The sequence below is a fragment of the Dicentrarchus labrax genome, unplaced genomic scaffold, assembly GCF_905237075.1.
Source record: "Dicentrarchus labrax unplaced genomic scaffold, dlabrax2021, whole genome shotgun sequence".
Classification (NCBI taxonomy): Eukaryota; Metazoa; Chordata; class Actinopteri; family Moronidae; genus Dicentrarchus; species Dicentrarchus labrax.
Genome location: NW_026136712.1, coordinates 4404989 through 4549167, shown reverse-complemented (window position 1 = coordinate 4549167; position 144179 = coordinate 4404989). Strand labels below are relative to the sequence as shown.

General features: G+C 37.9%; 6 protein-coding genes across 10 annotated transcripts; 2 read left to right on the top strand and 4 right to left on the bottom strand.

Moving 5' to 3' along the window:
* The first annotated feature begins 36531 nt into the window (after nt 1-36531).
* On the top strand, nt 36532-50375 carry LOC127372794 (glucagon-like peptide 2 receptor). The gene is made up of 13 exons (XM_051416601.1): nt 36532-37123; nt 40535-40625; nt 40709-40813; nt 42313-42434; nt 42678-42784; nt 44631-44787; nt 44921-45080; nt 46115-46175; nt 46269-46335; nt 46694-46782; nt 47152-47290; nt 47383-47424; nt 48224-50375. Exons 1-13 carry the CDS (start codon nt 37028-37030, stop codon nt 48590-48592), a joined length of 1605 nt encoding a protein of 534 aa, XP_051272561.1. The 5' UTR covers nt 36532-37027; the 3' UTR covers nt 48593-50375.
* A 4512-nt stretch (nt 50376-54887) lies between these two features.
* On the top strand, nt 54888-61509 carry pts (6-pyruvoyltetrahydropterin synthase). The gene is made up of 6 exons (XM_051416614.1): nt 54888-55234; nt 56623-56702; nt 57320-57342; nt 58213-58269; nt 60453-60523; nt 60611-61509. Exons 1-6 carry the CDS (start codon nt 55143-55145, stop codon nt 60732-60734), a joined length of 447 nt encoding a protein of 148 aa, XP_051272574.1. The 5' UTR covers nt 54888-55142; the 3' UTR covers nt 60735-61509.
* A 438-nt stretch (nt 61510-61947) lies between these two features.
* Nucleotides 61948-89648, bottom strand: LOC127372798 (polymeric immunoglobulin receptor-like). 3 transcript variants are annotated; one of them, XM_051416611.1, is made up of 8 exons: nt 89525-89648; nt 69350-69670; nt 66986-67285; nt 66724-66826; nt 66387-66466; nt 66219-66253; nt 63421-63477; nt 61948-63169 (listed from the first exon to the last, which is right to left on the bottom strand). In XM_051416611.1, the coding sequence occupies exons 1-8, from the start codon at nt 89568-89570 to the stop codon at nt 63119-63121; spliced, it is 993 nt and encodes a 330-aa protein (XP_051272571.1). In that variant the 5' UTR covers nt 89571-89648; the 3' UTR covers nt 61948-63118. The 3 variants fall into 3 exon arrangements, with proteins under 3 accessions (XP_051272571.1, XP_051272570.1, XP_051272569.1); XM_051416610.1 differs by lacking the exon at nt 89525-89648 and adding an exon at nt 74984-75059; XM_051416609.1 differs by lacking the exon at nt 89525-89648 and adding an exon at nt 69835-69939.
* LOC127372799 (polymeric immunoglobulin receptor-like) lies at nt 71234-97312 on the bottom strand. The gene is made up of 6 exons (XM_051416612.1): nt 97189-97312; nt 93277-93603; nt 73492-73791; nt 73230-73299; nt 72889-72986; nt 71234-71734 (listed from the first exon to the last, which is right to left on the bottom strand). The coding sequence occupies exons 1-6, from the start codon at nt 97301-97303 to the stop codon at nt 71721-71723; spliced, it is 924 nt and encodes a 307-aa protein (XP_051272572.1). The 5' UTR covers nt 97304-97312; the 3' UTR covers nt 71234-71720.
* On the bottom strand, nt 80349-121247 carry LOC127372797 (polymeric immunoglobulin receptor-like). Of its 3 annotated transcripts, none has more exons than XM_051416608.1 (8): nt 121142-121247; nt 120657-120977; nt 86315-86614; nt 86053-86155; nt 85698-85795; nt 85530-85564; nt 81059-81115; nt 80349-80802 (listed from the first exon to the last, which is right to left on the bottom strand). In XM_051416608.1, the coding sequence occupies exons 1-8, from the start codon at nt 121185-121187 to the stop codon at nt 80752-80754; spliced, it is 1011 nt and encodes a 336-aa protein (XP_051272568.1). In that variant the 5' UTR covers nt 121188-121247; the 3' UTR covers nt 80349-80751. The 3 variants fall into 3 exon arrangements, with proteins under 3 accessions (XP_051272568.1, XP_051272567.1, XP_051272566.1); XM_051416607.1 differs by lacking the exon at nt 120657-120977 and adding an exon at nt 89040-89360 and having other exon boundaries at nt 121142-121246; XM_051416606.1 differs by lacking the exons at nt 86315-86614; nt 120657-120977; nt 121142-121247 and adding exons at nt 92306-92605; nt 107479-107799; nt 107964-108080.
* On the bottom strand, nt 97844-142290 carry LOC127372796 (polymeric immunoglobulin receptor-like). Its single transcript, XM_051416605.1, has 8 exons — nt 142212-142290; nt 141723-142049; nt 119670-119969; nt 106511-106580; nt 106174-106253; nt 106006-106040; nt 98554-98610; nt 97844-98297 (listed from the first exon to the last, which is right to left on the bottom strand). The coding sequence occupies exons 1-8, from the start codon at nt 142255-142257 to the stop codon at nt 98247-98249; spliced, it is 966 nt and encodes a 321-aa protein (XP_051272565.1). The 5' UTR covers nt 142258-142290; the 3' UTR covers nt 97844-98246.
* Between the last annotated feature and the right edge of the window lie 1889 nt (nt 142291-144179).

Here is a 144179-nt window from a genome sequence, read left to right as displayed (position 1 = left end):
GCCATAAAACAATCAATCATGACTGCACAAACTGATTCCCTCTAAGAACACAGGAGCTTTACAGAAAGTCTGAGCAGCAAATCCTTAACTTGTCTGAATTCAGAAAGGTTGTCAATGACATGCTCAGGTATCATGTCTTTCTATCCAGTTCCTGGTTCAAGTTCCCCCCTTGTCTTTGAAGAGATGTTAACCAGGGCATCAGCTCCATCTTCAGCATCTACTTCATCCAAGTACCTGTAGTAGAAAAATGGGATTGGTGTTTTCAGCCTTTATTTATTCCAAGAAATTCAGCTGAGCTTGCTTGCTACTCGTTTTCAGAAATGAATTATTAACCACAACAAGATATAGCAGGACAAGTTCAGGAAGAACTAGTTGTGGAAAATACTCCTATAGTTGAAAGTAGCAGCTGTTTTAAAGGTCCAGTGTGTTACATTTAGAAGGATCTATTGTCATAAATGGAATATATTATTCATAGGTATGTTTTCTTTAGTGTATTATCACCTGATCATAACAATTGTTGTGTTTTTGTTACCTTAGAATAAGCTGTTGTTATCTACAGAGGGAGCGGGTCCTCTTCTACGGAGGCTGCCATGTTGAACCGCCATGTTTCTACAGTAGCCCAGAGCGGTCAAACCAAACACTGGCACTGGTTTTCCGTGGACACCTTAGTTTCCCCTACAGACTTCACAACCAGTTGTAATTTCCAGGTCATCAAATACACACTGTAAAAATTTTACATTTTTTTAAAATAGATTTTATGGTGAAACCATGACAGTAAACTCTAAATAGGTTAAATGCAGTTTCTGTAACAATAAAACGCTGTCATATCTCATGGCAAAACCTTTATTCCTACAGCATTTGAAGGAATTATACAGAATAAAGTAGTTTATTTTATATTACCAACTGTAAATTGCACAGAAAACCACCGTCATATCTAATGGGCAAAACTGCTTCTGTTGATGGTAAAAACATGTTTCTTATACTGTAAAATATAGAATAAAACTCAAATTTAAAATCAACAGTACTAATGTGCTTTTACTGTAATTGTACCGTATTTATTACAGTAAGGTTCTGGCAACTGCAGCTGCCAGTTTGTTTTTTTTACAGTGAGATGCCAGCAGTGTTCAGCTAGTTGCAATCTGCAACTTTACCACTAGATGCCACTAAAGCCTACACTCTGTGGTTATTTTCACCTACTGTTTGATCTTAGTTGAAGTGACTTTAAAGTAGTCTAGATACAATGCAATTCCTCCTGACGTTTACTTCTGATTCTCATATATACTGATTTAAAGGAAAAACCAACACAAACTTTCCCAGTCTCTGAAACCCTCTCCATTCTCCCATAGGTGTTCCATTCATTCACATCATTTTCATTCTTATCAAACCATTCAACGACCCCTCGTGTCTTGTCTGAAAGCATCTGCATTTGTCATTTTTCTCCACTCATTCATTCAACCCCTTTCTTTAATTTTCCGCCCCTCTGTAGCTGTAGTCACACAAAGCATGCTGATGTACTGAATTTCTTGTTACATCAAATACATTCAATTAGAGCTGTAACCAATCATTATTTTCAACAATTAGTCTATTCATTATTTATTCCATTAGTGTCTAAAAGGATTAATTAGTTGTAAAACATCATAGAATTGTGAATAATGCTTATCACAAGTTATTTCCAAAGTCCAAGGTCACATCTTCATCTGGGTTGTGACTAACAATTCAGTCATTATCGATTACTGTGCTGACTGTTTTGTCCAATAATCTGTTTATCATTTTGTCTACAACATGTTGGAAAAAACTTCTTAAAAAATGCTAATTTCCAGAACCCAGTCTGACTGATACTAATCGCTTCTTTTATCCAAACAACAACCCAAAGATATTCATTTTACTGTTGACAAAGAAAAGTATCAAATCCTCACACATGAGAATGTATAATCAGAGGAGGTTTGGCATCTTTGCTTAAAAGCTGCTGATTTATTTTCTATAGCTCTGATCAAATATTCAACAGGATTTGGTCCACTAGACAAATCTTAATGCCTCCCACTCTTAAAAGAACATTTAGCTTAAATCACATTTAGTTATGTGGAGTTTACCTCCTCAATGTGCAATTATCCACAGTAGGCATGTGCGTCATACTATGATTCCTAACCCACCGTTTGCTTTCAGTTGCTGTCATGCTGTACAACTTGATGTTAGGAACAGAAGTGTGGTATGGTATGTGTGTTCGTTTATTTGCTCCCTCAGCTTAACAGATGAGTGACTTCTCCTTTCTCGTAGGGAGTACAAAGTAATTTTCATTCTCATGTAGTGGGCTGGAGATTTCTTTGATGGAGGAGCTCCAGTTTGGAGACTCCAGTGTGGATGAGCCTCTCCTCTGAAGTAGACATCTGTGGGCAGCTGCTGGGCTCTCTTCCTTTTCCTGTGGTGGGCCTGACAGGGGGAGCCAACTGTGGCCCTGTGAAAGAGCCTGGTTGGGGGTCCTCATCAGCTGCTGCTGCTGCTGCTGCTGAGGGATGTGGCAGGCTGGCTCAATGGTACATTTGGCCTGGTTTTGGAAGATGTTACTCTGCACTTTGTATGGTAAAAGCTGTGAGACAGCCAGTGACAGCCCTACTGGCACTACTGAAGCCTTTTTATGTTCTTCCATCTATTTTGCTTCCACTGTTCAAAGTAAACACCGCTGTCTAGGATATAGCATTATGTTTTAATTAATCAAGCAGTTACACTCTACACTGTAAGAAATGATTCTGTGGTCATGTAGATTTGAATTAATGTATTAGGTAAAATATATTCATTGATTGTGTTTTTGATTTTGAGGCAAATATTTAATTAAATTTCAAATAAAAATGTTTGGAATAAAATCCACCCATTGTAGTTAAATAAAACATAAGCATTATATTTATCTAATCCCAAATAGAGAGAATATTGAGTGAATTCAAATTAATGTAATCAGGCAAATTTTAATTGAAAAGCACTTCCTGTCAAAGTGCGCCTTTTTTAAAATGCAGCAGGCTATCATCTAGCCACAGGACATTGGAAGAGAGTACAGACAGTGAATGTTCGTCTTCTTCCACATTGCTCATCTTGCAAATTTAACTGGTTGACTAAGGTAAGAAAACTTCTTTTGTTATCACTGGGCTATTAAGAAGAACGCATGTAGTGGTGTATTACAATATAAAATGAGCTATCACAGAAAAAGAGACTCAGCAGCAACACAAAGTTGGCTTCTGTTGGCAAGGCTATATATTAATGTAGTAGTGTGATTTTGTTGCGCTATAATATGAAAACAGCATTATACATTTTGGAAGAATTCATATGTATCGAAGTCAAAATTTTATTTTGAAGGATGCAGGTTAGCATTTCCGCTATCATGATTCGTATGTCCTTTGTGTGTTGATATATCCTCAGTATGTTTTTATGAAATTGCGTAAATAAGTACATTGGGTTTAATGTTAAGGTTAGACACGTTTCCATAAAGAGAAATATTGGGGGTTATCACTGGAAGAGCATCTTGTATTTCGGACGGCACTGGCCGCACTTTCGTTGGCTTTACTTCCTGTGTGTGGAGCTCGTCTTCCCGGGCAGGTAACGTAACTTCTCTCTGTTGTTTCACTGTTTTGTTGCATGCAAATGTGAAGGTAACTTACCTAAACACACTTGAAGTCAGTCTATTAACAGTGTTACGTTTTAGAGCTGCAATTTTATTTCTTTTCATACATAAATCTGTTCATTTTAGTGTGGTAATGTCCGTCCACAGCGGTTAGCACTTAACGTAACGTTAGAAGGAGGGGAGGAAGCTTAACATGGCACAAACTTTCTCATTTTACAGCTAAACCGTACACTAAAAGTTTCTGAAGACATTTTAGTAACAGAATACTGTTTCATATCTGATTAGCGGTGTTAAGTTTGATAGTTGGAGTTTTAACATAAAGATGACTGGTGATGAATGGCTTGTTAACTATTCATTTAAGTTACATTTTACCGAAATAAGTCCACATTTACCCACAAAAAGTTGCCGAATCAAACAGTGGCCTCCACCGTTACTTTATTCTTTAAAATATCATCATGTTGCTCGTCCTGAAGGCTTATTTCAATTTGTGTATTTTTATTGGGGAGTTTTGTGTGACTTTAGGCTTAGTGGCTGTACTTCTGTGCTTTCGGCTCCTTCAGTGTACATGATATGGTTTTTCGACAAAATAAGTTAAATTATATCATTAATATCCTTGAAATGACATCAACTCCTTTTCCCTCATTAAAAAATCCAGGATCTATAAATATGTAAATATTTTGCATGAATTTCATTTTTTCACAAGGGGATGATTTTCATCTGTAGAAATGTGAAACTGAAAGGCACTTCTCATATCTAAAACTTTGTGTTCCAATGTGCCGCCAAATGAGATGGCAGTGTAAAGTCTGTGGATTCAGAGCGACAACAAGGGGTGATCTTCTGCAGCATTACAGACTACAGCACAGGACGTTTGAGATTGGAAATTCGGTACCTTGTCTCGATTATGATTGTCCATGCCCCTTTAAAACATTAAGGGCCCCTCGCACACATTTGTCACTGAGAACTTGGAGGAACAGCTCATAATGGCCATTACTGTGACCCCAAAGCCTGGAGCTTCTACAAGCAACAGCCCAAAGAACATTGGAATCGTCATAGAGGGCGTGGAAGTCATCACAGGACTTGGAGATATTGCAAGGGCTTGCTCTGTCCTCCTTGGCTTGACCTACGCGCTGAATCTCGATTATCCCAGACAGCTGAAGTACACCTTTTGAGGTATTCCAAAAACTTTTCTTGGAACTGGATGATTCAAAGCTGTCAAACAAAGTCCGGTCCCTCAAGAGCAAACTTCTGGCTTGAAATGAGACTGTAGTTGCAGTGCAAACTTTTGTGCTACACAATGTCCAGCTTCTACAGAGCTTGAGAATTGCACATTTGAAAGTGCTATGTTTGTAAGTTAGCACTGATTTGTCACACGAATGTCAGTGACATTTCAATTGTGGTTAGTTCAAAGTATGAAATGTTTTTTACTGCGTACAAATTAAACTTTTCTGCTTTTGTTTTGGTACATGCACTTCTGGAGGATTTTTCTTTAAGATCATTATTGATCCAATTTAGTGGCTAAGTGAGGTGAGAAAGCATGGAAATACATGTTTATGGACACATCACCATTCTGTAATATGGCATTTATTTTTGTTTTTACAAAATAGTTTGAAGTCAACATTCTGTCCTTTTCAAATGTGGTGGTTTGAAATGCAAGAGCAAACTTCTGGCTTGAAATGAGACTGTGGTTGCAGTGTACACTGATGTGCTACAATGTGTAGAAAGCACAAAAGTGAATTGTTAATAAAATTCTTATTGGAGTATTTGTTAAGTTCTGTACTTTCTGGGCCATAGACTAGTTATTCATAAGAAAGAAGAATATTTAGATTTAATTCATTGCATTGACTAAATTCAAATCAATGTGCAGATTAATGTACATGATTATTACTCAATTATATATCATTGATATGTAGAATTAAATTAATTTTTATTAGTACTATTTACACATTAGGGAGTTTATCTTTTTCAAATCAACTCAATATTTTTGTTTAGGTTATAATTAATTCTGTACTGTTTTCTATTCAAATCTACTCATATTAAATGGATAACTATTAAGGGTCTCATTTAATTAATATTTACTCAATACCAAACATTGTGAAATTTAATTAATAATATTGCTTGTAATCTGTTGCCTCATTTTTATTGAGTAGATATGGTGTATCTTTTCTTACAGTGTATGAGGAAGGTATCCATGACTTTGAAGGACGCAATAATTGCCTACTCTATTGTGCTTGCCTGATGATTGCCCACATCAAAATGTCAAAATCTGACACAGGATACTTAAGAGTACCTTAGTTTTCTTAGACAAACACAATATTTTTCTTAATCTATGACACATACTGTATGTTTTACACAGGATGGAGGAAAGTAGAAGGAGATAGAAGCATTTGCTGGTTTAATTTCTTACAGAAACAATAAATAAATAAAAACAAGACAGCTCACACAGCCAAATATCAAGCAAGCACAACAATCCAAGACATAGCAAGGAGCTAATATTGCTTTCTGCTCAGTCACTATCTCTTTGACTTGACTACTTAGCGTCCTCTTCGGCCTCTTCCCCTCTGCCATGTTGTGCATCTGCTGACCCTTACATTGACTGCTCACACAGCCCGGGTTCTCGTGCCCTATCTAGCGTCGCCACCCTCTGCATTCCCCTGCCCAGTCCAGAAAACCTCCTATACTCCTCCTCCTATGCTCAAGGTGTGAATACAAACACTCCCCCGGTGCTCTGAGCACCCAGTTCCAGTCGTCCAGGGTAGCAGCTACATTTGGCAGCAGATACTTTACTGTCCATCAGGAAACTCTGTAAATTACAGAGAGTTGAAGTGGAGCAGCCAGAGGACATCAGAGGAAAAACCAGAAAAGATTTTCTCCATAAAATATGATCTAGTTTCACCAAAATCAGTCACATAGTTGGTGGTGCGTGAATATTGCCATAAAGCATTCCGAAATTCTGCCAACTGCGCCCCCACCAAAGGTACATAGTGCAAGAACAGGCGTACAGGGAACAGGATGGGAATGAGAGCGGCACCATTCACCCTATTACAACTCAGTGGAGCATGAAAATGATAGCAAAGCTGTTATTTTAAGGTAGAAAAGTTACATAATGTTGCTTTAAAGTAGTTTTTTCCCCATTATAGTACAGTATACTGTGGAGTATAGTAACGTAGTTCTAGTTTAATGTGACTTTCTCTGCATTAAGCTGTCTACATTTTTCGAGTGAAAACGATCCACGTCCACTTTAGATTTCCGGATCATTCTTGTAGTGACATGAACAATGTGAAAATGGCACGATCTTTTCTTCTTTGCATTCTTTTCAGCTGACAAACAACAGAAGTGTTTTACCACATCTGTCAATACGTGAGACAGACAGTCTGGGTGAAAAACATTGATAAATAAGCGGTAAAAAGTATGACAGCAAAGTTTACAATCTGGTAGTGCTATATACTAAATGATCGTGCCACAAGATTTCATGAACAGTAAAAAATGATGTGTCAAAATACATCAAAAACAACTACCTTTCTAGGTATGTTTAGGGCATTTCTTATAAAACACCCAAGTAAGTAATGTCCTAATAACCTTTTTTATTCATGTAACTGAGAAATAATATCTAAAAATCCAACAAGTATATAAAACCCAGACAAATGCAGTTACAGTATTAATACAGCCAAATTCATGATAGACTTGTTTTCATTTACATATTTTTCAGTTTCTGTTGTCAGACAATGGAGAAAATATGAAGTAGTTATTGGACAAAGCCAACATAAACCCAGATCAATGACAACTGCTCTGCTGACAGCTAAAATGAACCATGACAGAGAAAGTTAGAGGCGACTGAAGGTTCTCTCTTTAACATTACTGGCACACAGCCCCTTACCCTCACTGGGCAGCTTATGTCATTGTTTTGAAGGAGCGTTTTAAAATGTACACTGGAGGCCATTTTGGAAAAGCATGGTTTTGTGGGGAGAAAAATAGAAAGAGAAAGCTTTAATCAGAAAATATCGTGGCTTAGCTGACAATGGCGCTTTGGTCAGCTGTAAGAGGACCTCAAATGCAAAAAACTGAGTCAGCGACAATGATGTGTTGAAGTGGTTCAGCTGAAGTATATTCAGTTAATTCAATAAGTTCTGATTGTGACCTTTAACCCTAAAAGCTGCAAGAGCAACAAAAGCCAACATACCATAAAGACTGCATTCAGTGTGGCCATTCATCATTTCATACACTGGCAACACACACACACATATCCAGTTCTAACACAGACATATGCCTGCACTCACACAGCACAACATACTCAAACCTCCTGTAGGCTATGTTCCAGGCACTCTCAGCCACAGCTTTACACATGCACAAAGTAAGAACAAACAAAAAGCCAAAGAATGGGGGAAAAAATCTCATGCATAATCAAAGCATGCCAAACAAAAGACCCAAAGGGGCTAAACAAAGGGAAAGCTGTTCGCTAGCTTATCACAGTTCAGGGCTTGAGGTTATCAAAAAAGGGTGAAACAAGGGGAAACAAAGGGGGAAAAAAATTGTGGTTGTTGTTTGTAATTTCAAAGTGTCTGACCCAAGTTCTTGGGGCTTATTAGGCCTTATTTTGTTCTTAAGGCTTGTTCCACTCTGCCAAAAAAAAGATGAAAGAGAAGGCAAACAACATGGTCTCTATGGGAAAGAGTAAGTACCCTGTGGGGCAACACAGGTTCAAGACAATGATCACTCAGTTTTCCTCTGCAGTCCTCCCTCACCATCTCTCTCTAACCCACTCTCTGGTTGGATTTAATAAAGTCTGTGTGTGCACCACTGCTTCACTTTTTACATCAGCTGAGACGTTACGTTACGGTCAGGTCTTCTTGGACTTTTGGGATTTAATCAAAGCACCCAAAACATTAGATGCAACTTTATAATAATATAGGTTTATAAAAGTCAGATGTCACCAACAGCTTATTGTAGAAGCTACAGTGTGTCTGCTGCCCCCTTAGATGCTATAATGTGACACTTAAGAGACAAGCTACAGGTTCTAGGTACAAGCCTGCATACATTAAAACTAAGCCAGGGTGCATCTAATCACTGAGTTTAAAGCTGCAATATTAATTATTTTTATTTGGAAAAAAAATGGCTATGCATAATGTGAATGTTGTTAACTTGTAGTGAGAATTATCACCTAACTCTGCTCTACAGAGTGTTTTAGTGTCTTTCAGCTCATTGTTTTGGTTTTACGAGATGTAAATTAACTGTTTTTGTTTGCTCCACAGGAAGAACAGACATTGCAACTCTATCGTCAGAGAATATTATGATATTATTCTTATTCTATGTACGTAATCAGGTAGGGGATTAGAGAAACCATTTATTCAAAATGAAGTAATTTAAAGTCCAAATAAGACTGAAATTTAGACTAATAGTAACAGCCTCTATTGTTCAAAATAAATCCTCATCCTAAAATAAAAAAATATTTTTATGCAACACTAATTTTCACATTCCTACAGTCACACCTGGGAGCTGCCCTGTACAAACTGCTGATGTCCACTGAACAGCACCGCATTGTGCATTCAGCCTTCCTCACAGGCAACTCATCAGTGATACACTTTGGTCACCTGTATTTTAGCAGCCTGTCCAGCTGTTTTAACCAGCACCCCTCTTTTCATAACCTCAATTTTCTACCCTTCAGGTTTCTGCCACTTAACAAAATAAGATTTGCAGTTAGTGTCATTTCCCCCAGACACTGTTTATATGTTCCTAACCAACAGACATTTTCAGAATAGCAATATGCCCAGAGTGCTTTCAGGGGGAAATAGACAAAAATCCATTAATCTTCTTCTTGCCACAGGTATAAACAGAATACCGAGAATACTTTGTGTTGGCTGATGTTTGATTAAAGGCCTGCAACCACTCCTTAGGGAGTGCCAGGCGACATAAAAAATGTATCTGTATTTATCAAGGTCCACACGAGTAGTTGCTGTCAGAGCATGCTGGCGCTACAGTGACGTGGTGAGAATGCTTTCCAGCTTGCATGGTTTGTTTCGTGTCCTTGATGTGGGGGAATAATCACAAATCAATACTTAACTCATCTCATCTCGGCAGAAAATGGGTCTGGTCTGACTACATCCGTCAGAGAGCATAGCACAGCAGAGCAGAGATCTGTGTACCGCTGCTGGAGGGGAATAATGGAGGCGCTGGCTTGTAGATCATTACCTCTCATACAGCTACCATATGTTCAGGACATATTGGTGTAAGTATGATGTCATCAACGTAAAACCGGAGCACGTTGGACACCTCCTCTTACACCAAAGTCAATGTGCATCAAGAAATTTGTACTCGCCTGAATTCAAATTGCCCTATATTCTGAAAATAAAAGGCAGGCTTTATGCAATTCAAGCGTAAAATGTTGTGAGACAGCGTCTTTAAATTCACACCTTAAGATCAGAGAGATGCCCGTGGTATTCATTTCGACTACTACCAAAATAGCTGGCATATAATGAGGCAAATAAAATGCATATGGTGTGTGGGTTCACCGGAGCAATGAGGAGAAACAATTTTGGTACGCAACAACGAGGTTAAATAATTGTTGGCCTGCATTGTGTCTTCAATGTCTCCCTAGTGGCTTCTTAAAGCCTCCCTGTACCTCTGTGGTTTCAGCCGGTGAGTTTGATATGTAAATCACCTCCTCTAACACACCTTGACACTGTGTGGGTGTATGGCTGTCTCTCTGCCCCTGAAACACACTCCCATTTTTATGCTAATCCTTCGGCCAGACACTCACAAGATCCCCAGAGAGGATAACGCGTACCCAGAAACAATGCATGGGAGAACAGCATTACACACACAACAAGCACAACTTGTGCTGGCTGCTGTTGCTCATGTGACCGTCTCAGAAGAAATAATGGGATTGTTCAGAAAGATCTGAATGTAGAGTGAGCATTAATAAAGTGTCTGAGCTCTTGGATTTCTATCTTTAGTTAAAATCATATCATTAATTGAGATAATGAGTAGTTGATCTAAGAGTATTTAGTGAACTAGTGTTTTTCAAGGGGGGGTGCATGTACCTCTAGGGTTATGCTGGAGTACTGCAGGGGGTACGCAAGATTTTTTAATGTTAATTTAAAAAAAAAATAGTCATGCCTAATTCCTCAAATAATTTTACCATGATAGGAATGAGAATAAACAATATAAATGTTTTATATTCAGTATTCCTGTTTTCAATGCAATCGTTAACTGCCTGTCAACAAAAGAGTTTAATCACTGCCATCGAGAACAACAAAGATCCTCAGTGAAGCACAAGCCCAAGTCACTAAATTGCAGTGATGGGAGTAACGGCGTTATAAATAACGGCGTTACTTTTTTCAGTAACAAGTAATCTAATTGATTACTCTTCCCATCTAGCTATAATTGAAGCTGTTTTTTTCATCAGACCAACTAGATCTCTGAGCCGAGAGGCAAAGACTTTTTTTTACTGTTCTTCCTTGGTTAGTGGGCAGTGCACGAGACAAGCGCATAAATGCTGACGATTGGCTGAGGTTGAGTAAAATTTCATGGTAAGCCAATCAGAGGTAGAGTTGGGCGGGTGTCCGAAAGCACGCATAGTCCAACACACAACGAACAACACAAGCGAGTCAGTCAACCCGAGACAGGTATGGCGAGCTGTGTTGCATCTTATTACATTTGCACTAAAAAGAGTGTATATATTGATTGAATACATTTTTGGTACATTGCTTAAAGAGCATAATTTAATTTAGATTTATTTGTTGGCTGGTTGCAGCCTCTTGAAGTGAGATTGTCAATGGCCAGAGATTTATTTTTATGGAGATATATTATTTATTTCTTATGTATTACCTGTTTATATTTGGATTCCTTAGTTTTGCTATACATTGTACTTTTCAGTTAGATTGAAAGCGCCTCATATTGTTACACTGTTCTTCCAAAACATCTATTGTGTTATTTGTATCGATCCACTATATAAACATAATATCTACATACATGGCATTTGATTGGAGGCTAGTCTCACTTTGTCCCACAGCGCCATTAGTATAGTTTAGATTTGTGTACATTGTTTCTGTTAATAATGGATTGTATTAAGTGTCAATTTCATTATAATATTCAGATTTATCATAAATAATTGAACATGCACATGTATTTTAAGTTCCGTTAAAGAGGGGTGGAGGTGGGGTCACATTTGAGCATTTAAAAATGTACTTGAAAGTAACGCAATAGTTACTTTCTGAAGTAACTAGTTACTTTTATAATTTGTAACTGAGTAACTAATTCAGTTACTTTATGGAGAAGTAACTAGTAATTGTAACTAATTACTTTTTAAAAGTAACTTGCCCAACACTGCTAAATTGTAAGCAAAATTTATCAAAAAGGACTTAAATGCAACCTTAATCCCATAGTGTTACTGCATGACTAAAATTGGTTTGCCAGGAATTTAGTGATGGATTGTAAACATTTTGGAAAATGGGGATGGGAAAAGTTGCTAAGATATAACTCTAACTAGCACTTTGAAGAGAATGGAAGGTTAGAGTCCACAGTTATTCTGAGACCCTCGAAACAGTTTTAAAGCCAGTAGGGCTTTAGCCAAGTATCGAGATGAACCATCTCCAGATGGTCACATCAAAGTGTGCCCAACCACCTCCAACAGGGTTGAGGTGAGAAGAAGAAGCTTCTCTCCGCTGGAATGGGAGGGTGAAACGAGGGAGTTGCAATCTGCAACTATCGTATATGCCACTAAATCCTACACACTGGTCCTTCATAGAGGATCTTGATTGATAAAAATAATGCTTACAAATGCAAATGTGACGAAGGGGGTGGAAAATGACACGTGGTTGATATGTGTATGCCTGTGTCTGTGTTTTCTAGAGAAAAGAACTGAATACAGTTTGTATAGTAAACTTTTCACCTCAGTGCTCAGAGCCACAGCATGTTGAAGCATTTCCCACCTGTTTCCGGGGGGCTGTGCTGCTTATCTCTGCAGTTACTTTATCTCAAGCCTGAGAACACAGTCTAAAGCCTTGGATAGGAGCTCTTATACTGCAAGAGACTATCTGCTGAATGATAGATGAGGTTGATGATTGTATGTTGAGTTTTTCAGATGGTCCACACTAATGACTTACTGCTGTCAGTCCTCATTTTGTTTCTTTAGCCTACTTTTTCTCTTGTCATGTCCCTTCTCTCTTATTCTTTTTTCTCTTTTCCCTTTTCCCCATCTCTGGTCTACTCTCTGATATGAACTGTAGTCTATAATCACCAGAAATGAAGGATAAGACATACACTTGAAAATGGATATGCTGAAAGGTTTTGGAGGAAATGCTTATGTTTTTCTTGCACTTCCAACTTTGAGATTTTAGCCTAAAGGTCACAGCTGAAAGTGTATAGCACAGTAAAGTTTATAATAACTGAAATAAATGACGCAGTTTGGTGACATAGTAACTACTCCCAGGGCGGCTGGGTGAATTACTGTTGCTAGTTAACTCGCCAACACTAGTCAGTCACTGTAGTTGTACCATTGACTCCTGTCATATCTCTTTTGTGTTCAGTTTAGTTTATTGGGATTATTGTGCTGCATTATACTCCAGCAGTTGCGTATAGTGTATAAACTATAGGAGCTAGCTTCTGTTTCGGACTCTTTTTTTTTTTTTGCTAATTCACATGTTTAGAGTTCAACCAAGTTTAAGATTCCCATATATTTACAATGTTAATTTTGAGGTGAAATCTTAAATGCTGATTTGATCTAACCCTTCATTCTTGAACTTGTAAACAGCCATAGTAATCAAACCAGGAGGTGTATTCAAAGCTCTGAAAAAAGCTAACACATAGACCTTAAGTTCACAGTGAAACAGAAGTTGGAGCATTTTTAGCTAATGTTATTATAATGTGACATATTTTTTAATGAAACTAATCATGTTGGCTGAGTATAATTAAATGAGGGATTTAAATTAAATCCTTTAGATTTGATTGAATCACTCCAAAGTGGGCTTGGCTTTGTGAATACAGCTTGATGGAGTTTTCGTGAGATATGGAGCTGTAGAGGGCTGTTGGCCTCCCTCCATACCCTTCCTCACCCGCAGTGTTAGATCAGTTGGAGGAGGATGATGGGGAAATGAAACATTTGTCCTCCAAAACACTCTTTGGAAATGTTACCAAAGTTTTGAACTCCAGTGTGTAACATTTAGGAGGATCTATTGGTCGAAATGGAATTTAATTATTTTTTTATTATTATTAAAATCATGTTTCTACAGTAGCCCAGAAGGCACAAACCAAACACTGCCTTTAGGTAGGGCCTCATTTTTTTTGCATGTTTCACAGCTACCGTAGTTTTACCCTCATGCTTGGGAGGTTAGAGTAAAGCGGGTGAGTTGCAATCTGCAACTACACCACTAGATGCCACTAAATCCCACACAGTGAACCTTTAATACAGTACTGATCTGCTAGCTACTTCTACCCACTAATGCACAGATTTATATGAGGGGTTTCTTGCCCCAAGTCACACTTGATTGGACAAATATGCTCCATAAGTCATCAAAATATTGTATTTTATGTAAATATGTTTTGGAAGAGAGAAGAGAGGCATTTTGATACAAAATATTCAAAAAAGATGTCTTAATCTATTTGGCATATACAGGACTAGAATTTAAAAATGATTTCACTATGTCTCTGCGATTGTTTTGTAACACTGTTTGAGCACGCGTCCTGTTCAGATTGCAAGTTATGGCTTTAATTAAATTGCCTACCGTTTTTCAGCTGCCCATTTATTATTTGTAAATGATTGTATCTTGCAAATTAGAGACATTAACAGTGTAACACAATGAGGGAAAAAACCTGACAACATCTGGGGTGTACAGGCTAATTGGTCAAACTGGTGGCCTGGATCAATTGTAATTCAAACCACAGAGTCATGAACTTTTGCATTGTGATAATTAGTGTAAGTGTGGAAGACGCACATGACGACACTGTCTCCACATAGAGAAAATGAATATTTGATGAAGCAATAAAGAATTCTCTTCCTCGTTCTTCTATTATAGAAGTTGCCTCATTACCGGCATCACAGTGGTACGCCCACACCAAGCGCCACTGAGCCTTTAACACACACACACACACACACACACACACACACACAAGTAATGATATAAAATACAGAGGCAGGAATATAGAACTCATAAAAACAGATGACAAATGTTGTGGCAGAGCTCATGCTTTATAATTTAGATTGTCAGTGTTTTATGAAGCAAACACATCAGCGGATGATGCAATTCTAAGAGGGGTTTCAGAAGTAGTAATAGCTGGGGGATGCCATTCATCATTTACATAACATTTTAGAATCTTCCATTCAAAGACTACAGATGACATTAATAATTTACTCATGTCAAGTATCTCAAAACATGTCAAGATTTTTTGTGTTGAATGTCAAGTGCAAACAGACTCAAGTCAGTCTTATTCATAAAGCTTTTTGATATTAGTCAGCCAGTTGGGGAAATGAGGAATGATGGCAAAGATACATATGGTTTTGTAAACTGGGTGACAAATTAATGAATGACCCAATTTCTAGTCTACCCTCGGTGAGTCAGAGTTCCCTGATTGTCTGCACAATGTGGTCTGATTTCACCCCCCTGGCCTCCTCTAATGTGAATCAGGATTGAAAGGATGACGAGAAAGGAGACACCTGTAATCACAAATGATTTCAGGGACCGGAAATGAATTTGTGACAGGATTTATTCCTCTCATCTGTGTTTTGTATCACTGGAGAATCCAGGACTCTCACAACTACTGTTCTGGGCTGATATCAGACTGACTGCCAATGGCAATTAATTTGTGGTGTGTTATCCACAGGTAGACAAAAAACAAATCCATTGAAAATACTCCCAAAAGCTCTCTTAAAGCTAGTTTAGGTTAGGTTACCTTATGAGGACGTCTTTATGTGCAATATTGAACCCCAATGTTTCAACAGTAGCCCAGAATGGACAAACCAAACACTGGTTCTAGATTGGGCCTTTTTTTTCGCGTGTTTCATGCACACTGTAGTTTCTCCTTTGGTTGATTATAATGGTTTTTCATTTATCCATATTTATCCATTTAAGAGGGCGGGGTTGGGGCACTGTTCAGAACAATTTCCTTTTTTAGTCATTTGTTGCATCATGAGTCAGTATAAGTCAAAGGATATTTTGCATAGGTGTTAGAAACGGTGGAAGGGAAGGTTTTTTGTCAAAAATACACGATTATTCGATTACCTGACGCTTGGTACATATCCCAGTAATCGGTTTTCTTATTTTTGGTGTTTGCCAAATGGATATTTAGTAGCAGTCATCCAAGAGTACCTGAAGCAATATGGGTGATAGCATTTGTGGCAGTGATAGAGCTACAACTCCAGGCAGTATGAGTGCTATTATCAGCAGTACAAGTTATTAATAGCAGTAGCTGTATCACAGAGGTGATAGGCCACACACAAACCTGTTGCCATTTACCATGGTTCAGATTACATTTTGTAGTCATATGCTATGACTTTATATGTCCACCATACCTATTCATTTTTGGCTTAGAATAGACTTATTAAAATATTATAACTATTAGTGAGGTTCACATCTGCAGCCTACATATAGGCCTTAAAGTGAATTAAAGCTGCATGAATTAATTTATTTTATTCAATTTATTTATTTTTGGCCACTTGGAGACAGCAGAACAAGGTGAGCACACAACATAGTATTACCATATAAAGATGTTGATGAATACCTGACGCTGCACTTTGTTCACCAGCTAGTTGCTAATGTTAAAAAGCTCTGTGGACCTGAGGGCAACTGCAGGGTCAAGTGATAAACCTCTCTGGGTTCGTCACTACGAGCAACACCTTTTACAATACACACAACCGTTTGACCCATTGTTAATATAAAATATTTAGTAGTGCAGCTTTAACAACCTGTTAGCCTGGAGTGTCCACCTTATGACACTAAGGCTTAAGTACTGCATTCTTCACGTGTTTTCACAGTATCTTACAAACAGGGACATTTTCACATACCACACTGTATTAAAAAGAAACATGAATCATCATTTTAAGCTCTTTTGTAGCTGTGGTTCAGAAAACAATGGCACTGCTGTACTTACAGAGGCTCAACATGAGATGCAAGTGTATACACAGACAAAAAAATCCAGTGCACCACAGAGAGCAGTCAGGCCTACAAAACTGCGTCAAGGGCATACTCTTTGTTATCCTTATTTTTATGTAATCTTGCCTCAGTTTAAAATTGTTTCAGTTTTTCCGAACTCTGTTGGCTGCCTGTTGAATCGAAGCAGCTAAATGGAATTCAGCCATCATTTTGTTATTTATACCTGTGCTTTTCTTACAGTGTCGTGACATCTTTACAAATGATGTTTCGTTAAATTTCTGCAGTCCAAATGGATTAATAGTGATGAAGAGAGGGCCTTTGTTATTGCATATGTCCCAATTGTGCAAGCAGTGTAGCAAAACTGGACCCAAATGCAGATGCCAGAGGCAGAGCTTGAAGCAGTTCAATGATTTATTACAAAATCAAAAGGCTTACTGGATGGTGAGACAGGCAGAGGTCAAAACCAGAGAAGGCAAATCCAACAGGGAGCAGGCAAAATCCAAAAAACAGGCAAGGTCCAAGAACACAGAGAACCAAATGCTTGACACATAGGACAAAGACAAACTGGCACTGAGACAGGAACACTCAGAGGGAAGGATAATGAGCGACAGGGGAAACTAATCAGGGTGGGGCAGAAAATCAAAACTGGCGGGAAACACTCATGAGTGAAATTATGAGAGAAGATGTGAGTATTTCAAAATAAAACATTTTTTGGTTTTTTTTTTTACTATTGACCTAACCTGACTTTGATCTTCTCCCAACTCTTCCTCGGGTTAAAAGGTCTGTAGATCTTTTTCAATATTCTTGCATAACCTTAGCTTAGAAGGTCTTGCCGTGGTTGTGCAGGAATTTAATAATGTCTCAAAAACAAAAAACTAAACATTGATTTCTGTACATTGGCGGAGCACGCACCAGTATTTACATCACTGGCGATATGATACGAGGAGATATGAGTGGAACAATTAGCTCTGCGCTCTTTCTTGCAGTTAAACTGGAAGAACGCCTTTGTTGCACTTTTGTGGAGAAACCGCACCCACACACGTCTTCCCCACACATCACTTTGCTTTCGTTCATCCGTCATCCCTTCTTCTTTTATTATCCATGCAGCCACCTAGAGATCAAGTAATTACACCTCTGGAGCAGCATGTTAACACCCCCTCTCTCCGGCCCCCCTCCCCTACACACATCTTACCTCAACCCCAGTTTATTCATCAATTGTCAACCTCCAACCTTTCATTAGGTGCATGACTCTCTATCAAATCCAGTCTGCTCACACGTGAGGGATATTCAATTACTCTAGCCTGTTTCCTGTCTTTCACTCTGTTTACTTGGCTTTCTTGAATTTGCCTTTCACTTTACTACCTACTGCATGTATGTTTACTGAGTCTATTTTGAGGACTACTTAAGATGCTTTGCTGCTAATTGTAATGACTATAATTAGAGCGAGGGGGGAATGGCTTCACGCTGCAGCATCGGTAAACTCACAGTGTGCGTGTCACTGATGACATTGCCTTTGATAACTTTCTGAATCAATGTATAATTACTCATTAAGCCAGCTAATTTGGACATAATCAAGTGCTGGTAATTTAAATGTCAAACTGAAGGGCGGAGGAAGAAAAGATCATTTTATTTTAAGTTTTAAGTTTGGTGAAGTGACAGTTTGAGGCACTCCAAGCTGCATGTGATGACTCTTCAAACCAAACTGCATGTGTGTCACACTTCCGTCCTCTGTTCAGACTTAAGACAGCAGGTGCAACACTGCCCCCTTTAGATCAAATCTACTGTTGGTTGTCTGCAGGCAGAGGAACAGCTCACAAACACAAAAAGCTGATTCGGCTGGATCGCTTTGGTTGCATCAGTGTTTCGTTTTCTCCATTTTTGTCTCTTTGAGTTGTTTGTCTTGCATTTTAAATGGACAAAAAGAGGAGAGAGAAAACAGAGTTTTCCGTTGGACACACGCAAACGATTGCAGTATCCATCTGTCCATTTTCTGTACTTCCTTATTGGTAATGGGAGTGCTGGGGCCTTTGTACTGAAGGTAGATAGTGAGCACATTCAACTCCAGTTGTGTGCAGGACATACAGAGGAAGAAGGGAAGTGGTCTGCATGCTGAGTATTACAAATACAAAAGTATTTGAACGCTGTATGGTTGTTGAACATCTCGTTCTGAATCAATGGCCACTAATCTGCTGCTATGACAGCTCACAGTCTGGTGTTTGATGGGGTTGAGGTCAAGTTCTTCCACACCAAACTGACAAAGCAATTTTATGGAGCTGGCTTTGTGCAGACACAAACTAGGTTGGAAGCACATTATTGTCTAAAATATGACTGTAAGCATTTAAATGATGAATGAAGGCATCAGACTACTTACTACTACTGTAGTTTGTCAATTAGCTTCACTGCACTCTTTGTTATCCTTATTTTTGTATAATCTTGTCTCAGTTTGAAGTTTTTTTTTAACTCTGTTTGGCTGCCTGTTGAATCGAATCTGCTAAATGGAATTCAGCCATCATTCATTTTATCATTTATACCTGTGCTTCTCCTACCGTGACGTGACATGGTTACTGTAGTATCATCGGCTGAATGATGGTCTACTCTTTAAATGATAGTTCACAATGTATTTATTGATGAGCAAACATGACGACATGTAGCTTCATTAAACCTTGAATACATCTGGAACGCACCGTAAGAGCTACAGATAGAAACAAAAGTGAAATATGAATCTACTTTTATATTCTAAAGACAAACGTATTGTACTATAGCCTTACAATACTTAATTAACTAACTAATGAAAATCATGTCCGCTTCGTGATGCGGACACACTTGACTAAAATACACCTTTTTCACTTTTTTGGCAATACCCTTTAAAAATAAAGGCTTCGACCTTAATATCAAAATAATACGCCTGATGATAACTTAACTTAACAACAACTCTTAAAGGATTAATACAAATAGAAAATAAAAACTTCTTGAAATATGCTGGACCATATTAAAGGTCATTTACAGTTACAAATGACATTTCATTAAGTTTCTGTAGTGCAAATGGATTAATAGTGATGAAGAGAGGGTCTTTATTATTGCATATGTCCCAATTGTGCAAGCAGTGTAGCAAAATGACCAAAATATGACTGTAAGCATTTAAATGAAGTGGCGTAAAAATTACAATATTTGTCTCTAAATGATGGTGAACTCGACTTACAGTATCATGCAATACAAATACTCAAGTTTTAAATAAAAGCTTGTGTAAATGTGCTTAATGACTTTCCACTACTGTATACACAGAAGAGAACTGCTCTACAATCCAGAAGTATTTATAACATACACACCACACAGGGCATATCTTAAAATAGGCTGGAGCTTCTTCCACATGCACATAACACACATATATGAGAAAGATAAAAGTAGAGAAATAAAAATCCAATGATACAAACAAAGATTGTGATTAAGCCGAGCTCAACATGAAAGACTGTATCTGTAATGGAGCACCCACAGGAAGTGCACAGCCAGGGGAGAAGATGCAAACATAGATTTGCATTATTAGGCAATAAATCAGTCCAAAGAGACTCTTTAATCAGGCAAGAATAATCATACCCACCCACGGTTGGGTAGGTATTGGTCCGCTCACCCTCACATCTATATTTCATTTGACCGCTCCTCTCATTGAAGTTTACATTCAGCTAGTGAACAGAATTTGTTTCAGTTTATCACTTTTGACAGTCCATTATTTTCTGTGGAGTCTGCCATGTTAAACCATCATGTTTCTACAGTAGCCCAAAACGGACAAACCGAACACTGGCTGTAGATAGGACACACTTCACTGCCTGTTCTTATTCCCAGGTCATCAAATACAGACACAACTAAATACTACACACTGGTCCTTTAATTTTACATCTTTTTTTCTTGAACTAATACAATTTTCAATTCAGTGCTTTGAATTGCTTTTTACTGAATAATTAACACACACACACACACACACACACACACACACACACACACACACGTAATATATATATATATATATATATATAGATAATACTACCAATGAAGTCTTATACAACAGCCCTACAATAAAATATTTATACTGACAGGATTTTTTAAAATATAATTCACTTTTTATTGCTTTTCAAAATAACTACGTACAGAACAAAGACATCATCAACAGATAATACACAAATAATAACAACAAAACAAATAATACAGAAAAAAGAATACACTAATAAATACATGAATAAAAATGTATAATACACATTATACACATACACAGTTGTTATCACTCACATATCATTCCGGCAATAATGTGAATGGTAAATATAATTGTCACTGCTACAATAAAGTCATAGTGATAACCTGTGTTAACCGTCCAATATCGCAGGGGCCCCATATTTTCAAAAATACCTCCTGACAGGTCCTTCTATTATTTAGTGTACCACATTTACAGTTGTCACATAGAGTTGTTATTTCACTCAGTCGTTCAGTTCCCCTGCAGTTCACATTGCTGTGCATTTTGTTGACCTGTTTAAAGGCCAAAAAAGGAGTTTTCTCATTAAATAGACCAAGATGTATTTAGTCCCTAAATCTAACCAAACCTTAATCACAGGGGTGTAATATCAGAAAACAGTTGTTGAATCTCTACTAAGAAGCTGTTGAAATCGTTAGGCAGACTATCTAAATAAAGTGTTACCTAATATTTTTAATTGAGGACAGTGAGGATCATTTGCAGGGTCTCAAGACACTGACTCAAAAATCGTTTCTTTTGTATATGGGAAGCATCTGACAAATAAATATAATTGAATTAATTTTTCATATGCGTGTTATTAATGACACATTGTTGAGTGACAGTCAGGTTCTGACTTTACAGACTAGTGCACAGTACAGTAGGTGGCACTGCGGTCCTTGATATAATAAGACAGACGTCATCAGAGAGTTCAAGAGCTGCATTAAGTAAATAAGACGAGCCTGGCTGACCTTTCAGCCGATGCCATGGGAGAGTCCTCGTTCATGTGAAGTCTTCACAGCTCCCTGTAAAGGTTTTGTTTGAAATCAGTGATTTTCCACTTGAGCAACAACGTGTGAAAAACAAGACCGCAGGGGAACAAACAATAAGACCTACCGCACTGCTCTTAGCTAAATTGACATGGTGGTGATGCTGGCTGATGCAGTGCAGCACCAACTGTTTGGGAGGGTCGAAGGTTGACATTTGACACTGTTACAGGTCTGCACATCGTCTGTGTGAACATGTCTGTAGGCGTGGGATCTTATCTTCTTTAGGAAAAAAAGAAGAAGCCATTATGTAATGGGAAAGGGCCCTTCACTGGATCTTCAGTCTGTAATCCTTCTAGGAAAACGAATGTGGAGTCAGCTGGAGCTCAGCCCCACCTTCCAGTCTAAATGAAGGGATTCCTGCAAGTAGACACGTCCTTAGTCATGTCTGCAGTGGGGGTCATGTTCTGGGACTAACTGGGGTTAGGAAGAGGGATAGAGAGAGAGAGTCAGTCTTCCTGTTCGCAAATGGGAGACACTTGTGGCCAAATCTGGGCAGGATGGAAGAAACGATACAAACAGAGCTCGACCACAGGGTTTGGACGTGAGCCCGAAAACAGACACAAAATTGATAGTGTTTATGTTGGGGAAATCATTGCAGGGGAATTCTGAAGGGATGCAGGATGTGTGTTGATTTGTATCAACATTTTTCCTTAAGTATTTTTTTTTACTGGGTGTCGAATCCATCTCCAGTGACATTGCTGGAGAGCTAATCAAAGGAGAACATGTAACACTTACAAATATTCCGACACAGAGGCCAAATGTCTGTTGCGATCGTGGCATCTAAAATTAGAAGATGTGGTCTTTTAGGTCTGAATAGCATCCTGTTATTGAGACGTCAGATCACCCAAATTACAAACTACATGTTTTTTTTCTACCTTACCTGCAGTGGCAGGGTTTCCGGATGTGACATTTCACACCATTGAAAAATTATATTTCCAAAACTCAACATGGCTTTTCAGAAAAATGTCTTTTTGTTACTCTTGATAATCCACAGACCTCTCTGTAAAGCATGTTCATTGGAACAACATTCCACCAAAGTAACAGTCCCCATCAAAACTGTTGACAGCTAAATAACCAGGAGACTGCCTCTGGAAAGAAACACTGCTGTTGAGTTTAACTTTCAGCAGAACAAACAAAATTCCACTCACGTACATCATGTTGAGGTACTGGCAGGGTGTCATTGGTGGATTCAGGCTGTTTGAGGGGCAGCAGTGAAAACAATGAAATGGGGACCAGTGCGCAGAAAGTAGTGATGCATTTATGGTAAAACAGCTAAGTAAGGGATAGGATCACCACCATATACGGCACTTTAATATGTTTTTTTTTTTTCTTATCTACCATAGGGGCATATGGGAGTTAATATCAGTTGGGTCTCTCTGCATTTAGCCGACATGGCCCAGGATGACAGACAAAATCTCACTAAATTTAATAAAAGATTATCAGAAAGTAAAAAATAGAACTAAATACATTAAAGGGACATTGTGCTGGAATTTCTCCCATCTAGCGGTGAAACTGTATTTTGCATTCAAACGAATAGTGCCCTCTAGTGCCTCGCGTTTTCAAATGCGTATTGCAACTACGGTAGCCGTTATGTACCAAGAAGCCTACCTGTCGAGGAGAAAGCAGGCAACTTCAGCGTCCCTTTGAAAGTCTTTCTCCTTCATTAGCTCTTTCCACTGGGGAAAAGCTACCCCGATGTTTACCCTCGTTTTTTGAATTTGCCGGTCACGTTGCCTTTTTAATTCCCTTTTCCGCTTTTTTGGCGACAAGGATTCCTTCTCCTGTTGCTCGGCATAAGTATGATCCTCCATTATTAACTGAAGTGCAGTGCAGACTTTCAAATGTGCCGGGGCAGTGACAAGCGCCTCTCACTGATCTCCTTCTCCATTATAGCTGGTTTCAGTCACGTGACGCTGGCTCTGAACGAAAACGCGTTGTGGATTAGCTAGACAGGTAGGCTAGTGCTTTATGTCCCTCTCGGCGATTATAGTTTTTCAAAATGGCGGAACGACATGGAAGCCTCCATGGACTTGCCCGTCCAATGTGTATACAGATAAGAAATTCTTCGCTTAGGAGGATAAGTCAGATCATTGGCAGAGGTAATTTTACACCAATGAGGACACATTTATGAATGAAGACATTGATTTTAGCTAATAAAATACTTAAAACACTATACAGTGTCCCTTTAATAAATAATGCTTTTAAATATTTAAATTTAAAATGTAAAAGTTCTGGAGTGCATACAGTAAAGCTAAGTAAGATAATGTTTGGTGTGCAGTGAGTAAATATGAGCAATGCTGAACCAACTTTAAAACACTTACTTTTTTAAAACCAGTTGTGTTAATCTAAGTTTAACTTAATTAGTATGTTATTAAGCTAAAGTTATTTTGGTTGACAAATTCCTTTCTACGAGGCTGTAATGACAAGTGTTTTAGCATCTTACAGCTCATTGTTTTGGTTTTAAGACCCGCAAGTTGACTATTTTGGTTCACTCTCAAACACTGTCATCAACTTTGTTCTAAAGTGCTGGTAAAACACCAGTGACCTGTGAACTTACAGTGGTGGTAAAAGATATAGGAATTTCCCTCAGGAGCTGGTGGAGACCAAAGCAGACCTAAAAGGAGAGTCAGTATTAGACTTGCATTGTCAGCTGGCCATAAACACGACTCCAGATGAATGCTGCTCTGTGTCTGTAGCATGTGTAAATAGTTTTGCTAACACATTAGCCACAAAAACAAAAAAAGGTGTGAACAGTAGTAAATTTGCAACTTTTAAATAAGAATTTAAGAATGAAATACCAAACTTTGTGATGAATTACAATGAGCAAGCTCTCCATTCAGAAAAATTTTGATGTACAAACAGTGTCTGAGACTCTTCAGCACTTCCAAACTCACCAACCACTTGAGAAAAGACCATTAGTTCACTGGTATCCCATAAATTAATCCCTGGGCATTGTTAAAAAATACCAGAAGTTACGTTATACTGCCAATTTGGCGTCGTCAGTGTAAGACATTACCTTGTGCAGCTTTAATGTTGGGGTCTCTGTGAACTGCCAAGGTAATAAAATAAAGCCAAACTCAGTAAACTTGGCAAAGCAGAACACAGCCACCACCTTGTGCTTACAATAGCATCCAAACCTTGAATGCGTTACTCCTCTCTGTCCCCGTGTTTGACAGAGCTTCTGGTCTCTCTCATTTTAAAAGCTGCTCCAGGCTCCAGCATCGCCCCCTGTTCTGAACCCACCACGGTTGACACACTCACCAGTCTGTGGAGTTCACTGGCCGCGGAGATGGGGGAGCCTGGAATGGTTTTAATCATTAGCACTGAGGCAGCTGCTGGGGCCCTGTGTGCATGCCACTGTTGGACTACATGTGCAGGACAATAACACTAGAATGATTATTTATGTTAGCAGAACGCACCATCAACATTATCTTAAGCAGACCATAGCACCATGGCTTCCTCTATAGGCTGTGTACAGAATTTAAAGCAGGAGACATTTTTTTCTTGACTAACAGAAATATACTTTGTTTGCTTTGTGATACTGTGAGTTACAGTGTATTTATTGTTAATGTTGCACACAGAGCTTCATCTAGAGGATGTTAAATGCACTGGTTCTATTCCACACAGTCTGCATCCTCCAACAGGCCTCTATAGGTTTAACCTCTCATGCTAATGGATCTGAGGTTAGATTACAGGCAAAAGCAGGCGATTGTCCTGGGGCCCCACTGTTAAAGCAAACTGAAGTGATGAGGGATTTTGCCAACACCTGCATTATTAATAAATATCGAGGCCCCATCTGGTAAAGGTAACCTGACTGCCAGATCAGTTCAGTGCAATGGGACATTAGTCACGACTGTTCCAGTTTGTTCCAGTTGTTTGTTAAAAAGTACTCAAACAACTGGAATGGAAGCTGGTTTGTAACACAGAACCATATGGTAAACCATTGTTGGAAACAGTTTGGAAAAGGGAAGGCGCTTTCAAAAAAGTACTTGGCAGGTGATAGACAAACCATATAATGTGGTCAAACTCTTACTGAATCCAGTCGGGAGAAGAACAGAAACATCTCTTCCATCAAGAAAAGCCTTCAGTGTCGTTCTCTGCTCTTCTTTCACTGAAGAAATATTCTCCCGTTCTTATACAACATTCACTTCTCAACACATGTTGTCACACACACCTAGCATTACACCACGCCCGTAGCTTATGCTGTAGCTGCCAGTAGTTCCTCAAAGGACAATAATTGGTCTAAACCACTGCGATTAGATACAAATGCATAGCTTGAAGCCTGGCAAGATGGATAAAGTCCAACTGCTTAGCAAGGTTATTGTAGAGAAGAGATTTGGGGAAATAAAATTTTTAGTTAAGCTAAGCTAATCAGTTGCTGGCTGAAGCTTCATATTTAACTAGTTACTTACTAGTTAAATATGAAGCTTCAGTCAGCAACTGATTAGCTTAGCTTGGCATAAATACTACATAACCTCTACATTTTGTGCATTAACACACTGAATTTTGTTTAAAACATTAAAAAAAATGTTTTAAAAAGAAGGCACAATAAGTTCCTGAAAAAACAGTTACAGCACATAATTCTCCATCAAAACACAACTTGTTGTTTTTACACCTTGTTTTCTGTCTGTTTTCAATAGTTGGAATCCAGCCCAGAGCACATTAATACCTGCATTCATAGAACTTGAAATATAAGACATGATTATTGCAAGAGCTCACCGGCACAATCAATTATGACTTAATGTCCTGTTGTCTGTTTCCTTCTGCATCCTCATGCTCTGGCTGTTGTTATCGCTCGCTTAAAGAACAAACAAAACAGAGACTCTTTCTCTGATGACACAGCGGCAGAAAAATGTCCAGCCCTGTAGAGTGTGTGTATACAGAGCTGACATGAGGAGCCGATAAATGTTTGAAATATTAATTATTTGATCGTTATCTGCCAGCTTGAGCAAAACAATCTCAGGCCAAAAGCGTGAAAGCACGCAAACGGAGGGAGAACGGAACGTACTTAAAGGAAAGCTGGAAACGCACCAGGCAACAGAACGGAGAATAAATCACTAATGTGGTGGATATTCAGTATCAAAGTATGTTGAATATTTGAATGACCTCACAGGAACCTTTTCTCCTATCCAAACTAAACCTTTCACCTGCTTGAACATGTCCTAGTTATCTTTTGTCTACATAAACATGTCAGCAACTTTTCACAAGCGCTCTCATAAATATAAACAACCCCGATGAATAAACATGTTTGATTACAATCACTGCCAACGCTAATAAATTATCATTAATGGTGTTTAATCTAAGAGCGGCTTTTGTTTTTTACTTATTGCTCATAAAAAATAAGTCCCTACTTTATTCATAACTTCAGTCATTTGCTGACAATATGCTGATCAAAAGTTATAGTGGAAAAGTTCTATTGTTAATGTGACCATGTGAGGTTATTTAGGAGTCTTTGCACTGTGTTTAGACTGTGGTGCTAAGTGTGTGTTTGGGAGAATGTAAATGGATGATAAATCTTTGGCCCGCGGGGCTGACCCCTCCTTTCTGTTTTCCTATAACAGAGCTAATCTCCATCTCCATCTCCAACGGGCCCCCTCCGAAAACATGCACTTGTGTTATTAATATGAATCAATTACATGTAATGTTAGCATATTTAAAAGTCACACTATAAAAGAAGAAGAGAAAATCCACTTGCGGGATGTGCGGCAGGGAAGGAGAGAAGGGGAGGGGAAAGGTGGACGATGTGCTGGATTAGAAGCATCTCTCATTCTGCTTCATCCAACCCCGAGGACACATAGAGCTGTTGAAAGGGAATTAGAGGGTTGAGTCCTGTGTCACAGCCCAGTTAACCTCCTCAATGGCCATTGTTATGTCCCGCAGCAGGAGCCCAGCTACAATTCAAAAGCGCCTTCAGCTAGTTGGTTTAGGAAAAGCTCTCCGTAAGTTAGAAAGAAAACCAGAATTGATGAAAAATAAGCCATTATTGCAGCCTAACTACTGCTGTATGCTACTGAAATGTGACTGTAACATCCTACTGTAGGAAAAGTACCAACAGATCTATGATGTATATTTAGATCCTTCTCGTCCTTCCTACAGTATTCTCAGCATGCTTTTTTATTTACTTATCCTGTGTTGCTAATGAGTCAGACCAGGAAATGTGGTGTCATGACTACCCAAGTCAAGGATTTCTCTGTTTGCTTAGCCTTCCATCTCCATCAGCTCATTCCAATGAAACTCACAGGCTGTATCTGTACAGTGCAAGTTTCTATATAAAGCCCAGAATGTGAGCATGTGAAGGCAAATGACCAGGCAAGTGCATTCAGTCATCAATCATAGGCAGTGAATTCCCATGTTCCTGTGGCGTTCCTTTGTGTATAATCACCTGAATATAGGAATCGTGTTTTTGTTACCTTAGAATGAGAAGTTTTTATTTACAGATGCCACAGGTCACCTTTCATGGAGAATAACAGTAGCTCAGAAGGGACAAACCAAACACTGGCTCTAGATAGGGGAGTTCACGTTTTTCGTGCATTTTGTGTTGCAGTCTATAGCTACAGCACTAGATGACACTTAATCCTACACACCGGACCTTTAAGAGAGAATATTATATGTTAATAATGTTGCGATGTGAGTTAGTTTGACGAGTTTATTAAACTTCTTTTGTTATGCCACCGTAACACCAGATTTTAGCACTTAACATATGAACATTTCAATAAACACAGGGTGTATACTTCACTTACATAATGGGGACGAAAAAAATGGATGCTCCTGTTTGCTCCTCCTATTATGACAGATATGAACGAGAGAAAGTCCACATACGCATAGTCCCTCTTTTTTTCGAAGTATGTTAGGCAGCACGTTTCTACCTGCACACAGATGATTTACTTGTACAGTAGGAGTTGGAATTATACAACATTTCTAAAACCGTACTGTGTATGCTCTGCTTAAGGCTCTGGTCACACTAGAAAGTGCTACAGAAACATTTATTTGCAAGTTTGGTCAACAGTCTTAATTCATATGTAAAAGTTACCAACTTGGAACTTTGTGTTGACGACTGAATTTGGTACAATATTTCACTGAAATGTCACACTGGTACAGCAAAATTTGCACATCACAATGAATAAGCAAAATTCTAAACCCTATTTTAAGAAGAAGAAGAGTTAAAAGTTCCCTGTGGAGTTTTCCTGTAAACAAAAAAAAGTTTTGCACCCCATGTTTGCACCCAGTGCTACTCACTAGCGCTGTGCATGAGACAAACAAGGACCTGCATGTAAAAATAATAACTCAATGGCGCTACTGGAAGTCAGAAACTTTAAAGTTGAACTCCACCACATGCATTTCACTGATTCAGCATTTAGACATCAATTTATTTTGGCCCATTTTTCTTCTTTTAGTCATTTTTAACAGAAAACCTCCATTTTAAACTGTGAGCATGGAGAAGCAGCAGGGGGCTCTGTAGAAAAAACCCTGTGAGTTGCATTATGGGAAAGTAAGAGCGTTTTTGGAGCATGACCCATAGAGACTAAAAGTCAAGATATCTCAGCCTCTGACGTCTCTCACATATTCCCCAACAGTATTAAGTGCAATACTAAATCACTGGAGCACAAAATGGCTTGTGCAATTTCCAAACATTTATTAATAACATTCCACTTAACCTTTTAAACTTTCTTTTACCAGTTAAGTCAATTAAGAGTAAATATTTGTGTGTAAACTTGTATTTGGTTAGTGACAGAATTGTGTGAAAACTGGATTAAAAAGGAAACATGCATATGCAAAGCCATAGCTAACAGATCATGCCCCTGTGATGCCTTTCTCCTCTACATTGCCTTTTGCTTGGAATCAGAAAGAAAGCGATTTCCTTCTTGCACAACCTTGGCCCTTGGGCTCGCTCACCACCTTGACGTGGTTCTGATGCTGTTATTTGGCTACGGAGCGATGCGGTGCCTGGAGCTGACTCTGGTGTTGACCCAGGCAGACCGGTGGACAGGATGTTCCTGAGCGTCCCTGGGCTCCGGGCTCTCTCGCCGGCCCTCAGTCTGTTTGTTTTTCCGGATGAGGGCAGCGAATGGCAGCTCGCCCCCACCATCACTCTGCCTCGCCAAGAATGTAAACACATAGAGGATACATGCACATGTTCTGTATGTGCTGCATATGCATGTAGAGTTTGCACAACACATGAGAGCAGATGTCAGAAAAGGAAACAGTTATAAGATGATTGTGAATTTCTCAGTATCCTGATCCACCTGCATGAAGGTCTGATCCACTAATCCAACCGTAATTGTTATATTAGAAGCCATTACTTTACAGGTAATGACCCAACCCTAGTTTAACTGTCCTGTCTTCGCACATAATATCTTTAGCTAGCTAATGCCTTTACAGCATCTTCCCACAGGGTCGCCTCTTTACCAAGAAGTGTTTGTACTCTTCACCTGAAAAATGTACCAAAGCTCCGACTCCCAAACACAGCAGGGCAGACCTGCAGGCATCAGAGACCCAAACAGTTTACGCACCGGCAGCGCAACCTGTTTAACCTTCCACATAGCACGTGTCTTGTCCGCTAAACACTTTCTAACCCATTTGCAGGAGATCGTAAACATTTGCAGTGCTGTGTTTACCCAGTACGTGTAAGAACACCACCCCCTACGTTAGCTGAGGACGGACCTGCACCGAGGTGGGGTGCAGTGAGGAGATACACGCAGGCATGTTAATGTGGCTGACCTCTGTCTACTTCACAGAATTTATGGCTATTTGTGTGGGCTGGGGTGAAATTTATGTAACATATTCATAACAGAAGGTCAATTTGATTGGTGGGGCAACCGAAGACATTACATAATTGTATTCCAACTTTATGAACATTTTCACCTCTGCTGTTTAAAGGTCAGTATAACCTGACCTTTAAAGGTAAAACCCAAGGAAAAGTTCTGTACCACCATTAAAAACCTGAAATATAACTTTTTTATTGCACTGACAGGCACTGAGACCAACAGTAAACCCCAATAGACCAGAGTGCAATGCAGCCAGAAGATAAATGTTGAGAAAGTAGCTGGGTAACTAGCCTTATTTATGAGCCCACGTGTTCATCTATAATTGAAAACAACACATTTCTAACCGTCCTGTGGAAGTTGTCAAAACACTTTCTGGGAAAGAGTCGTTAATCAAGGTACATGTGGTAACCCTTCATCTGACCGTGACCCCTGGAATGCATTTAATATCACAAACCAATGATATATAACCAGGTGAAACTATCTCAGAGTGGAATTTTCAACATCTCTATCATTATCACTTCCACACATGCAGGCAGTACATTAAGTGTGGAGTCCATCATTCACCTGGCTTGTGAAAATGGAGTTAATGCTACTGCATGACTTTTAACAGTCTTCAACATGCATGGTTTCCAACAAGCAGAATGCCTTACAACAAAAAGAAATTAAAGCTGCTCAATATTTGTGATGTTAATGGGGTTGTTAGTAATGAAAAAGACATGTAGAACTATCACCCAATGATGCATTTCCCTTAGTGCCGTGTTTCTCAAACTGTTTACACCACATGTATATTTTCGGTTCTCCACCGTTATGACCAAAGTTAAAATAGTTGTAGCGTAGGTCGACCCCTACGACTCAAGAACCAGAGCTAATTTGGAGGGAAAGGCGTGTTCCTGGTCCACACCTCTCTTATCTCTCTAATAGTATAGTATATCTTCATTTGAAATTTTGTAGCATTTTAATAGTATTCTGAAGAATTTTCATCCCTCCACATACCACTAGAGGCAGCTCGCGTACCCCCAGTTGTACACGTACCATAGTCTGAGCACCAGAGTTTTAGTGTCTTTCAGTTCATTGTTTTGGTGTTACGGTCCGCAACTGTTGTGATTTGGTTCACTCTCACCGCTTAACCTCATTTCTAGCCTCACATACAGTGGCTGCTCACCACCTAACAGCAGGCGAACAATGTTAACTATAGTGCCTGAACCTAGTGGTGCATGTAGCCCTGTCTGCTGAATGTGTAAATAGTCAACTGTTTGCTAGCATGCGAGCCAAAACAACTTCATAGGGTGATAATGTGATGTTAGATGTGTTTTCTAGCTTGTTAAAAAAAAAGTCAATAAATGCATATATTAATCACTAATAAATTTAACAATCAACTGACAATGTTGTTATTACTTTATTTGTGGTCGCAACAAAACTCATCAAGTTCATCATCAAGAACCACACCAAGTACCTCCAGAGAACCTGGCCATCCAGTTCGAGACACGTGAGTGACCAAAACATCTATTGATGCAGCTTTAATATCTGGCAAAAGAATTAAACAAACAACTAATAATTTATTTTGTGGTCACAAAACAAACTCTATGTTCATTTATAATTGATTCATTCTATCATTCAATAGAACACCTTCCCACACTTCCATTCTTTGCTGTTAAAGTTAAAGAATTTTGTCTGAATTAAATGAGACGAGAACAGAATCTTTACACATTATGAGTCACCTCACTGCTTTACAGAAATCCAATACCCCCAACGCAAACATAAATCCTCGCACTTCGCACTATCGACAAAATATCACTTCTCCTACAGCCTGGAATGAAATAAGAGCCTGACAAAAGACGAGTCATATGGAAGAAATACTTACACAAAAATCACTGTCCTATGCTCCTCTCCCTACATGGAGGACATAAAAGGAAACTTGACTTTAGTCCCGAGCTTTCGTTGTGTTCGCTGTCTGGCCCATGTGTTTATCTCTTGTGACAATCGTATTTACATCTTAACCCAGATATCATGGCAAAACGCTTGAGAATTAACTACTGTTTAGTATGAAACAAATGAAGTGGGATTAGACTCCATGCTTGTGCCTCTCTAGTGGTTCAAAATCTTGATGTGATACAGGTCAAGTCTACAATTAATGTATGCACATTTATAATTTATAAGGTGAATCCAAGCTTTGCTATCTCTGTGGATTAGCAGAAATGAGACCACACAGTCTAAACTTCATGTAACTCATATTTCTGCTACTGTGAATTCTGACAGTGTGTTTTTGTTTTCGTATATTTTTAGGGTCTTTTGTTTCCTTTATTTGCCAGAGCAACTGATGGACAGGAAAGGGGGAGAGAAAGAGGGGATGACACGCAGCAAGGGGCCACAGGTGGGACTCAAGCCCATGGCCACTGCAGCAAGGACTCTGCCTTGTTGCATGGAGTGCCAGCTCTACCAGGTGAGCTACCAGGGAGCCCCGCCAGTATGTTTTTAATGTGACAAAAAGAAGATATTGCAGTCTTAAGGCACTAGAGGACATAGAGTGTCTATGCCAAGGCCAATAGTCTACTCTTCTATGATATGCAAATCTGCTCACCATTCATTTAAATATGATGGACAGCAAAATCCTGAATTTAGAATTAATCTGGATATCCTGATAGCTTATTTTTTGCACCTGCTGCATTGGTTTTCCAAAGTGCAGTGATGTTTGAGGTGGTTGTTATATTTGGTTTGGTTTCATCACACCATTTACATCAATGACAACAGGTTTCTGCATGTACTAAGAATTCAGTTTATTTTGCCATAGGACAGCGAAAAATAATTGGATAACCCGCCCTGTGATTCAGATCTGCTAAAAAATTGGGTTCTTCCTAGGTAGATGTGAGACCCTTCCACCAAGTTTCATGAAAATTGGGCCAGTAGTTTTTTTGTAATCCTGCTGACAAACAAACAAACAAACAGACAAACATATAAACAGCACCGGAAACATAACCTCCTTAGGGGAGATACTAATGTGTGAAAATACACAGGCTTTTTCCACAGAGCATGAGCGGTACAGTTTAACTTGTGTGGAAATCAACTATGCAGCTGGTTAAAAATTAAATAAGACAGTTATTGATCCTGCTCCTCATTCTTTTGTAATGACAAAACACTTTGTCCAGGGCATCTTGCCAAACCAGCTGCCCTTTATACTACCCTGCCACTGATTAGGTCTGCCTTTTTTTGTTTATGGGTAATTTAATGAGTACAAGTAAAGAGCTGTGTCATTGTCTGATCCAGTGTTCTTCAAAGTGGGGGCTGGGGCCTCCTTGGGGGGCCTCAGGAAATTTGAGGGAAGATGTTAAAAAAATAATTTAATAAAATTATTATTATATAATATAATATATATATATATATAATATAATAATAAATATATTATTGTGTGTATTATTATAAAATATAATTTATACTAATATACAGTATAACATATCCAAATCTTGTATTGTATATTGGCAATGGGTTTTCAGAGACATTTTGCAAAATGCGGGCCCAAGCTAATGCTATTTGAGCCTGAGAGAAACTAACCAAAAAAGATTTGTTTGTTAGGCTATTTCATAGCTTACTTTGTTATTTAGTAAAGTATAACGAAATATTAATATAGGAGTAGCTTGCATGCAGGAAATATTTCTCTTAATGCAATACAGAGCTATACACCTCCATTATCTAGGAAAATACAAGTACTGGATCAGGACTTTGTATCAGCAGTTGTTAAATGAGGGTCGGGGACAAACTTGTTTGGGACATTTTTACTGTGGTATTGAATTGGTATTGAGAATCGTGGAATTGTATTGGTATCGACTACAACCTTTCTGGTATTGTGACTACTAGCTAGTTGGTAAGTCTGTCTGTCATTTGGTGCGAATCACGTAGTATAAAGTAGACTGAACCAAAACATTAAAGTTGTGAGCACTAACACCAAAACAATGAGCTGAAAGACACTAAAACGCTTCGTAGAGCTGAAGGGGACTGCAGATTTGGGTGCAATTTCTCTGTGGGTTTATCACAAGTGACCCTTTTCACATTATACATTGTCATTTGTTGAATATTAAAATACTGATTACTGCAGCTTTAAAGATGATGATTCATTGCTTGGTCTTCCAATCTGCTATAAGCTGTAAGCTCTTGGGTTTACAACTAATTAAGGTCTGATTAATATAACCTTTCCTAACAGAAAATAGACCTTGGGAGAGGTTTCAACCATCAAAACCATTATGTAGGTTTCAAATGGGTACACTTGAATTTTCACATTACTTCCTCGACAGCCTCTTCAGCCTCTTCCAGCTTTAAATGAGAATCCCACCATACTAGCACCCTGAGGCCATGCCTGCTTCAAACCGCTTTACTGCCATTTAAATCTTTTCAAATTACAATGAAATTTTTTGATAAATGTATTCTTCCCTCTGCTCTAAACCTTATCTTTACTGTCACTGCTGTATATTGTCATGGTTATGGAGCAGGGCAAAAAAAAAATCACATTTCACCGCTCATCACAGTCACAGATAATGGCATGGTTGGTGCATTATGAGGTCCTGTAACACAATAATATTCTATATATTTTCTCTGCATTTCTCCCATCCATACCACGGGGACATTTGAAAGCGATATGGCCATGTAATGAAAACACAATTACAGTTACACATGATGCATGACTGAGGTTTGCTCCTTCGGTTCTAAACAGATAGCCAAAGTATGTCTCTTCATTTCAACTGCTTCTTCATATTGCATGTTACTTTGTCTCCCAAAGATTTTTGCCTTTTCCCTTATTTCATTGGCAATAATAGGGATTTAAAGTGATATTCAAGATTCTTTATATAGTGAAGAGCTGCTCTTTGCTTTTTACTGCTAGACCATTCGTTTTTTTCCTTATACACAACTCTGTTCTGTGACTTAAAGCTGCAGTTATCAATATTTTAATATCAACATTGAATGAAATGACTAAGTGTAATGTTAAGTATTTTGCTAGTAATGATGATACTATAAATAATAATCACCTAACTCTGAAGCTCTATGGAGGAGCTCAGTCTCTTTTAGCTCATTCATTTTGGTTTTCCGTCTAGCAAACTCTGACTTGCTAGTTTTCCAGCTAGCACACCTAACCCTCATCTATCTGGTTTCACGTGGTTAGTTAAAAAAAAACTGTACAATACCTGCCCAGTGCAATGGCAGAGCTATTATAGAGCAAAAGAGCCATATATGTTTTCTGAAACAGAGCTAAAAGGGCAGTGAATGTTGGACTTACACTCAGCCGGAGTCAGGAAACAGGACTAGAAATGAATGTATATTAGCAACTTTACAAGGTAGCGTAACATAATCAGATGTTGGTTTTTTTAGCTTGTTCCACTGTTAACTACCCCCCAACAAATCATGCAGCTTAAATAACAAAAGAAAATAAAACAATACATTTTATTACTTTAATCATGGCCATAAAATAAATTGTATGTCCATTTGTAATTTATTTCTTTTAGTGTTAGATTGGCTAGAACCAAAAAAACCTTTCCACACTTCCATTCCTTGCTAACAACTGAAAGAACTATGCCTGGAATATGAAGTGAGACAACAGCAGGGTGCGTGGCTTGTGCAGGCAACGTTGGCTGCCTGCTCTCTCATTTGTTCGCCTGTGTTTGGTTTCAGTGCTGTTAGTTTACACTAGATCCCCATTAGTGTCAGAAATCCTGGGTGATGCCCAGTTACTGTGTGAGATAGCTAAACAGAAGGCAGAGCTCAGTGCCTCCCCTCTCTGTCTACAGCACAGGTGGTATTTGCCGGTTTCTGTAACGTATGCATTATGATTTTTAATCTATATGTGTGTATGTGCTCATACATTAGACCTAGCTGGTTCCACTGTTCCCATTTGCTCTTGTGTGATCAGTTTTCCTGGACAACAAAGTTAGTCCAGTTATGTAGCCGGTTCTCCCCGGGCCTTATCTTGATTGGTTAGGGGAGGATGGGGTGGGAGAGGCGATCTGTCAGTGAGGATCCACAGGCGCTCTCAGTTGCGCTGCGTCTATAGGGAGTACAGGCAGATCTACCTCCGTCACAGCCTGAGAGGTCTTCATGGACAGGAGGACCGGAACTGCAGCCAAGGACTTCTTCACCTAGGATAACCTTCTGAATGAATATTGATATTGATCATTAGGAGGTAACTTTTCTGAGAAGTTAAAGATTTGTTCCTTAAAAGAGCCATAAAGTAGCATGGATTCTTTGGAAAAATGTTGGAAAAGATCAAGCAGATTCTGAGGACATTTAGGGAAATTGTGGGATAACAGCTACATCAGCCTCCTAATTCATCAAACAAATTCTGAATAAACCCTTCTGGAGCTACTTGCGAGGAGATCAGCTTCAGATAAACTACACCTGCTGTGGCGAGGCAAGGAGAGGCGTGCTGAGTGGACGTACAGGGAGATAAAAGGAGGATGAGTTAGGGGCCTTGCAAGTGCAGGGGCGAGGTATGAGGTGGAAAAACCAGCTGAGAAACCAGAAACCAGCTGCTTTCAATGTAAACACACAGCACCATGCCAACCCTGCTGCCAACCTGGCACAAGAGGACCCGGACCACAGCAGGACACACGTTCCTGCTCTCGCTCGTCTTTGTTATCTTCAACCACCAGGTAAATGAACACTTAACATGCATGCGCACACACATCAGGCCTTTCAATGAACTTACATTCAAGTCTTACAGCGAGTCACAAACCTGGTGCTGTCTGACACAGATGCCACATGGTCAAAAGCCCCTAAATCTTTTCTTTAAATTTACTTTTAATTTAATATTTTTATCAACAGAACTTGGCTCCACAAAAGAATTCTCAATCTTATTTACTGTCTGAGGCAATATAACATGCCGCATTTCTCATGAAACACAGCAAAGACCCTGCTTACAGTGGACTGTGAAAGGAATATAAAATACAGAGTGTAGCCAATTCTTTTTTATCTTAAAATAGTCTTTTTCCATATGGAGTTTGGGCTACAGGAGGTCTCACTGCTCATAGGCATGTTCTGCAGTATCTGCTACTGAAATCATTGTCTAGAAATAGCACTGTAGTGACATGCTTGAGAAAGTAACTCTGTTTTGGAAATCAAATGAGAGGGGTGTTTTTCTCTTGGGATTCCAAAGAAAAAAACACAGCAACACTTCAAATATAAGACAAATAGGATCACAGAGCACTTAAGTTTTGTGCAAATACACTTTCATCCTCAACATTATAAGACAGTGAATCATCAGGGGAGTTGAGTCTGCGGCTGGATTTGAAACAGGTTCAGTCTCGTGGGAAGCAACAGAGAGGATGGAGAGACAGCAGCTCTTGTCTTTCTTTCAGTGGAGATACCGATCTGGACAGGGTCTTGACAAGACGAGACTCACTGGATTGAAACGTCCTCTGCCAGCCGGCTCACATGAGAAATCTTTGTGGCACAGGTGGCGGGTGAGCCACCAGGCACCCCTGACAGACACAAAGGGGTTGCAGAGTTCAGCTGCTTCCTCACCGGGGTGTGAAGATTGGGGCTGTTTGGCCGAGATAGGAAAACTACTGTCCTTATCCCTGGCACTGAATTTTGAATGTCAGAGGTAGCAGCTGTGGTCTGCAGTTTGCTTCTCAAATAAAGGAAATACCAGTTTGTCTCACTACTGACAGCAAACTGAGGAAGGAATCACAATTCCTGACTGAGCATTAATTAATATGATAGTTGTCAGACTGCTCCTATCATTTGAGAATAAATAAAGAGGTGTGTTTGTGTTGCTGCAGGCATGACACCAATACAGGAGGCCAGATTGATAAATTACCTCTATCAATTACAGATTACACAGGTGAAAATGTCCCCTTGGTCAGTGAAAGTGGTCCTTATGAAATACTCCCACCAAGTGGCTACATATGAATACTGCAGCATCCTACTCATCCACATCCATTCAGCTGCAGATACACTGGAATGATCAAACTAAAATCTAATTCATTTAATTAAATCTTCTCAGTGTGGATCGTTAAATCAATTTGATATTGATATAATTATCATTTTCAAGTCATAATTTGTGTTGTTATTACATTATGATCAGTATTGTAACTTAACCCTCTCACGCATAGTGGTAATTACAGCAGACAGCTATTCAAAAGCTGTTTTCTTGTATATGCATGTTGTAATTGCACATCAGCCACCACAGTAGACATCAGTGTCTATTAGTGTGCTGCCACCCACTGAACAGTCATTGTAAGTGCCACAAACATTTCTCAAAAGCAAGATGAGATCAGAAATATTTTGCCAATCTTTCTATTAGTAGGACACTAATGGAGATAAATGAAGTGCAGTTGCATCAACTAACAACTACGTTGTTAAAATAAAAATAAAAGTTAAAAAGTATTGATTATATATTAATCATTTGTGATTGGACATCATGTATCCATTTTACTTACAGTTACTATTATTACTGCAACTTTGTTGTTATTGAAAGTGCTTCATCTGCTCTAACTTCTTTTTGCTGTAAATCAGCTGTTTTATGTTATTAGAATGTGACTTGCAGTTTTTTTGTAAGTTACAGTAAGCGTCTTTATATTTATATAAATATATAAAAACAATATATACACATATATATTCAAAATGTATGGTATTGAACAATTAAATATGTGAACACATATATTATTTTATAGTTTTTTTTACATAATATATCATTTTATTATCATCATTGTAAATACAGTTACAACTCAAACACTGTCCACCTTAGTGGACATGTGTAAACCTCCTTTAAAAAAGTTCAAAAAATTTGTTCATGCCTACGAATCAATAAAAAGACTAGGCCGAATGTCCAACTGATAATTCACTTAAGACATCAAATGATATGCTGGAATACCTCCCAGTATGCTTGGCTACCCTTTCTTTAGATAGAGGCTTTCCCCTGTCTTTTTAAGTGTCTCAAATGACTCAAACCAATGCAAACCTTTGAAAAGACAGGCACCCCACTCTTTATTTCCAAGGCACTTCTGCCATGAATTGCGAATTATGTCATGATTAGGTTGAAGGTTGAGCCTAATTAAAAATTCTGGACAATATATCAACTGTCACTGATTAAACCTAAACCTAAAGTTCAGTAAAGATTAACACTGATGAACAAATTGAAGTCACTAACTAATTCAGTTAACTCAAGATATTAAAGCTGCTCTATTCAATATTTTCATATTTATAATAAATCAAATCATAGTGTAATGTGAAAGGAGCTGCTTTTAGTGATGAATCCACAGAGAATTATCACCCAACTCTGCAGTTTCCTCTGTGCAGGGTTTTAGCATCTTTCAGCTCATTGATTTGGTTTTATAAACCACAGTTTTACTGTCTTACTACTTTCATTATAACAAGGTCTGGATGAATACTTGATTCTGAATGGCTGCTGGGTGTCCATTAATACCTGATGTGGGACACCTACCAAGTAGCAGTGAAACTGTCTGTTTACCAGTCTAAGTTAATGCACTTTAATGAACTGAATGAAAACAAAATCAAGCTAAATATCTCATGAATATATTTCACTACAGTGAGTGCAGTACTTCAGTGACTCATCCTCTGAACACCAGAATGTGGCAGCTGTAACACTGCCCCTCTGAACTTACTGATATTTTGTTTAATTGATCCTCCCACATCCCGTCCACTACTCAGCTCGCTACTTCAGGATGCGGCTGTCAGTACACATGCTCTTTCCTTCATCAAACTCTTGTGACAGTGACTGATAGCTAACCGGTCTTGTTGTTCAACATACTGTCAAATTATATGTACCGTTTGTCAGCTGTGCGCAGTGTTAGTGATCTTGAATCTTGCTAGCATATTATTTGCTGTTTTGATTCGATTTTGTGTTTTTACAGTGTTGGGATCAGTATTCTGAAGTGCTACATATACATCTTTAGGAAGAAATGGAAATGAAATGATTAATTAAATGATCACTATTATCTTGGATGAACTCAATCATAATGTACACTTTAATGCCAGCATTCTCTTCAGTGTAACTTAATATTAACAACCTATCTCTCACTTTTGAAATCAACATGCAGGTATCAGGCTCAGAGCTTGAAACTCTGATAGCTAAACGGACCGAATACTGGGAGAACTGCAACAGAACTCTCAGCGCACTCTTAGAAACTGGTGAGCCTCCTGTCAAGTGTTCTTATGTTAATTATCTTGATTGTTACTGCCTTCGTGAAATCCTGATTATCCTTGTTTTACAGGAATCTACTGTAAAGGAACGTTTGACACATTTGTGTGTTGGCCCCATTCATCTCCTGGGAATGTGTCTGTCCCCTGTCCTTCTTATTTACCATGGATCAAAGAGGGTAATGCTGTGTTTTACCACTTCACTTCAAAAACAACTCATGTTTTAGGTCATAAAGTAAAAATAAATATCATTGTATAGCTCTGATGATGTTACATGCATGGCCCTTTTCCTATCCAGACTTTCTTTGTCAATTCATTCATTTCGAGTGAATGGATCACTGAGTGAATCATGGGATAGACTGCTGTCACAGGATCAAGAATTGAACAGTTAAATGCTTAAACATTTAATTGCACAGTCATGCTTTAAATATGTAGCAGTAGTCTGCCATTGGCCATGCCAACTACAATGAGAAGAACTCAATCTAATCGGCCATCTCTGATTAGTTTTTAGCCACGCTAGGCTTTAGAGATAACAATGTCAGTGGGTTGGTTGGTGCACTGCTTTGGTCCAGAAATATCTCAACTATTGGATGGATTTCTATGAAAGCTTGTGGTTCCTAGATGATAATGACTTGGTGATCTCCTAACTTGTCATGTAGCGCCACCGTGAGGTTGACATTTAATGTTTTAAGTTTAATGTCTAAACAACTGATGAATTTACATGAATTTGTTAATCCTCCTGTACCCTTGACTTTGCATGGCAAATGAAATAATTATCTTTCTTAAGCATCCAGACAATTCCCTACCATGTAATTCCATGTGAGTCTGAGAGTGATTTAATGGGTTAACCAACCAATAACACCTGTTTGTAGTGGTTATTTTCAGACAATCAGTTCCTTTTGAGTTGATACATGTAAATATCGAACCTTACTTTTTGAAAAATATGGCTTCAGTTTTTCATGACACTCCAGTGTATAGTAAAGGTATGTTCGACAGGTAGTGTCGACTGCCCCACAAAACTCTTCAAATGCATTACCAGTCATCATGTATAGGTTTACATTAATAAAGATAAAGATTAATTTTAAAGCATTTATTCAGCATACCACTTGAATGTAGGTAAACTATGTAAGCCCAACACACAATGTTACAGAAATTTGATTTGACTGCATTGATTTGTCGTTCTTCTTAGGCAAGACTTTTGGTTCATCCGATTCCGTTCAGTGTGAGTAAGGGAGGCTGCCAGACGTCCTCATTTGAGACATGACTCCTGCTCATTTATTGGTTGTCCCGCTTTCTGTTATAGCAGACAGCAGGAGCATCACTCGATAACAGTGAGTGGGCGTGGGCAGTATCAGTGGAAAAAGTCTGGGATTTAACAGAAAACTACTAAAAAAATAGGTTCATTAAGGGAGAGTTGCAGGGACATTGCATTATATAGGAACCCCAAATATGAAGAAATCATTGAATTTGCTTGGTTAAAGAGGGTGCACTCAGTACTGTAGCTGCTAGCTTGGTTGCATAAAGACACTTCCAAATGGTGACTGGCTAATTATTGAATGAGTAATATGAGTATATAATAAATAAATTAAAAGGTTAACAGTATTAACTACCCAGTTGGTCTCTGACTGTATTGAGAGACAAAACTATGAATATCATTGTGTCTTTCAACCACCTGCAGACGTCTCCAGAAGGGTGCACCGAGAATGCTTAGAAAATGGGAGATGGCGACAGAGGGAGAATTCCTCTGAACCCTGGAGGGATGACTCAGAATGTAAGGAGGATGATTACTTCAAAGACAAGGTAAGAAGGAGGAGGAGATGGAGAGTGTTAAATACATAGTTTCTGCTCTCCCTAATTGTTGGAACTGAAAACCAGGCATGTATCTGGTTATTTGTGGTTCCTCGGGTACCCTTTGCCATTAACCGTTCCATAAAAACCATCAGGGATTGTTTTTCTGACTGTCCCAGAACGTCTCTCTTCATTAGACACAACTGAATGGGTGATGTGTTCTCTCCATCTATTTCCTTTTGTGTGTGTGTCCAGGAGGACGAACTGCATCGCCAGACAGCCCTCAGGCTCATCTCTGTCATTGGCTATTCCCTGTCCCTGTCCTCTCTCACACTGGCTACTCTCCTGATGGGCTTGTTGAGGTCAGTGTCCGGGGGTAGAGGGGGTTTCTGACGGTCATGCAGATGAAAGTGTACATTTTGTGTGGAGAGCAGATAAAGGATAATTGTGGTTTATTACAAGTGGATCTTATTGGTGGAGCTTTGGTCATCATTCCTATCAGTAGTGATAATATTATACTCACTAAAGTAATTGATGAGATCTGGGAAAATGGCAGAGAGAGCAACAAATAGGAGCAGTCAGGTGACCTGATAGGATTGGCCAATTGGCCCTGTGGTAAATTTTCCGTGCACTAACTTGAAGCAGATGACCATTTGTGGTGGGTCGCAGGGGGTTTGAAGTGTTGTGGATGTGAAGTTTTACTTGAAGTTCATGGATTATCTAAATCTTGCAAGCATGTTTTATTTATAAGAAGTGTTGTGTTTCCCACCATCCAAACACTCCAACTACAGAGGGGTTATATTGCATACTTGTGAGAGTCACCACCATGTCGTTGCTCTCTACTGGCCTGGAGTACAAATACTCAGATATTAACTTAAAGAAATGAAAACACCAATACAAACCCCAAATAACGAAAGTGAGCATGCCCTAAATGTTTAAAATGTTGTTGTTTTTTCTGTTTTTTTGAATGCCACCATCTTCCCAAATCTTAACAACTAACTTGGTGAATACAATGTTATTATTTCCAAATTATGGCCAAAACTACTTAATAATACTAAGATCCAAGTTCCAATAAAATGGAATCTAGCCTCATGATTTTAATCTTACATTAAAGGTCCAGTGTGTAACATTTAGAAGGATAATTTGGCAGAAATATAATATAATATTCATAGGTATGTTTTCAGTAGTGTATAATTTGGTTTAAAACAAACCAAACACTGGCTCTAGACAGGGCCTTTTTGAATAACTCCTACGCATTGGCCCTTTAAAAAAATACAGCTAAAAGGGGTTAAAGGGGTTTACCGCTGTAATTATTGTGAGCAAAAATATTGAATTTATATTGGCAATTTAAAGGTACTCTGCGGGGTTTTTTGTTGACAGTCATGTCGACCTCCATTGTCTCTCACCGACCTGCATTGTCTATATCCTTAAGACCTAATAAACATGCTTAGTGATTATGAAATCACTTATAAAACATTTGCAGAGCGTTTTCTTTTTATGTGGAAGATTTTGAAACCTACATTGTTTAAATCCATGTGTGAGTGCATGCTGCCTTCTTCTTCACTGCATTTCTTTACTGCCACCAACTGTCAATCAGTTGAATATCGTGAAAGATGTGCATGTTCATCATTGTGGGTGTGAATGCAATACTCACCAGACAGGCATAAAGTCTTAAAAACATTGCCTAATATGCATCATAGTGCTTTAAGTGGTCAACTCCAGTCTGTAAAATGTGGAGAAATGTGTTGCTAAGTTTACAATTATTGAAGCTCTACTTGCATCTCTACCTATGTTCTTTTATTTTTTAATGTTTTAAAGACTGTTTTATTGGAGGATATTTAAATCGGAGAGTAACAGGCTTGAACGTGGCACTAAAGCTGCAATTGCTGAAGCTATAATGTCCTTCACTTGTCATGATGCTGCTGTTATTAGTCATAGACAATCAATAAGGCATAGGACAGATTTACAAGCCTTTACTCCACAGATGATATGCGTGGTTTCACAGTACTGGAGATGGCCTACTAGGAAGAGGAGGCATAACAAGACATTTACAAGAATACGGGGATGATCAGTCATTACAAATTACATTATAAAAACCAGGAAGCATTACCTTGATCATTTTTCATTACCTTTTATGTCATGATTTATACCCTCAGTAATGCTTTTACAGTTGCACAGGAATCAATTGCTCCTGTATCTGCTTACCAGGAAGCTCCACTGTACCAGGAACTACATCCACATGAATCTGTTTGTGTCGTTCATCCTGAGAGCCATGGCTGTCATTTCTAAGGAAATCATATTATACATCATGTATTCCAACCTGCCCAAAGACGACCCTGGCTGGAACTCCTACTCAAGCTCTGTGGTATGGAAAATACCGCTCTATTATTCACGTATTTGCAGATTCCTCAGTACACAGTAAAGTACCTGTGAAGGATCAAAAGCAGTTTGAATCAGCCAACGTATTTGTAACACTAATGTAACATATTTCTCAACAGATAGCGTTGATGTGCAAAATCTCCAAAGTGTGCATGGAATATTTTGTGGCCTGCAACTACTTCTGGTTGTTGGTGGAGGCCATATTCCTCCACACACTGCTCTTCACAGCTGTGCTGACCAAGAGACGTCTGCTGAAGAGATACATGCTGCTAGGCTGGGGTAAAATGTGAATGGATTGTTTTGTGCGTTTATTCATGCATGAAAGGAAGAATGGAGGGATGCCATTTTTAAGAGACGCAGGCTTTTGTAGTATATTTCTACATTCATTAAACAATTACATTTCCTTCTGTTTAAGTAATGTTTGCCAAATACTACCGTGACCAGCTGCTTTAGGGTAATGACAGAGCCTTTCTTTAAAAATTACTTCTAAAAAAAAGGGCATATTTGTCAGTTTTTCAAGTTTTTAAAGATTCATGTATATATTGGGTACAATTGGGTCTAGGGGCCACAGACAGGGTTAGAAAGTAAAAAAGTAGTGAGAGATGGGAGTAACACATTGTTGGCTTCTGTCTTTTCATGGGGTTTGTTGAAAACAAGAAAGATACAGAATAACAAGAGCAGGATCCTTTGATACCTTTCAATGGTCAGCAGACACAAACTCAAAGTCAAAGTTTGACTTTATAGTATCAAAAAAGACTATGTAGCAGACAGCAGCAATGCATTAACCTGACTGCGCCAGATTATTTGTTACACAGAAACATCTGGGATGTTGTCATTTGAAACTGTTACAATAACAAATACTTGGTGGGTGATTAAATTAACTATCTATCACCGTCTATCACAGGTGAACGTCGACCAATCAGATTAATGAACTATATTACATAGACAAGCTCTAACCAAAGCCCATTAGGAGCAGAGCAAAAAACTTCTTTTCCATCCAAAAAAGCCTTCTGTACCGTTCTTTGTTCTTCTTTCAATGATGCTCTCCAGTTCAGATATAACTGATGCTAGCAGCACACAGTCACCTACATGTCGTCACACACACCTAGTGTTAATCCTGTAACTGCTTGTTGTAGTCCATTTACCTAGCGAAGTTAGCAATGCATACCATGAGCACATTTTGAGCCCCTTTGAGGATAAAAGCAAAACATAGATTATATGATAAATGATATAAATATAATGTGTACGTTTACAATTCATTCATACGATTCGATAAGAATGATCTGTTGACAGTCACATGTTGCATCTTACAGGAACGCCTGTCTTATTTGTAACACCATGGACAGTGGTAAAGATTTTATTTGAAAACACAGGGTGAGTGTTTCATCACATACTTCACAATAAATGAATGAAATCATTTTAAATGTTCTCTATTGCTTGACCTTTTAAACTTCTTTTATTCCTAAGATGCTGGTCAATTGTGAACAGATGGTTCTGGTGGATAATAAGGGGCCCGATTACCTTATCAGTGCTGGTAAGTGATGTTTCTGAACCGATCCGTGAAAGCCCTTCCAAGAACCACAGCACAGTTATTCAACCTGATGATCGCGTTAGTTACAGATGCATGTTTGCTCTTGTGAGTCTTGTTCCTTAGGTGCCAGCTATCAAGTAAATTTCATACCGCGTTTAACGCTTCCTGTCTTGTGAGGGCATGTGACATTGAAGCTGTTGTATAGTGTAGGAGTCACAAGCATGACTCATTTTAAATTTCTCTGTGACAGAAGCATTCTCGGATGCACGTTTTCATGTAAATTTCATCTTGTCAGGCACTAAGTCACCAGTTGTTGTTTTTTATGCATTTCCTTTAAATCTACATTGGATGTGTGTTTCAGGTAATTTTCTTTATATTCATCAAAATCCTGATGCTGCTGCTGTCCAAACTGAAAGCAGATCAGGTGAAATTTACCGACTACAGATACAGGTATTGTCCCTCTGCCTCGATCACCAATGTAACTGCTTTCTTCCAAATCCAAATTTCAGGAAACATGTTTGACCTTGAAAGCCATTGCCTAAATGGTGTCTTTAAACAGTACAGTAAGTTCCTGGTTTAACATTTAAATGTTAATCACTCCCATGTTCAGCACAAATTTAAATGTCACCCCCATAAGCTCTGGCCTTTTTACCATAAATGTCACCACGGGAGGGAAGCTCATGCATACATTTACAAAGCTCTGCTTTCTCCTCTATTTTGTCCTCTCTCTCCACTCTTTGAATCATGTGCCAATATAAATGTTACATTCTAGCAGTCTATAATTATGCACTACTGTGTGTTTTGGTTTATTCCCTTCAGCTTGGCCAGAGCAACACTGGTCCTGATTCCTCTGCTGGGAATCCATGAAGTGGTTTTCACTGTGCTGATAGATGAATGTGTGGAGGGCAGCAGTCGTTATGCAAGGAACTTCATCAACCTCACCCTCAGCTCGTTTCAGGTAACAGCCGTAAAGTTAATCACATACCTGACAGGAGTCCTATTGTTCTAAATCAGCATTAACAACCATTTGTAATGTGTAACCCTTTTCAGGGATTCTTGGTTGCTGTGCTGTACTGTTTCGCTAACGGAGAGGTAGGTTTCTTCTTCTGTACCAACACATTCTCACTCCCAACTTGTCAAATACTGCAGCTTAGTCAGTGGCCCTGTGCTTAATGAACAGTGGCCTCCTGGGTTCAAGTCCTGTGTTTGTCTGAGCCACCCATCGTCCCCACTACCTCCATATTTGAACATTCTCACTCTTCATACCCTGATGGCCTGACATAAAAAATTACACTAGATGGATATCTACAGTGTTGTATATTAAAGCACAGGACCACCGACCAAGAGAAAACACCTTGGGAGTCAGACCAGGTTGTCTGTACCGGGAAGTTCATGGATGACCTTTGTTGGAATATAATTATTGTGTATACGATGTTTGTTTGTTGCTTTAAAGCTGCACAAATGAATATTATCTATATTAACAATGATTCCAATGAATACGTGTAATGTGAAGGTGTTAGTCCACAGATAATTATCATCCAACTCTCTCAGCTCACTCAGCTCTACTGAGCTATTTAGCCTCTTTTAGCTCATTGTTTTGGTTTAAGATGACTTATTACCGATTTACCTAATTTCCAGGAGCAGTCGGCAGTTGTTTTTGGCAAAAAAAATGCATTGCAATGCAACTATCTGCGCAGCACCACATGGAAAACAGAGAGAATTAGGGATTAGCTAGTGAGCACAGTCAGATATTTGTCTTAGGATGTCTGGACTCTAGAACAGAACTAAAAGGCAAGAGAATACTTTCATTGATCAGGCAGCCCAAAACACAACTCAAAATACACCAGACTACACTATAACTGGTGACATTTTTCTTTATACTGGAATTTAGGTCCAAGCTGAATTGAAGAAGCGCTGGCAGCTTTTCCTGTTCACCAACCACTTCCAGGTCAGGAGCTGTTTCGGGGGTGTGCCCCTCAAGCACCTGTGGAAGTGCACTCGAGGGCACCGCCCACGGTGCTCTCGGCAGAGCGACTCCTACGACGAGGGCGGCACCTCCACAACGCACCCGCACCTGCTTCAGGTGGCTGTACATGGAGGAGGTGGGGGGCTTGGACTAGGAGAGGTTAAAGGTCAGGGGTTGAAGGGGTTTGACACAACCGGGCTTGACTTTCTCACCAGGAAGAGCCTGTCTAGTAGTGATGGAGAGATAACACTCGGGGAGACCATGGAGGAGATTCTGGAAGAGAGCGAGTTCTGATCCCCTTTAGCTTGTTGGTACGGTTATCAGCCAACATGGATGAGTGCATACTGACAAACACCTGGGAAAGAGTGAAAAAGAAATCAAGAAACGCATTCTTCCAAATCTGTACTACCAACCGCATAGGTGCCCGAAGCCCAGACCCCCAGGTGCCCCAAAAGCCCCAGGTTGTGCCAGTTGGTTTGTGGTTATTTGATTAATTGCAAATTTGTTAGGGAACCTTAAGTTGGGTCTTATTGTTTACATTGCGCTCAAGGGGTGTTTAAGTACTGACACAGAGACAACTTAAAGGACTTCCAGAAAGCTGTTGCATAATAAGCGTTCAAAGAGGTGACCGCTTGCAGGGCTAGTTGGTGAGCTAAGGGCTAACACATTAGCAAGCTGTTTACTCCCACTTGGCATTTTGTTCTTGGGATTATACATCATTTCAATCAATAGTAAGCTCCCAGTTTGATAGCATGCTAACTATAATTTAGCAAGCTTATTAGCTGGGTTGCTACTGGGACAATGTCACATTAGCAACATTGTCTTGATACAAGAAATGTATTTGTGTCATCAATTCCTGTCTAAAACCTCTGGTAAAAGAGGGTTAGCATGAATGAAAGTGGATTGGTGCAACGCAGCTAATAAGCTCTGATGCTCACAGTGGTTCCATTGGAATTCATTTATTTTGATGTGAAGTTTCAGTGTTACTGGTGTAACTGGTCTTGCACATACTGAAGTTGCCATGTGTAGTCTAATGTGTGCACTGCACTGAAAGGTCCTACAGGTGATAGTACAGCTTCCTTAATGTGATGTATTTCCTGTTATATCATGCCAGCAGAGGCAAAAACCAATAGGTTATTAGCTGTGGAGAGAGTTTAATTAAAAATGATGGACAGAAAGGTGTTGGAAAATGACTGATAACTTTATTAACAGGACGTTTTAGGCACACTAGCTAACAGCATGGGGTCACCACTGAAAATGCACTGTTTTCCAGGAAGTGCAATTTTTCCAGGAGGTTTAAGTTCCCATTTCATGAAATCTGTCATGGGAACTTGGGGACAACAGGGTAGATACACACTGCACACTGGCAGGGAGGTTTTAAGTGTGGAAAGGGGGTCAACAGGGGCCCAACAACAAGTGTTTCTGAAACATCCAAATTTGGTCAGTGGGGCACTTTCCATCCAACCACCAAAATGTATTTTTGTACATATGAACTGAAATTGATCAGTTATAATGGACACCAGACTGGTTATTGAGACAAAGGAAGGAATACAATGTTTACTGTAGATTTACCAAAGAATCTTGAGCTAAAATGGAAAGGTTTTGTCTCATTCAAAGGCTCTGAACTGTTACCTTTGATGAGTGCTTTACAGTTAACAGCATGAACATACCATGAACTACATACAATTGCAGGTATATAATGTTCACTTTGCGTATTTGTACGTGCAGTAAACCTCACAGTGAACCGCATACTATACAAATGCAACAGCAGTGTTAAGCATTTTCACAATTTTTATTTACCATGTAAAATATAACATCTTACTATGTCAGGCCAGTTATACAGATCCATATGACACAACATATGGATTGAAATGTGCATATGAATACAATGTATTTGTTGTCTGAATGTGAATAATGCAAAGGCTCTATGTGCAGCAGGTTTTACAGGCTTTTCATGTTTTCTATTCTTATGAAGCTTCAAATCTATCATAAGCATTGTTGTACAGGTAAAAGCATCACACGTTTTGTAGTCTCACAACAATGTATGTGCACAAATTAAACAACTGTTAAACTGTTAGTGTTGTCTTCTTACTCTCCTTCTTTATAGGACTTGACAGACCAACAGCAGCTTAAGTTTTCATATAGGTTTATTATACCCAAAGGTCAGATGAAAAGGCTTTAAAAAACCCAAACAACAACTTTATTACAGGTAGGGATGAAATGAGTCCAGCTCCATCTCTTACCGCCTACACAGCAATTTTGCAAGATGTACTAATGCAAATAGCCCTAGATTCACCATCTGGGTGGAATCAAACTGGATTCTCTGGAGTCTTGCTGCTAATAATGATTTAAAAAAAGTACTTTCCACATACTAGATGCATCACATTTTCAGAGTAACTTCTCAGCAGGCTGAAAGGTGTCTTCCTGCCCTCTGTGGTGGATATCTTTCTATTGTTCACCTCCGTTGCTGGGTGTGGCTAAAGGTGAAACAACTCTGGCCACAGCAGTGATGTCACCCCTGACACACCCTGGAGTACACTTCTACACCACTGAACCACCTGATGTCAGCAAAAACAAGATTTTCCAGGTCAGTTTCTCTGGAGACACTTTACCTCACCAAAGCATTGTCAAAATGTAGCTCTTGAACAATTATATTTCTGTAGTTTTTAAAAAGTCCTGTTGTCTGTCCAGTTGTTTGTGGTAGTTTTGGCCCTGCCATTGTATTTCTCTTTATTTCTCCCTTTTCTTTAGCACACCATGTTATTTATCTCTCTTTCACATATATGTTTATATCAGAGTTCATGCCTTTAGCCACCAATAAGTACAGTTAATTTGTCTGCAAACTCAATGTAATTGGCATTTCTCGTAGTAGATCCAGCTCTTAATTACATTGCTCCCTCCACAAAATCCAATTTGTACCAAATGTCATACAGTGCTGCTTCAACGGTTATACTGCACACACACACATTAACTCCAGATTACCCCTAGCAGCTATATTTTTCACACTTCTTTCAGTCGTGGTTTTTCATTATGCTCAGTGACCTCCACCTACTTACTATAAAGTCTGACATACCTTCAGTTTGCTTGGAGCAGTGCTCTCCTGAGCACACACACACAGTACTGAAAACAGTTCTTCCAGAACCACACATATCAAAGTTTATCACACCGTAAACATGCAGCTCAATTACATCTGTTGAAATGGCCTCCTGTTCTTTCAAGCAGCAGGCACGTATGTGAGCTGATAACAGAGAGAGCGCCAGCAAAAACTCCTGAAACATCAGAGGAGCCCCTACAGCAACAATGATATACAGTAGGTGCTGGCATTGTTGCAGCTCACCTACCCTGTCAATCATCTCTGTAATTATAATACATTATTAACTTCTTGGTGTTCTCTGGAGAAGGCTCATTTGAAGGTCCAGTGTGTAACATTGAGGAGGATCTACTGGAAGAAATGCAATACATTATTCATTGTTCAATGTTTTCATTAGTTACTTGAAAATGAGAATCATGTTTTTGTTACCTCAGAATGAGCCTTTTATATCTACAGATGCCACAGGTCGCCTTACACGGAGGCCGCCATATTAAACTGCCATGTTTCTACAGTAGCCCAGAACAGACCAACCAAACACTGGCTCTAGATAGTGACGTACACGTTTATCGCAGCCACACGTTTGGAAGGGGAGGGTAAAGCAATTTTCTATCTGCAACTCCACTGCTAGATGCCACTAAATCCTTAGGGTGGCCACTTCCTTCACATCAGAAAGGAGGACACTTTGCATACACAGGGACACGCAAGCAGATATTTGTTTGGTATGATCCGGTTTTAAAATTGTATGTTTTTCCACCAGATTACATAAAGGTGCATACACATACCACAAAGCTAATAATAAATATACAAGATACAGCTCATGACAACGTGGCCTTCCAATTCAGATTACATAGGTCTAATAAACATCATACAGAAACTGTTCTTAGTGTTTTTATTTGGATAGATAAAGGGTAAAAAAATACAGCACCTTCTGTTTTATATGTATAGACTTTGTCTATCTACATATGAGTATGAGCAATTTCAGAATTTCAGTCCAACAACCAAGGTTAGCTCAGTTAGCAACTCCGGTGATCAAGTGGCAAATCAACACATGGCTCATTTGAATATTAAAATGAGCCATGTGTTGATAGGTCAGGACATGAAAATGTAACCAATGAAATTACTTATTTTGACACACATTTTGAGGTAATGTGTCAAAAGGCAGACATTTTTAGTTATTTTCTCATAAGGAGGACAAACGAGTGTCTTAAGGCTGCGCCTGCAGCCGGACAGGACATTTAAAAGCCGGACTGTCCGGCCTAAAGCCGGACAAATGGCCACCCTATAAATCCTACACACTGGTCCTTTAACTTTTCAGAAAAAATAATGTTATAACTAGACTAAGACTCTACAGCCATGCTAGCAGCTCTGTGAGGCATTTACTCAGTCATTTACTTTATCCAATTGGATAAAGTGGGAACGGGATACCAGAAAATGTATTCTCTGTTTACTGCATATTAGTGATGGCTCTCTGAATGTAGAGCTATTTAACACTTATTTTAACAACTAACAAATATCACCTTTTAAAGTAGTTATTTAAGCTCTCTCGAGGGGGTGCAATTTCTACTGTTCAGCACCTATCTTTCTACTGAATGTTATACTTATTTCTTCCTTCATTGTCATTCAGAGTGTCTGTCTCTAGATGTATACAGCAGCAGTATGCAGTCTTGCAGAGAATATAGCTGTTCGTGTTTGTCTGTCAGTGACTGTGGTGTCTTATTTAACCAACATGGATTAGTTAAAGTAGACCACTCTCTGGGATTAGATGTAGCAATTAATCACGCAACTTTAGCTTACGTTCCGTTCAGGTAAACACACAGACACACACACACACACACACACACACACACACACACACACACACACACACACACCAGAAAGAGACACAGATACAGTAAGACAGGCCAAAGTTCTCATGAAGGAGAAGACTCCTTTTTACTTGTCATAGTGTTTTTACCAGTGAAGTGACATTAAACCAACTCTAAATGTCCCCAGAGGCAAGTTAAAGGAAGGGAATATTTCAAGTTATAATGTAGACATTTTCGTTTTAAATTACAGCTTAATGTTGATAGAAAAAAAACACTGACTGGATCATTCAGTATCCATCATCATAATAGTTAATTATAATCCTTGGTAAATTACCCCCAGTGTCTTTAAATATTTTCTGTTTCAGTACATGAAAAATAAATAAATACATAAATTAAAGAAGATTCAGTGTTTCATCAGATGGTGGCAGAATGGACTCTGGTGACTTTCAAATGATCAGCATATGACCCGAACACTCTGCATGCAAGGTGTGCAAAAACCCGTCATTAATGTCATTAGTAACAGTTTTCACACTATGAAGTCAAACTGTGACATTTACTCCAGTACTGTGCTTCAGTACAATTTTGGATACCTTTAACTTTCTTGCTGCTTTCTACCTTTCAGATAGAATATTGTACATTTTACTCTACATGTATCTGACAGTTCTGATTACTTCACAGATTCAAGTTTTATAACACATTGTTCTAGATCAAACGGGATATAATAATGTATAAAAAAAATGAGTATGAAAGAGTAAAAACAAGACTACAATGCTAGTTACACATTCATGCATCATTAATTATAATAGGCTATATAATAGTATATCTAGTAACAGTGTAACACTCACATGGACCAATTTTCTGCATTTACTTTTACTATTGATGCTACTAACATGTTCTTTGGCTTAATTTAGAACCTTTACTAGTGTATTTTTAGTGTTATTTCAACTTATACTTAAGAAAGGGATCTGCATGCTTTCCCCACAACTGCCAAATAATTCTACCACCACTGTACCAGCTCCACCATTAAAATGCTGTTCATAGGCTACTGTACATGAATCAATAACTTATCTCTGAAAGGGACCATTCTTTATTTATACTCGTCCTTGTGTGGACTCCAGTCTGATCAGGATAGTTAATACTACCACTGATTGTGTAAATATGCAGTGGGAAACATGGTGCTCAGGCTGTTGTTTCTAGGAATCAGTTTTCATTTGCAGCAGTACACAGATACCATGGTTGACGGTTATCATATCATGTACATTATACTGCATTGAATTCTACTGTATTTGTGTTTTCCTCCCAAATCTACCATGTTAATGTTATTTAAAATATATATATGGCATATAATTTTGTGAAATTATGATAGAGCGTTTGTTTAACTAAAAGGTCATTGTAACTGATAATAATAATTGTTTAATACTGTATACCTTCATACAGTAATTTCCTGAGATGGTCATTGTACTGTGAAAATCTCCTACTATTGCAACCCTACATGTAATACAGAGATAACCGAACGTTGGTGTAAATAATTCACTAATAATAAATCAATTATAGTGATTAATACAAAGATAATGATATTTCTGGGCTTTAGGCTGCTCTAGTGGAGTTTTATACTGTTACACATCTTCTCTTTTTATAAAACTATACTGTCTACTCACACATAACAAGTAGCCTTAATACGGAATATGACAGTGTGAAACCCATTCAGCCAGAGGGGTTTTGTTGGGACATGTGAGTTGTATTTACGCCCCGATCTGAGCCAATGGCCGGGCAGCGTGAGTCACGGGGGCTGGAGCTCCGACTATTTCTTCTTGCCCTCTCTCTCTCTGTCTGCTCTCAACACATCCTTCCTCCTTGTCCGTCTGTCTGATCCCAACCACTCTACCGACCACTCTACCGACCACCCACCGACCACTCTACCGACCACTCTACCGACCACCCACCGACCATGGCTGGATCCTCAGAGAGCAGCAGCGCAGCGGAGCGTATCGGATACATCACCCGGGTGCAGAGCTTCAGCGCCTGCCACCGACTCCACAGGTAGGCCGGTCCATCGTCCGCTACTGTCCCACAGCCCGCCTCTACATCCTACTGATAGCTACTGGTTAATGCCGATAGAAGCTGACAGAGGTGTTGTGGGCATGTGTTTATTATCATAAGGCCTATCGGAGCGGAGGGCGGTGGTCCCCGGCATAGAGGAGACACTGTATCCGCCCTACGGTGCACATAGAGCGGTGTAACTGTGAGCGATAACCGTCTGTTTTCATGGATAAAATCTGTGGCATTAGCATCGGTCTCCTGGGAATTGTAGTTCATTTGAGTTCACAGATATGATTGGTTGTAGAAGCGTTGGTGCTGCCTTCAGGTGCTGTCGTAAAAAATGTTTTTTTCTGTATTCAACCGAGCGTACAGACAAAGGTAAACGTGGGACAAATAAAAAGTTACATAAGAAAATGTAAACCAGTGAATTAGGCTATATTGCTAATTACAGCCAAATAGCAGCAATTAATGAACACCTTTAATTATATTAACTATTTCTGTGCATATAATCTGTCTAGTTATTGTTAATAAAGTTTATTATTGTGTGTACAGAGGAAATGACAAACAAAAGTCACACAGGAAAATAAGCCAATAATAATGCTATATAAATATGTTTCAAATTCCTCTGCTTATTATTTATTATATCTATATTATATATGTTGCAAATTGTCCTTTCATCATTGTATTGAAGTGGTTCAAATTCACTGCCTGACCTTTATTTTGGGAAATTTTTGGTTTAGAGGTTTTTTAATTTCTAATCGATTAATTATACAAAGTAATAATGACAGTGAAAATCAAAAGTAAGATGAGAAAAAATAAATAAGACCATATTGCTAATATGCTCATAATATTAACCTTAAATCTTTACTTTATGATTCTTCTGTAGCACTAATTCACCCAATACTGTCTGGTTTGTAAACTAAAACAACAGCCATTAATAAACAGTTATTTTAATTATTGATGAATCCGACATTATTTTGAATGTTTAATGTTTGATCTAAAGAATTAAGATATAAGGAGATTCTGACAAATACCCATCAGAAGTTCCCAGAGTCCAAGGTAACATCTTTAAATGTCTCGTTTTGTCTCAAACCCAAAGATACTCAGCTCACAGTGATATTAAACAAACAAGTAGCATATAGCAAATAGCCGCTCTGCTAACAAACTTTATATATTTATCAAATAATCATTTAATACGTAACATGATTATTACAATTTACAGCTTCTGATCTTAGAAGTTTGAGTTTCTGAGGTGTACCTGAAGGCAGCACGTGTCAATAATCCCTCAGCACATTTTTCCTTGTTTGATTTGTGTGGATCACAAACATGACTGAAAAGAAAAAGCCCATCTGTGCAGCAGCTTTCTGATTAATGTTACTTCCTTGCAGCATTCACTTGAGTGATGAGGAGAACAAAAGTGTTTATGGGAAATGCAACAACCCCAATGGTCATGGACACAACTACAAAGGTTTGTCAGCTCTATCATCATATCTATACATATATACATATATATTCTTTTTAAATGACCTCCTCCTAGTTTGACTGTTCTGTACTGAAATATTTTTTCTTGTTACTACTCAGCCGCAGATAAGTACATTAGTCATTTTGTGCTGCATTCACGTGTCACCTAATAAGAAACAGTGTTTACACCGCTTCTGTTCTGTGTATTTATTATATCTGTGTTGCCCTAAGCAACACGTTTACAGAAACATTTTCACAAAGATTCAAAGCATTGAATGCCTCTAGTACTGGCAGGTCTATGCTGCTCTCTGCTGGACAACACACACTTTCACTTTGTTTCCTATCATGTGATTGGTGATTAGTGATGTGGGAAGGAGTACGGTCTAGACCTGCAGAAAACTGAACTGAAAGTTTAATTGATTTAGAATTTAATGTCACCTTCTTTCAGGTATTAAAGGATAAATAAATAATCATTTAACATATGATTTTCATTGAAGTAATAAACTATAACGGTGTATTGTATTTCACTTTATTTCTTTATCATTATCATTACACATAATACACACTGCACAGCTGCTGTTTCAGTGTCTCCCATTCATTCAATGCTCTCATCTCTGTCCACAGTGGAGGTGACAGTGCGTGGAAAGGTAAGTGTCTTTCTTCATCACTTCTTCATTGCCAGATAGCTTTTTTGTTCTCTGAATTTGAGTTTTAGTGACCTAAAGTGCAGTTTACATTTTATGATTTCAGTTTTGGATTAGAGTTTGATGCATATATATATTTTAGGCTCAGTGTCTGATATGAAAAAATAATTGTTGAATAAATGAAAATTTCTGTATAATTCAGTGTTTCCCCACTAACATTTTATTTCTGGCAGTGTGAAGTTTATGCAATTCATTTATCAAGGTTTTGCATCAAAATGAATTTAATTTGACAAAAATGTAACAAAACAGGATTACTAACTAACATGAAACAGAATCAGAATGAATTTTTATTCACTCCCAGTGCTTAGGAAGAGCTTGACCAATATGTGAGGCGCCTGAATTGAATTGCCTCAGAGTAACTTTATAAGTAATAATAATAATAAATGCAGATATGGCACACTGCACATTGAAAATAAATGTAGTTTAATTTAATTTGGCCAAAGAATATTCAACAAAGTAGCAGTAGGCCTAATACAAGTGACCATAAGGCAATGACAAACATGTGTCATGTGCAAAGGTGATTCAGTAGCAGAGAGCACCCATAACAACACAACACAACAAGAGACATTTATCAGATTGGATAGAATGGCTGCTTATTAACATAATTCTTTCTTTCATTAATAAAAAATACTAAAATACCTGTCAGGGGCTACAGCGCCCCCTAGCCTCTGTGTAGTGCTGTGCAAGGGTCCCACTCAATCGAATGAAACCTGCTGGACGGATGGTGAAACTAAAACAATCAGTCCTGTTTACTTTGACTCAATACTCGTACATAAGTGTTGTGTTTTACCTTCATCCTGTGTGCGTCCACAGATCGATCGGTGCACCGGGATGGTCATGAACCTGACCGACTTGAAGAAGGCCATTGAGGTGAGTTCATCGTTACACTTCTTCTCTTCAGTGACATTTCTTTCTGTGAGACTTTAACGCTGCAGACGGAGCCCCCTGGGGTCAGTGGTGGATGTAACTTAAGTAGATTTACTCAAGTACAGTTTTGAGGTACTTTACTTGAGTGTTCCATTTTATGCTACTTTATAGTTCGGCTCCACTATGTTTATTTGGTAACTTCAGTTACTCGTTACTTTACACATTCAGGTTATTAATACAAAATATAATCAAAAAGTAAATGATGATGTATTATTATATATTACTGTAAGGTACCTTTACCAGCTGCAACATTAAAGTGATGCTTACCCATAATGCATCATTGTTTGATGCAATACACTTAATATAAACTTAATGAGTACTTCAAGTGTATTTTGATGCCAATGCTTTTGTACTTTTACCTAATAATCATTTTGAATGACGAGTTATACTTGTAACAGAGTATTTCTACACTGTGGTAGTGCTTCCGTCACTGCCTGGGGTTCATATGTTAGTAAAAACATATGTTAGTAAAAATCCATGCAAACAAATAACTTAACTGAGTAATTTTCTCTTTATAGATTATTAGTCTTTTCATACATTAATTGTATTAAATTGTGAGGAGAATAATTCTTTTTTGTACCATATGACCTCTTATAGGCCCCATAAAAGATAAAATACTGGTGCTATTCACATCTTTCTGCCCACAGGAAGTGATGACATTTACAATATGAAGTAGAAAACAGCAGTGAGTTAATGTTGGGTCTGGAGATATATAGACTAATTATTCTGCAACTGCTCGAGATCACTGCATGGATGCATCTCCTGTGCATGGTGTGTCACAAGAAGTTGTTCTGGTCTCTGAGGATTAACTCACTGTTCATGCTGTCCTGTTCCAAGCTACACATTGCAATCAGCCATTTAATAGCCTCTTATACTAATTGCAGAGTTTTTTTGGCATGTGCGTGAACACACTGGCACACTGCAAGCTGTAGCCTCTTTACATACATTCCCCATTAAGTAAAGGGCTGCAGGCGTGTATGTTGCCATGTGTCCATGTGAGGGGGCTATTCCTGCTTCTGTCATTTTATCCTGCTGACCTCTTAAACCACAAATGAGTGAAGGGGGAAACAACATGTAGCACTACATAGGACTATTACAGTGCTTTTAACTTCTCTATCAGCCTTGTTGCTATATGAAGCATTGCTGTTACACTGGGACAGTTTGTTACATGTGAAAAAAAGCAGCTTTTCTAGAATGGTTTTTACTATATAGCCAGTGTTGGTTTCTGTAGGTTCGTTCACACATTGCACCTGTAAAATTAAAGCTGCACTCGCCTCCTTAAAGCTGCATTCATTTACTTATTTTAGGGCTGAGCATCACACACATTTGACATAAAGTATTATCACCTCATAAAGTTAATATGTGCCATATCAACTTTGTATTCTTCTTACACATATAGCAGATACAGAGAAACCTTAACATTCAAGTGTGATATTCATTCTTCTACTCCGGAGAAAAATCTTTGGCTCTTTCCCAGCTAGTTGCTAACTTTGTCCATCTGTGGTTCGATGCTGGGCAGGTATTCTGTTCGTCAGAGCGTTTTTTTTTTTTGCAGGAAACAGCTGTCAGCTGCAGTTGGAACAAGGTTGATGAGATATGCGAGAATGAAAAAAAGAGGAAACTACTGAAAGAAGCAAAAATTAGTATGGGGAACTGCAGAGTTATCATGAACCAGCAGCCATCACTGACACGAAATAGTTAGTATCATTGGTAACACCTTTCTTTACCCTACTATTTCATGTCAAAATGGCTGCTGGGAAAAAAGTCAGTTCAACGACATGTGCAGCTGTAAAGTCAGATAGATGAAAGCATAGTTGTAATCCTGAACGTTGCTTCTAATGTGTTGGAAACTAAAACATGTCATTTTAAATGGGCAGAATAAAAACCTCCCTCCCTGTGGACCAGTGCAAGCAGGATTATATCCTACCTCCTCCAGGTGATCAGTGTGAACAATGCCTGTTTGGACACTGTGCAGGCCGCTGTCATACAACACATTTCACCTAGCTATTTTTAGTTTTTAAATGTGTGCGAGTGCTGCATTTGTACAACTTTTTTGCAACATGTCAGGTTCCTTATACACTTGCTGGACTTGACTCAATAAATGACTGTCTGACTCCCACCTGCAGGAAGTTATCATGACTCCACTGGACCATAGAAACCTGGACAAGGACGTGCCATACTTTTCCAGTGTTGCCAGGTGAGTGTCCTTCTGAGCCGCCTCCACTACAGTGTCTACAGATTGTGTGCACATTTGTTTACACCGATCACTCCTTTGTTTCCTCAGCACAACTGAGAACCTGGCTGTTTACATCTGGGACCACATGGTGAAGGCGCTCCCTCCCAACCTGCTCTACGAGATTAAGATTTACGAGACGGATAAGAACGTTGTTATATATCGAGGAGAGTAGATGTCCAAGTGATGATATAATGTGGTGTTTGATCTGGTCACCCTGGACATGTATAAGTGCCATTAATTTGCTGTTTATCTGACTTCACTGTTTGCCTACTGATGACTGCAGATCTGGTTAGTTAGACTGACACAGGTTTATGAAGGCTGATGTTGTTACACTTGCACTTTATAGACCAAAGATTTTGTAGCAAATCCAAATGTTCAGTATTCTTGTAGAGTTTGTATTCTTCGTATATATGTGGGACCAAATATTACATGTACATATATATGATGTTTAGTAGATCAATTCCATATATTCCAGGATGTTTTATCCTTAATATAAGACAGTTACACTCTTTCAACTGTAACTGTAGATTCAAAATTCAGATATTGTCATATCAACGTGGTTTATTGAAATTTATCTTAATAAACTTGAACAAAAACAGGAAAAGAGAAAATGTGTAAAACCACTCACTCATAAGAGGAGAAATAATTATTTTAATTTAAATCCACCTTTTGATAAAATGATCATCTCCACTCTGACTGAGGTCTATGAATAGCTGTTTACACTCAGTGCACACTGTGAACTGGCCAATAGTGACTAGTGGTACCAGCCTGTATCTCTCAACCTGCTGCATTAAACCTGATTGTGTAGAGTTTATCCAGTGCTGTTTCTTACAGTAAAACAGTTTTAAATAAGTGAATTACTTGTTACCTGTTTAAAGGAATGGTTGTGTGTTACGTCATTTAGATGACCCAGCCTTTATTCAGACACATTAAAGGAGTACCAGTGATTTATTATGTCATTTTCATAAAGTTGGGGGACTTTTTTTAAAGAATGGACCAAATCATTGCAGCAGAGGCTGATATCTGGGCTTTTAGTCCTCAAAATGGGTAAAACTCCAAACTACAATTCTCATGAGGCAACACGACAGCATCATTTCCTAGACTTTATAGTCAAGTTCTATCACAGTTCAGACATGTTAAAGGCATGTATAATGTTATTATATTAATACTATACTAATGTTGGATAAAAGTTTATTTTAACGCTGCTTATGCTACAGTACAATACTGTTATACTGCAATTGCTGTATTGAGTACTATAGTAGTATACTTATAATACATCACTATTATACTTCACATGCACTTTAAACTACTTTTTAGCACACTCCAAGTGTGCATGACAAATTGTACCTCAATTTTTTTTATTGACATTAAGAGATTAATGCAGATTTTACACATTTTTCTAAAATGTCTTTATTTGGGCGAGTGTAATTAGGCAACAAAAATCAGCCAGATCAACAAAGGTGTGTTAAGGTTCTGTTATGATAAGGATTCAAACAGGGTGTATTAGTCAAAAAAGCAAATGTCATCATCATCATCTTCATCCGCTTATCCGGGTTCGGGTCCCGGGGGTTTCAGGTCCAGCAAAGGCAAATGTGAGGAATCAAAATCTCAATTAACGAATGAGCAAAGTGTGGCCACAGCGTAGCCACTGAGGGTGAGAGAACGATCTGGTGATGAGTGGTAGAAGAGTGGTCTGTAGAAATACTGCAGGTTGAGGGCATGATGAGAGGCAGATGAGACGACAGAGACCAGATGTGCAGTTGCTGCTGAACCAGGAGAGTAAGGGAGAGATGGTCTCACCCACACCATGAGACGCCCAGACAACAACAAACACACATGGAAAGGCAGACAGGGGAAAACACAAGGAGACACTGGAGTCCTGGCACAGTCGTAACAAAGCGTTTTTCTCTTAAAGTTCACTTTCATACTACTTACACTTCAGGTATACTCAAGTAGTACTCAAACGCAACACAAAAAGCAAACACATAGTAAAAGTGGACTTAGTACATAATGAGAACATCAGATTCTTGTATTTCCAAACACATTCTAGGAACTGTTCTGAACCTGACATCCATAAAGTGATATCTTTCAGTCACAGTTGACACATTATAATAAACAGTGTGTGGCTGCAACTTTGAATAAACAGCCAGTCACACTGTCTGTTATCACCTACATCACTTTGTGGTGATGAATCATTATCAGGCCATAAAAGTACAAAATAAATATGTTCACATGCAAGAGAGAAGTCAGTCTCTGCGTCATTGTGCTGATAAAGATTTTGGTGTGACAAGATGTCCTGATTCCTTCTGTCCTCTAATGCTGCACCTTCATGTCTCAGAATCAGAAAATGAGGCCCAGATAGACAGTGGAGTGTCAGTGATTATTACCAGAATGTTTCACTGATACCTCATTTCACCTCTACACAGTATTTTATTTCTTATTTAAAGAGAGAAGATTTTAGCAGACAGCAAATTGAGAGACTCTATTAAAAAACAGAAACCAGCGATAGAGCGTTTAAAAAAATATACAGCAGATAACCGTAACACTGATATCCATTTACTGCAGAGCCAGTGTGCTGTATGTAACGTCCGCATCTGCTGCTTCAAGCTGTTGGAGAACAAAAGCAAAATGAAAGAGAGGAAGAGCAAAGATTAAAACTGACCTGAAAGCTGTATTATTATAACTTTTTGATCACAGAGATGCTGGATCAAATACTGATACTGGTTAAGATGATACTGCTTATGAGGGTGTTTGTAATATTACAGAAATATAAGTTATATCAATCTGTAATGGTACCTGCAGAAGGACAGAACAGTATATTTAAATATGATACATTTTTAAAACCTGACTGTGGTTACCTTGACAAGAGTTTTTCTCTTATGCTTCACAGTACTGTATGTTACTTCCTCTTCAGCCTGTGAAAAAGGAGCAAAGCACATGTGAGAAGAGATAGAATTAATGGTTTCAGAATGAAATACATTCATTTTATCACCTTGTATTTTTATCCGTAAATAATTTGCAATGGAACAATATAAGTTATTCATATTATTATCATGTTTGTTGAAATAGTCAACATGAAATATAAACATAATTGATTTTTGAAACAATAAAATCAAGATCAGTAAAATTACAGTTGGATAATTCACTACATCAAATTTATGATCACAAACATTCTCAGTTAAGTTTCTATCTGTTTATGGTCACTATATTCTCACAGTGAAAATACACAAGAATGTTATTACTTATTGGGATTATTAGATGTCCATCTGCAGTGGCACAGCACAGCCCTGCAGCTGAATAGGAACAGTTACACTCTAAAACTGGAACTGTTACAAAAAGACAAATAAATACCCTATTGCTCCTTTTACTTTATATGGCTATGACGATGTTTCTGTAACCTTTACTTCCAGGGGAGTCTTTACCGAGAACTAACTTATTTTATGAACGCGCTGTTCACACTTGCACACTTTCACACCAGAAGCTGTCCAGTACAACCACACTCTGTGTCGGCCGCTCAGCAGCTCCTCTGCAGCAGTCAGGGTCTTTTCTTATACTAGTTTCTGAAGCATTTTAGTTGATGAGTGTTATATCAGAAAAAAAAACATACTGATTTAGTTTAGGGATCATCAGCAACAAGGTTTAGTTATTGTCTCTTTACATCCTTACAGTATGTTTATATAAATATATGCTGTCTTCTTTCTCTTCCATTATCTTTTAGCAACCTTTAAATTTCATTCTCAGTTTCATTCTGATAATAGCAGACGTTACCATTTTTATTTTAGTCTTTTACAAAAACAAACATGGTCAGTATTCCCTCAGATACACAGTGATCTGTAATGTCAAAGTACACATTATCAACATTTTAAAGGTGAACTATGTAAGAATGTGACGTTCCCCACTTTCTCGGTTGCCTGTAACAGCCTGTCGAGTGATTTCTCTGTAAAGGATTATTTTTTCAGCATAAATCCAAAGTTTGTGACGTTTGTGCACGCTCCCTACCGCCTTCTATATCGTCGTCTTCTCTCTTTTTATATGCTGAGTCTGCTAACAAACGACTGGCACACATCCAAAGTCAAAGCTAACATTTCTGTAAAGTGTGTGTGGTGGTATTGGGGTTTTAGCTGGCATTAGTTAGATAACATTAGCTTACTTACGCGGATGAATTGCTAGCGACGTACAGCGAGGTTCTACTGCTGGCCTGCACACCAGTCAGGGCTCAATGGCCAACCCTAGGATTCACGTGATTCCAAACATACTATGTGTACATTGGGAACAATCTCATACATAAACACATTGCTTTTCCCCGAGCTGATGATAAAAGTAGCTGACAAGTGAGCAATCTTTGTTTTTCTGATCTCTGTTGAGAGTTTCACATACCAAAGTATATTCAATATTTTTGGGGACTTTTATTGCCTTTAATCGATAGTTACAGCTGCAGAGTGATAGGAAGGGGGGAGAGAGAGGGGGGATGACATGCAACAAAGAGCCATAGGTTGGATTTAAACCCTAGGCCGCTACAGTAAGGACTCAGTCTGGGTACATGGGGAACCAGCCAGGTGAGCTATCCGGGCACCCCTACTGAAGTAGATGAATATCATCATATCTTACTAGCTGTTGATCGTGCTTTGACGTAGTACTGATTGGGCAGGTCAGGTACTGACTGTAGCCACATACTGTCTGTTGAGTGGATAACATTAGCTAATTCATCCAGACTCCTGGGCCCAGGGTGATCTGGGAGATTGCCCAGATCTTTTCAGCCTGGCTGGGTTGCAGCTGGCTGGATAACTATAGCTTGCTTGCTCGCTAACGTTATCACTAGCACAATATTATCTGAGTGGATATGTTATATGATATGTTAACTGGCTGGTCTGCCAAATGACTTCGACAGCTAAAGTGATCCTTAATGCTAACTAATATATTACGACAAACTGTATTGATTTTAGCCAACAATAAATCATATAACAATACACATCAAAGGTGTATAGTGTAACTAACAATTGCTTTGCAACCAGCATTAACCCGCCCTAAAGCATACCCTGCTTTAATGTCTATTTTACTGAACGGGACCATAGTTTATTAAATGAACATCACGCTGTATGGAAGAAGACTTGAAACTATTTACATTTATCAGCTAAAAAATCCAGTCCATGATGTTGAGTACAAATGCAGTTCTTTTTGTAACCAATGAAGCTGCCCCCTGCTGGCCATTAGAATGAAAATAAATTATAATAACCCAGCACCTGCAAATAATGGATCCCTCCTGTATCATGGTTTTGGGTTTAATATACTTATTTCCTCTTTTATTTTGTAATACTCCTCTTGTGTCTTGTTTGGCTATACTTCCTGTCTGTCGGATTATCTTCCCCAACCCGATTAAGTTCACCAGTTGGACTTATTTTTTCCCTTGACTCAGCTGCCATTATTATTTTGTGTTGCCCTGCCTGTTTCAGTTTTCATTGTAAGTTATTAAAGTTACCTTTTTGTTATTTTTATGTTCTCTTGTGTTCTGTCTGCATTTTGGTTCCTGTGTTTCCTGAGTTGTGACATCCTGATAATTGCCCAATACTGCGGTGTAAATTCAAAGCAGTTCTGGCTCTATACTGAGGAACCTTACAGCCTTTGTTGTAAAAAGATAATATAAATCATCATATCTTACCTCAGTTGCAGCTGATGCTGGTGCTTTGGACTGTTCTAAAAGTGAAACAGTAAAACCTCCTGTTACTGACTCTCATTGTGCAATGACAATGCTGCACACGTCTACACTTCAATTAAAAACAGTCCAAATATTGATGATTGGATTCATGAAAGCTCAGAATAGACTTACTGTGTCTTCTCAACATGAACCAGATGAACGAGGCCACCATTAGAATGAAGATCAACAAACTCAAAGGGATGATGAAAGCTCTGCAACAACAGTTTGAATCAATGTACAATCAAACAATGTAGTCTGAAGTATTCATCATCCTGGTCATATTTACTGCAGCTGTACACAATCATATTTTAGTGATAGAAATTAACCTTAGTTATCATATAGGTCACATAAGTCAAATAATGTCAGTAAAGAACACAAGTATATAGATTCCCTCACAAGGACTGATTGATTTGTCCATAAATTAGCCATTGTTCTCTAAATACTGTATGTGAATGTAAAGGCTACTGACCTGTGGTTCCCACCCTGAACTGTGGTAGGTTCCCCAAATGCAGAGACAGCAGTGTGATTCACAGGTTCAGCTGTGGGTGAAGATGTGGTTAAACGTCTGGTTGCTGTAAGAGTGAACATGTGAAACAACACAATGATCACCAGAATCATATCACAATAATGAATACTAATATCACTTCTATATTAAATGCAAACCTTTACTAATGGCTGCACGTGGCAGATATTTACAGCTGAACATTTTATAATAGTAGAATGGTCCTTACTAGTGCTGGGTCTCTCTTTAACAGTCACATGCACTGGCATCTGTAGGAGTCCTTTGGTACAGAAATACCAGCCGCTGCTCTCTGTCCTCAGTCCACTCATAGTCACAGTGAAAACTTTGGAGACATTTGCATTAATGGTCACTCTTGTTCCATTTATTGATCCAGACGGTTCCTTCACACAGGACCCTCCCAGCCTGCACCACTCAATCTCTCCAGTGTTACTATAGGAACCATGGATGGTTACATCTTCTCCATTAAATCCTGTAATCTCCTGATGATCCACAAAGAGTTGGGGCCAACCTTGAGGAAGAACAAATAGCATTAACTAGAACATTGTGGCCAATATTTATATATAAATATGTATCATATATCGCTCAGCAAAATTATATGAGCACAGGTGTACCAAATAAATCCGTGTATCATTCGTTCTTTTCATATTCAATTGAGATTCCAAAATCGGAAAATGAAAAATCGGTTTGTTATTTCCTTATTCGTTTATGAATCTGATACCAAAAAAGAAATAACGGTTTATTTTTTGCATTTTCGATTTATTGCTCAGATCAAAAATAGGAAATGAAATATCGATTTTGATTTTGATATTTTTTTCGCTTTGTGTTAACCGGAAGTTATTGTCTTCTTCGTGTGTTGCACTTGGAAGTTTGCAGCAGTTTCGCAAAGCCCTGAAAAAAGTCAATCATGCAGTGATTGTACTCTGTATTTAAGGACTTATTGTACTCTGTATTTAAGGACTTATTGTACTCTGTATTTAAGGACTTATTGTACTCTGTATTTAAGGACTTATTGTACTCTGTATTTAAGGACTTATTTGAAACTGCCAAGACACATGTAGAGATTTCTACTAGGCTGCAGCAGATGGAGATCCAGTGATGTTCTGACAGTCACCCGTTTAGTTCCTCTGAACAATCACAATCACAATCAGACACTTTAATAAACCCAGGGGGAATTACTTTCGTTACATGCTCCATATGAATTAGACATAAATATATTAAGAATATACATATAGTATCGTTTAAAGTCACACAGTGTAAAGTGGTCGCAGGCTTCCTCTTCAGCAGAGGCTCATAGCAGATGTTGGGTTTGCAGAGGGATGTACGACAACGATGATGACGTGCAGGATTTCTCTCGGTAACGTTAGGTGATATGGACGGAGTCCAACGGCAGCTGTTCAGCATCCGGGCCACAGAGCTGTTCGCTCCCGGTACAACCCCGGTCCGCCCGGACGGTGTGGAAGCGACAGATACGGTCCGGTCCGTAATGTCCCTGTGCAGCCCTGTCTCAGTGACACACACCAGACTCCCGGTACTCTGCGGGGCTGCGCGTTAATGCCGTCAGTTCGTACATTCCGTTGCTAGGAGACCGTGCATCCACCATAACAACAGAGGGGAGACTCTGCTTCAATCTTCTCTTTCTCCATAAACCCGTCCCGTCTCCACCCTCCTCTCTTCCTTCCCTCCTCTGCATCCCCGGTGTGTTTCCTCCAGAGTTCAGCTGGTAGATCAGCTGTTCTGTCCACCGTACCGACCGGCATTAGATCAGCTGTTCTGTCCACCGTACCGACCGGCATTAGATCAGCTGTTCTGTCCACCGTACCGACCGGCATTAGATCAGCTGTTCTCCGGAGTAAACAACGGCAGCGTGTCCCGGTGGAAGCGACATTAAAACACGAAAATGAACAGAAAAACTCTCTCAAACAACCTCGTTGGAGAGGACAGGACTTCATAGAGTGAAAAAATAAGAACGAACAAAAAGAGAATAAAAGTTAAGAAGTTAGAAAGCAGACTGGAGTAACAGGCAGCATGCAGCTTTTCGCGCACGCGCCAGGAAGATGAAGATGAAGATGAATGAAAAGATGAAACTCTCCATCATTGATCCTCAGTTTTGAAGACTAACGTTAGTTAAACTGAAGAAGTGAATCAAGCTAACGAGACAATAACTTCCGGTTCACACAAAGCGAAAAAATTAAATATCAAAATCAAAATCGATCCGTGGCCGTTATTTCATTTCCTATGTTTGATCTGAGCAATAAATCTAAAGTACAAAAAATGAACCGTTATTTGTTTTTTGGTATCAGATTCATAAACGAATAAGGAAATAACAAACCGGTTTTTCATTTTTCGATTTTGGAATCTTATTGAATATGAAAAGAACGAATGATACACGGATTCAAATTACCTATACAGAGAGATATAAGATAACACAAAAAAACAGCTCAAATCCTGTGCTCCACTGAGTCCATAAGGTTTAATTGTGTTCAGTTCATAAATCCAAACTGCCTCCCTTCTTAAGAGCTGGTTAATCAAATTGCCCCCATATATCAAATATATACAGTATATACATTCTTACCTCCAGTGCCTGACAGCTGAAAAAGCTTCCCGTCACTTTTCAGGTCATTTATCTCCACAACACACCAGTAATCAGTGTCGTCCATCATCAGATTATTAATAGTCACAGTGAAAATTCTTTGTTGTTTGTCATCAGAGATTGAAAACTTTCCTGAACTGTCTGGTTGATCAGTTTTAACTTTGCAGGAGCAGGACCCCAAATTATATCCTTTACACAAGTGTTTGACATGGTGTGTGTACTCTGGCTCATAGAGACATGGGATAGAGATGGAGCCTCCAGCCTTCACTGACACTTTACTGACTGTAGTTATGCTGTGAATTCCTGCAACAAGAAACATGAAACCATTTTACTGTAAATATTATATGATATTAAGTTATTACTCAACCAACTGATATTTAAAGAACTGTAATTACAGTCACATCATCTTCTGATGAAACCAGCACACACATAAGGACAGAAATGATCAAATGAGCCCTGTGACTGACCTGTGAGTCCAGTGAAGATGAGGAGAACACTGAGATGAAGAGCCATGTTGATGAGCAGAGTAAGACACAACAACAAGGACCAACTCACTGTGAGAATGATTCTAGACTTCCTGATTTTACTAAAATAAGCAGTTGTGTTAAAATGTCTCTTCTTCCTGTAAGTTCGTTGAGACACACTGTTTGAATGAGGAAGCAAATATCTATGAAGCTAGAACATGCTTTGTATGTGCAACATAATTAATAGTTAATTAATTTATTAATTATTTGTTTTGTTGTGAAAAATGCCACAGTGTACTTTTTAAGGACACAGTATTTGACTTTTGCTGATCTTTGCTCTTAAAACACGACTGTCTCTGATTTTTATTCTACAAAACAGGACTCATAAGAACCCTGTAACATTTAAAGTAGACTGGGTGTAAGGTCCACTGGATACACAGTTTCAAAATAAAAGACCAGCACTCCAAGATCTGAGGCTGCAGAATCAGAAACATCTTTTTAATAACTTTTCAAAACATATCTTTTAAGTTCCTTTTAAACAGCCCTAAAATGTAACAATGCGGAAATTATCTAATTTAAAACACAGAAAACTTTCCACATCTCACACTTAGATTGAGAAAAGAATGGAGTTCAATATTATATACAGCACATGGGAAGCAGAGAGAAAATGGGATTTGGAGACAAGCTTAAAGTAAAAATGTCCCAATATCACTGATGGTCGGACAACTTCAATACTTCTTCAGATTGTCTGTATGTGAGTCAAATTATGTGCAGTGTGTGTGTAAAATCAGAGGCTGCAGATGCACAAAGCTGCAGGATGAGCGATAGAGGTGTGCTGTGTGTGTTTTATCATTATAGATGCATAAACTGAAGCACACAGTGTGATGTGACAGTGGGAAGATCAGAGCTTCACACCAACACAAAGACCAAAATGGCAAACAATTTATTGATCTTCTGTTGTCACTAAAATCTCTGACTGAGCGTTCTCTCTGTCTCAGTTTTGATTTCAAATAAAAAATTTGCTGTATTGATGATTCATGGACAACATCCAAGGTTTATAATGTGATTAAAATAAATCTCAACAGACATTAAGTAAAGTAGACATGTGTTACTGTAACTTTACAAACTTAAAGGGAATCAAATAATTGTACATAAATCATGAAAAAGAATATAATACATTAAATGAAAGATGTATTCTATACAATTTTGAGAATGATGACCCTGCAGGTAAGACAACTGTTAAATAAATGAGGATAACTACGCCCTAAAATCTGGAGGTGAAAGCTCTAATCAGTATTTTACATATTAGATATGAATGAAAGAACTGTTTGTACTAAAAAGATTGCAGTATTAATGAACAGTAAACCCAAGATGATGATAATAATAATAATAATAATAATAATAATAATAACAAAGTTTATTTATATAGAGGTATTCTGTTACAAACAGCTTCACAAAAAGATCAAATACAATAAATGAACAATAAAATATAAAGAAATAAAATGGACACTTTTTTTGAAGTCAGAATGTTTTATGAAGCGATTTAAAAGCAGTGACAGATTGATCAACCTAATCTCAGCAGATGAACTAAAAGAGTTTTATCACAAACACAAACAAACTGGTCAGAGCTTCTTTTGCAGATATACAGAGGAGGATCAGAAAGTAGAGGGAACGTCGAATAGCTCAAAATGAACTCTCTGTGCAGTTCTAATATTTACTGCACAAACAAACAACAGCAGCAGCACAATGGAGGACAGAAGGAACATGACAGTGGAAGAATAAAGAGAAACAGTGTGAACAGTGTCAGGCCGGGCTGGGTCTCTTAAATGGACCACTTTCTGCAGTTTGTTGCTTTCTGGAAACCACAGAACGTTTCATCCACATCACTCTCAGTGTATGACCTCTGGGTGGAGACACACATACACACAAAGAAAGAAAACAGTTGTGATCCCAGAAAAAACCCAATATTATAGCACTGGTACAGTACAGTCCTACAGCCTGCACTGTTCTGTAGAGAGACAGTATAAAATGTACACTCTCTTTCTATCACTGCAGTATAATAAGACAGTGACCAGGATAGTGCCTTTAGGGTCCGTGTATGTTTTGGTCATTGGATTTTCCTTTCACAAACGGGTATTAAAAAACAGAAAACGAGTGGTTATTTGATTTTCGTTTTAAAATACAAAAATTAAAATTGAAATACAAGGCGTTTTTCTTTTTCATGGTCAAAAAGGGATGAGCGAAATTTTAAAAATGATTCGATTTTCATTTTCTATTTCATATAACAAAAAATAAAATCACTAGAAAACAGAAACAGAAAAAAGGCCTGTTGTTTCATATTCTGAGACCGGATGTTGTCATTTACAGGACGGTGCTGTGTAGAAGAAACAGTAGGCTAGTAGACTGCGGTCAATCCAGCCGTGAGTCCGATCTCCGTGGTCAAATCAGCCGCACTTAAATTTAGAGAGTACAAGTATTCTCAGCATTATGGTAAATGCAGAGAAACAGCGTATTTACTTCCGGTTTTCAAAATAAATGTATTTAGAGCCGTAAGCTATAATTAAAATACGTTACATTAAAGTTTTGTGCCCATGATGAATAAAAAAACACTTTATATCAAGTATCTTTACTGCACCAGTGTGGAGAAATGCCAAAATAAAAGCCTCATATTTATGCCTCCAGAGATTGCATATTTGACCATATTTGAGATACTGTAAAAACATATTGCTCAGTGTTTCCTGGCTACTGATGGTATATTTGACTTTTACACATATGAGACTACAAGTATACTTAATATCAAGCATTTTTACTGTACCAATTTGGAGAAATTGAAGAATAAAAGTCCCATATTTATACTTCTAGATTCCATATTTTTATGAAATAGAAAATGAAAATCGAATCATTTTTTTAATACCCGTTTCTGATAGGAAAATCCAATGACCAAAACATACACGGACCCTCTAGTTCTACAATGCTGCACTCCTCTACACTTTTAAAGACAAATATTTGGGAATAACAAACACGTTTGACATTTATCAAAGTTCAGCATAGACTTACTGCATCTTTTGAACATGAACCATATGAACGAGGCCACCATTACAATGGAGATCAACACGCTCAGACGGATGATGAAACTCTTCAGGTGAATGGAAACACTGGAACATAAATTACAAGCACACAATGCAAATCATAAAAAGATCAGTCTTCATTGAACAGTACTATGATATCATCTAAAATGTATTCACCATCTAAAAACATATTATACTTTTTACTAATTAATCTAGGAAGTTATATCTGATGTCAATAAAAATGCATGTATAGAGATTCCATTACAAATGTTGGATTGATTTGTCCATAAATTAGCCATCGTACTGTATGTGAATGTAAAGCCTACTGACCTGTGGTTCCCACCCTGAACTGTGGTAGGTTCCCCATATGCAGAGACAGCAGTGTGATTCACAGGTTCAGCTGTGGGTGAAAATGTGGTTAAACGTCATTTCATTGTAAGAGTGAACATGTGAAACAACACAATGATCACCAGAATCATATCACAATAATGAATACTAATATCACTTCTATATTAAATGCAAACCTTTACTAATGGCTGCACGTGGCAGATATTTACAGCTGAACATTTTATAATAGTAGAATGGTCCTTACTAGTGCTGGGTCTCTCTTTAACAGTCACATGCACTGGCATCTGTAGGAGTCCTTTGGTACAGAAATACCAGCCGCTGCTCTCTGTCCTCAGTCCACTCATAGTCACAGTGAAAACTTTGGGGACATTTGCATTAATGGTCACTCTTGTTCCATTTATTGATCCAGACGATTCATTCACACAGGACCCTCCCAGCCTGCACCACTCAATCTCTCCAGTGTTACTATAGGAACCATGGATGGTTACATCTTCTCCATTAAATCCTGTAATCTCCTGATGATCCACAAAGAGTTGGGGCCAACCTTGAGGAAGAACAAATAGCATTTACTAGAACATTGTGGGCAGTATATATATCGTAAACAAAACTCTCCATGCATGATAGTCAGGTACTGGTAGGTCACACAACCATTTAGTAAAAAATCGTAATTAACCACCGTACGCTGGAGTGCCTTTACTGTGATTTATTTAAGAATGAACAACACGTTTGCTTGCAGCTTGCTCAGGTTTGCTCAGCAAAATTACATGAGCACAGGTGTGCCAAATAGGCCATCACAGTCTTCATTGTTTTCTTTTTCTCTTTTAAAGTGTTTTATATATATTACAAATGTTTTATATATATTACAAATGTGACAGCATAGCAAAAACATGAAATACAAAAATACATATTGCAAAAGACAACGCAAGATAAATTTAAGAATCACACCACATTACGAACAACAAGAAGAAAACTAATGTAAATGTCCTATAGGTCCTACTACTGTCTCTCTACACCACTAAATAGGAAGGCCAGGGGACCTAGTTTCTCATCTCTCCTTAAGGGTCCAAATTACCTGCACAGAGAGATATAAGATAACATTAATGTTACAAAAAACAGCTCAAAACCTGTGCTTAATGGAGTCAATAAAGTTCAATTGTGTTCAGTTCATAAATCCAAACTGCCTCCCTTCTTAAGAGCTGGTTAATCAAATTGCCCCCATATATCAAATATATACAGTATATACATTCTTACCTCCAGTGACTGACAGCTGAAAAAGCTTCACGTCATTATACAGGTCATTTGTCTCCACAACACACCAGTAATCAGTGTCGTCCATCATCAGATTATTAATAGTCACAGTGAAAATTCTTTGTTGTTTGTCATCAGAGATTGAAAACTTTCCTGAACTGTCTGGTTGATCAGTTTTAACTTTGCAGGAGCGGGACCCCACATTAGATCCTTTACACAAGTGTTTGACATGGTGTGTGTACTCTGGCTCATAGAGACATGGGATAGAGATGGAGCCTCCAGCCTTCACTGACACTTTACTGACTGTAGTTATGCTGTGAATTCCTGCAACAAGAAACATGAAACCATTTTACTGTAAATATTATATGATATTAAGTTATTACTCAACCAACTGATATTTAAAGAACTGTAATTACAGTCGCATCATCTTCTGATGAAACCAGCACACACATAAGGACAGAAATGATCAAATGAGCCCTGTGACTGACCTGTGAGTCCAGTGAAGATGAGAAGAACACTGAGATGAAGAGCCATGTTGATGAGCAGAGTAAGACGCAACAACAAGGACCAACTCACTGTGAGAATGATTCTAAACTTCCTGTTTGAACTAAAATAAGGAATGGCAGTGGTTAACCTCTGTGTTCCTTCTTCATTAAGTTAGCTGAAACACACTGTTTGAATGAGGAAGCAAATATCTATGAAGCTAGAACATGCTATGTAGGTGCAACATAATTAATAGTTAATTAATTTAATTATTTCTTTTGTTGTGAAAAATGCCACACTGTACTTTTTAAGGACACAGTATTTGATTTTTGATGATTTTTGCTCTTAAAACACGACTGTCTCAGATTTTATTCTACAAACTGGATACACACTTTCAAAATAAAAGACCTGCACTCCAAGATCTGAAGCTGCAGAATCAGAAACATCTTTTAAATAACTTTTTTAATACTTTTGTATTGATTCTAGCTCTCTGTTTTATTAAAAACTAGTGTATCTGTCAATTATTGTTGTTTTTATCTTATATTGGTTTTCAGTATTTATTTTTGTATTGTTTAATTTTCAGATTTTTGTAAAGCACAAACAAAAACAACAAATGAATGAGCGCAGTTTTAACTGGTGATACACATGCATCCCTGTCTCCTTTCCTGAACACACTCTCAGATCAGAGGACTCTTCCTGTCTCTGTCCATGCATTCATGCTTTCCACAGTGACAGTGACACCTGCTGGCCATTTGCTGATACAGCAGACCAGAATACATCCATGAGTGAACAAATCATTGCAAATCATGAAAAAATACATAATACATTAAATGAAAAGATGTAGGCTATACTGTGTTTGTTAAGAATATGATCAAAATATAATTATTATATACTATAATGTCTCTCACTCAGACGTGTGCATCAGTAAAATGTCATGGAAACAGAATGATGAGGTCCTCTAAGGTCTGCGATTCTGATTTCTCACTCTGTATTTGGACACAAGTTGACCTGCTGCAAAAGGTAAGAAACTAACTCTATAAAAAGCTAACTCTATCAAAGCTAACTCTCTGAAAACTAACTTGGAGGGAATCTCCTGGATCTTCTCTAAATAGACCTTGTTGAAAAACAAACTTGTGGATTGCTAAAATATTGTGGAAAAGTGAACAGCTGGAAAATGGCCTTCAGGGGACCCCCACCATCAGAGAACAGCTGCTGACTGGAGTCACCCCTGAGTTGGATAATGAGAGAATTATTCTAATGATTTTATTAATTTATCAACATATAATCCCTAAACAACAATTATATTCCCTAAACAACAATTCCTCAGTATGAATATGAATGTCACTTTTTGGACCGACGTTAACACCATTTCAGAAGGTGTGCTGAAAATGAACAATTTCTCCTGTAAACTGATTTGATGCATAGAATGCATTGAATATCCTGGACATTTTGAAAATACTCTGGTTTTGGGTTGAGGGATTCAAATTGTCCAAATTTTCCATAAAAATTATTGGAAAAAAGGCCCATGGGCCAAAAATTGAAATAAGTGTCTCTTGTTCACCATGGCAACGAAGGCGAGGACGTCATGACGCACAGGTGTAAACAAACCTGAGCTGTCTTGTTTTGATTGTTGCGGCATCAAATCGTTTTAGTTAGTAGGCCTTTTTATTTTTCACAGTTAAATGATCTTTGTTCAGTGCCTCTGAAAAAGTCTGGATGTGTACAACTTTGCCTTTTTTATTCAATAAATATTGGACCACGGCTGCGGCTCCCCTTGAAAATAGAATTTACAAAAATGTACTCTCATTTAAAATGTCATCATACATTGCAATAATACCTGTGATCACAAAGCAGGTGTGTGTAGGTGTGTGTGTGTGTAGGTGTGTGTGTGTGTGTGTGTGTGTGTGTGTGTGTGTGTGTGTGTGTGTGTGTGTGTGTGTGTGCAGGTGTGTGTGTGTGTGTGTGTAGGTGTATGATCGTATTAAGTTAAATGAACAAGACAAACAACAGAAAAAAGTGAAATACAATACACGGTTTGTACAGCACATGAAAATCATATGTTAAATGTTTATTTATTTATCCTTTAAAACCTGAATGAATGCCACATTAAATTCTAATTAAACTAAAATTTCATTTCAGTGTCATTTATACGGAGCCAAACTATAACAGAGATTATCTCAGGACACTTTTCAGATAGAGCAGGTCCAGATCTTACTCCTTCCCACATCACTAATGAACAATCACATGATGAAAACAAAGTGAAAAGGTGTGTGTTGTCCAGTAGAGAGCAGCACAGACCTGCCAATACTAGAGGTATCAGTGCTTTGAATCATGCTTTAAAGACAGCGATTTGGAATCTGTAACTCTGTATAACCGACATGCATAATCTTTGTGGAAAATACACAATAATAAACAAACAGAACAGAAGTGGTGTAAACACTGATTCTCATGACCCGACACGCAGCACAAAATGACTCATGTCCTCATCTGCATGTGTGAGTAGTAACAACATTTCAGCACAGAAATGCAGGTCAAAATATTATATTGCCATTACACAGTATGGCCACCAGAGGACTGACTGAGTACACTGAGTTTATTTTTACCCTGTAAAATGTCCCAGTCAGTATGTATCATGTATTTATGAGAGTAAAAAGACAAATCCAAGGCATCTGTATCTCCATTGTTTGTTTGTGTGATTTATTTAAAAATTACTATTGGCCACTGTATCGTTAGACTTTTTAAACTCCCAACTATCAATATCAGTATTGTCCAGTATCAGTCAGACTACAAAATATCAGTGGCAGAACAGAACAATATTTGATACTATTGCATCCAGTTGTGTTTTGAGGGCTTTGCCAACTGCTTGTGACCCATGGAATGCAGTCATAGTTAAAGTCACGGTAACCATTTTTAATTACCAAACTATTTATTGTTCTAAGAAATATTTGAGTTTTCAGATGCTTCTTAACTTTTTTCTGTCAGGTGGTGAAAACCACATCACTGAAGCTCCTGCAGATGATGGCCACTCTGGGGTAATCAGGATTATGGACAGCACTGAAGGTGACAATCTCCCAATCTGCATCTCTTCTGATGAGGAAGAAGATGGCGAGGTTGAGGTTGTTACTGTGGCTGAAGGTGAAGGTGAGGAAATTCCTCCACTCTCCTCTGATGATGAGGAGTCTGAGGAAGATAAAAGAAGCTTCCATTGACTTTGGTAATCCCTTGACTTTTTGTCTAGTGCCACCATGAGGTTGACATTTCTGTCTTTTAGTGAATTCTTAATAACTGCTGGAGGGATTGCCAAGAAATTAGGTGCAGACATTCATGGTTCCCAAACAATACAGACTTTTCTTTTAGTGCAGTAGTTTTTTAACTGGAGGTGAAAGCTCTAATCAATATTTCTCATGAAAAAATGAATTCCAGCCTTGGTACAGCTAAAAACAAAAAGAATTGCTGATATTTCTGGATGAGTGAATACAAAAGCATCTATAATACTGCTCAGTGCAAATGAAATGAATCCAGTTTGTGAGGTAATTAAAGTTAATGTTGTATAACAAACATTTGGGAGTACAGATTTTGCCAAGGCTAGAAAAGGTTTGATGGTATTATGAACCTTTAATGGTGGAAACTAATGAGTAAATCAATAGATGGCTGTGACTACCAATATCTATAATTGATAATCTAATAGCTTCATATACTACCCAAACTACTTATTTCGAAACATTCCTCTACAACCACCTCCAGATTTGTTCTCAAAAACATTTGATTTTGCCAGAGCGCCAGTCAATGTGGGGATTATGTTTCTTAAGCCACGGAAAACCCAAAATCAGTGGATGCTGTGCTCAATCAAATAAATGAAGTTGCATAACTTCTGTGTGGTTGTGGTTTAATGTTACCTGTATGGTTCGATGCAATGAGTAACTTTAAACAATAATCGGCCATCCAAAGCACTGGCATTAACAGGATGTGACAGAGGAACAGTCTTAATCTGGTTCTGTTGGGCTAGAGTCCAGTTCATGACAATATTGTCTGCCCCAGAGTCAATTAAAGCCCCCTGAGTTAGAGTCTGATCATTTATGGAGAGTTTACCTGGGTCAGTGATTGAGGAGGAGGAATATTGGTGGACCCAAAAGCACAACTCTGGCACAGACGAAGTTGCAGGGAAAAATGATATTTATTTGACAAACGGCGCTCTATAGGAGGATATGAAAAAGGCACGCAAAAGTCAAACTTCAATTGACACATAAAATAACCTGGATACTCACTCTTGAAGATAAACTGACAAAGGGAGACAAGGACTATTTATACCGTGTGTAAGTGAGAACAGGTGAAAGCAATCAGGGGCGGGAAGACAATTACAAAGGCGAGAAAATCACACAAAGGAGTAAGTCAGGGTTTGCATAGTGAGGGAAAAGGTGAGTACAAAACAAAACAGGAAAGACTAAACAACAAACAAACTAAAACATGACTGAACTTAACAAACTTGACGAGACACAACATTGAATTCCTACAACAAGAAACATGAAACCATTTTACTGTAAATATGATATGATATTAAGTTATTACTCAACCAACTGATATTTAAAGAATCAATCTGATTGATTTGATTAAAATTCTGACAATATCATTTTCTTTATTATAGTCCCATCATCTTCTGCCATAACCAGCACGCATAATGAAACACAAATGATCAAATGAGCCCTGTGACTGACCTGTGGGTTCAGTGAAGATGAGAAGAACACTGAGATGAAGAGCCATGTTGATGAGCAGAGTAAGACACAACAACAAGGACCAACTCACTGTGAGAATGATTCTAGACTTCCTCATTGAAGCAATTTCAGTTTCATTCACTGGCTTCATATCTATGAAGCTTGAATGGGTTAACTTTTATTTCTTAAAACCTTAGACACAGTGTTTGGTAAATGCATTCTGCTCTTGAGAAGCAGATGGTCGGACAACTTCAATACTTCATCAGATTGTCTGTATGTGAGTCAAATTATGTGCAGTGTGTGTGTGTAAAATCAGAGGCTGCAGATGCACAAAGCTGCAGGATGAGGGATAGAGGTACTGACTGATAATAAAGGACTTATTCTACAAACAGCTGAATGACACTAATGGAAACAATGTGAATTATTATTAGTAGTAGCAGTAATAAAATATTTAACACTTGTATACTACATTTTGTTTAATATACTTTAATTTAAGCTCAAAAATTAAAAGTATAATCATCATAGCTTTTGCAAACTTAAATTATATTTCTAATCCACTAATGTATTCTACATTTTGACCTGGGACATGCTACTCAACACTATTTGCTCAAGATCTGAGCTTTTTCTTTTCTGAGGCAAAAACACTGACAGTGGGAAAGAGTTTAACACATTATAATACACATTTATTAATCACATTGGAATAAACAGCAAGTCACACTGTCTGTTATCACCTCCATCACTTTGTGGTGATGAATCATTACCAGGCCATATATGTACAAAATAAATATGTTCACATGTATAAGAGAGAAGTCAGTCTCTGCGTCATTGTGCTGATAAAGATTTTGGAGTGACAAGATGTCCTGATTCCTTCTGCTCTCTAATGCTGCACCTTCATGTCTCAGAATCAGAAAATGAGGCCCAGATAGACAGTGGAGTGTCAGTGATTATTGTTGTGCACCTTTGTCTATGGTTCTGTCCTTCTCTCTTTACTGTTATGAATTGGCACTATACAAATAAAACTGAATTTAATTGAATGTAATTGAATTCATAACACTGATATCCATTTACTGCAGAGCCAGTGTGCTGTATGTAACATCCTCATCTGCTGCTTCAACCTGTTGGAGAACAGAAGCAAAATGAAAAAGCAAGAACAAAGATTAAAACTGACCTGAAAGCTGTATTATTATAACTTTTTGATCACAGAGATGCTGAATCAAATACAGATACTGGTTAGAATGATACTGCATATGAGGGTGTTTGTAATATTACAGAAGTTATATCAATCTATAATGGTGCATTGCTGTTCTGCAGAGGGACAGAACAGTATATTTAAATATGATACATTTTAAAACCTTATATCACTGTGGTTACCTTGACAAGAGCTTTTCTCTTAAACTCCACAGCACTGTATGATACTTCCTCTTCAACCTGTGAAAAAGGAGCAAACCACATGTCAGAGGAGTGAAATTAATTGTTTACAGAATCAAACTATTCATTCTATCACGATCATGCATTTTCCTGTGCTACATCGTTGCAGCAGGCTTGCTTGTGTAATCAAGTAAGGTCCAATGAGAGCTTTACCAGATTTCATTATATTAACAGACAATGCCATCTTAGGACTTTCACCTACAGAATATACAGTAAGAGTGGCAGTACTGTACCACCTACTGTAACTGCCAAAGAAATACAACATGGAGGTTTAATTCAAGCTTTCTTAATGACTCCTCAAATGAGCAATGAAATTCAAATGTGTACAAAAGAAAATGATAATGGAGAAATATCGCCACCTATGGTATGGTGTTTTGGGTTTTACATTCACACATATACAGCTCTCCTTCCACTCACACAGACATTGCAGACATACTGATTTGCTGACAGACAAAAAACAGTTTATTATTATTTTGCATGTACTTAATTAAATTGAGTTAACTATTCGCAGACTGTGTGGTCTCCCTCTTTTGTCACACACTTTTGAGCCAGGCTGTCACAAAATGGGGGCTCGTTTTCCTTTGTTTGGTAAGTTTTCTAATGTTCAGTAGAACCTTATTTGTAATTTGCTGGTAGGTTAGTATTCTTTTGTCATCTCTATTCTCCCACTTATCTGCTTAGGTTAAGGTTTGGGGCTACCTGCAGAAGATGGTAAAGAGTGAATTTGTTCCAGATTTAGTTTTGTATGACCCAAGTTGGTAGTCTGGGTATTAGAGCTGCTAACAATCAGTTTTGGGAGGCTGTATAGTCTAGAGTTTTGGTTACTAGTTGAGATTGAGCGTAGTTTGTCTGTGTATCAGAGGTTTGGTTAAGGTCCCTATAGTAAAGCAACAAAGCCAAAGCCTGTTAGAGTTAGAGCTTTAGTGCTGTCTTGTGTAGGGCTGGAGACAGTTTTTGGACATTTTGAGCCATTGTGACAGAGTTGATTGTTTGGAGTGCACATGTGGAAACTGGAGCTTTCTCTAGTAGGATGAAGGAATGTTTCTCCTTTGGGATTAGTTCCTAAAATCATTGTAGTGTTGCAGTGAAAATGGTTAGAGCAGTTGTCTCGGGGGCACATTCTAGAATCGAGCGGGTCGCTGTTGTGCAGTGGCCGTCCTCGCTCTGGTGGTTTGTAGTGCATAAATAATAAATACACACTGTAAGTAACTGCATGAAGACCAGGTTTGAGATTAGTATGTTTTTGGGTAGGGAGTTAGTGGGAAAACTCTAATTGTATGGCATCGCATTGATCAAAACTATACTTTTATGGCTACTTTTGCTAGTTTTGTTCAGTCTCCATCTGAGGAGCTTTTGAATAGTTGTACAAAAAAGCAACTTTTGAAGCTAGTTGAGCATTATGATGTTGACATTAGAGAAAAACAGTTAAAGGGGGAAATTAAAGGGTCGTTGAGGGCTGCTTTAATGGAAAATGGAGTTCTGCCGGTTACTTTGCAGTGTCTGTGAGTCTGTGGTTTCTTCTCCAGGTTTAACTTTTGAGCAGCAAAAAGAGTTTTTTTCTTTTGTAAATGGAGAGGGATAAAATAGGCATAGAAAAGGAACGACTATGGCAGTCTTTGGAAAAGGAAAAACTAGAGTTACAGCACTTCAGGTTAAAGCTAATTAGGGAAGGTAAGATGTCAGGTTACGCTGACACTCAGTGTCCATATGAGTCTGGGTCATCTGTATCTCAATGTTTGAAAATGTTTGATGTGGTGGGTAACTTGCGTTTTTTGCCGAAATGTGATGAAAGATCCAGACACTTTTTTTTCTCCCTTTTTGAACGTTTCACTAATGCTAGCAGTTGGCCTGATGCTGACCGTGTAGTGATGTTGCAATCGGTACTGACAGGCAAAGCACAAGAAGTTTATTCAGTGCTCAGTGCAGCTGACAGCCAAGTATATTCTACTGTATGTTCTCAGAGGCAATTTTAAAGACTTATGAGTTGGTACCAGAGGCCTATGGGCTGTTCAGATGTCGAGTTTGCAAGGGACTTAACTAAACATTTCAACAGGTGGTGTTCAGCAACGGAGGTCACTACTTTTAAAGATCTGGGTGATCTGATGGTGCTAGAGCAGTTTAAAGATTGTATTCCATCTGAGGTTGTCACTCATATTGCTGAGCGTGGTGTAGAAAGTGCCTCTGAAGCTGCTATTCTGGCAGATGAATATGTGTTGGCACATAAAAGAAAATTTGGAGCAAATTATGTTTCAGATAATGCTAAAGCTAATGGTCATTCTGCTAAATGTTCTTGGTCATCCTGTTGTTCAAATAGTGGTACCAACTAAGTATCGAAATCAAGTGTTGAAGTGTTCTCATGAACAGACAGGGCATTTGGGGGTTAGGAAAACATATGGTCACGTATTACATTTTTTCTTTTGGTCTCATCTTAAAGCGTGATGTGGCAGCTTACATTAAGACGTGCCATACATACTGTCAAGTAACATGCTTTGTTTGAATGACTGGCAGATGGAAATTTAACCGTAAACTTAGCAAAATGTGAGTTTGCAAAAGCTACTGTGACATATCTTGGTAAGGTTGTAGGTCAGGGTCATGTGAGGCCTGTTTCTGCCAAAGTTTCCACCACTGATGAGTTTCCTGTACACACTACTAAGAAGGAACAAATGAGGTTTTTCATAGAAAGCAAGCAGGATAAGATCCGAACAGTATTCGAATCATTTTACAAACTACTATACTCTAGAGTGCAAGAACACTAAGAAGAACGAATTGATTCTTTTTTTGGAGGCCCTAGAACTGCCAGTTAGGACTGGAAGATCAAAATAAGGCTCTAAGTACAGAAATAACTGCAACTTACAATGGTACAAAACAACTAATAAGTCATGCCTGCTAGCCACATGCAACTGGGCTCTGAAGAAAGCAGAACACACTAACGATAATGGTAATTCTCAGTGTTGGAGGAAGTGTCGCTGTTAAGCAGCTAACCACTATCATGTTTTCTGAGAATGTCAGATGACGAATGATGGGCCTACCATACATAATTGGATAGGTGTTGAATGGGTTAGATTTATCCAACCCATGAGACCCAATTTGGTTAAGCTATTGAACTGAAGGAACATCCACTATCTATGTATTTATTTACTTTTATTTTCTCTGTTGTATCCTCTTGAATAAAAAATATCCACAGTTTTTATTTATTTTGTTTGTTTAGTTTTTCCCCCTTTCTCTTTCCCTCTCTGGATGTGTATAGTTATGGTATGTCCTTTTATTATAGCCACTAAAATGAAAGGAAAGGCTATGGACCAAACTAAATGATAATTAGGTTGTGAAACCATATTAAGGGTACAAGATATATTACTACTTTTCCTTTATTGTACCTTTCGTCTTCCTATATACTCATCTATATTGTTACTTTGCATGTAATAATATTGCTTTTTGTGAAATGAAAAAAAATATGTTATGTATACATACGTAATATATAAAAATATTTTTATATTGAAGATATCTTCTAATCACGTGTCTCAATAGAAATCTCTTAATTTAGGGGAGACGCTGCAGCTAAGTGCAGCCAGTGTAATTAAGTGCAAACAGCCTGCAAACTATGCCCTGTAACACAACAACAACAAAAAAGGAAACAAATAACTGAACTACTAACAAACAACAAAAAAAGTACACATGGGGAGGGAAAAGTTCACAAGAGAAAAATACACCCAATATGCTGTGGACAAATCCCGCTGCTACCACTCCTTAACATATTGCATTTAATATGGTTCCTGAGCAATGCACTATATTCCCACAGCAAATGCTATACATTAACAGCTACCCTGAGCAGCGAGCTAGAAATAAACAAATGAAAATCAAAACCAAAAATGAAGGTAAACTAAATTAATACAAAACCGCAACTGAGTAAGTAAAACAAATATAAAGACTTGTTGATGTTTCAGAAAGGTTTTGAGGAGACAAATACTAAAAAAAAACAGAATCTTGATCCATATTTGATCAGCACTGGCTAGTTTGACAGTTTTATCTGAGTTTTGTTGGTTGCTCCGGACAGACCTGTCAATCACAAGGTAGCCATACCCTAAAGCATACTCTGCTTTATAGTCTATTTTAAATGGGACCATAGTTTACTAAATGATCATCATGCTGTATGAAGACTTAAAACTAGAGACTACTAGGTTTAAGACACTTCCTCATTGGCCTCACTTCTCTAACCTGGAAGCTCTATCCACTGATTATGTTCTGTTAGTGAAAATAACGCAATGCATGCAAATAATGTGTGAATGTGTGTGTCCGTCCTGATGATTGCCCGACACTGCAGTGTAAACACAAAGGATGATGATAGCAGCTCTGGCTCTATACTGAGGAACCTAACGGTCTTCGTTGTAAAAAGATAATATAAATCATCATATCTTACCGCTGTTGCAGCTGATGCTGGTGCTTTGGTCTGTTCTAAAAGTGAAACAGTAAAACCTCCTGTTACTGACTCTCATTGTGCAATGACAATGCTGCACACGTCTACACTTCAATTAAAAACAGTCCAAATATTGATGATTGGATTCATGAAAGCTCAGAATAGACTTACTGTGTCTTCTCAACATGAACCAGATGAACGAGGCCACCATTACAATGAAGATCAACAAACTCAAAGGGATGATGAAAGTCAGTGGGTAAATGGAAGCTCTGCAACAACAGTTTGAATCAATGTACAATCAAACAATGTAGTCTGAAGTATTCATCATCCTGGTCATATTTACTGCAGCTGTACACAATCATATTTTAGTGATAGAAATGAACCTTAGTTATCATATAGGTCACATAAGTCAAATAATGTAAGTAAAGAACACAAGTATATAGATTCCCTCACAAGGAATGATTTATTTGTCCATAAATTAGCCATTGTTCTCTAAATACTGTATGTGAATGTAAAGCCTACTGACCTGTGGTTCCCACCCTGAACTGTGGTAGGTTCCCCAAATGCAGAAACAGCAGTGTGATTCACAGGTTCAGCTGTGGGTGAAAATGTGGTTAAACGTCTGGTTGCTGTAAGAGCGAACATGTGAAACAACACAATGATCACCAGAATCATATCACAATAATGAATACTAATATCACTTCTATATTAAATGCAAACCTTTACTAATGGCTGCACGTGGCAGATATTTACAGCTGAACATTTTATAATAGTAGAATGGTCCTTACTAGTGCTGGGTCTCTCTTTAACAGTCACATGCACTGGCATCTGTAGAAGTCCTTTGGTACAGAAATACCAGCCGCTGCTCTCTGTCCTCAGTCCACTCATAGTCACAGTGAAAACATTGGAGACATTTGCATTAATGGTCACTCTTGTTCCATCTATTGATCCAGACGGTTCCTTCACACAGGACCCTCCCAGCCTGCACCACTCAATCTCTCCAGTGTTACTATAGGAACCATGGATGGTTACATCTTCTCCATTAAATCCTGTAATCTCCTGATGATCCACAAAGAGTTGGGGCCAACCTTGAGGAAGAACAAATAGCATTAACTAGAACATTGTGGCCAATATTTATATATAAATATGTATCATATATCGCTCAGCAAAATTATATGAGCACAGGTGTACCAAATAAATCCGTGTATCATTCGTTCTTTTCATATTCAATTGAGATTCCAAAATCGGAAAATGAAAAATCGGTTTGTTATTTCATTATTCGTTTATGAATCTGATACCAAAAAAGAAATAACGGTTTATTTTTTGCATTTTCGATTTATTGCTCAGATCAAACATAGGAAATGAAATATCGATTTTGATATTGATATTTTTTTCGCTTTGTGTTAACCGGAAGTTATTGTCTTCTTCGTGTGTTGCACTTGGAAGTTTGCAGCAGTTTCGCAAAGCCTGAAAAAAAGTCAATCATGCAGTGATTGTACTCTGTATTTAAGGACTTATTGTACTCTGTATGTAAGGACTTATTGTACTCTGTATGTAAGGACTTATTGTACTCTGTATTTAAGGACTTATTGTACTCTGTATTTAAGGACTTATTGTACTCTGTATTTAAGGACTTATTGTACTCTGTATTTAAGGACTTATTGTACTCTGTATTTAAGGACTTTATACTTTATAAGGACTTATTAAGGACTTATTTGAAACTGCCAAGACACATGTAGAGATTTCTACTCGGCTGCAGCAGATGGAGATCCAGTGATGTTCTGACAGTCACCTGTTTAGTTCCTCTGAACAATCACAATCAGACACTTTAATAAACCCAGGGGGAATTACTTTCGTTACATGCTCCATATGAATTAGACATAAATATATTAAGAATATACATATAGTATAGTTTAAAGTCACACAGTGTAAAGTGGTCGCAGGCTTCCTCTTCAGCAGAGGCTCATAGCAGATGTTGGGTTTGCAGAGGGATGTACGACAACGATGATGACGTGCAGGATTTCTCTCGGTAACGTTAGGTGATATGGACGGAGTCCAACGGCAGCTGTTCGCTCCCGGTACAACCCCGGTCCGCCCGGACGGTGTGGAAGCGACAGATACGGTCCGGTCCGTAATGTCCCTGTGCAGCCCTGTCTCAGTGACACACACCAGACTCCCGGTACTCTGCGGGGCTGCGCGTTAATGCCGTCAGTTCGTACATTCCGTTGCTAGGAGACCGTGCATCCACCATAACAAGAGAGAGGGGAGACTCTGCTTCAATCTTCTCTTTCTCCATAAACCCGTCCCGTCTCCACCCTCCTCTCTTCCTTCCCTCCTCTGCATCCCCGGTGTGTTTCCTCCAGAGTTCAGCTGGTAGATCAGCTGTTCTGTCCACCGTACCGACCGGCATTAGATCAGCTGTTCTGTCCACCGTACCGACCGGCATTAGATCAGCTGTTCTGTCCACCGTACCGACCGGCATTAGATCAGCTGTTCTGTCCACTGTACCGACCGGCATTAGATCAGCTGTTCTGTCCACCGTACCGACCGGCATTAGATCAGCTGTTCTGTCCACCGTACCGACCGGCATTAGATCAGCTGTTCTGTCCACCGTACCGACCGGCATTAGATCAGCTGTTCTGTCCACCGTACCGACCGGCATTAGATCAGCTGTTCTGTCCACCGTACCGACCGGCATTAGATCAGCTGTTCTGTCCACCGTACCGACCGGCATTAGATCAGCTGTTCTGTCCACCGTACCGACCGGCATTAGATCAGCTGTTCTCCGGAGTAAACAACGGCAGCGTGTCCCGGTGGAAGCGACATTAAAACACGAAAATGAACAGAAAAACTCTCTCAAACAACCTCGTTGGAGAGGACAGGACTTCATAGAGTGAAAAAATAAGAACGAACAAAAAGAGAATAAAAGTTAAGAAGTTAGAAAGCAGACTGGAGTAACAGGCAGCATGCAGCTTTTCGCGCACGCGCCAGGAAGATGAAGATGAAGATGAATGAAAAGATGAAACTCTCCATCATTGATCCTCAGTTTTGAAGACTAACGTTAGTTAAACTGAAGAAGTGAATCAAGCTAACGAGACAATAACTTCCGGTTCACACAAAGCGAAAAAATTAAATATCAAAATCAAAATCGATCCGTGGCCGTTATTTCATTTCCTATGTTTGATCTGAGCAATAAATCTAAAGTACAAAAAATGAACCGTTATTTGTTTTTTGGTATCAGATTCATAAACGAATAAGGAAATAACAAACCGTTTTTTCATTTTTCGATTTTGGAATCTTATTGAATATGAAAAGAACGAATGATACACGGATTCAAATTACCTATACAGAGAGATATAAGATAACACAAAAAAACAGCTCAAATCCTGTGCTTCACTGAGTCAATAAAGTTCAATTGTGTTCAGTTCATAAATCCAAACTGCCTCCCTTCTTAAGAGCTGGTTAATCAAATTGCCCCCATATATCAAATATATACAGTATATACATTCTTACCTCCAGTGACTGACAGCTGAAAAAGCTTCACGTCACTATTATTCAGGTTTATCTCCACAGCACACCAGTAATCAGTGTCGTCCATCATCAGATTATTAATAGTCACAGTGAAAATTCTTTGTTGTTTGTCATCAGAGATTGAAAACTTTCCTGAACTGTCTGGTTGATCAGTTTTAACTTTGCAGGAGCGGGACCCCCGGTTAGATCCTTTACACAAGTATTTGACATGGTGTGTGTACTCTGGCTCATAGAGACATGGAATAGAGATGGAGCCTCCAGCCTTCACTGACACTTTACTGACTGTAGTTACGCTGTGAATTCCTGCAACAAGAAACATGAAACCATTTTACTGTAAATATTATATGATATTAAGTTATTACTCAACAAACTGATATTTAAAGAACTGTAATTACAGTCGCATCATCTTCTGACGAAACCAGCACACACATAAGGACAGAAATGATCAAATGAGCCCTGTGACTGACCTGTGAGTCCAGTGAAGATGAGAAGAACACTGAGATGAAGAGCCATGTTGATGAGCAGAGTAAGACACAACAACAAGGACCAACTCACTGTGAGAATGATTCTAGACTTCCTGATTTTACTAAAATAAGCAGTTGTGTTAAAATGTCTCCTCTTCCTGTAAGTTCGTTGAGACACACTGTTTGAATGAGGAAGCAAATATCTATGAAGCTAGAACATGCTTTGTAGGTGCAACATAATTAATAGTTAATTAATGTATTAATTATTTATTTTGTTGTGAAAAATGCCACAGTGTACTTTTTAAGGACACAGTATTTGATTTTTGATGATCTTTGCTCTTAAAACAAGACTGTCTCAGATTTTTATTCTACAAAACAGGACTCATAAGAACCCTGTAACATTTAAAGTAGACTGGGTGTAAGGTCCACTGGATACACACTTTCAAAATAAAAGACCAGCACTCCAAGATCTGAGGCTGCAGAATCAGTAACATCTTTTAAATAACTTCTCAAAACATATCTTTTAAGTTCCTTTTAAACAGCCCTAAAATGTAACAATGCGGAAATTATCTAATTTAAAACACAGAAAACTTTCCACATCTCACACTTAGATTGAGAAAAGAATGGAGTTCAATATTATATACAGCACATGGGAAGCAGAGAGAAAATGGGATTTGGAGACAAGCTTAAAGTAAAAATGTCCCAATATCACTGATGGTCGGACAACTTCAATACTTCTTAAGATTGTCTGTATGTGAGTCAAATTATGTGCAGTGTGTGTGTAAAATCAGAGGCTGCAGATGCACAAAGCTGCAGGATGAGCGATAGAGGTGTGCTGTGTGTGTTTTATCATTATAGATGCATAAACTGAAGCACACAGTGTGATGTGACAGTGGGAAGATCAGAGCTTCACACCAACACAAAGACCAAAATGGCAAACAATTTATTGATCTTCTGTTGTCACTAAAATCTCTGACTGAGCGTTCTCTCTGTCTCAGTTTTGATTTCAAATAAAAAATTTGCTGTATTGATGATTCATGGACAACATCCAAGGTTTATAATGTGATTAAAATAAATCTCAACAGACATTAAGTAAAGTAGACATGTGTTACTGTAACTTTACAAACTTAAAGGGAATCAAATAATTGTACATAAATCATGAAAAAGAATATAATACATTAAATGAAAGATGTATTCTATACAATTTTGAGAATGATGACCCTGCAGGTAAGACAACTGTTAAATAAATGAGGATAACTACGCCCTAAAATCTGGAGGTGAAAGCTCTAATCAGTATTTTACATATTAGATATGAATGAAAGAACTGTTTGTACTGAAAAGATTGCAGTATTAATGAACAGTAAACCCACGATGATAATAATAATAATAATAATAATAATAAATTTTATTTATATAGAGGTATTCTGTTACAAACAGCTTCACAAAAAGATCAAATACAATAAATGAACAAAAAAATATAAAGAAATAAAATGGACACTTTTTTTGAAGTCAGAATGTTTTATGAAGAGATTTAAAAGCAGTGACAGATTGATCAACCTAATCTCAGCAGATGAACTAAAAGAGTTGTATATTCTCTCGTCACAAACACAAACAAACTGGTCAGAGCTTCTTTTGCAGATATACAGAGGAGGATCAGAAAGTAGAGGGAACGTCTAATAGCTCAAAATGAACTCTCTGTGCAGTTTTAATATTTACTGCACAAACAAACAACAGCAGCAGCACAATGGAGGACAGAAGGAACATGACAGTGGAAGAATAAAGAGAAACAGTGTGAACAGTGTCAGGCCGGGCTGGGTCTCTTAAATGGACCACTTTCTGCAGTTTTTTTGCTTTCTGGAAACCACAGAACGTTTCATCCACATCACTCTCAGTGTATGACCTCTGGGTGGAGACACACATACACACAAAGAAAGAAAACAGTTGTGATCCCAGAAAAAACCCAATATTATAGCACTGGTACAGTATAGTCCTACAGCCTGCACTGTTCTGTAGAGAGACAGTATAAAATGTACACTCTCTTTCTATCACTGCAGTATAATAAGACAGTGACCAGGATAGTGCCTCTAGTTCTACAATGCTGCACTCCTCTACACTTTTAAAGACAAATATTTGGGATTAACAAACACGTTTGACATTTATCAAAGTTCAGCATAGACTTACTGCATCTTTTGAACATGAACCATATGAACAAGGCCACCATTACAATGGAGATCAACACGCTCAGACGGATGATGAAACTCTTCAGGTGAATGGAAACACTGGAACATAAATTACAAGCACACAATGCAAATCATAAAAAGATCAGTCTTCATTGAACAGTACTATGATATCATCTAAAATTTATTCATCATCTAAAAACATATTATACTTTTTACTAATTAATCTAGGAAGTTATATCTGATGTCAATAAAAATGCATGTATAGAGATTCCATTACAAATGTTGGATTGATTTGTCCATAAATTAGCTATCGTACTGTATGTGAATGTAAAGCCTACTGACCTGTGGTTCCCACTCTGAACTGTGGTAGGTTCCCCATATGCAGAAACAGCAGTGTGATTCACAGGTTCAGCTGTGGGTGAAAATGTAGGTAAACGTAATTTCATTGTAAGAGTGAACATGTGAAACAACACAATGATCACCAGAATCATATCACAATAATGAATACTAATATCACTTCTATATTAAATGCAAACCTTTACTAATGGCTGCATATGGCAGATAGTTACAGCTGAACATTTTATAATAGTAGAATGGTCCTTACTAGTGCTGGGTCTCTCTTTAACAGTCACATGCACTGGCATCTGTAGGAGTCCTTTGGTACAGAAATACCAGCCGCTGCTCTCTGTCCTCAGTCCACTCATAGTCACAGTGAAAACTTTGGAAACATTTGCATTAATGGTCACTCTTGTTCCATCTATTGATCCAGACGGTTCCTTCACACAGGACCCTCCCAGTCTGCACCACTCAATCTCTCCAGTGTTACTATAGGAACCATGGATGGTTACATCTTCTCCATTAAATCCTGTAATCTCCTGATGATCCACAAAGAGTTGGGGCCAACCTTGAGGAAGAACAAATAGCATTATATCGTAAACAAAACTCTCCATGCATGATGGTCAGGTAGTGGTAGGTCACACAACCATTTAGTAAAAAATTGTAATCAACCACCGTATGCTGGAGTGCCTTTACTGTGATTTATTTAAGAATGAACAACCCGTTTGCTTGCAGCTTGCTCAGGTTCGCTCAGCAAAATTACATGAGCACAGGTGTGCCAAATAGGCCATCACAGTCTTTTCTTTTTCTTTTTTTAAAGTGTTTTATATATATTACAAATGTTTTATATATATTACAAATGTGACAGCATAGCAAAAACATGACATACAAAAATACATATTGCAAAAGATGTAAGATAAATTTAATAATCACCACATTACGAAGAACAAGAAGAAAACTAATGTAAATGTCCTATAGGTCCTACTACTGTCTCTCTACACCACTAAATAGGAAGGCCAGGGGACCTAGTTTCTCATCTCTCCTTAAGGGTCCAAATTACCTGCACAGAGAAATATAAGATAACATTAATGTCACAAAAAACAGCTCAAAACCTGTGCTTAATGGAGTCAATATAGTTCAATTGTGTTCAGTTCATAAATCCAAACTGCCTCCCTTCTTAAGAGCTGGTTAATCAAATTGCCCCCATATATCAAATACATACAGTATATACATTCTTACCTCTGGTGACTGACAGCTGAAAAGGCTTCCCGTCACTATTCAGGTCATTTATCTCCACAATACACCAGTAATCAGTGTCGTCCATCATCAGATTATTAATAGTCACAGTGAAAATTCTTTGTTGTTTGTCATCAGAGATTGAAAACTTTCCTGAACTGTCTGGTTGATCAGTTTTAACTTTGCAGGAGCAGGACCCCACATTAGATCCTTTACACAAGTATTTGACATGGTGTGTGTACTTTGGGTCATAGAGACATGGGATAGAGATGGAGCCTCCAGCCTTCACTGACACTTTACTGACTGTAGTTACGCTGTGAATTCCTGCAACTAGAAACATGAAACCATTTTACTGTAAATATTATATGATATTAAGTTATTACTCAACAAACATGCAAACAAAATGGCATTTAAAGTAATTACAGTCGCATCATCTTCTGACGAAACCAGCACACACATAAGGACAGAAATGATCAAATGAGCCCTGTGACTGACCTGTGAGTCCAGTGAAGATGAGAAGAACACTGAGACGAAGAGCCATGTTGATGAGCAGAGTAAGACACAACAACAAGGACCAACTCACTGTGAGAATGATTCTAAACTTCCTCATTGAACTAAAATAAAGAATGGCAGTGGTTAACCTCTGTGTTCCTTCTTCATTAAGTTAGCTGAGACACACTGTTTGAATGAGGAAGCAAATATCTATGAAGCTAGAACATGCTTTGTAGGTGCCACATAATTAATAGTTAATTAATTTAATTATTTATTTTGTTGTGAAAAATGCCACAGTGTACTTTTTAAGGACACAGTATTTGATTTTTACAGATTTTTGCTCTTAAAACACGACTGTCTCTGATTTTATTCTACAAACTGGATACACACTTTCAAAATAAAAGACCAGCACTCCAAGATCTGAAGCTGCAGAATCAGAAACATCTTTTAAATAACTTTAATACTTTTGTATTGATTCTAGCTCTCTGTTTTATTAAAAACTAGTGTATCTGTCAATTATTGTTGTTGTTTTTATCTTATATTGGTTTTCAGTATTTATTTTTGTATTGTTTAATTTTCAGATTTTTGTAAAGCACAAACAAAAACAACAAAGGAATGAGCGCAGTTTTAACTTGTGACACACATGCATCCCTGTCTCCTTTCCTGAACACACTCTCAGATCAGGGGACTCTTCCTGTCTCTGTCTATGCATTCATGCTTTCCACAGTGACAGTGACACCTGCTGGCCATTTGCTGATACAGCAGACCAGAATACATCCATGAGTGAACAAATCATTGCAAATCATGAAAAAATACATAATACATTAAATGAAAAGATGTAGGCTATACTGTGTTTGTTAAGAATATGATCAAAATAAAATTATTATATACTATAATGTCTCTCACTCAGACGTGTGCATCAGTAAAATGTCATGGAAACAGAATGATGAGGTCCTCTAAGGTCTGCGATTCTAATTTCTCACTCTGTATTTGGACACAAGTTGACCTGCTGCAAAAGGTAAGAAACTAACTCTATAAAAAGCTAACTCTATCAAAGCTAACTCTCTGAAAACTAACTTTGAGGGAATCTCCTGGATCTTCTCTAAATAGACCTTGTTGAAAAACAAACTTGTGGATTGCTAAAATATTGTGGAAAAGTGAACAGCTGGAAAATGGCCTTCAGGGGACCCCCACCATCAGAGAACAGCTGCTGACTGGAGTCACCCCTGAGTTGGATAATGAGAGAATTTTTCTGATGATTTTATTAATTTATCAACATATAATCCCTAAACAACAATTCCTCAGTATGAATATGAATGTCACTTTTTGGACCGACGTTAACACCATTTCAGAAGGTGTGCTGAAAATGAACAATTTCTCCTGTAAACTGATTATTTGATGCATAGAATGCATTGAATATCCTGGACATTTTGAAAATACTCTGGTTTTGGGTAGAGGGATTCAAATTGTCCAAATTTTCCATAAAAATTATTGGAAAAAAGGCCCATGGGCCAAAATTGAAATAAGTGTCTCTTGTTCACCATGGCAACGAAGGCGAGGACGTCATGACGCACAGGTGTAAACAAACCTAAGCTGTCTTGTTTTGATTGTTGCAGCATCAAATCGTTTTAGTTAGTAGGCCTTTTTATTTTCACAGTTAAATGATCTTTGTTCAGTGCCTCTGAAAAAGTCTGGATGTGTACAACTTTGCCTTTTTTACTCAATAAATATTGGACCACGGCTGCGACTCCCCTTGAAAATAGAATTTACAAAAATGTACTCTCATTTTAAATGTCATCATACATTGCAATAATACCTGTGATCACAAAGCAGGTGTGTGAAGGTGTGTGTGTAGGTGTGTAGGTGTGTGTGTGTGTAGGCGTGTGTGTGCGTGTGTGTGTTGAGGTGTGTGATCGTATTAAGTTAAATGAACAAGACGAACAACGGAAAAAAGTGAATTCTTAATAACTGCTGGAGGGATTGCCAAGACATTAGGTGCAGACATTCATGGTTCCCAAACAATACAGACTTTTCTTTTAGTGCAGTAGTTTTTTAACTGGAGGTGAAAGCTCTAATCAATATTTCTCATGAAAAAATGAATTCCAGCCTTGGTACAGCTAAAAACAAAAAAAATTGCTGATATTTCTGGATTTTAAGTGAATACAAAAGCATCTATAATACTGCTCAGTGCAAATGAAAAGAATCCAGTTTGTGAGGTAATTAAAGTTAATGTTGTATAACAGAAACATTTGGGAGTACACATTTTGCCAAGGCTAGAAAAGGTTTGATGGTATTATGAACCTTTAATGGTGGAAATTAATGAGTCAATCAATAGATGGCTGTCACTACCAATATCTATAATTGATAATCTAATAGCTTCATATACTACCCAAACTACTTATTTCAAAACATTCCTTTACAACCACCTCCAGATTTGTTCTCAACAACATTTGATTTTGCCAGAGCACCAGTCAATGTGGGGATTATGTTTCTTAAGTCACGGAAAACCCAAAATCAGTGGATGCTGCGCTCAATCAAATAAATGAAGTTGCATAACTTCTGTGTGCTTGTGATTTAATGTTACCTGTATGGGTTCGATGCAATGAGTAACTTTAAACAATAATCGACCATCCAAAGCACTGGCATTAACAGGATGTGACAGAGGAACAGTCTTAATCTGGTTCTGTTGGGCTAGAGTCCAGTTCATGAAACTATCGTTTGCCCCAGAGTCAATTAAAGCCCCCTGAGTTAGAGTCTGATCATTTATGGGGAGTTTACCTGGGTCAGTGATCGAGGAGGAGGAATATTGGTGGACCCAAATGCACGACTCTGGCACAGACAAAGTTGCAGGAAAAAATGATATTTATTTTACAAACGGCGCTCTATAGGAGGATATGAAAAAAAGTCAAACTTCAATTGACACATAAAATAACCTGGACTCTTAACTACAACACTTGACGATACTCACTCTTGAAGACAAACTGACAAAGACAAAGGGAGACAATGACTATTTATACCATGTGTAAGTGAGAACAGGTGAAAGCAATCAGGGGCGGGCAGACAATTACAAAGGCGGGAAAATCACACAAAGGGAGGAAGTCAGGGTTTGAATAGTGAGGGAAAAGGTGAGTACAAAACAAAACAGGAAAGACTAAACAACAAACAAACTAAAACATGACTGAACTTAACAAACTTGACGAGACACAACATTGAATTCCTGCAACAAGAAACATGAAACCATTTTACTGTAAATATGATATGATATTAAGTTATTACTCAACCAACTGATATTTAAAGAATCAATCTGATTGATTTGATTAAAATTCTGACAATATCATTTTCTTTATTATAGTCCCATCATCTTCTGCCATAACCAGCGTGCATAATGAAACATAAAATGATCAAATGAGCCCTGTGACTGACCTGTGAGTCCAGTGAAGATGAGAAGAACACTGAGATGAAGAGCCATGTTGATGAGCAGAGTAAGACACAACAACAAGGACCAACTCACTGTGAGAATGATTCTAGACTTCCTCATTGAACCAATTTCAGTTTCATTCACTGGCTTCATATCTATGAAGCTTGAATGGGTTAACTTTTATTTCTTAAAACCTTAGACAAAGTGTTTGGTAAATGCATTCTGCTCTTAAGAGCAGATGGTCGGACAACTTCAATACTTCATCAGATTGTCTGTATGTGAGTCAAATTATGTGCAGTGTGTGTGTAAAATCAGAGGCTGCAGATGCACAAAGCTGCAGGATGAGGGATAGAGGTACTGACTGATAATAAAGGACTTATTCTACACACAGCTGAATGACACTAATGGAAACAATGTGAATTATTAGTAGTAGTAGCAGTAATAAAATATTTAACACTTGTATACTACATTTTTTTTAATATACTTTAATTTAAGCTCAAAAATTAAAAGTATAATCATCATAGCTTTTGCAAACTTAAATTATATTTCTAATCCACTAATGTATTCTACATTTTGACCTGGGACATGCTACTCAACACTGTTTGCTCAAGATCTGAGCTTTTTCTTTTCTGAGGCAAAAACACTGACAGTGGGAAAGAGTTTAACACATTATGATACACATTTATTAATCACATTGGAATAAACAGCAAGTCACACTGTCTGTTATCACCTACATCACTTTGTGGCGATGAATCATTATCAGGCCATATATGTACAAAATAAATATGTTCACATGTATGAGAGAGAAGTCAGTCTCTGCGTCATTGTGCTGATAAAGATTTTGGAGTGACAAGATGTCCTGATTCCTTCTGCTCTCTAATGCTGCACCTTCATGTCTCAGAATCAGAAAATGAGGCCCAGATAGACAGTGGAGTGTCAGTGATTATTGTTGTGCACCTTTGTCTATGGTTCTGTCCTTCTCTCTTTACTGTTATGAATTGGCACTATACAAATAAAACTGAATTTAATTGAATGTAATTGAATTCATAACACTGATATCCATTTACTGCAGAGCCAGTGTGCTGTATGTAACATCCTCATCTGCTGCTTCAACCTGTTGGAGAACAGAAGCAAAATGAAAAAGCAAGAATAAAGATTAAAACTGACCTGAAAGCTGTATTATTATAACTTTTTGATCACAGAGATGCTGAATCAAATACAGATACTGGTTAGAATGATACTGCATATGAGGGTGTTTGTAATATTACAGAAGTTACATCAATCTGTAATGGTGCATTGCTGTTCTGCAGAGGGACAGAACAGTATATTTAAATATGATACATTTTAAAACCTGATATCACCGTGGTTACCTTGACAAGAGCTTTTCTCTTAAACTCCACAGCACTGTATGATACTTCCTCTTCAACCTGTGAAAAAGGAGCAAACCACATGTCAGAGGAGTGAAATGAATTGTTTACAGAATCAAACTATTCATTCTATCACGATCATGCATTTTCCTGTGCTACATCGTTGCAGCGGGCTTGCTTGTGTAATTAAGTAAGGTCCAATGAGAGCTTTACCAGATTTCATTATATTAACAGACAACGCCACCTTAGGACTTTCACCTACAGAATATACAGTAAGAGTGGCAGTACTGTACCACCTACTGTAAATTTCTACCATTTAGTGTTAAAAACAGTCAGATCGCAGGAAAGCAATGGAAAACGAGAGACAAAAGTACAAAAATTACAACAGAATCGAAAATGAGGCAGAAATGCAATGAAAGGGCGAACATGAAGAGAACACTACAGGAGATTCAAGACTTCCAAAAAGAGCCAGCTGGGGGATATTAAAGATGAACTCAACCAAACAAACCAGCGAATCTTGGAAGCAGAAGAACACACTGATATGTATACAAACAATATATTGATGTGAAACGAATGCTGAAGGAATGGACCCCAGACCCCCTACCCAGCCAGATTAAGAGTCTTCTACAAGGATGGGACGCAGGCGATTCCAGAGGATCCAGTCGAGAGAATGAATCACCAGACATGGCATACGGCACAATTAATGAAAGACATAGGTTTAATAGATAAATGGAGAGAAATGAACCCTAATGTAAGGAAATACACACATTACTCTACCCCTCATTCAGCATATACTAGACTCGATTACTTCATTATCTTTAGTAAAGATGGACCAAGGCTTATGGACTCAACTGACTTCAGTGACCATGCCCCTATATATTACCATCGATCTGGAGAACTGCCAGAGAAATACAACATGGAGGTTTAATTCAAGCTTTCTTAATGACTCCTCAATGAGCAATGAAATTCAAATGTGTACAAAAGAAAATGATTATGGAGAAATATCGACACCTATGGTATGGTGTTTTGGGTTTTACATTCATACATATACAGCTCTCCTTCCACTCACACAGACATTGCAGACATACTGATTTGCTGACAGACAAAAAACAGTTTATTATTATTTTGCATGTACTTAATTAAATTGAGTTAACTATTCGCAGACTGTGTGGTCTCCCTCTTTTGTCACACACTTTTGAGCCAGGCTGTCACAAAATGGGGGCTCGTTTTCCTTTGTTTGGTAAGTTTTCTAATGTTCAGTAGAACCTTATTTGTAATTTGCTGGTATTCTTTTGTCATCTCTATTCTCCCACTTATCTGCTTAGGTTAAGGTTTGGGGCTACCTGCAGAAGATGGTAAAGAGTGAATTTGTTCCAGATTTAGTTTTGTATGATCCAAGTTGGTAGTCTGGGTATTAGAGCTGCTAACAATCAGTTTTGGGAGGCTGTATAGTCTAGAGTTTTGGTTACTAGTTGAGATTGAGCGTAGTTTGTCTGTGTATCAGAGGTTTGGTTAAGGTCCCTATAGTAAAGCAACAAAGCCAAGGCCTTTTAGAGTTAGAGCTTTAGTGCTGTCTTGTGTAGGGCTGGAGACAGTTTTTGGACATTTTGAGCCATTGTGACAGAGGTGATTGTTTGGAGTGCACATGTGGAAACTGGAGCTTTCTCTAGTAGGATGAAGGAATGTTTCTCCTTTGGGATTAGTTCCTAAAATCATTGTAGTGTTGCAGTGAAAATGGTTAGAGCAGTTGTCTCGGGGGCACATTCTAGACTCGAGCGGGTCGCTGTTGTGCAGTGGCCGTCCTCGCTCTGGTGGTTTGTAGTGCATAAATAATAAATACACACTGTAAGTTACTGCATGAAGACCAGGTTTGAGATTAGTATGTTTTTGGGTAGGGAGTTAGTGGGAAAACTCTAATTGTATGGCATCGCATTGATCAAAACTATACTTTTATGGCTACTTTTGCTAGTTTTGTTCAGTCTCCATCTGAGGAGCTTTTGAAAAAAAGCAACTTTTGAAGCTAGTTGAGCATTATGATGTTGAGAGAAAAACAGTTAAAGGGGGAAATTAAAGGGTCGTTGAGGGCTGCTTTAATGGAAAATGGAGTTCTGCCGGTTACTTTGCAGTGTCTGTGAGTCTGTGGTTTCTTCTCCAGGTTTAACTTTTGAGCAGCAAAAAGAGTTGTTTCTTTTGTAAATGGAGAGGGATAAAATAGGCATAGAAAAGGAACGACTATGGCAGTCTTTGGAAAAGGAAAAACTAGAGTTACAGCACTTCAGGTTAAAGCTAATTAGGGAATGTAAGATGTCAGGTTACACTGACACTCAGGGTCCATATGACTCTGGGTCATCTGTATCTCAATGTTTGAAAATGTTTGATGTGGTGGGTAACTTGCGTTTTTTGCCAAAATTTGATGAAAGATCCAGACACTTTTTTTTCTCCCTTTTTGAACGTTTCACTAATGCTAGCAGTTGGCCTGATGCTGACCGTGTAGTGATGTTGCAATCGGTACTGACAGGCAAAGCCCAAGAAGTTTATTCAGTGCTCAGTGCAGCTGACAGCCAAGTATATTCTACTGTATGTTCTCAGAGGCAATTTTAAAGACTTATGAGTTGGTACCAGAGGCCTATGGGCTGTTCAGATGTCGAGTTTGCAAGGGACTTAACTAAACATTTCAACAGGTGGTGTTCAGCAACGGAGGTCACTACTTTTAAAGATCTGGGTGATCTGATGGTGCTAGAGCAGTTTAAAGATTGTATTCCATCTGAGGTTGTCACTCATATTGCTGAGCGTGGTGTAGAAAGTGCCTCTGAAGCTGCTATTCTGGCAGATGAATATGTGTTGGCACATAAAAGAAAATTTGGAACAAATTATGTTTCAGATAATGCTAAAGCTAATGGTCATTCTGCTAAATGTTCTTGGTCATCCTGTTGTTCAAATAGTGGTACCAACTAAGTATCGAAATCAAGTGTTGAAGTGTTCTCATGAACAGACAGGGCATTTGGGGGTTAGGAAAACATATGGTCACGTGTTGCATTTTTTCTTTTGGCCTCAGCTTAAAGCGTGATGTGGCAGCTTACATTAAGACGTGCCATACATACTGTCAAGTAACATGCTTTGTTTGAATGACTGGCAGATGGAAATTTAACAGTAAACTTAGCAAAATGTGAGTTTGCAAAAGCTACTGTGACATATCTTGGTAAGGTTGTAGGTCAGGGTCATGTGAGGCCTGTTTCTGCCAAAGTTTCCACCACTGATGAGTTTCCTGTACACACTACTAAGAAGGAACAAATGAGGTTTTTCATAGAAAGCAAGCAGGATAAGATCCGAACAGTATTCGAATCATTTTACAAACTACTATACTCTAGAGTGCAAGAACACTAAGAAGAACGAATTGATTCTTTTTTTGGAGGCCCTAGAACTGCCAGTTAGGACTGGAAGATCAAAATAAGGCTCTAAGTACAGAAATAACTGCAGCTTACAATGGTACAAAACAACTAATAAGTCATGCCTGCTAGCCACATGCAACTGGGCTCTGAAGAAAGCAGAACACACTAACGATAATGGTAATTCTCAGTGTTGGAGGAAGTGTCGCTGTTAAGCAGCTAACCACTATCATGTTTTCTGAGAATGTCAGATGACGAATGATGGGCCTACCATACATAATTGGATAGGTGTTGAATGGGTTGGATTTATCCAACCCATGAGACCCAATTTGGTTAAGCTATTGAACTGAAGGAACATCCACTATCTATGTATTTATTTACTTTTATTTTCTCTGTTGTATCTTCTTGAATAAAAAATATTGACAGTTTTTATTTATTTTGTTTGTTTAGTTTTTCCCCCTTTCTCTTTCCCTCTCTGGATGTGTATAGTTATGGTATGTCCTTTTATTATAGCCACTAAAATGAAAGGAAAGACTATGGACCAAACTAAATGATAATTAGGTTGTGAAACCATATTAAGGGTACAAGATATATTACTACTTTTCCTTTATTGTACCTTTTGTCTTCCTATAATCCTCCTGAGACCCGGGGTTTTTTCATATAAATGGAGTGTTGGGGTGGTAAAAAACACAGATTTTTTTTTTCTTCATAATTTCATTCATGTTTTATAACATGTGCACTGTAGTGTACAACAGGACTTCATTTATCTCAACCCTAAAACATTAACAGAATTTAAAATCTGGCCAGATATCAACACAACACACACTGACTGCATAAAAACTTCACAAAAACATAAACTCAGTCAGGGTCAAATACACATACAACTCATTCAACTTTTCACTGGCCATAGACCTAGGATGAACATTTGGTTTGCCAGTTCACAAATACCAATTCATTTGTGATATGTGAGGAAGCACTGTGACTTTTTGGTGACACACAGGAACATGTCACATTTAACACATCTCACATAGGTTCTACTAGTGCACCCAGGCATTCTGCATCTGGAAGGACTTGGACTGGTGACCATTTCAGGCAAGTGGATCGCACCATATTTTCAGATTCTCTCATCTGGGTGCGGCTTCCTTTTCTTCAGTGTTGGAGTGAATTCTTCATCACTTGAGTCACTCCGGTCTTGTGCACATGCTTGTCCCTGGGTTATCAGTTCTTCAGCCAAGAGGAGTTTGAACTCCAGGTACTGGGCAGTATCCTTTGCAGGTCTTTGCAAGACCTGGCTGTCTTGCCGATACTGAAGCCACGAGTTAGTAATGGCCAAATCAGTGAAGTGGAGCATCGTGCGGACCGTCCACTTCTTCGTCCGGCTGGACATTCTGTAGAAGCTGAGCATGAAATCGCACATGTCAACCCCTCCCATGTTGCTGTTATATTCTGCAACCACTGTAGGTCTTGGGACTTCAACTTGCCTCTTTTCTTGCTTTGACCATCTGATGCAGGTATCCTGGGGCTCAATCCCATGGGCGGTTGATGCCATGACAACAGGCTTGTTGTCCATCCATTTGGTGACTGCTATCTCATCAGGTCTCTGTACGATCATTTCTGATGACCCTCTTGGTTTTTTGCTCAGGATCTTGTCAGCAGTGAAGTCGCACTCTTTTGGGATTCGATTCTTTTGAATTGTTCCTATAGCAGGCAGGCCCCTTTCCCGAAGAGGAAGGCAAAATTAACATGTTACATTGTTAACCCTCCTGTTATATTGGTTTCTCAGGAACAGCAATGGTGTTTGTGAGTCAGAAAAAGAGAGAGAGAGAGAGAGAGAGAGAGAGAGAGAGAGAGAGAGAGAGAGAGAGAGAGAGAGACAGACAGAGAGAGAGACAGAGAGAGATCAATTTGACCCGCAACATAACAGGAGCGTTAAAGGGATGGTTCACTTACAACACATTTAGGCTATAACATTGAGTCTATACATGTATCAAATGAATTTTGCCAAAACATCTTTGTAGGTTTTCTTAGCTTTTTTGCTCTGATTATCTGATTATCCCTACATGGTAGTTTTGGCTCATAGAGGACGACGGCAAACTTTAGCTGGCCCTGGGTCTTGGTCAACTTCCGCTGGCTCTGTGTCTTGGTCATCTTCATCTGATTCATTATCTGGGTTCTCACCCTCTCCTGTCTTGCTCACTGGACTCTCATCTTCAGAGAACTCTATGTCTGAATCTCCCTCAATGATTCTGTAAAGTATTCTTTCTGCCTCTGACAAAGAGCTGTCTACTAAAAAAAGAGAAATAATCATGAGTACAAAGTCCCGATGTACACTACAGTGTACATTCATTAATCAGTAAAGTTTGGTATGAAACTAAGCAAGTTCAGCTCTGAAAACTCACTCAAATTACTCCTTAGATGTTTCCTCACTAAAAGCAATCAAAATATAACACTCAAAATCATGTTAAATTAAAATTTGATGCTTACCTTTCTTTCTTCCATAAAATGTGTCCGTGGTAAATCAACCTGTAGGCTACTTGTATAGCACCTTTCTAGTCTTCCAACCACTCAAAGCGCTTTTACACTATGTGCCACATTCACCCTTTCACACACACGGCAAAGTCCATCAAACAGAAACTAACATACACATTCACACACCGGTATCGGGAGCAATTTGGGGTTCAGTATCTTGCTCAAGGATACTTCGATATGTGGCACCAGGAGCCGGGGATCAAACCCACAACCTTCCTATTAAGGATTGACCCGCTCTGCCTCTGAGCCACAGCCGCCGTGCTGATGCCAGCCATTTTGAAAAGACAGGAAAAGGGAAGTTGGCAAGGCCACACCCCCACACATGGGGTATCAATTTAAAGCTACAGTTGTCCACTGTAAGAAACATCAGGACTTGGTAAAGTGGTATGTACAGTATTAGAGTTATGTGCAAAACTTGAATGTGCACTACAGTGTACAAAAATGAATTACCAGGTCTCAAGAGGATATACTCATCTATATTGTTACTTTGCATGTAATAATATAGTTTTTTGTGAAATGAAAAAAAATACATTATATATACATATATAATTTACATAAATATTTTTATATTGAAGATATCTTCACGTGTCTCAATAGAAATCTCTTAATTTAGGGGAGAGGCTGCAGCTAAGTGCAGCCGGCATAATTAAGTGCAAACAGCCTGCAAACTATGCCCTGTAACACAACAACAACAAAAAAGGAAAAAAATAACTGAACTACTAACAAACAGCAAAAAAAAAGTACACTAGGGGAGGGAAAAGTTCACAAGAGAAAAATACACCCAATATGCCGTGGACAAATCCCACTGCAACCACTGCTCAACATATTGCACTTAATATGGTTCCTGAGCAATGCACTATATTCCCAGCAAATGCTGTACAGTAACAGCTACCCTGAGCAGCGAGCTAGAATAAACAAATGAAAATCAAAACCAAAAATGAAGGTAAACTAAATTAATACAAAACCGCAACTGAGTAAGTAAAACAAATATAAAGACTTGTTGATGTTTCAGAAAGGTTTTGAGGAGAAAAATACTAAAAAAAACAGAATCTTGATCCATATTTGATCAGCACTGGCTAGTTTGACAGTGTTATCTGAGTTTTGTTGGTTGCTCCGGACAGACCTGTCAATCACAAGGTAGCCATACCCTAAAGCATACCCTGCTTTATAGTTTATTTTACTCTAAATGGGACCATAGTTTACTAAATGATCATTATGCTGTATGAAGACTTAAAACTAGAGACTATAAACTCATTAGTTCTTTTTGCAGCCTATGGAGCTGCCCTCTGCTGGCCATTAGAAAGAATTCAGGTTTAAGACACTTATTCATTGGCCTCACTTCTCTAAACTGGAAGCTCTGTCCACTGATTATGTTCTGTTAGTGAAAATAACGCAATGCATGCAAATAATGTGTGAATGTGTGTGTGATTGCCCGACACTGCAGTGTAAACACAAAGGATGATGATGGCAGCTCTGGCTCTATACTGAGGAACCTTACAGCCTTTGTTGTAAAAAGATAATATAAATCATCATATCTTACCGCTGTTGCAGCTGATGCTGGTGCTTTGGTCTGTTCTAAAAGTGAAACAGTAAAACCTCCTGTTACTGACTCTCATTGTGCAATGACAATGCTGCACACGTCTACACTTCAATTAAAAACAGTCCAAATATTGATGATTGGATTCATGAAAGCTCAGAATAGACTTACTGTGTCTTCTCAACATGAACCAGATGAACGAGGCCACCATTAGAATGAAGATCAACAAACTCAAAGGGATGATGAAAGCTCTGCAACAACAGTTTGAATCAATGTACAATCAAACAATGTAGTCTGAAGTATTCATCATCCTGGTCATATTTACTGCAGCTGTACACAATCATATTTTAGTGATAGAAATTAACCTTAGTTATCATATAGGTCACATAAGTCAAATAATGTAAGTAAAGAACACAAGTATATAGATTCCCTCACAAGGAATGATTTATTTGTCTTTAAATTAGCCATTGTTCTCTAAATACTGTATGTGAATGTAAAGGCTACTGACCTGTGTTTCCCACCCTGAACTGTGGTAGGTTCCCCATATGCAGAGACAGCAGTGTGATTCACAGGTTCAGCAGTGGGTGAAGATGTGGTTAAACGTAATTTCATTGTAAGAGTGATGTGAAACAACACAATGATCACCAGAATCATATCACAATAATGAATACTAATATCACTTCTATATTAAATGCAAACCTTTACTAATGGCTGCACGTGGCAGATATTTACAGCTGAACATTTTATAATAGTAGAATGGTCCTTACTAGTGCTGGGTCTCTCTTTAACAGTCACATGCACTGGCATCTGTAGGAGTCCTTTGGTACAGAAATACCAGCCGCTGCTCTCTGTCCTCAGTCCACTCATAGTCACAGTGAAAACTTTGGGGACATTTGCATTAATGGTCACTCTTGTTCCATCTATTGATCCAGACGGTTCCTTCACACAGGACCTTCCCAGCCTGCACCACTCAATCTCTCCAGTGTTACTATAGGAACCATGGATGGTTACATCTTCTCCATTAAATCCTGTAATCTCCTGATGATCCACAAAGAGTTGGGGCCAACCTTGAGGAAGAACAAATAGCATTTACTAGAACATTGTGGGCAGTATATATATCGTAAACAAAACTCTCCATGCATGATAGTCAGGTACTGGTAGGTCACACAACCATTTAGTAAAAAATCTGTACAGCTGAACTATCCTATAGGTCCTACCACTGTCCCTTTACACCACTAAATGGGAAGGCCAGGAGACATAGTGTCTGATCTCTCCCTAAGGGTCCAAATTACCTATACAGAGAGATATAAGATAACATGTGTAATGTCACAAAAAAAATAGCTCAAATCCTGTGCTTCACTGAGTCCATAAGGTTCAATTGTGTTCAGTTCATAAATCCAAACTGCCTCCCTTCTTAAGAGCTGGTTAATCAAATTGCCCCCATATATCAAATATATACAGTATATACATTCTTACCTCCAGTGACTGACAGCTGAAAAAGCTTCACGTCACTTTTCAGGTCATTTATCTCCACAACACACCAGTAATCAGTGTCGTCCATCATCAGATTATTAATAGTCACAGTGAAAATTCTTTGTTGTTTGTCATCAGAGATTGAAAACTTTCCTGAACTGTCTGGTTGATCAGTTTTAACTTTGCAGGAGCGGGACCCCCAGTTAGATCCTTTACACAAGTGTTTGACATGGTGTGTGTACTCTGGCTCATAGAGACATGGGATAGAGATGGAGCCTCCAGCCTTCACTGACACTTTACTGACTGTAGTTATGCTGTGAATTCCTGCAACAAGAAACATGAAACCATTTTACTGTAAATATTATATGATATTAAGTTATTACTCAACAAACTGATATTTAAAGAACTGTAATTACAGTCGCATCATCTTATGACATAACCAGCACACACATAAGGACAGAAATGATCAAATGAGCCCTGTGACTGACCTGTGAGTCCAGTGAAGATGAGAAGAACACTGAGATGAAGAGCCATGTTGATGAGCAGAGTAAGACACAACAACAAGGACCAACTCACTGTGAGAATGATTCTAGACTTCCTGATTTTACTAAAATAAGCAGTTGTGTTAAAATGTCTCTTCTTCCTGTAAGTTCGTTGAGACACACTGTTTGAATGAGGAAGCAAATATCTATGAAGCTAGAACATGCTTTGTAGGTGCAACATAATTAATAGTTAATTAATTAATTTAATTATTTGTTTTGTTGTGAAAAATGCCACAGTGTACTTTTTAAGGACACAGTATTTGATTTTTGATGATTTTTGCTCTTAAAACACGACTGTCTCAGATTTTTATTCTACAAAACAGGACTCATAAGAACCCTGTAACATTTAAAGTAGACTGGGTGTAAGGTCCACTGGATACACACTTTCAAAATAAAAGACCAGCACTCCAAGATCTGAGGCTGCAGAATCAGTAACATCTTTTAAATAACTTCTCAAAACGTATATTTTAAATTCCTTTTAAATAACAGCCCTAGAATGTAACAATGCGGAAATTATCTAATTTAAAACACAGAAAACTTTCCACATCTCACACTTAGATTGAGAAAAGAATGGAGTTCAATATTATATACAGCACATGGGAAGCAGAGAGAAAATGGGATTTGGAGACAAGCTTAAAGTAAAAGACTTCCTCATTCAACTAAAATAAGGAATGGCAGTGGTTAACCTCTGTGTTCCTTCTTCATTAAGTTAGCTGAGACACACTGTTTGAATGAGGAAGCAAATATCTATGAAGCTAGAACATGCTTTGTAGGTGCCACATAATTAATAGTTATTTAATGTATTAATTATTTCTTTTGTTGTGAAAAATGCCACAGTGTACTTTTTAAGGACACAGTATTTGACTTTTGCTGATTTTTGCTCTTAAAACAGACTGTCTCTGATTTTATTCTACAAACTGGATACACACTTTCAAAATAAAAGACCAGCACTCCAAGATCTGAAGCTACAAAATCAGAAATAACTTAATACTTTTGTATTGATTCTAGCTCTCTGTTTTATTAAGAACTAGTGTATCTGTCAATTATTGTTGTTGTTTCTATCTTATATTGGTTTTCAATATTTTATTTTTGTATTGTTTAATTTTCAGATTTTTGTAAAGCACAAACAAAAACAACAAATGAATGAGCGCAGATTTAACTGGTGATACACATGCATCCCTGTCTCCTTTCCTGAACACACTCTCAGATCAGGGGACTCTTCCTGTCTCTGTCCATGCATTCATGCTTTCCACAGTGACAGTGACACCTGCTGGCCATTTGCTGATACAGCAGACCAGAATACATCCATGAGTGAACAAATCATTGCAAATCATGAAAAAATACATAATACATTAAATGAAAAGATGTAGGCTATACTGTGTTTGTTAAGAATATGATCAAAATAAAATTATTATATACTATAATGTCTCTCACTCAGACGTGTGCATCAGTAAAATGTCATGGAAACAGAATGATGAGGTCCTCTAAGGTCTGCGATTCTGATTTCTCACTCTGTATTTGGACACAAGTTGACCTGCTGCAAAAGGTAAGAAACTAACTCTATAAAAAGCTAACTCTATCAAAGCTAACTCTCTGAAAACTAACTTGGAGGGAATCTCCTGGATCTTCTCTAAATAGACCTTGTTGAAAAACAAACTTGTGGATTGCTAAAATATTGTGGAAAAGTGAACAGCTGGAAAATGGCCTTCAGAGGACCCCCACCATCAGAGAACAGCTGCTGACTGGAGTCACCCCTGAGTTGGATAATGAGAGAATTTTTCTGATGATTTTATTAATTTATCAACATATAATCCCTAAACAACAATTCCTCAGTGTGCTGAAAATGAACAATTTCTCCTGTAAACTGATCATTTGATGCATAGAATGCATTGAATATCCTGGACATTTTGAAAATACTCTGGTTTTGGGTTGAGGGATTCAAATTGTCCAAATTTTCCATAAAAATTATTGGAAAAAAGGCCCATGGGCCAAAATTGAAATAAGTGTCTCTTGTTCAGCATGGCAACGAAGGCGAGGACGTCATGACGCACAGGTGTAAACAAACCTGAGCTGTCTTGTGTTGATTGCAGCATCAAATCGTTTTAGTTAGTAGGCCTTTTTATTTTTCACAGTTAAATGATCTTTGTTCAGTGCCTCTGAAAAAGTCTGGATGTGTACAACTTTGCCTTTTTTATTCAATAAATATTGGACCACGGCTGCGACTCCCCTTGAAAATAGAATTTACAAAAATGTACTCTCATTTTAAATGTCATCATACATTGCAATGATACCTGTGATCACAAAGCAGGTGTGTGTAGGTGTGTGTGTAGGTGTGTGTGTGTGTAGGCGTGTGTGTGCGTGTGTGTGTAGGTGTGTGTGTGTGTGTGTTGAGGTGTGTGTGTGTGTGTGTGTGGGAGGTGTGTGTGTGTGTGTGTGTGTGTGTGTGTGTGTGTGTGTAGGTGTGTGATCGTATTAAGTTAAATGAACAAGACGAACAACGGAAAAAAGTGAAATACAATACACGGTTTGTACAGCACATGAAAATCATATGTTGAATGTTTATTTATTTATCCTTTAAAACCTGAATGAATGCCACATTAAATTCTAATTAAACTAAAATTTCATTTCAGTGTCATTTATACGGAGCCAAACTATAACAGAGATTATCTCAGGACACTTTTCAGATAGAGCAGGTCTAGATCTTACTCCTTCCCACATCACTAATGAACAATCACATGATGAAAACAAAGTGAAAAGGTGTGTGTTGTCCAGCAGAGAGCAGCACAGACCTGCCAATACTCGAGGTATCAGTGCTTTGAATCATGGTTTAAAGACAGCGATTTGGAATCTGTAACTCTGTTTAACCGACATGCATAATCTTTGTGGAAAAGACACAATAATAAACAAACAGAACAGAAGTGGTGTAAACACTGATTCTCATGACCCGACACGCAGCACAAAATGACTCATGTCCTCATCTGCATGTGTGAGTAGTAACATTACACAGTATGGCCACCAGAGGACTGACTGAGTACACTGAGTTTATTTTTACCCTGTAAAATGTCCCAGTCAGTATGTATCATGTATGTATTTATGAGAGTAAAAAAGACAAATCCAAGGCATCTGTATCTCCATTGTTTGTTTGTGTGGTGTGTTTAAAAATTACTATTGGCCACTGTATCGTTAGACTTTTTAAACTCCCAACTATCAATATCAGTATTGTCCAGTATCAGTCAGACTACAAAATATCAGTGGCAGAACAGAACAATATTTGATACTATTGCATCCAGTTGTGTGTTTAGGGCTTTGCCAACTGCTTGTGACCCATGGAATGCAGTCATAGTTAAAGTCACTGTGTGTGTATATACACACGGTAACCATTTTTAATTACCAAATTTTATTGTTCTAAGAAATATTTGAGTTTTCAGATGCTTCTTAACTTTTTTCTGTCAGGTGGTGAAAACCACATCACTGAAGCTCCTGCAGATGATGGCCACTCTGGGGTAATCAGGATTATGGACAGCACTGAAGGTGACAATCTCCCAATCGGCATCTCCTCTGATGATGAGGAGTCTGAGGAAGATAAAAGAAGCTTCCATTGACTTTGGTAATCCCTTGACTTTTTGTCTAGTGCCACCATGAGGTTGACATTTCTGTCTTTTAGTGAATTCTTAACAACTGCTGGAGGGATTGCCAAGAAATTAGGCGCAGACATTCATGGTTCCCAAACAATACAGACTTTTCTTTTAGTGCAGTAGTTTTTAAAATTTGAGGTGAAAGCTCTAATCAATATTTCTCATGAAAAAAAAAAAGAATTCCAGCCTTGGTACAGCTAAAAACAAAAACAATTGTTGATATTTCTGGATTTTAAGTGAATACAAAAGCATCTGTAATACTGCTCAGTGCAAATGAAAAGAATCCAGTTTGTGAGGTAATTAAAGTTAATGTTGTATAACAAACATTTGGGAGTACAGATTTTGCCAAGGCTAGAAAAGGTTTGATGGTATTATGAACCTTTAATGGTGGAAATTAATGAGTTAATCAATAGATGGCTGTCACTACCAATATCTATAATTGATAATCTAATAGCTTCATATACTACCCAAACTACTTATTTCAAAACATTCCTCTACAACCACCTCCAGATTTGTTCTCAAAAACATTTGATTTTGCCAGAGCGCCAGTCAATGTGGGGATTATGTTTCTTAAGTCACGGAAAACCCAAAATCAGTGGATGCTGTGCTCAATCAAATAAATGAAGTTGCATAACTTCTGTGTGCTTGTGGTTTAATGTTACCTGTATGGGTTCGATGCAATGAGTAACTTTAAACAATAATCGACCATCCAAAGCACTGGCATTAACAGGATGTGACAGAGGAACAGTCTTAATCTGGTTCTGTTGGGCTAGAGTCCAGTTCATGAAAATATCGTCTGCCCCAGAGTCAATTAAAGCCCCCTGAGTTAGAGTCTGATCATTTATGGAGAGTTTACCTGGGTCAGTGATTGAGGAGGAGGAATATTGGTGGACCCAAATGCACGACTCTGGCACAGACAAAGTTGCAGGGAAAAATGATATTTATTTGACAAACGGCACTCTATAGGAGGATATGAAAAAAAGTCAAACTTCAATTGACACAAAAAATAACCTGGACTCTGAACTACAACACTTGACGATACCCACTCTTGAAGACAAACTGACAAAGACAAAGGGAGACAATGACTATTTATACCATGTGTAAGTGAGAACAGGTGAAAGCAATCAGGGGCGGGCAGACAATTACAAAGGCGGGAAAATCACACAGAGGAGTAAGTCAGGGTTTGAATAGTGAGGGAAAAGGTGAGTACAAAACAAAACAGGAAAGACTAAACAACAAACAAACTAAAACATGACTGAACTTAACAAACTTGACGAGACACAACATTGAATTTCTGCAACAAGAAACATGAAACCATTTTACTGTAAATATGATATGATATTAAGTTATTACTCAACCAACTGATATTTAATGAATCAATCTGATTGATTTGATTAAAATTCTGACAATATCATTTTCTTTATTATAGTCCCATCATCTTCTGCCATAACCAGCGCGCATAATGAAACACAAATGATCAAATGAGCCCTGTGACTGACCTGTGAGAAGAACACTGAGATGAAGAGCCATGTTGATGAGCAGAGTAAGACACAACAACAAGGACCAACTCACTGTGAGAATGATTCTAGACTTCATCATTGAAGCAATTTCAGTTTCATTCACTGGCTTCATATCTATGAAGCTTGAATGGGTTAACTTTTATTTCTTAAAACCTTAGACACAGTGTTTGGTAAATGCATTCTGCTCTTGAGAAGCAGATGGTCGGACAACTTCAATACTTCATCAGATTGTCTGTATGTGAGTCAAATTATGTGCAGTGTGTGTGTGTAAAATCAGAGGCTGCAGATGCACAAAGCTGCAGGATGAGGGATAGAGGTACTGACTGATAATAAAGGACTTATTCTACAAACAGCTGAATGACACTAATGGAAACAATGTGAATTATTATTAGTAGTAGCAGTAATGAAATATTTAACACTTTTTTTAATATACTTTAATTTAAGCTCAAAAATTAAAAGTATAATCATCATAGCTTTTGCAAACTTAAATTATATTTCTAATCCACTAATGTATTCTACATTTTGACCTGGGACATGCTACTCAACACTGTTTGCTCAAGATCTGAGCCTTTTCTTTTCTGAGGCAAAAACACTGACAGTGGGAAAGAGTTTAACACATTATGATACACATTTATTATACACATTTGAATAAACAGCCAGTCACACTGTCTGTTATCACCTACTCCAAAAGTGATAGACATGAGAGGTTTGTGGTGATGAATCATTATCAGGCCATATATGTACAAAATAAATATGTTCACATGTATAAGAGAGAAGTCAGTCTCTGCGTCATTGTGCTGATAAAGATTTTGGAGTGACAAGATGTCCTGATTCCTTCTGCTCTCTAATGCTGCACCTTCATGTCTCAGAATCAGAAAATGAGGCCCAGATAGACAGTGGAGTGTCAGTGATTATTGTTGTGCACCTTTGTCTATGGTTCTGTCCTTCTCTCTTTACTGTTATGAATTGGCACTATACAAATAAAACTGAATTGAATTGAATGTAATTGAATTCATAACACTGATATCCATTTACTGCAGAGCCAGTGTGCTGTATGTAACATCCTCATCTGCTGCTTCAACCTGTTGAAGAACAGAAGCAAAATGAAAAAGCAAGAACAAAGATTAAAACTGACCTGAAAGCTGTATTATTATAACTTTTTGATCACAGAGATGCTGAATCAAATACAGATACTGGTTAGAATGATACTGCTTATGAGGGTGTTTGTAATATTACAGAAATATAAGAAAATATAATATATCAATCTGTAATGGTGCATTGCTGTTCTGCAGAGGGACAGAACAGTATATTTAAATATGATACATTTTAAAACCTGATATCACTGTGGTTACCTTGACAAGAGCTTTTCTCTTAAACTCCACAGCACTGTATGATACTTCCTCTTCAACCTGTGAAAAAGGAGCAAACCACATGTCAGAGGAGTGAAAAGGAATTGCTTACAGAATCAAACTATTCATTCTATCACGATCATGCATTTTCCTGTGCTACATCGTTGCAGCCGTCTTGCTTGTGTAATCCAGTAAGAGTGGCAGTACTGTACCACCTACTGTAAATTTCTACAAGTGGGTTCCCCTTTAAATAGACACACAGGTAAGTCAATAATCGTATTTATATATAAACAATCTTTATTTTAACAATACATCCAATCGAGAGAATGAATCACCAGACATGGCATACGGCACAATTAATGAAAGACATAGGTTTAATAGATAAATGGAGAGAAATGAACCCTAATGTAAGGAAATACACACATTACTCTACCCCTCATTCAGCATATACTAGACTCGATTACTTCATTATCTTTAGTAAAGATGGACCAAGGCTTATGGACTCAACTGACTTCAGTGACCATTCCCCTATATATTACCATCGACCTGGAGAACTGCCAAAGAAATACAACATGGAGGTTTAATTCAAGCTTTCTTAATGACTCCTCAAATGAGCAATGAAATTCAAATGTGTACAAAAGAAAATGATAATGGAGAAATATCGCCACCTATGGTATGGGGTTTTGGGTTTTACATTCATACATATACAGCTCTCCTTCCACTCACACAGACATTGCAGACATACTGATTTGCTGACAGACAAAAAACAGTTTATTATTATTTTGCATGTACTTAATTAAATTGAGTTAACTATTCGCAGACTGTGTGGTCTCCCTCTTTTGTCACACACTTTTGAGCCAGGCTGTCACAAAATGGGGGCTCGTTTTCCTTTGCTTGGTAAGTTTTCTAATGTTCAGTAGAACCTTATTTGTAATTTGCTGGTAGGTTAGTATTCTTTTGTCATCTCTATTCTCCCACTTATCTGCTTAGGTTAAGGTTTGGGGCTACCTGCAGAAGGTGGTAAAGAGTGCATTTGTTCCAGATTTAGTTTTGTATGACCCAAGTTGGTAGTCTGGGTATTAGAGCTGCTAACAATCAGTTTTGGGAGGCTGTATAGTCTAGAGTTTTGGTTACTAGTTGAGATTGAGCGTAGTTTGTCTGTGTATCAGAGGTTTGGTTAAGGTCCCTATAGTAAAGCAACAAAGCCAAAGCCTGTTAGAGTTAGAGCTTTAGTGCTGTCTTGTGTAGGGCTGGAGACAGTTTTTGGACATTTAGGACATTTTGAGCCATTGTTTGGTTGTTTGCTTGGAGACAAGCTTAAAGTAAAAATGTCCCAATATCACTGATGGTCGGACAACTTCAATACTTCTTCAGATTGTCTGTATGTGAGTCAAATTATGTGCAGTGTGTGTGTAAAATCAGAGGCTGCAGATGCACAAAGCTGCAGGATGAGCGATAGAGGTGTGCTGTGTGTGTTTTATCATTATAGATGCATAAACTGAAGCACACAGTGTGATGTGACAGTGGGAAGATCAGAGCTTCACACCAACACAAAGACCAAAATGGCAAACAATTTATTGATCTTCTGTTGTCATTAAAATCTCTGACTGAGCGTTCTTTCTGTCTCAGTTTTGATTTCAAATAAAAAAAATTGCTGTATTGATGATTCATGGACAACATCCAAGGTTTATAATGTGATTAAAATAAATATCAACAGACATTAAGTAAAGTAGACATGTGTAACTTGTACTTTACAAACTTAAAGGGAATCAAATAATTGTACATAAATCATGAAAAAGAATATAATACATTAAATGAAAGATGTATTCTATACAATTTTGAGAATGATGACCCTGCAGGTAAGACAACTGTTAAATAAATGAGGATAACTACGCCCTAAAATCTGGAGGTGAAAGCTCTAATCAGTATTTTACATATTAGATATGAATGAAAGAACTGTTTGTTTAATGAACAGTAAACCCAAGATGATAATAATAATAATAATAATAATAATAATAACAAAGTTTATTTATATAGAGGTATTCTGTTACAAACAGCTTCACAAAAAGATCAAATACAATAAATGAACAAAAAATATAAAGAAATAAAATGGACACTTTTTGAAGTAAGAATGTTTTATGAAGAGATTTAAAAGCAGTGACAGATTGATCAACCTAATCTCAGCAGATGAACTAAAAGAGTTTTATATTCTCTCGTCACAAACACAAACAAACTGGTCAGAGCTTCTTTTGCAGATATACAGAGGAGGATCAGAAAGTAGAGGGAACGTCTAATAGCTCAAAATGAACTCTCTGTGCAATTCTAATATTTACTGCACAAACAAACAACAGCAGCAGCACAATGGAGGACAGAAGGAACATGACAGTGGAAGAATAAAGAGAAACAGTGTGAACAGTGTCAGGCCGGGCTGGGTCTCTTAAATGGACCACTTTCTGCAGTTTGTTGCTTTCTGGAAACCACAAGAACGTTTCATCCACATCACTCTCAGTGTATGACCTCTGGGTGGAGACACACATACACACAAAGAAAGAAAACAGTTGTTGTGATCCCAGAAGAAACCCAATATTATAGCACTGGTACAGTACAGTCCTACAGCCTGCACTGTTCTGTAGAGAGACAGTATAAAATGTACTCTCTCTTTCTATCACTGCAGTATAATAAGACAGTGACCAGGATAGTGCCTTTAGTGTCCGTGTATGTTTTGGTCATTGGATTTTCCTTTCACAAACGGGTATTAAAAAACAGAAAACAAGTGGTTATTTGATTTTCGTTTTAAAATACAAAAATTCAAATTGAAATACAAGGCGTTTTTCTTTTTCATGGTCAGAAAGGGATGAGCGAAATATAAAAAAATATTCGATTTTCATTTTGTATTTCATATAACAAAAAATAAAATCACTAGAAAACAGAAACGGAAAAAAGGCCTGTTTTTTCATATTCTCAGACCGGATGTTGTCATTTACAGGACGGTGCTGTGTAGAAGAAACTGTAGGCTAGTAGACTGCGGTCAATCCAGCCGTGAGTCCGATCTCCGTGGTCAAATCAGCCGCACTTAAATTTCGAGTGTACAAGTATTCTCAGCATTATGGTAAATGCGGAGAAACAGCGTATTTACTTCCGATGGTTTTCAAAATAAAGGTATTTAGAACAGTAAGCTATAATTAAAATATGTTACATTAAAGTGTTTCATGCACCCCTGATGAATAAAAAAACACTTTATATCAAGTATCTTCACTGCACCAGTGTGGAGAAATGCCAAAATAAAAGTCTCATATTTATGCCTCCAGAGATTGCATATTTGACCATATTTGAGGTACTGTAAAAACATATTGCTCAGTGTTTCCTGGCTACTGATGGTATATTTGACTTTTACACATATGAGACTACAAGCATACTTAATATCAAGCATTTTACTGTACAAATTAGAATTGTGTAGGGTTTTGTGTTTAGTTTTTAGTGTTTATATTATCTTTTTTTATAAGATGTTATTAAACATTTGTGTGACATTTTGTCATGATTACTGCATCATTATTGAAGTATAATGAAAATGCTTCACCCATAGCCAGGAAATATTGAGCAATATGTTTTTAGAGTACGTCAAATATAAGAAAATATGGAATCTGGAGGTATAAATATGGGACTTTTATTCTTAAATTTCTCCAAATTGGTGCCGTAAAAATGCTTGATATTAAGTATGCTTGTAGTCTCATATGTGTAAAAGTCAAATATACCATCAGTAGCCAGGACACACTGAGCAATATATTTTTACAGTACCTCAAATATGGTCAAATATGCAATCTCTGGAGGCATAAATATGAGGCTTTTATTTTGGCATTTCTCCACACTGGTGCAGTAAAGATACTTGATATAAAGTGTTTTTATTGATAATGGGTGCATGAAACACTTTAATGTAACATATTTTATTTTAAATGTAGGTTCGAATTATAGCTTACTGTTCTAAATACCTTTATTTTGAAAACCATCGGAAGTAAATACGCTGTTTCTCCGCATTTACCATAATGCTGAGAATACTTGTACACTCGAAATTTAAGTGCGGCTGATTTGACCACGGAGATCGGACTCACGGCTGGATTGACCGCAGTCTACTAGCCTACTGTTTCTTCTACACAGCACCGTCCTGTAAATGACAACATCCGGTCTCAGAATATGAAACAACAGGTCTTTTTTCTGTTTCTGTTTTCTAGTGATTTTATTTTTTGTTATATGAAATAGAAAATGAAAATCGAATATTTTTTTTAATTTCGCTCATCCCTTTTTGACCATGAAAAAGAAAAACGCCTTGTATTTCAATTTGAATTTTTGTATTTTAAAACGAAAATCAAATAACCACTCGTTTTCTGTTTTTTAATACCCGTTTCTGAAAGGAAAATCCAATGACCAAAACATACACGGACCCTCTAGTTCTACAATGCTGCACTCCTCTACACTTTTAAAGACAAATATTTGGGATTAACAAACACGTTTGACATTTATCAAAGTTCAGCATAGACTTACTGCATCTTTTGAACATGAACCATATGAACGAGGCCACTATTACAATGGAGATCAACACGCTCAGACGGATGATGAAACTCTTCAGGTGAATGGAAACACTGGAACATAAATTACAAGCACACAATGCAAATCATAAAAAGATCAGTCTTCATTGAACAGTACTATGATATCATCTAAAATGTATTCATCATCTAAAAACATATTATACTTTTTACTAATTAATCTAGGAAGTTATATCTGATGTCAATAAAAATGCATGTATAGAGATTCCATTACAAATGTTGGATTGATTTGTCCATAAATTAGCCATTGTTCTCTAAATACTGTATGTGAATGTAAAGGCTACTGACCTGTGTTTCCCACCCTGAACTGTGGTAGGTTCCCCATATGCAGAAACAGCAGTGTGATTCACAGGTTCAGCAGTGGGTGAAGATGTGGTTAAACGTCATTTCATTGTAAGAGTGAACATGTGAAACAACACAATGATCACCAGAATCATATCACAATAATGAATACTAATATCACTTCTATATTAAATGCAAACCTTTACTAATGGCTGCACGTGGCAGATATTTACAGCTGAACATTTTATAATAGTAGAATGGTCCTTACTAGTGCTGGGTCTCTCTTTAACAGTCACATGCACTGGCATCTGTAGGCCTCCTTTGGTACAGAAATACCAGCCGCTGCTCTCTGTCCTCAGTCCACTCATAGTCACAGTGAAAACTTTGGAGACATTTGCATTAATGGTCACTCTTGTTCCATCTATTGATCCAGACGGTTCCTTCACACAGGACCTTCCCAGTCTGCACCACTCAATCTCTCCAGTGTTACTATAGGAACCATGGATGGTTACATCTTCTCCATTAAATCCTGTAATCTCCTGATGATCCACAAAGAGTTGGGGCCAACCTTGAGGAAGAACAAATAGCATTAACTAGAACGTTGTGGGCAGTATATATATCGTAAACAAAACTCTCCATGCATGATAGTCAGGTACTGGTAGGTCACACAACCATTTAGTAAAAAATCTGTAATAACCACCGACGCTGGAGTGCCTTTACTGTGATCCTATTTAAAAACAACACTTTGCCTGCATTCTCAGGTTCGCTCAGCAAAATTACATGACACATGTCCCAAATAGCCATTACAGTCCTCATTGTTTTCTTTTTTTTTTAAAGTGTTTTATATATATTACAAATGTTTTATATATATTACAAATGTGACAGCATACAAAAACATGAAATACAAAAAACATATCAAAACAACCAAGATAAATTTAAGAATCACACCACATTACAACAACAAAAAAAACTAAATGGAAAGGCCTAAGGACCTACATACTGTCTGCTCTACACCCTAAATGGAGGGGGGGGGGGGCTAGTTTCTCATCTCTCCTTAAGGGTCCAAATTACCTATACAGAGAGATATAAGAGAACATGTGTAATGTCACAAAAAAAATAGCTCAAAACCTGTGCTTCACTGAGTCCATAAGGTTCAATTGTGTTCAGTTCATAAATCCAAACTGCCTCCCTTCTTAAGAGCTGGTTAATCAAATTGCCCCCATATATCAAATATATACAGTATATACATTCTTACCTCCAGTGACTGACAGCTGAAAAAGCTTTACGTCATTACTCAGGTCATTTATCTCCACAACACACCAGTAATCAGTGTCGTCCATCATCAGATTATTAATAGTCACAGTGAAAATTCTTTGTTGTTTGTCATCAGAGATTGAAAACTTTCCTGAACTGTCTGGTTGATCAGTTTTAACTTTGCAGGAGCGGGACCCCCAGTTAGATCCTTTACACAAGTATTTGACATGGTGTGTGTACTCTGGCTCATAGAGACATGGGATAGAGATGGAGCCTCCAGCCTTCACTGACACTTTACTGACTGTAGTTATGCTGTGAATTCCTGCAACAAGAAACATGAAACCATTTTACTGTAAATATTATATGATATTAAGTTATTACTCAACCAACTGATATTTAAAGAACTGTAATTACAGTCGCATCATCTTATGACATAACCAGCACACACATAAGGACAGAAATGATCAAATGAGCCCTGTGACTGACCTGTGAGTCCAGTGAAGATGAGGAGAACACTGAGATGAAGAGCCATGTTGATGAGCAGAGTAAGACACAACAACAAGGACCAACTCACTGTGAGAATGATTCTAGACTTCCTGATTTTACTAAAATAAGGAAGGCAGTTGTGTTAAAATCTGTCTTCCTTCTTCCTGTAAGTTCGTTGAGACACACTGTTTGAATGAGGAAGCAAATATCTATGAAGCTAGAACATGCTTTGTAGGTGTAACATAATTAATAGTTAATTAATGTATTAATTATTTGTTTTGTTGTGAAAAATGCCACAGTGTACTTTTTAAGGACACAGTATTTGATTTTTATGATTTTTGCTCTTAAAACAGACTGTCTCAGATTTTTATTCTACAAAACAGGACCATAAGAACCCTGTAACATTTAAAGTAGACTGGGTGTAAGGTCCACTGGATACACACTTTCAAAATAAAAGACCAGCACTCCAAGATCTGAGGCTGCAGAATCAGTAACATCTTTTAAATAACTTCTCAAAACGTATATTTTAAATTCCTTTTAAATAACAGCCGGAAAATGTAACAATGCGGAAATTATCTAATTTAAAACACAGGAAACTTTCCACATCTCACACTTAGATTGAGAAAAGAATGGAGTTCAATATTATATACAGCACATGGGAAGCAGAGAGAAAATGGGATTTGGAGACAAGCTTAAAGTAAAAGACTTCCTCATTCAACTAAAATAAGGAATGGCAGTGGTTAACCTCTGTGTTCCTTCTTCATTAAGTTAGCTGAGACACACTGTTTGAATGAGGAAGCAAATATCTATGAAGCTAGAACATGCTTTGTAGGTGCAACATAATTAATAGTTATTTAATGTATTAATCATTTCTTTTGTTGTGAAAAATGCCACAGTGTACTTTTTAAGGACACAGTATTTGACTTTTGCTGATTTTTGCTCTTAAAACACGACTGTCTCTGATTTTATTCTACAAACTGGATACACACTTTCAAAATAAAAGACCAGCACTCCAAGATCTGAAGCTACAGAATCAGAAACATCTTTTAAATAACTTTAATACTTTTGTACTGATTCTAGCTCTCTGTTTTATTAAGAACTAGTGTATCTGTCAATTATTGTTGTTGTTTTTATCTTATATTGGTTTTCAATATTTTATTTTTGTATTGTTTAATTTTCAGATTTTTGTAAAGCACAAACAAAAACAACAAATGAATGAGCGCAGTTTTAACTGGTGATACACATGCATCCCTGTCTCCTTTCCTGAACACACTCTCAGATCAGGGGACTCTTCCTGTCTCTGTCCATGCATTCATGCTTTCCACAGTGACAGTGACACCTGCTGGCCATTTGCTGATACAGCAGACCAGAATACATCCATGAGTGAACAAATCATTGCAAATCATGAAAAAATACATAATACATTAAATGAAAAGATGTAGGCTATACTGTGTTTGTTAAGAATATATCAAAATATAATTATTATATACTATAATGTCTCTCACTCAGACGTGTGCATCAGTAAAATGTCATGGAAACAGAATGATGAGGTCCTCTAAGGTCTGCGATTCTGATTTCTCACTCTGTATTTGGACACAAGTTGACCTGCTGCAAAAGGTAAGAAACTAACTCTATAAAAAGCTAACTCTATCAAAACTAACTCTCTGAAAACTAACTTGGAGGGAATCTCCTGGATCTTCTCTAAATAGACCTTGTTGAAAAACAAACTTGTGGATTGCTAAAATATTGTGGAAAAGTGAACAGCTGGAAAATGGCCTTCAGAGGACCCCCACCATCAGAGAACAGCTGCTGACTGGAGTCACCCCTGAGTTGGATAATGAGAGAATTATTCTAATGATTTTATTAATTTCAACATATAATCCCTAAACAACAATTATATTCCCTAAACAACAATTATAATCCCTAAACAACAATTCCTCAGTATGAATATGAATATGTCACTTTTTGGACCGACGTTAACACCATTTCAGAAGGTGTGCTGAAAATGAACAATTTCTCCTGTAAACTGATTATTGGATGCATAGAATGCATTGAATATCCTGGACATTTTGAAAATACTCTGGTTTTGGGTTGAGGGATTCAAATTGTCCAAATTTTCCATAAAAATTATTGGAAAAAAGGCCCATGGGCCAAAATTGAAATAAGTGTCTCTTGTTCACCATGGCAACGAAGGCGAGGACGTCATGACGCACAGGTGTAAACAAACCTGAGCTGTCTTGTTTTGATTGTTGCAGCATCAAATCGTTTTAGTTAGTAGGCCTTTTTATTTTTCACAGTTAAATGATCTTTGTTCAGTGCCTCTAAAAAAGTCTGGATGTGTACAACTTTGCCTTTTTATTCAATAAATATTGGACCACGGCTGCGGCTCCCCTTGAAAATAGAATTTACAAAAATGTACTCTCATTTTAAATGTCATCATACATTGCAATGATACCTGTGATCACAAAGCAGGTGTGTGTAGGTGTGTGTGTGTGTAGGCGTGTGTGTGGAGGTGTGTGTGTGTGTGTGTTGAGGTGTGTGTGTGTGTGTGTGTGTGTGTGTGTGTGTGTGTGTGTGTGTGTGTGTGTGTGTGTGTGTGTGTGTGTGTGTGTGTGTGGAGGTGTGTGTGTGTGTGTGTGTGTGTGTGTGTGTGTGTGTGTGTGTGTGTGTGTGTAGGTGTGTGATCGTATTAAGTTAAATGAACAAGACAAACAACAGAAAAAAGTGAAATACAATACACGGTTTGTACAGCACATGAAAATAATATGTTAAATGTTTATTTATTTATCCTTTAAAACCTGAATGAATGCCACATTAAATTTTAATTAAACTAAAATTTCATTTCAGTGTCATTTATATGGAGCCAAACTATAACAGAGATTATCTCAGGACACTTTTCAGATAGAGCAGGTCTAGATCTTTTTCCTTCCCACATCACTAATGAACAATCACATGATGAAAACAAAGTGAAAAGGTGTATGTTGTCCAGCAGAGAGCAGCACAGACCTGCCAATACTAGAGGTATCAATGCTTTGAATCATGCTTTAAAGACAGCCATTTGGAATCTGTAACTCTGTTTAACCGACATGCATAATCTTTGTGGAAAAGACACAATAATAAACAAACAGAACAGAAGTGGTGTAAACACTGATTCTCATGACTCGACACGCAGCACAAAATGACTCATGTCCTCATCTGCATGTGTGAGTAGTAACATTACACAGTATGGCCACCAGAGGACTGACTGAGTACACTGAGTTTATTTTTACCCTGTAAAATGTCCCAGTCAGTATGTATCATGTATTTATGAGAGTAAAAAAGACAAATCCAAGGCATCTGTATCTCCATTGTTTGTTTGTGTGGTGTGTTTAAAAATTACTATTGGCCACTGTATCGTTAGACTTTTTAAACTCCCAACTATCAATATCAGTATTGTCCAGTATCAGTCAGACTACAAAATATCAGTGGCAGAACAGAACAATATTTGATACTATTGCATCCAGTTGTGTGTTGAGGGCTTTGCCAACTGCTTGTGACCCATGGAATGCAGTCATAGTTAAAGTCACTGTGTGTATATACACACGGTAACCATTTTTAATTACCAAATTTTATTGTTCTAAGAAATATTTGAGTTTTCAGATGCTTCTTAACTTTTTTCTGTCAGGTGGTGAAAACCACATCACTGAAGCTCCTGCAGATGATGGCCACTCTGGGGTAATCAGGATTATGGACAGCACTGAAGGTGACAATCTCCCAATCTGCATCTCTTCTGATGAGGAAGAGGATGGCGAGGTTGAGGTTGTTACTGTGGCTGAAGGTGAAGGTGAGGAAATTCCTCCACTCTCCTCTGATGATGAGGAGTCTGAGGAAGATAAAAGAAGCTTCAATTGACTTTGGTAATCCCTTGACTTTTTGTCTAGTGCCACCATGAGGTTGACATTTCTGTCTTTTAGTGAATTCTTAACAACTGCTGGAGGGATTGCCAAGAAATTAGGTGCAGACATTCATGGTTCCCAAACAATACAGACTTTTCTTGTAGTGCAGTAGTTTTTTAACTGGAGGTGAAAGCTCTAATCAATATTTCTCATGAAAAAATGAATTCCAGCCTTGGTACAGCTAAAAACAAAAAGAACTGCTGATATTTCTGGATGAGTGAATACAAAAGCATCTATAATACTGCTCAGTGCAAATGAAAATAATCCAGTTTGTGAGGTAATTAAAGTTAATGTTGTATAACAAACATTTGGGAGTACAGATTTTGCCAAGGCTAGAAAAGGTTTGATGGTATTATGAACCTTTAATGGTGGAAATTAATGAGTCAATCAATAGATGGCTGTCACTGCCAATATCTATAATTGATAATCTAATAGCTTCATATACTACCCAAACCACTTATTTCAAAACATTCCTCTACAACCACCTCCAGATTTGTTCTCAAAAACATTTGATTTTGCCAGAGCATTTACCTGGGTCAATGATCGAGGAGGAATATTGGTGGACCCAAATGCACGACTCTGGCACAGACGAAGTTGCAGGAAAAAATTATATTTATTTAAAAAACTGCAGTCTCTGACCTGTGAGTCTAGTGAAGATGACAAGAGCACTGAGATGAAGAGCCATGTTGATGAGCAGAGTAAGACACAACAACAAGGACCAACTCACTGTGAGAATGATTCTAGACTTCCTCATTGAAGCAATTTCAGTTTCATTCACTGGCTTCATATCTATGAAGCTTGAATGGGTTAACTTTTATTTCTTAAAACCTTAGACACAGTGTTTGGCAAATGCATTCTGCTGTTAAGAGCAGATGGTCGGACAACTTCAATACTTCATCAGATTGTCTGTATGTGAGTCAAATTATGTGCAGTGTGTGTGTAAAATCAGAGGCTGCAGATGCACAAAGCTGCAGGATGAGGGATAGAGGTACTGACTGATAATAAAGGACTTATTCTACAAACAGCTGAATGACACTAATGGAAACAATGTGAATTATTATTAGTAGTAGCAGTAATAAAATATTTAACACTTGTATACTACATTTTTTTTAATATACTTTAAATTAAGCTCAAAAAGTAAAACTGTACTTCTAATAGCTGTTGCAAACTTAAATTATATTTCTAATCCACTAATGTATTCTACATTTTGACCTGGGACATGCTACTCAACACTGTTTGCTCAAGATCTGACCTTTTTCTTTTCTGAGGCAAAAACACTGACAGTGGGAAACAGTTTAACACATTATAATAAACAGTGTGTGGCTGCAGCTTTGAATAAACAGCCAGTCACACTGTCTGTTATCACCTACTCCAAAAGTGATAGACATGAGAGTTTTGTGGTGAGGAATCATTAGGTCATACAGTATATGTACAAAATAAATATGTTCACATGTATAAGAGAGAAGTCAGTCTCTGCGTCATTGTGCTGATAAAGATTTTGGAGTGACAAGATGTCCTGATTCCTTCTGCTCTCTGATGCTGCACCTTCATTTATCAGAATCAGAAAATGAGGCCCAGATAGACAGTGGAGTGTCAGTGATTATTACCAGAATGTTTCACTGATACCTCATTTATCAATATAAGTCATTGATCAATGATGAGGAACACCTCTTCTTTTTATTTCATTACAAATGAGAATTACAGTATTTTATTTCTTATTTAAAAGAGAGAAGATGTTAGCAGACAGCATACTGAGAGACTCAAAAACAGAAACCAGCGATAGAGCGATTAAAAAAATATAGAGCAGATAACCATAACACAAATATCCATTTACTGCAGAGCCAGTGTGCTGTATGTAACACTCTTTTTTTCTATTTATTTTTTTATTTTTTTATTAATATTTTTATTAGGAGGTAAGGCACATTAGAACAGGAACCAATGTTATAATTACATTGAGTATCACTTCACATCCGCATCACAATTGAAAATGTAAAGATATCGATACAATAGAAATATTGTGCATCATAATGAATGAAGAGCAAGACATACAGTCTGCCTCCTAGGATGTTTTCTTATTTTATATTCGTGGCCCAATAGGAACATGATCGGGTAACAAACAAACAATGTACAAATCGAAATAAATAAATAAATAAGTAACTGAGGATTCTTGTATGTAATAAGTGAATAAGTGTTTAAGCTACAGGGTATAAACAAAAATACAAGGGAAGTCAAAAGACAGGAGAAAAAATAAGTAAATAAATAAGTAAATAAATAAGTAAATAAATAAACAAATAAATAATAATAATAATAATAAAGATAAGAAGAAAAAGAAAGAGAGGAGGTGGGGGTCCATCAATCAGGAGGCATAGACTGAAGAGAGTGAAAGAATGTCAAAAAGGGAAGCCACTTGTTATAAATTTATCAGAATTACCTTTCACTGAATATCTGATCTTCTCCAGCTTTAGAAAAGACATGGTGTCATTAAGACGCTGAGTGCTAGAGGGAGCTTTAGTTGACTTCCAGTAAAGAAGAAGATGGCGTCTTACCAGTAAGGAAGTGAAAGCTAAAATATCTAATTGGGTAGAGGTAAACCTGTTGTGGTCTTCTGGGAGCCCGAATATGGCGACATGGGGGGAGACTTTTATGGTCCTTGAAAGTATTTTTGACATGGTATCAAAATAATTCTGCCAGAAGCGAGAAAGCAACGAAAAAGAGTAAAACATATGAGTTAAATTGCAAGAAGAAGCATGGCATTTGTCGTAATTGTCGGTGATACTGGGATAACTTTGTGACAGTCGAGTTTTGGAATAATGGACTCTAAACAATACTTTAAACTGTATAAGTGTGAGACGAGCGCAGGCTGAGCTAGTGTAAATTTTCTTAAGAGCAGTGTCCCACCAGTCATCTCCCAGATGTAGATCCAGTTCTTGTTCCCAAACAGCCTTGACTTTGGTAACTGGTGAGCAATCAAAAGACAGGATGTCATTATAAACTTTAGAGATGAGAGACTTCTGAAGTGGGTCATGGCTTAGAAGCTCCTCCCACTGTAGACTTGGTGGTAATGAGGGAAAAACTGGAAACAAAGCGTTAGCGCAGTGTCTAATTTGAAAGTAACGAAAAAGATGAGAGGGTGAGAGATGAAATTCTCCTGAGAGATCTGTAAAGCTGTGAAAAATACCATACTTGTACAGGTCTTTAAAACATTTCAGGCCCTTAGTATGCCATGTAAAAAAGGTTGAATCTGTAAGTGCAGGTCGAAATAAATGATTCCTCAATAAAGGAGCTAAAGTAGATGCTGACTTAAATTTGAAGTGCCTCCTAAATTGATACCACATTTTAAGTGTGGAGCGAACCACTTGGTTATTTGTAAAGCCAGAGAGGTTGGATGGAATAGAAGAGGTAAGTAAAGCAGTTAGGGAGGATGAAACACATGACTGCGCCTCTAAATCACACCATGGCAGATCAACTGATTTGAACCAAAATTAAATCTTGTGGATATGTGCTGCCCAATAATACAATTGAAAATTTGGAAGTGACAATCCACCATTGAATTTACATCTCTGAAGTGTAGATTTGCGGATCCTGGGTGCCTTTCCACACCATAGGAAGTGAGAAATAGTTATAATAGTTAGTTATGTTATAGTAATGATCAATTGTTTTAAAGAATTGCTTTGGGAGGAAAAGTGGGAGACAGTGGAACAAAAACAGAAATTTGGGCAAAATATTAATTTTGACTGCATTAATTCTTCCAATTAACGAGCGAGGTAAGCTTCCCCATCTTTGGAGGTCAGATTTAATTTTAGACATTAAAGGCAGGAAATTAGCAGAGAAAAGAGAGTTTAGGGTTCTGGTTACATTGATCCCTAGATACTTAAAGCCGGACAGGCTAAATTTAAAAGGGATGTCCGAATGTTTGAGCTGTGACGCTGAAGCATTGACAGGGTAGCATTCACTTTTAGAGATATTTACTTTATAGCCTGAGAATGATCCAAATCTCTGAAAAGTAGACAAAATTGTTGGGATGGAAAGGACAGGATCTGAGACATACAGCAATAAATCATCAGCATAAAGTGATAACTTAAATTCTGTGCCCAATCGTGGAATCCCAGTAAAAATGGAAGAGGACCTCAGAGAGATTGACAAGGGCTCTATAGCTAATGCAAACAATAGGGGCGATAAAGGACACCCCTGCCTGGTGCCACGGGTAAGAGTGAAAAAACTGGATTGAATGTTACTGGTGGAGATACTAGCTTGTAGAGATGTATAGAGGAGACGTATCCATGAAATGAACACATTTCCCAGCCCAAATTTCTTTAGTACAGTGAATAAATAGTCCCATTCAACCCTGTCGAATGCTTTTTCAGCGTCAACCGAGATCACTACTTCAGGTGTTGCTGTGTTAGTTTTAGAGTAGATAATATTTAGAAGAGTACGAACATTAAACAACAGCTGCCGCCCCTTAACAAATCCAGTTTTCTCAGGTGAAACAATAGTTGGTACAATATTTTCTAGGCGATAGGCCAAAGCTTTTGCAAGGATCTTAGCATCAACATTTATTAATGAGAGAGGTCTGTAGGAGACTCATTGAGGCTGGTCTTAAAGTGGGAGGGAGAGTACCATGTTGTAGCGATTCCTTATATACAGCATGCAGTAATGGGGACAGTTTATCCTGAAATCTTTTAAAAAACTCAACTGGGAATCCATCAGGGCCAGGAGCTTTGTTATTTTGCATGTTTCTCATAGCGAGAGTAATTTCTTCTACCGTTAAAGGTGAGTTGAGGTCTTTAGCAGAATCTGGGTTTATCACTGGGAAACTGAGGCTATCTAGGAACGAGTTAATTTCAGTAGTGTCAGGTGGAGATTCAGACTCATATAAAGAGGAATAGAATGAGTGAAAAACAGAATTAATGGTGGTGGGATCTCTATGCGATGTGCCTGAAGAATCTTTTATCTGGGGAATCATACGTGAGGCTGCCTGGCGACATAGCTGATGAGCTAGAAGCCGGCTTGCCTTATCACCATGTTCATAATATGTGGCGCGTGATCGTAAGAGAAGACGCTCTGCATCATTAGTGGTGATAAAATCAATTTCAGTCTGTAGCTCAACACGTTGTTTAAGTAAACTGGGGGAGGGGCAGGTAGCAAGTTGTTGGTCTAATTTAGTGATAAAAATAGAGAGTTCTTGCAATTTGGCTTTACGGGACTTATTCAAATGGGCAGAGTACGAGATTATTTGTCCCCACAGGTATGCTTTTAACGATTCCCAGAGCAGTGAGCATGAGACTGGGTCCGTGTCATTTTTATTTATAGCAATAAAATCATCAATTTTATCTGCAATGAATTTATTAAACTTATCATCCGAAAGAAGTAATATATTAAACCTCCAAGGTGTTGGGTACCGGGGTTGTGAGGAAAACTGAATGTCTAAAGAAAGAGGGGCATGGTCAGAAATAACAATAGGGTGGTAATTAACAGTAAGTACTTTAGAAATTAGTTTAGAATAAATAAAGTAATAATCAAGCCGAGAGAAAGACTGACGCATCTGCGAAAAGAAGGAATATTCCTTGGTGTGAGGGTTGTAAAATCTCCAAGGATCAATGCAAGCATTTTTAGACATGAAATCAGAAAGAGACCTCGACATTAATGATGGGGTCAGAGTTCGCGGGTTAGAGCGATCTAAATTGGGATCGATTACACAATTCATGTCCCCACCAACTATAAGGAGATTGTTATTCAATGAGGGAAGACATTCAAAAAGCTTATTCATAAAATGCGGATCATCGAAATTGGGGGCATATATGTTAACTAATAAAATGGGAACATGGAATAGTGTACCTGTAACAATTAAGTATCTGCCATTTTTGTCTGATATAACCTTAGAAGCTGAAAACTGAATTGACTTACCAATTAAAATAGCAACCCCCCTGGCTTTAGAATTAAAATTGGAATGAAATACCTCAGATCATTTAAGTCTGACCTGATCTCTGGTGCGCATGTGGGTTTCCTGTAGAAACACTAGCTCAGCTTTAAGACGTTTCAAATGCACAAATATCCTAGATCTCTTAATTGGACTCCCCATGCCTTTAATATTCCAGCTCAAAAATCTCACAGAAGACCCAATATGTGGGATATCAGAAGTACTAGGATTTGAGGCCATTTCTTAAGTTCTTAGACACAGAAATAGACTGAATGTGGACCCCCGAAGAGGAAGAAAAAGAAAAAAGAGAAGAAAAAAAAAAAAAACACAACAGAAAAAAAAACACAAGAACACTTGCAGACCCCCCCAGCACTTACATCGACCCCATCCCCAAACGATGGAGAACCCAGTGCTAACTCCACAAGGAGTTGGATCCCTAAAACAAATGCTTACTGCTTTTAGACTAATAGTAACAGTCAGGCTTCGGTTTGAGCTCCTGCAGATCTTGCAACATTTGGCAACAAGGCATTAATCAAGTCCAAATTAAACTGAGAACCACTGAAGAGTGAAAAGAAAAAGAACAAAACACAACCCGTGAATGAATTGAAAAAGTAATAACTGTCACTACATCAGTGTTGTGTATCTTATTTCCCTCACTCGTTCAGCGCCCTGATGAATGCGCTGGCTTCTTCTGGTGATTTAAACTCCTTCTCTGCACCGTTGTGTGTAACCCGGAGGCGTGCGGGGTAGAGCAGCCCAAAACGTATCCCCGGTATCTCACGGAGCTGGCGCCGGACATCGGTAAAGGCGGCTCGGGCACGACCCGTCCTCGGAGTGTAGTCGGGGAAGATAGAGAAACTCATGTCTCCAATCTTGATCCGTTGCTGAGCCCTGGCTCGGCGTAATATGTCTACACAGTCCAAATGATAGTGTAGTCGAGCGACTATGGGGCGGGGGCGCTCACCGGGTTTCGGCTTCGGCTGGAGAGTGCGATGAGCACGGCCCCGAGCTTCAGTGCCTCCTTGGGCAGAGAGGAAATAGCTGTAGCAGTAGAAGAGGTGGAAAGAGGAGAGAGGCGCGCCTACTCCATCAGTTGCTACACCGGAAGTCATATGTAACGTCCTCATCTGCTGCTTCAACCTGTTGGAGAACAAAAGCAAGAACAAAGATTAAAACTGACCTGAAAGCTGTATTATTATAACTTTTTGATCACAGAGATGCTGGATCAAATACTGATACTGGTTAGAATGATACTGCTTATGAGGGTGTTTGTAAGATTACAGAAATATAAGTTATATCAATCTGTAATGGTGCATTGCTGTTCTGCAGAGGGACAGAACAGTATATTTAAATATGATACATTTTAAAACCTGATATCACTGTGGTTACCTTGACAAGAGCTTTTCTCTTAAACCTCACAGCACTGTATGATACTTCCTCTTCAACCTGTGAAAAAGGAGCAAACCACATGTCAGAGGAGTGAAAATGAATTGTTTTCAGAATGAAAGACCATCATGCAATTTCATGATGAAGCTTTGTTGGCTAGTGTTTGTTCCTTCATGGCTTTGTATGATGTGGTGATTTAAAAATTAAAAGTTAGTAATTATAATGGAGCCAATAGTCCAAATACAGATAGTAACATAAATGATTGTAATTTATTGTCCAGTATTCAGTGTTCATTTCAGCTTCAGTCTCATGCTCGCACCTATAGAGTGTGAACATGAGAAACTCCAGCTAATGGATGCTGACTGCAGTTCACTCAACGACCACCAGTGTCATTAATAACAGGGTTTTTCTGAAAGTTCCTCATAGAAGCATTAAAGAGAAATTATCATCACATTTAATTGATGATGTCCAATTAGTTCTTTAATATGTCTAATCCTTTAATTTCTGTACTTTTATATGTGTATTTTTCTTTTTACATATTGTCTGCTGATTTGGTGAACTCTTCCATTTATTTTCTGTGTTTCTTATTGTTATTTATTTTAATTATATTTTGCTTAATAATGTATTTTCAGTTTAATTTTATCTCTGAAGTTGAGGGGACATCTTTGACTTCTTGACCTCTTATTTTAAAAATAAATACAAAAAGCTAAAAACCTAAAACTTAAGGAGACCTTGGTATTAGTGTGTGAACCTCACCCATTGGTTAGTACAGTACCATTATGGATGTTCATAGAAATATTTACATTGATGCTGAATTGTAAGTCAACATAGGTGGGCTGAAAACAAGTAAACTGGGGATAAAAAGCACTATAATGTTTACCTTTCTCAGCCGATTTCATTGAGTAATTTTTATATTCAAAGGTTTATTAAATATACATGGAGAGAATATTTTTTTGTTGTCTCCAATTAAGTCAAATCTCAATAGTTAGGCTATAATAGCGGGGAGATGCTCAAGAGAGGAGTGTATGTAGGCATACATAAACGGAATTACTTATGTGTGTCCTCTGCAGGACAGAGAACAGAACTCAGCTCCACACACACACACACACACACACACACACACACACAGCAAAAAGACAGAGGCCGTGGTGCAGTTTAACTGAAATGACATTTGCAAGCATCCTGTGGTTGTAACCACAACTGCAGACAAAGCACTCTACTTTTCTACTTTGTACTTAAGTTGTCGTCAACTCTCTGTCTACTCCCTGTACATAACATTATGATTATTATTATTACGATTTTTACACATAGGTAATCCAGTTCATGTGATGTGCCTATACACTCTTTTCTTGAGCATCTCCCCACTATTATAGCCTAACTATTACTAACAACAATGAATGGCGGCGACACTGACTTATCCCAGTAACGGGCCAAAGCAGGCAATGCGGTGTCTACTGTATGTATCATACACCCATCAGCCATAACATTATGAGAACTGACCAGTGAAGTGAATAACACTGATTATCTGGTTATCATGGCTCCTGTCAGTGGGTGGGATATATTAGGCAGCAACTGAAATGAAACTAGGTGCAGACATTCATACAGACTTTTCTTGTAGTGCAGTAGTTCCCAACCTGACCCCCTCTGTGCCTGGATGTTACCAATGGAGCAATTGTAGTTGGATGTAATGTAGATACTAAATGGATACTGTCAAACTATCACATTTTTACTTTAATATTATTATTATTTTTTTTACATTTTTATTTAAGTATTAGTTTACCATACTTGTATTGCTGGTGCCCTGGATAATCCTAAATCATAGAAAATGTTTGAACTTACAGATTTTATCTGGATGTGAAAGCTCTTATCAACATTTCTCATATTAGATATGAATGAAATGACTGTGTGTACTGAAGAGATTGCTGTGTTAATTAACAGTAAGCCCAAGATATAATAATAATAATAATAATAATAATAATAATAACAGCTAACTTTATTTATGTAGTGCTTTTCTTAACAATGTTACAAAGTGCTTCATACAGTAAAACAATAAAATATGTCCACTTTCGCCCTTATTGTTTACATTAGCATTTGAACCAATAGGAGTATGTTCACACCAGCAGTTCTGTGGAATAACAGTAGGGCGGACAGAACACAGAGTATCCGTGTATGCAGATGATGTCCTTTAACTCATGCTAAATTTTAATAAATAAATTCCAGCCTTGTTACAGCTAATAAAACCATTTGGTGATATTTCTGGATATAAAGTAAATAATACAAAAGCCTCTATAATACTGCTCAGTGGAAGTGAAAGAAGGAATCCTATTTCTGAGGTAATGCAATTTAATGTTGTAGAACAGTTTATATATTTTGGAGTACAGATTTTTCCTAAGCTAAACAAGGTTGTTGATGCAAATTGTAAGCCTTTAATGGTGGAAATTAATGAGTCAATCACTAGAGGGTGGTCACTACCAATATCTATAGTTGATGATCATTTAATAACTTAGTATACTACCCAAACTACTTTACTTATTTCAAAGCATTCCTCTACAACCACCTCTAGATTTGTTCTCAAAAATTAAAAACAAATTTTGAGATTTATATGGAACAATGGGAGGACTTCGGGGTACTACTGGGCTGAGCAGCTGAGGTCTGTTATGTTTTACTTTTCAACAACTGAAGCTCTTCGTTGGACTGAAATGGAATCTAAAAGTACATGTTCCCTTATATATACATACTTAAATCCAATTGTAAAACATATGACAAAAATATGGTATGATGTAAAAATATATATATTTTAAATAACCACATTCATTACCACAATATAGTCCAATAGGGGGTAATCAATTCTTTGGACGAGGAAAGGCAGATGCAGTATTCAAATTATCGGACTCTAAGGGACTTAAAATGATCCAAGACCTTCATTTGACAGAGTCTGATACTATGATGTCTTTTGTGGAGCTGAGGTCTAAGTTCAGCCTCAACAGAAAGAATTTAAAAATTTTACAAGCAAGTACCTCCAGCTTAGAAGGTTTGTTAAAGTAAATCAATATATTACACTTACTAGACCTTCACATTCTTTGTTGGAAAAAAAGATAGTTTGAGGAAGGGAATCATATAAGAATTTTACAATTTACTGACATCTTATTCATCCGAATATACACAGTATAAGTTGAATGCCTGGAAGGAGAACTTGCAATGTGGAATTTCAGATGAAGATTGGAAAACAACTTGTGCTAATGCTCATACTAAATCTATAAATACACACCTTTAACTAATACAGTATAAATGGTTCATGTAGACTTAAGTGACACCAATGGAATTAAATTAGTATAATAAAAAAGATATTTGCATAAAATGTATGGAAATTAGAGGAACATTTTTTTAATGTATTTGGCAATGCATAAAGACTAAAACATTCTGGGAGGAGGTAAGAGTTATGATCGAAAAGATCATTTCAAAATACATTTTACTAGGTCCTAAGTTTTTCTGTCGGGCTTATACCCAGAGAAACATAGCTACAGTAAAAATGACTGAGCATTTATAGCAGCTCACTCTGTGCCAAAAAATGTATTGTCCTGTTGTGGGAAAATATTCACAGATGTTATCAAGCCTTCCATTAGAAAGAATAACTTACATATGAAAAATGAAACATCATGTATTTGAGAACATATGGAGTCCCTTTATTGTTTACATTAAGGATTTAGATTTAACAGACGATGAAGTGGATGACTAATCTTTGTCAATAATGTAGTTCCTGACCCTGTACAGTTTTGTATTTCAAATATTGGTTTTATTTTGCAATGAATATATTAATATCAAAATGGTAGTGTAAATGCACACTGGTTTCCTAAGGGTTAGAGAAGCAAGCTTGTGACTGAAAGGTCATCAGTTCAATCCCTGGAACTTTCTTTTCTGAGGCAAAAACACTGACAGTGGGAAACAGTTTAACACATTATAATAAACAGTGTGTGGCTGCAGCTTTGAATAAACAGCCAGTCACACTGTCTGTTATCACCTACTCCAAAAGTGATAGACGTGAGAGGTTTGTGGTGATGAATCATTATCAGGCCATATATGTACAGAATAAATATGTTCACATGTATGAGAGAGAAGTCAGTCTCTGCGTCATTGTGCTGATAAAGATTTTGGAGTGACAAGATGTCCTGATTCCTTCTGCTCTCTAATGCTGCACCTTCATGTCTCAGAATCAGAAAATAAGGCTGTTACTATACTGCGGCTATACTATAATAGAGGCCCAGATAGACAGTGGTGTGTCAGTGATTATTACTAGCATGTTTCACTGATACCTCATTTATCAATATAAGTCATTGATCAATGATGAGAAACACATCCTCTTCTGATTTTACTGCAAATGAGAATAACAGTATTTTATTTCTTATTTAAAGAGAGAAGATTTTAGCAGACAGCATACTGAGAGACTCTATTAAAAAACAGAAACCAGCGATAGAGTGATTAAGAAAAAATATACAGCAGATAACCATAACACTGATATCCATTTACTGCAGAGCCAGTGTGCTGTATGTAACATTCTCATCTGCTGCTTCAACCTGTTGGAGAACAGAAGCAAAATGAAAGAAAGGAAGGCTGGTTAAGATTATATTGCATATGAGGGTGTTTCTAATATGATAGAAGTAACAGAAATATTAGATCTGTAATGGCACATTGCTGTTCTCCAGAGGGACAGAACAGTGTATTCAAATATATTTTAAACCCTGATATCACCGTGGTTACCTTGACAAGAGTTTTTCTCTTAAACCTCACAGCACTATATGATACTTCCTCTTCAGCCTGTGAAAAAGGAGCAAACCACATGTCAGAGGGGTGAAAATGAATTGTTTTCAGAATGAAAGACCATCATGCATTTTCATGATGAAGCTTTGTTGGCTAGTGTTTGTTCCTTCATGGCTTTGTCTGATGTGGTGATTTAAAAATTGAAAGTTAGTAAGTATACCTCGCTCTATGCCAATGGTCCAAATAAGATATTGGAACATTACAGATAGTAACATAAATGATTGTAATTCATTGTCCAGCATTCAGTGTTCATTTCAGCGTTCAGTCTCATGCTCGCACCTATAGAGTGTTTGTTGTCTCTAATTAAGTCAAATCTCAATAGTTAGGCTATAATAGCGGGGAGACGCTCAAGAGAGGAGTGTATGTAGGCATACATAAACGGAATTACTTATGTATGTCCTCTGCAGGACAGAGAACAGAACTCAGCTCCACACACACACACACAGCAAAAAGACATAGAGGCCGTGGTGCAGTTTACCTGAAATAACATTTGCAAGCATCCTGTGGTTGTAACCACAACTGCAGACAAAGCACTCTACTTTTCTACTTTGTACTAAAGTTGTCGTCAACTCTCTGTCTACTCCCTGTATATAACATTAGGATTATTATTATTACGATTTTTACACATAGGTAATCCAGTTCATGTGATGTGCCTATACACTCTTCTGTTGAGCATCTCCCCACTATTATACCCTAACTATTAATAACAACAATTCATTATACTCTATTTATACCATTAACCTTTAAATATAAAAATGACTCAGTGAAATTGGTTGAGAAATGTAAAATATTATATCATATTGCTGTAAACAAATACAGTTTACCTGTCCTTGTGTACAGTCTTGGCCGGTCTAATACGGCGGAGACGTTGACGTGGTGTCTATGTATTATACACCGATCAGCCATAGCATTATGAGCACTGACCAGTGAAGTGAATAACACTGAGGGCCTGTCCTCACGAATACGTTTTTCTTGATTCCGGATAAATACTTTATCGTATCGGCCTCGTGTCCAGACGGATACGGCGTTTTCGGGGTGTGAAAACTGTATTTTTAGGAAACGGGTCCGGGAGTGGGAAAATCCGAAAACGCCGGATTGCCCAGAGTCGTCAGGACAACGAAAAAGATTTTTTCCGAAACTATGATGTATTAGCCCCACCTCTCTAGCCTTTAACCTAATCATAACAATAAAAACGATGGCGGACTACTACTACTTGTTTGTAAACTGCGCATGCTCCATGGCTTCTTTTCCGGTTTTAGTGCATCACAGCACCACATAGAGGCCTGGCATACGTACTACAGCGTTTTGGGTCGTTGTCAGTGAATCCGTGTGGACGATATTTCTGGAAACAATGCCATGTTTACGGAGATTTTTTTCGAAACGACATCGTATTGGGTGAGGCCGCGTATTCGTGAGGACAGGCCCTGATTATCTGGTTATCATAGAACCTGTCAGTGGGTGGGATATGTTAGGCAGCAAGTGAACATGTTGTCCTCAAAGTTGATGTGTTAGAAGCAGGAAAAATGGGCAGCATGAGGATTTGAGCGACTTTGACAAGGGCCACATTGTGATGGTTAGACGACTGGGTCAGATCATCTCCAAACCTGCAGCTCTTGTGGGGTGTTCCTTGTCTGCAGTGGTCAGTACCTATCAAAAGTGGTCCAAGGAAGGAAAACCAGTGAACTGGCGACTGGGTCATGATGTTATGGCTGATCGGTGAATGTCTATGTGGCTGTTTTCATGTTGTTGTTTTTTTGCAACCAGCAACTGTGACATACTGCATACATACTCACTGATAATTACCTGTCAATCACAAGGTAGCTATGCCCTGAAGCATACCCTGCTTTATAGTCTATTTTACTCTAGGACCAATATGGCCATAAATTACTAAATGAACATCATGCTGTATTGAAGACGACTTGAAACCTGCTATTGAGACAATAAACCAATTGGTAAAATTGCTTACTGAGCTAAAGTGAGAAGTATGGTCATTTCTCCATTAGGTTGAATACACACATTGTTCTTTTTGCAACCAATTAAGCTGCCTCCTGCTGGCCATTAGAAAGAATGCAGGTTTAAGACACTTTCTCACTGGCCTAACTTCTCTGGCCTGGAAGCTCTGCCCACTGATTATGTCCCTCCTGATGATTGCCCGACACTGCAGTGTAAACACAAAGGATGATGATAGCAGCTCTGGCTCTATACTGAGGAACCTTACAGCCTTTGTTGTAAAAAAAAGATAATATAAATCATAATATCTTACCACTGTTGCAGCTGATGCTGGTGCTTTGGTCTGTTCTAAAAGTGAAACAGTAAAACCTCCTGTTACTGACTCTCATTGTGCAATGACAATGCTGCACACGTCTACACTTCAATTAAAAACAGTCCAAATATTGATGATTGGATTCATGAAAGCTCAGAATAGACTTACTGTGTCTTCTCAACATGAACCAGATGAAGGAGGCCACCATTACAATGAAGATCAACAAACTCAAAGGGATGATGAAAGTCAGTGGGTAAATGGAAGCTCTGCAACAACAGTTTGAATCAATGTACAATCAAACAATGTAGTCTGAAGTATTCATCATCCTGGTCATATTAACTGCATCTGTACACAATCATATTTTAGTGATTAGAAATTAACCTTAGTTATCATATAGGTCACATAAGTCAAACAAGTATGTAGATTCCCTCACAAGGAATGATTTATTTGTCCATAAATTAGCCATCATACTCTAAATACTGTATGTGAATGTAAAGGCTACTGACCTGTGGTTCCCACCCTGAACTGTGATAGGTTCCCCATATGCAGAGACAGCAGTGTGATTCACAGGTTCAGCAGTGGGGGAAAATGTGGTTAAACGTCTGGTTGCTGTAAGAGTGAACATGTGTAACAACACAATGATCACCAGAATCCTATCACAATAATGAATACTAATATCACTTCTATATTAAATGCAAACCTTTACTAATGGCTGCACGTGGCAGATATTTACAGCTGAACATTTTATAATAGTAGAATGGTCCTTACTAGTGCTGGGTCTCTCTTTAACAGTCACATGCACTGGCATCTGTAGGCCTCCTTTGGTACAGAAATACCAGCCGCTGCTCTCTGTCCTCAGTCCACTCATAGTCACAGTGAAAACTTTGGGGACATTTGCATTAATGGTCACTCTTGTTCCATCTATTGATCCAGACGGTTTCTTCACACAGGACCTTCCCAGCCTGCACCACTCAATCTCTCCAGTGTTACTATAGGAACCATGGATGGTTACATGTTCTCCATTAAATCCTGTAATCTCCTGATGATCCACAAAGAGTTGGGGCCAACCTTGAGGAAGAACAAATAGCATTAACTAGAACGTTGTGGCCAATATTTATATATAAATATGTATCATATATTGCTCAGCAAAATTACATGAGCACAGGTGTACCAAATAGGCCATCACGGTCATTAATTTTTCTTTTTCTCTTTTTAAAGTGTTTTATATATATTACAAATGTGAGAGCTGCGCAAAAACATGAAATAAAAAAATACTTATCGCAAAAGACAAATCAAGATCAATTTAAGAACCACAAGAATCACACCACATTATGAACAACATGAAGAAAACTCATTTAAATGTACAGCTGAAATATCCTGTAATCTCCTGATGATCCACTTAGAGTTGGGGCCAACCTTGAGGAAGAACAAATAGCATTTACTAGAACATTGTGGGCAGCCATGTAATTGGTCCATTGTGAGGATGCTTCAAAGGCAGCTGTTTGCACAGTTACATCTGGCAGATAAATAACTTCAGCATTCACATTTATTCTAAGTACTGTTGACAAAGTCATTGTAATATTAAAATATTCAATCTCTGCAGCAAAACTACTAACTCCCCATCAGTGTTTGTATTCAACATTTCACAAAGGAATTGAAATGTCCTTAAAGATGTGCAGCAGCCAACAACGTAATAACTACTGTTAATGTAATAACTGCCTGTAACTTAAAACATTTTATATTCTTAATGTAATAAAAGTTATATTCCTAATATTATATTTAATATTCATAATGTGTGGAATATTTAGGATAGAAGGAGTTGATGACTTTTTAACAATTCATAATGTTCCAAGACTCTGTAGAGGAGGACTCGCTCCCTCTGTTAATAAAAAGGATCATTCTAAGGTAATGAAAACACAACGATTATTATTTTCAGAGGCTATTTCACAACAAAATTTTAACACTGTACCACAGGTATGGCTACATATTGCCTTCCAGTTAAATACTATTATTTTTTTTGTTTTTTGTTTTTTGCTTATGAAGACTAAGTGGTCACTTAACATCAAAAATCTAATAAATTAATTTAACACACTCAAAAATTAACACATTAACACAACAAAGCAACAATAATAAATGATTCAATGCACTATTCATACCTGCACCCAGATAGCAAAAAGTGGAGCAGTACCGTTGCACACAAAGTCTCTACAATATAAGGAATAAATGCAACCTAAAGTTATAATAAACATATATATGGGTTCTTACCTGTGGTGACTGACAGCTCAAAAAACTTCCTTTCATCTTCCCTGACATTTATCTCAACAGCACACCAGTAATAAAAACTAGAGTCCTTCATCATCAGATTATTAATAGTCACAGTGAAAATTCTTTGTTGTTTGTCATCAGAGATTGAAAACTTTCCTGAACTGTCTGGTTGATCAGTTCTAACTGAGTAGGAGCATAATTCCCACGTATATCCTTTACACAAGTATTTGACATGGTGTGTGTACTCTGGCTCATAGAGACATGGGATAGAGATGGAGCCTCCAGCCTTCACTGACACTTTACTGACTGTAGTTACGCTGTGAATTCCTGCAACAAGAAACATGAAACCATTTTACTGTAAATATTATATGATATTAATTTATTACTCAACCAACTGACATTTAAATAACTGTAATTACAGTCGCATCAGCTGACCTAACCAGCACACACATAATAAACACAAATGATAAAATGAGCCCTGTGACTGACCTGTGAGTCCAGTGAAGATGAGAAGAACACTGAGATGAAGAGCCATGTTGATGAGCAGAGTAAGACACAACAACAAGGACCACCTCACTGTGAGAATGATTCTAGACTTCCTCATTGAACCAATTTCAGTGGTAACACGTCTTTTCGTCCTGTAGGGCCGCTGAATCACACAGGTTAAATGATGAAGGTAGAACATGCTTTGTAGGTGCACACAGTTAAGACTTGATCTTTGATGTGAAAAGGGCCACTTTTTTATGGTTTAAGTTTAGTTTCTTATAACCTTTGACATAGTATTTGATCAATGACTTCCTCTCTTAAAACACGACTGTCTCTGATTTTTATTCTACAAAACAGGACTCATAAGAGGCCTGTAACATTTAAAGTAGACTGGGTGTAAGGTCCACTGGATACACAGTTTTCAAAATAAAAGACCAGCACTCCAATTGATATGTGAACTCTAATGGGTTCATGGAACTCCCTGCCTGAAGATCTGAGGATTGAATCAGTAACATCTTTTAAATAACTTCTCAAAACCTATCTTTTAAAAAAGCTTTTTATTGATTCTAGCACTTTTATTTTAAAGATGTCTTGCCTGTTTATTGTTGTTATTTTTGTCATATATTGTTGTAGGGTTTTTTATTTTTGTGTTATTTTAACTGTCTGATTTTAGTTATGTAAGTTGTAAACAGATTCTTAGATCAGGTGACACTTCCTGTCTCTGTCCATTTTCATATTCATGCTGTCCCCATGGCAGTGACACCTGCTGGCTATTACCATACCAAGATCACTGATGGCCAAATTGTCTGTCTGTGAGTCAAATTATGTGCACTGTGTCTGTCGCTGACTGCAAAAAACCAAATTGGTGACAACCACAATGCCAAACTCAACGCTTCAAAACAGTGTCCCACAAACCAACGTGACGTTGTGGTTCACACATTTAGTTGGTTACTACACCGCACATTCATTCTGCAAACGATGCTCAAGGGTTTAGACACACGGTTGTATTTTTCATTCTGTTCAAGGCATCCAAGGGTTTCCTTTCATTAACATATGCTATGAAAATCTATTAGTGAACTTGAATCTTGCTGGAGTTGTGTAACCCATCACAGTGACGTCTGCTTTTTGATAAATCACATAATTACTATGAGGTAACCTTTTAAATCAAGCTGCTCTTATATTGCATTGCCACACAACGATAATTTAACACAAATTGGCCTAATTGTGTAAACTAATGGCTTTGTGGGAAGAGGAACAAAATGATCAGCTAAATGATTTTTGTTGTTAAAAAGCTAAAACACACTGGGCCATGATCAGGAAAAAAACAACTACAATTCAACTGCTAATTAAGCTCAAATGATATGATCAGAAGCTACAGAACAGCTACAAATTGTAATTTGAGTTGATATAGTTTTGGGGATAAATAACCACTAGAGGGTGACATATTTACTTTAAGGAAAACCCTGCATATGCCTTTGGGATCCATTACTAACTAACAAAAACTTGCATGTACAAATGACCTCAGATTTTCAGATTGAGTCGAGTTAATAAGGTCAGATGAGCAGTTCCTTATGTAGCAACACTGACAGAACAGATAGTGTTGCATTCTTTATCAACAGAAATGTGCTCCTCCAGAGATGTTTTTGTCATTTTCTGTGTTTCTCAGCTGTTTCCACATACACACATATTCCATTCTGCAGAAACAGATGCATATAATTTCTGGAGATAATTCTCACTGCTATGTAAAGCTGTTGCAGAGCAGCGGGCAGGCACTTTGTCTTCCAGACATAGGATAACATATGCAATCTGATTCATTACCCAGGGTTCAGCATGGCAGACATGTAACTTTACTGCTGTCTCTGCAGGGTTTGAAAATCTCCAGTGGCAAATCACAATGTAAACAGAACTCATCATGGATTGTATGATGCATTGCAAGTTGTGTTATTACTGATACACTGGCACAGGCCATTT

Excerpts from the sequence above, each read along its gene's own strand:
- LOC127372796 (XM_051416605.1), bottom strand. The coding sequence starts at position 142,257 with ATGGCTCTTCATCTCAGTGTTCTTCTCATCTTCACTGGACTCACAG. Across the intron at positions 106,581-119,669 it reads TAAAGAGAGACCCAGCACTA|CTGAACCTGTGAATCACACT; the intron begins GTAAGGACCATT and ends CTTCACCCACTG. Across the intron at positions 98,611-106,005 it reads CAGCATCAGCTGCAACAGCG|GTTGAAGAGGAAGTATCATA; the intron begins GTAAGATATGAT and ends CCTTTTTCACAG.
- pts (XM_051416614.1), top strand. The coding sequence starts at position 55,143 with ATGGCTGGATCCTCAGAGAGCAGCAGCGCAGCGGAGCGTATCGGATAC. Across the intron at positions 57,343-58,212 it reads AGGTGACAGTGCGTGGAAAG|ATCGATCGGTGCACCGGGAT; the intron begins GTAAGTGTCTTT and ends GTGCGTCCACAG. Across the intron at positions 58,270-60,452 it reads ACTTGAAGAAGGCCATTGAG|GAAGTTATCATGACTCCACT; the intron begins GTGAGTTCATCG and ends TCCCACCTGCAG.
- LOC127372794 (XM_051416601.1), top strand. The coding sequence starts at position 37,028 with ATGCCAACCCTGCTGCCAACCTGGCACAAGAGGACCCGGACCACAGCA. Across the intron at positions 42,785-44,630 it reads CTCCTGATGGGCTTGTTGAG|GAAGCTCCACTGTACCAGGA; the intron begins GTCAGTGTCCGG and ends TCTGCTTACCAG. Across the intron at positions 46,176-46,268 it reads ATTTTATTTGAAAACACAGG|ATGCTGGTCAATTGTGAACA; the intron begins GTGAGTGTTTCA and ends TTTATTCCTAAG.
- LOC127372797 (XM_051416608.1), bottom strand. The coding sequence starts at position 121,187 with ATGGCTCTTCATCTCAGTGTTCTCCTCATCTTCACTGGACTCACAG. Across the intron at positions 85,565-85,697 it reads GTTCATGTTGAGAAGACACA|AACAGACCAAAGCACCAGCA; the intron begins GTAAGTCTATTC and ends TTTCACTTTTAG. Across the intron at positions 80,803-81,058 it reads AGAGAAAAGCTCTTGTCAAG|GTTGAAGCAGCAGATGAGGA; the intron begins GTAACCACAGTG and ends GTTCTCCAACAG.
- LOC127372799 (XM_051416612.1), bottom strand. The coding sequence starts at position 97,303 with ATGAGGAAGTCTAGAATCATTCTCACAGTGAGTTGGTCCTTGTTGTTG. Across the intron at positions 93,604-97,188 it reads CATCTTCACTGGACTCACAG|TTGCAGGAATTCACAGCGTA; the intron begins GTCAGTCACAGG and ends TCATGTTTCTAG. Across the intron at positions 73,300-73,491 it reads TAAAGAGAGACCCAGCACTA|CTGAACCTGTGAATCACACT; the intron begins GTAAGGACCATT and ends TTTCACCCACAG.
- LOC127372798 (XM_051416611.1), bottom strand. The coding sequence starts at position 89,570 with ATGGCTCTTCATCTCAGTGTTCTTCTCATCTTCACTGGACTCACAG. Across the intron at positions 66,467-66,723 it reads GTTCAGGGTGGGAACCACAG|AGCTTTCATCATCCCTTTGA; the intron begins GTCAGTAGCCTT and ends CTGTTGTTGCAG. Across the intron at positions 63,478-66,218 it reads CAGCATCAGCTGCAACTGAG|GCTGAAGAGGAAGTAACATA; the intron begins GTAAGATATGAT and ends CCTTTTTCACAG.